The 106,960-nt window shown below is 40.5% G+C and overlaps 11 protein-coding genes across 16 annotated transcripts; 5 read left to right on the top strand and 6 right to left on the bottom strand.

Moving 5' to 3' along the window:
• The first annotated feature begins 2,618 nt into the window (after window positions 1-2,618).
• LOC112568008 (macrophage migration inhibitory factor-like) lies at window positions 2,619-4,447 on the top strand. Its single transcript, XM_025244990.1, has 3 exons — window positions 2,619-3,240; window positions 3,593-3,765; window positions 4,028-4,447. Exons 1-3 carry the CDS (start codon window positions 3,133-3,135, stop codon window positions 4,164-4,166), a joined length of 420 nt encoding a protein of 139 aa, XP_025100775.1. The 5' UTR covers window positions 2,619-3,132; the 3' UTR covers window positions 4,167-4,447.
• Window positions 4,448-7,139: 2,692 nt separating this feature from the next.
• LOC112567996 (fibrous sheath-interacting protein 2-like) lies at window positions 7,140-18,177 on the top strand. The gene is made up of 6 exons (XM_025244972.1): window positions 7,140-7,395; window positions 13,415-13,585; window positions 14,137-14,354; window positions 14,658-14,808; window positions 15,107-15,295; window positions 16,270-18,177. The coding sequence occupies exons 1-6, from the start codon at window positions 7,378-7,380 to the stop codon at window positions 16,540-16,542; spliced, it is 1,020 nt and encodes a 339-aa protein (XP_025100757.1). The 5' UTR covers window positions 7,140-7,377; the 3' UTR covers window positions 16,543-18,177.
• A 707-nt stretch (window positions 18,178-18,884) lies between these two features.
• Window positions 18,885-20,979, bottom strand: LOC112568476. Its single transcript, XM_025245783.1, has 5 exons — window positions 20,573-20,979; window positions 20,403-20,468; window positions 19,847-19,933; window positions 19,416-19,550; window positions 18,885-19,220 (listed from the first exon to the last, which is right to left on the bottom strand). Exons 1-5 carry the CDS (start codon window positions 20,864-20,866, stop codon window positions 18,885-18,887), a joined length of 918 nt encoding a protein of 305 aa, XP_025101568.1. The 5' UTR covers window positions 20,867-20,979.
• A 3,167-nt stretch (window positions 20,980-24,146) lies between these two features.
• On the top strand, window positions 24,147-28,659 carry LOC112568474. The gene is given in 7 exon segments (XM_025245781.1): window positions 24,147-24,825; window positions 24,828-25,639; window positions 26,266-26,334; window positions 26,608-26,653; window positions 26,656-26,696; window positions 28,354-28,392; window positions 28,648-28,659. Coding segments are annotated over 7 exon segments (1,668 nt in total). The 5' UTR covers window positions 24,147-24,176.
• An 8,873-nt stretch (window positions 28,660-37,532) lies between these two features.
• On the bottom strand, window positions 37,533-40,454 carry LOC112568716. The gene is made up of 5 exons (XM_025246168.1): window positions 39,335-40,454; window positions 39,099-39,167; window positions 38,607-38,696; window positions 38,105-38,208; window positions 37,533-37,677 (listed from the first exon to the last, which is right to left on the bottom strand). Exons 1-4 carry the CDS (start codon window positions 39,764-39,766, stop codon window positions 38,152-38,154), a joined length of 648 nt encoding a protein of 215 aa, XP_025101953.1. The 5' UTR covers window positions 39,767-40,454; the 3' UTR covers window positions 37,533-37,677; window positions 38,105-38,151.
• Window positions 40,455-41,372: 918 nt separating this feature from the next.
• LOC112569131 (solute carrier organic anion transporter family member 2A1-like) lies at window positions 41,373-55,910 on the top strand. 4 transcript variants are annotated; one of them, XM_025246831.1, is made up of 12 exons: window positions 41,373-41,751; window positions 41,968-42,084; window positions 42,619-42,853; window positions 51,241-51,414; window positions 51,912-51,998; window positions 52,292-52,489; window positions 53,053-53,217; window positions 53,646-53,829; window positions 53,990-54,134; window positions 54,624-54,778; window positions 55,101-55,165; window positions 55,425-55,910. In XM_025246831.1, the coding sequence occupies exons 1-12, from the start codon at window positions 41,539-41,541 to the stop codon at window positions 55,751-55,753; spliced, it is 2,067 nt and encodes a 688-aa protein (XP_025102616.1). In that variant the 5' UTR covers window positions 41,373-41,538; the 3' UTR covers window positions 55,754-55,910. The 4 variants fall into 4 exon arrangements, with proteins under 4 accessions (XP_025102616.1, XP_025102615.1, XP_025102617.1 ...); XM_025246830.1 differs by lacking the exons at window positions 41,968-42,084; window positions 42,619-42,853 and adding exons at window positions 50,521-50,637; window positions 50,836-51,070 and having other exon boundaries at window positions 41,374-41,751; XM_025246832.1 differs by lacking the exons at window positions 41,373-41,751; window positions 41,968-42,084; window positions 42,619-42,853 and adding exons at window positions 49,850-50,303; window positions 50,521-50,637; window positions 50,836-51,070 and having other exon boundaries at window positions 51,244-51,414.
• Window positions 55,911-58,232: 2,322 nt separating this feature from the next.
• On the bottom strand, window positions 58,233-63,783 carry LOC112569455 (solute carrier organic anion transporter family member 2A1-like). Its single transcript, XM_025247245.1, has 12 exons — window positions 63,533-63,783; window positions 63,169-63,285; window positions 62,715-62,937; window positions 62,340-62,522; window positions 62,093-62,179; window positions 61,574-61,780; window positions 61,215-61,379; window positions 60,689-60,872; window positions 60,346-60,490; window positions 59,917-60,071; window positions 59,656-59,720; window positions 58,233-59,391 (listed from the first exon to the last, which is right to left on the bottom strand). The coding sequence occupies exons 1-12, from the start codon at window positions 63,740-63,742 to the stop codon at window positions 59,138-59,140; spliced, it is 1,995 nt and encodes a 664-aa protein (XP_025103030.1). The 5' UTR covers window positions 63,743-63,783; the 3' UTR covers window positions 58,233-59,137.
• Window positions 63,784-68,163: 4,380 nt separating this feature from the next.
• LOC112569507 (solute carrier organic anion transporter family member 1B1-like) lies at window positions 68,164-73,708 on the bottom strand. Of its 3 annotated transcripts, XR_003100446.1 has the most exons (10): window positions 73,655-73,708; window positions 73,400-73,555; window positions 72,404-72,559; window positions 71,644-71,760; window positions 71,232-71,467; window positions 70,751-70,924; window positions 70,080-70,166; window positions 69,237-69,435; window positions 68,722-68,885; window positions 68,164-68,342 (listed from the first exon to the last, which is right to left on the bottom strand). XR_003100446.1 is itself a non-coding variant. In XM_025247311.1 (9 exons), the coding sequence occupies exons 3-7, from the start codon at window positions 71,694-71,696 to the stop codon at window positions 69,305-69,307; spliced, it is 681 nt and encodes a 226-aa protein (XP_025103096.1). In that variant the 5' UTR covers window positions 71,697-71,760; window positions 72,404-72,559; window positions 73,400-73,573; the 3' UTR covers window positions 68,164-68,342; window positions 68,722-68,885; window positions 69,237-69,304. The 3 variants fall into 3 exon arrangements, 2 of the variants coding, with proteins under 2 accessions (XP_025103096.1, XP_025103097.1); XM_025247311.1 differs by lacking the exon at window positions 73,655-73,708 and having other exon boundaries at window positions 73,400-73,573; XM_025247312.1 differs by lacking the exons at window positions 73,400-73,555; window positions 73,655-73,708 and adding an exon at window positions 72,667-72,885.
• Window positions 73,709-78,756: 5,048 nt separating this feature from the next.
• Window positions 78,757-84,718, bottom strand: LOC112569593 (solute carrier organic anion transporter family member 2A1-like; the record flags this gene model as incomplete). The annotated part of the gene is given in 13 exon segments (XM_025247416.1): window positions 78,757-79,504; window positions 79,788-79,852; window positions 79,969-80,123; window positions 80,266-80,410; window positions 80,913-81,096; window positions 81,302-81,466; window positions 81,971-82,174; window positions 82,472-82,558; window positions 82,879-83,061; window positions 83,379-83,580; window positions 83,878-83,994; window positions 84,489-84,586; window positions 84,589-84,718. Coding segments are annotated over 13 exon segments (2,040 nt in total), but the record flags the coding sequence as incomplete, so codon positions are not given.
• A 2,663-nt stretch (window positions 84,719-87,381) lies between these two features.
• LOC112568472 lies at window positions 87,382-90,585 on the bottom strand. Its single transcript, XM_025245780.1, has 6 exons — window positions 90,501-90,585; window positions 89,917-90,166; window positions 89,523-89,648; window positions 88,826-88,960; window positions 88,046-88,139; window positions 87,382-87,684 (listed from the first exon to the last, which is right to left on the bottom strand). Exons 1-6 carry the CDS (start codon window positions 90,574-90,576, stop codon window positions 87,382-87,384), a joined length of 984 nt encoding a protein of 327 aa, XP_025101565.1. The 5' UTR covers window positions 90,577-90,585.
• Window positions 90,586-92,900: 2,315 nt separating this feature from the next.
• LOC112568954 lies at window positions 92,901-101,586 on the top strand. Its single transcript, XM_025246541.1, has 4 exons — window positions 92,901-93,058; window positions 98,761-99,236; window positions 99,716-99,929; window positions 100,721-101,586. The coding sequence occupies exons 1-4, from the start codon at window positions 93,016-93,018 to the stop codon at window positions 100,789-100,791; spliced, it is 804 nt and encodes a 267-aa protein (XP_025102326.1). The 5' UTR covers window positions 92,901-93,015; the 3' UTR covers window positions 100,792-101,586.
• Window positions 101,587-106,960: the final 5,374 nt, after the last annotated feature.

Here is a 106,960-nt window from a genome sequence, read left to right as displayed (position 1 = left end):
GGAGATTGTCCCTAAGTGAGAGAGAGAGAGAATTACAGTTGTAGAAGGTGTTCATTAGAAATATAAATTGTCAGATATAGCTTGAATGCCTGACCTGTCGGCAGGTTAATCAAAGGTTGTACAAAGGATTTCTGACTAAAAGAGAAAATAATGAGCACAAAGTTAGGCTGCCTGCTGTGTAAAGCTCCATTTGTATTCCCTGGATAAAATGGTACTTGTAAAAACTTCCAAAAGTGAAGCAAAGCATATATGTGAAGGTGTGGTTGCAGATAAACCAACATCATCCATCCCCAAAACACCAGTAAGTGCACAAGTGTGCCTATGCACGAACTGTATAGTTTTATTTTATGTAATTGTTAAAAAATTGTTTGTTTTTGGTTAGCATGATGTTTTCCATGACATCTCTTTGAGATACTATTAAGAATTTTTCAAATAGAAACATGAAACAGAATTTAGATGAGCATGTAAGCAGATTTTACAGCGTTTGCCGAGGCACTTAATTTAGAAAAATTTCATTTTTAGATTTTGTTGCTTGCTTCTGACATGTAAGGGTGAATCATTTTTTGCACTAAATCTAAAGCTGTGCTCCAGTACCATCTGGTTGTAGCAAGTGTGTAGAAAGTATGCTGATTATTCTTGTTTACCTTTGGTGCTTTTGCGTTATCTCATCATTTATTAAAACAAAATTCCTATTTTTGATGTTTGCATTAGTATGTCTTACATAATTTTACACCATATAGAGTCATTTTAATTGAGACATTTCTTCATCCCTTTTTAACGCAATAATGTTTTTATGTACTTTAAATTAATTATTAACTCTGTGTGAGTGTGCATGCACAAGCAAGTTTGCACACATACATGAGAGAGTGTGCAGTGTAGTATTCTGTATTTATAGCCTAACTGGTAAAAAAATTGTACACAAAGTTGAGCAAGGACAAAAAAAAAGACAATACAAGTAAAAGAAATAAAAGTCACAAGAAGGCATTAAAAAATAGAACACGTGTCTTTTGGGGTGTTTTAATTATTTAAAAAAAAGATTGCAGTTGTTTAAAATGATATGTTTTGCTGGAGAAATGCATTTTTAGCTCATAAATAATTTTCAAAGATTTGACTTCAGAAAACAGTATCACAGTGTTTGTTTCTATATTTTATGACTTTGGTTTCAGTAAAAGAAACTTACTGAAGCTTTGAGTTTTGGTGGGATGTTTGATTAATCAGTTTGATGCAAATGAATAGCATCATTTTTCTGAGTTAAGTATACGATTCATGTTTAGATGGAGGCAAAGATGCATTTGTATACCTTCGGTGATGCATACCTGCACATGCAAATGTTCTTTTGATTTCTACATGATTTCATACATGAGTGAGAACATTTTTTTCACTATTGTAATGATTATAGTTATAAACTTTAATGGCAGTGGTTTCACTTTCCTGCAGAGACTAAAAATACTGTGGCATTCAAAACGACTGTCAGCATATTTACCTAGGCATAGAGATGAGAACGTGACCTGTGTGTTTTTGCTTTTATTACCTTAATTTTGATCTCCCTCAAGAAAAATTTTAAGTATATGTGAGGATGAAATACTTTTAATGCTTTTAATGTTCAGAAAGGTGTTTAGTGACAAGCATGAGATGCATGGAGATTGATCTGTTCGGACTTGTTTGACTGGATATGCCTGTGTTGCTTTCCATGCCAAAATGGTAGCTTATTGTCATGTTTTCTGAATGGCATACATGAGTGATTGTGTTCACCCATTACATGTTGAATAGGCATCTTATAAATGCTGATTATTATTATTACTAAATGGACATGTTGTTTACAGAATGGTTTGAAAGTGTATGATTTAGTTATATGTTATAGTCAATGTACATAACAACACAGGGATTCACCCTGCACAGACAACACTAGCCAAATAGGTCTAGTAGATAGGAAAAAAAAGCAATATTTCACTGTATGCTTTTCATTATCTCTGTCATGCCTGTTCTTGATTGCTGTGGGAATTTTCCCACATCTCAAGCTTTCAATAATATTGCCTCCGCATGATGACTTGTCATCAACATGATTTGTTGTTCACCTTGTGTTTTGTGTTCCATGTGAGATGTAACAAATAAATGTGCGTGCCCAGCATAATTTTTCATCTTACTTTGTTTTGTTTTTACTGCATTATAGATTAAAGCAAATAATTTCTTGTTTTAAACAATCTCTATTGTCTGCACGTTTCTTTCCAGATTTTCAGCTTCAAAGTTTTCGTCAGTTGCTTACTCTCACTGTAAGGGTGATAAGGTATTTCTGTTTGAATGCAACTGCATAGACAAATGAAAGTGATATCCACAATTGTTTGTGTATGGAGTTTCCTTAAAGAGACTCAAACATTACAGTACAGCGTGCGTCTACACAGACACATGCACGCGCGCGCGCACACACACACGTGCCCGCGTATTGATGTTTTAAGTTGTCTCTCTGACCTACATTACAGACAGGTTTGCTCATCTTCTCATAGCGTGATCCGGCTGTGAGTGGCCCAACCACTGGAGTATTTTGTCTTGTGGATATCACAACGCTCTGTCCAGATTGCTGCATCCGGGAGGCTTTGCGCTCGCGAGGTTGTCACATCAAAACTGGGTTTACAGTCTCTGGTTGGGTCACACCTCGCTATTCTCGTTCAAAACAAATTACTTCGCTGTCCTTCCTGTTATTGTAAAGGTGGGGAACTCCCGAGAAACTCGGATGTAGAAAGATCCGGGTATATGTACAAAGAAGTAGGAAAGTGAAGGCCACCCATGTATGTTGTTGACCTGACCGAAGATTATTTAAAGAACTGGCAGCCGAGCACATACCTTGGCGGATAGAAAACGTCAGTCGAAGAACGTAGTTCAGCGCCGAAAGACAAGTGTTATCGTAATCGTTCGTTGATGACAGAGACTAAATGAATTTCAATCAACAGATCAACTGCAGTCCTCGACCACGCAGGGTGTTTACTGTGACCTTTGACTCCGCAAGTGACTGACCCAAGAAAAGGGAAGTGTTACTCGTGTAGTCAATCCAACGCAAACCTAGTGTGTGAGCTTACACCCGCCTGGTGTGGGAGGTAACGGAAACCTGGAGGGTTTGTGAAGGCGATCGAGTCAGCCATGCCCATCATCTGCATCAACACCAATGTACCCAGCCGGGTAGTGCCAACGTTCTTCCATGCCAAACTGACCAACATGATGTTTCAGGCCTTGCAGAAGCCAAGAGAGGTAAGAACATCTTAACAATATCCGTTACTTGTATCACTTTTTTTTCTACCATCAAAGATGAATCTGGTGAAGGTGCACTCGGGACCAAGCGTGGGCGCGCCCTTCATAAACAATGCTTATTATCTTACTAACAGTAACCACTAAAAAGGTCTTAACGACTAAAATATCTTGACACACACACGAAACACTAAGAGAGAATGGCAGGCTTTAAAGATGATTAACAAAGCAGTTAGATATAGCCTTTACAGAAAAGTACTTTAATGTACACTAAATGTGTGAGAGAGAAAGTATTTATTTAATAAACTCTTGTGTTTTAGTATATTTGCATATTATCAATATTGAAACCACACAGGTAGTGTTCATCGACTTGCGAGCAGAGGCCGACCTTATGATGGGTGGCGACAGGAACGCTTGTGTTTACGCCACCATAGAGTGCATCGGTCGCCTGAATCCGGAGAAAAATCTCGAGATTACCCGGATGTTGGAAGACTATTTCATCGAACACCTGAAAGTCAGACGAGAAAGGTCAGCGCGCTCGTAATTTTTTATAATTAAAAATTAAAAAAACAAACTGTTGAATATAAAAAATATAGCAAAGAGACATCACGAACAGTAAAAAGGTACTTTATTTAAAAGAAAAAGTAAAATGAAATACAATGGATGTAAAAATCAATGTAATTCTATAAACTATCGAATCACAAGTTAAGTGTACAGTGAGCATGTCAAGAAAGACCACACTCATAATAAGAAAATATAATGCAAAGACAGTTGTCTACATTTGTTTCAGGATCGTGATCATTTTCAAACCAGTGTCAGCTTTGTATTGTTCTTTCAACGGAGAACTGCATGACCCCAAGATAGAACAAGATTTGGATTTGCCTTTGTGTCCATCAGCTTCTAAGGAAACAGGGGGATCGTCAGAATAGTTCTGTCTGCCATCTTTTGACTGATACTTTGCAGAATCAAAAAAACTTTACAGGGCGAGTGCGCGCGTGTCTGCCTACGTGCGTGCGTGAGTATTTTTGTGCGTGTGTATTTGAGTGGCACGTGCTTGACAACAAAGACACAACTTCTGATGTAAGTTTAGTCGTCCCTGAATAAATTGTACAGGAAAACAATGATACGAATGATGAAAACTGTTCACTGTTTTTATTTTTGACAAGCATAGCTGTCTGAGTGAGTATTAAATTAAAAAAAGTTGTTTTTATCTTCTGGATTGTTTACTATGTCCTTTTTTGTTTTTCTTTCATGCATGTTTCCCCCTCCTTTCTTGATTTTATTTATTATTTATTCTTTTGTTTTTTCCTAACATAAACCACGAGTAATCGACTGTTGAGACAGAAAATGTGCGGGTACGTTATCGTTGTGACAATATTGATGATTGTGAGGTTATCCACTAGGATACTGAATTTTATACACAAAAATTATGAGTTTGAGTCAGAAGCTGCAGAGACGAAGATTTTTCGAACATCGTAGTAGGTAGAATGAGCAAATACGACGGTAACTTATGTTGCAGCAAGGGAGCTCACTGAGGGTCCTCGTGAAATGCTGACCTCCGCGAAATGCTTCTTTCCCTTTGTTTCCCATTGCTCCTGTATAGTAGTTTCCTAGTGCTCTTGTTCGACATCTACCCACCTAAGAGTGAAAGAAGGAAAGGAGGAGAAGTAAAACCAATCTGTCACAAGATATTTTCATAAAAAGATTATTACGTATTCACAATTGGCGTGCAAAATAACACAAAACAGTGTGTAGGCAGCTGTAAGCCGTTCATGAATGCACAGTCACACGCAGGCTCACATATGCAGAAACTGCTGGCTGTCACTCACCTGTCAGCAGCATGAAAAGCAGAAAAAAAACAAACAAACGAAAAACGTGAGTTCTCGTAACTATAGGCAGCTGCGCGTAATCCTTGACCTCGTAACTCGAGGTAAGGCCGAGCAACGAGCAAATACTGTTGTGACTGATCTGTGAGCTCGTAATTCGAGGTAGGGTTGGGTTAAGCTGCAAGACAGCTGGCACTCGGGAGTTAACCTGAAAGCAGCGAAAAGTCATTGTTTTATTGGTCACGTGTCACTGGCAGCGCACAAAGAACTTCACACATTGGCTGAGCAAGCATTCGTGACGTCACAGGGGAGGTCAGTGATAACATCAGGGTCTCGGATCATGTTCTCCAAACGCAACAAGTGACTGGAAGCGGTGCCATCGAAGTATATATATAGTACTCTATAAAGTGTGTGTGTGCGCGCAAAGTAGACACATCTGTAGGTACGCAAGTATATAAGGTACATGTAAGTACCCAAGAATATAAAAATATATAAGCATGCAAGAACGTGCAAAGTACCTTTAAAAATGTACACGAACTCATGCCAAATACCGACGATCCGTGCAGGTCTTCTGTTCAATAAACAATTGTTTAATTCAGATATTTGAAGTATCGTAAGGTTCTGAGTTCAAATCTCCTTTAGGGGCACGTGGTTTTTGTTTTTCCTCGTCATGTTTTTGACATGGCTTGCCTTCGAGGGTTTTCTTTGGTTTCTTCCTCTATCAATTCTTTTTAAAATCTCATAGTGCGAAACTCTCACTAGATTGACCACACCTTTCTTTAAAATTAACCAACCAACCTACCCACCCACTAACCCCCACCCCTACTATCCATCAGACATAAAAGTGCAAGGATCCTTTCTGGGTAAGATTAATCAAGTGGTAGGAGCAGAAAGGTGGTCTTGAACTCGTCGAAAGTGGCCACTATTTCTACACAAAAATAAGTTAAACAAATCAAACAATCGAAAGCTTCTAGAACATACACCAAAATTATTAACCCAAAAGCAAACTTTATTATTAACCCAGAAACAAAGTTAACAAAATGGCAATGGTATATTTCTGTTCAATTTTGTTTCCCCAGTTCTGTCCAGCCAATCTACTTGGGGAAAAAAAAAAGAGATCACTTCTCTCCAGACTTAGTCACATCCTGAACAGAACCGAAGGTAAAGATTGACTAAGCCTGGCTTAGTTTTCTTTCATAAAAGTATTTCAACGGGACTGATGGATATTAACAAAAATAGTCCCCAGGGTCGTAGGCGAAATATTAACGGCGTGCCAAACGCATGGCTGTTAAGGTCACCAGGGTCACGCCTGCAAAGATTTAATGAACTTTCTCGACGCTTTTATCAAGAGGTTAGAGAGTATAATGAGGTACAGTAGGGAGCGAAAGCTGATTGGCTGAGAAGATAGCTCCACAAGACACGTGACAGCTGTTTGTTAGGAACGGGGCGCACAAACAAGGAAATCAGTCCCGGGCATTTCACGAGAGTGTACTAAAGAAAGGATCTGCTCAACACTTTAAGGTCCACCAGAGTGTATTTATAATGACTGAGCTGAACTCAGCGTAAGATGAAAAGCACCACCCCCCCCAAAAAAAAAAGAAGATAAAAGCAGACAAGGGCATGGTGGCCGTAGGGGTAACTTTGTCTTGATAACAACACGTGGAAGGCGACGTTCATTTCATCTCACTTATCGTCGCCTCATACCATCTCTGGCAAATTAGACATCTAGGAAAAATTTCTGTTAAAGAAATCGAACCGACAAACCTTCTACTGTGACGTGACGACACCTCGAGTGCAAGATGCTTTTCCCAAAATGCGTTCGAATAATTGACTTTTGTTCTAAAACAAAACAAAAAAACCAAAAGAAAAAAAAAAAAAACCCCAAAAAAAAAAAACAAAAAACAAACAAACAAAACGAAGCAAAACAAAACAAAACAAAAATAAACAACCAACTCTTCCCCTCAAACAAACATAAATATGTAAACATTCTTAAAGACCATCCATACCCTTGATATTTTTTGCAGATAAATGTTTCCATCGCAAGATTGTGTGTGTGTGGGAGAGAGAGAGATTACAGGATTAACGCTTCATTGGTTGCTGTCTCAAACACAACCTCGGCGAATCAGGGTGTCGCTGTTGTCAGGATTCGGGTACCCGGTGGGTCTGTGACTACGACTGCCAACACACAGTCGCAGAGGTTTAAGAGCAAAGCATGCTGGGACAGAACTTGCAGCTAATGCGCTCACGTCAGCTCGACACAGGGAGCCTTTCCACTTCTTACAACAGCCACTAGTCTTTGGAGTAGCCGCCACGGATGAAAAGAGGGAAAGAGGTAAGTTATGTTCTTATGTAGATATGTCTGTAGGTATGTGCGACTAGTTACTATGTGTGCAGTTATTTATGTGTAGCTATGTGTTGAATTGCGAAATATGTGTGATTTAAACGTCTTATGTTTGATTTTATTTACTTTAAGTACTTATTCGTTTACCTGCTTAGTGCACTTCTGTTTTTTTCTTTCGTTTTTCACTTTTTCTGCATGGGCTAAAGTGTTTGCAAAGAGCCATGTTCTCTGTGCGTGCGTGCTTACACTGTGTCAAATTCGTATTTTGGAGCAGTTTGTATCGCTAAAGTAAGTGCACGCGTGCGTGTGTATGTGTGTGTGAGAGAGAGAGAAAAAAAAAGAGAGGAAGAACAAATGAGTGAATTGTCTGCGAGTTACTGGTGGAGGAGAAGGAGAGAAAGAGACAGAACTGAATTTATGTTCACACAGATTTTTGTAAGTTCTATTCTGGTGACACACACACACACTTACACACACACACAAGAAGGGGGACTGCACTTGATAACACTATTCTCGGAGACCCCCGTACTCTCCCCTAAGGCGCTGTCGTTACTGCTCCCCCTCCCCCAGGTCTCTTGTTGTTTATGGGGGAAAACTGATCTTGCCCTCCACTGGTGCTTAGTTACCCGATGAGGAAAGTGTTACAGCGGTTGAACTGGTTATCTCCCTTGCCTCGATTGGTTAGGTCCCTTTTACGGGTGGCCTCGCAACACCTTCCTCCCCCACATTTCCTCCCATAGAAGGAAACGGAGGCATAGAAAACTATAATAAAAACTATCACCAATGTAAGAAAAGTCACCGAAGTCTTTAAAACTGGACAGTAAAACCCACGAACTTACACAAGTCCGCAGTAAAACCTCTCTTGGTCTATCAAAGAAAGAAAGAAATGGTAGGCAGAAGAAAGAAGGAGAATATATATATATAGATGTACAATAATGATGTTATTTCTAAAGCGCTCTTTCCAAAAAACTTTACAAAAACAATAGATACAACAACAATAATAACTGAAAAAGGGCGCAAGGTCGTCTATTCTGGAACCAAGAAAGTACTGTAATAGTTTTAACAAAGCTGTCGAGAACATATATGAAGCAAGAGGCAGCATAAACAAACGCAGTTGACCTGTACACGCACAGCTCTAAAACTGAACACGGAGCGACAAAACACAAGGCCCGTAGATAAAGAAAAAATTGTGAAGAATGCATGTTTCGTAGACAAGAAATATATAAAACCTATAATGGGAGAGAACTACAGACAAGGAATCCATCAAACGCAAAACAAGATGGCATTACGGAAAAATGTAGTGTAGAGGGGGAATCGAATGAAAACAGAGAGAACAAAGCAACAGTATAGACACCACAGTCAAAGAAGATATAGGGAATATATAACATAAACATAAACAAACCAACAACAAAAAACAACAGTTACCTCAAGCAACTTAGCGAAGGGACATCACGATAATTTTTAATTGAAGTAATTGAAACACTTGCGTGTGTATGTTTATTTAAATGTGGATACAAGGGTGTATATGAATGTGTACATGGATTTGTTAGAAGTTATTAACTTTTTGTGTTTATTCGTACTTTCCTCTTCTCACCCGCTACCTTCCTCCACAAGCACAATTTCACCACAATTATTGACTCCTAGAAGTGAAACTAACAGCAAGTTTTTTCCACCCTAAAATATATCAACGGCTGATATTATACTACCCAACCTTTGCACTTCATTTTTTCTCAGCTGCCTCCCGGGACACCTAGAGATATCCGCACACTTTACACCCTGACTTGCAGACGACTTTTGCTAAGCTGTTGATTTACACACAATTTTTTGTGCACCCACACAGTACACCTTTAAAGCCTTGCGGGGGAACGCATTTGGTGCGGAGGCTAAAAAAATTGCTTAAGTGGGTAATAGTTGATCAGATCAAGCCACTTCGCATAAACACAGGTGCAGTCACAATGTAACTGTATCCATCGTCTCCAGGTAGCCCTGCACAGTAATTCTGTTATTGTAGGCAAGAGGTTCGAATCGCTCCTTGTGCGTGACTTTACGAAGGGAGGTCAGAACAGGTGAACCATTTGTATTTTGTAAAGTGGTTGTTTGAGGGGGGTGGACCTCTCCAATGACGGAAGGCACACGAGAACCTGACACAAGGTGTCCGCCAGTCGTGCATGTCAGAGACTTCGAGTCCATACGAACTACAAATAATCATGTTGTCACTGACAAAATACTTTGATAATAATTTTGACCACATTGAAAGAATGTGGACGCAAAAAATAATTCATCTCTTCTGGATCAAAGGTTTTGTTTCATTAAAAAAAAATATTCTCTTCTTGTACCCCAATCAACTGATTCAATCAGATTCTGACAAAATTAATTTCCATTTACCTTTTTTCTTTTTTGGTCGCAACAGTTTTTCACAATGGTTCCTTCGGCGTAAAAGACGAACCGACTGGCTTCAGCCTAAAAGATTTGTCTTGCGGGAACGAAAGGGGTTGGAAGTTGAGGTGGGAGCCGGGGGAGAATTCGGGGTGGAAGGCGATTAAGTTGGGAACTCGCTTGCACTCAGGGTTGGAAAAAAATGGCAGCATCGATTCCTCATTTATCTCATTTCTTCATGCACGGTTATGAGGCCGACCGGTTAGCTTCCCTAGCAACCGAACTTAGGAGAAGCAAGGCAGTGGACCGGGGAGGGTAGGGGTGGGGAGGTGACAGGGGGAGATAACCTCAGGTGACGGACAACGGTCGAGAGTCAGCTTACCGCGGTTGTCTCGTTGCCAGGAACTGACTGAAATAGTGTTCGTAACGCATGACACGGTGAAAGCCTCGCTTATAAGGCTAATGGCAGTAAAAAACATTGCTAGGTCTTAAAGATCTATCTATATATATGCACACATGTCTACCCTTCCAAATGAACCTTGTTTTCTTCATACTCACATGTTACTCCCAACTCTATATTTATTTACCTGTCGATGCTCATGTACGTGAATTTTTGCATCTCAAGTAAATGTCTATCAATGTGTGTCTATGTTCATAGCTCTGTGTCTTGGTCTTCGTACAAGTATCTGTTTTCAGTGTAGACAAGTCAACTGACACGTCAATAGATGACAAGCTAGGAACATGTCTGTGTGGCGAATCCTCTTTAGTCTTTCTCTGAATGCCTGTTCCCACCAGCATATCTAGCACACAAGACTGATTTGCTTTAAAACACAGCTGGCTGAACTGGCTGAATGTCTGGCTATGTGTGGGGCCCGCTGCATGTGTACGTGATATGTAACTTGTCTTCTACGTTTTTGACGTAGTGGACGTACACGCCACCTACGTGGTTGTCGGTCGATCGGACTGCAAGTCATTTTAATCATTTTAAGATGCTTTCTCGTTTCTCAGCCATCTCCCAGCATGTCTACTCCAAGGCCTAACTACCCGTGTACCTGTTTACTCCCAGGCCTACCCACCCGAATACTTGTCTACTCCCAAGCTTACCTACATGTACATATGAGAACACTGCTGACAGTTCTTGTCTTCCATCTTTCTGTGTTGTAGTCTGTGCATTGCGCTGCCTCTCTCTCTCACGCACGTACGCACACACACATATATACAAAGTATGCTACACAACCATTGCCATCCCCCCCCTCACACACACAGTATGCATGGCCATTTTCATGGGACTAAAAGGACTTGGAAGACTGTGCCACTCATCATAATACTGGTCAGGTGGATCTTAGCGACCGAAAAGAATAATAACACACACACACACACCTTCTCACAACTGCACACACGTGCACACAATTTGCTTGCCGTGAGCTCAGCATTTCCTATCAATGAAGGGAAGTAAATCCATTAAGACCAGACAGCTTGTAACCATCAGTCACCGTCAGCGCAAAAGACAGAAGCCTCTGTGAGGCGATACAGTCCCGCTGCTCGATCCTAAGCCCATTCATTAGCCACAGATTGTCAGTCCACACAAAGCAGGTGGTACAGATCAGGTGACTTTACGACAGACATGACACACTCCATTCGAGTTCACTGGCCGTGAGTCGTTCCGGTCACGCTCCACTGCACTGGCTTTTGAAGCAAGTCAATTCATGTGTACAGCAAAGATGATCGTCTTGCGCAGGTGGATGTGTCTGTTGTTTTTGTTTTGGTCACCCCCTTGTCGGTGGATATTGGTCTGCTACTGGTTGCTATAACTGTCGTTGCCCGAGGATGGTCTTATGAAGTAACTTGGTGATGCGTGGGATGCTGCTTGCAGCGGGGTGTGCAGGGTGGTTTGGAACCGAAGACTGGGTTGTTTTGGAGCTTTGAGAAACCAGAGTTAGGGGCGTGGCTTAACTTCTTCAAAACTGCATTCAAAACTTCTCTGTCCTGTACTAGGCTTGGCTAGAAGACGATCATCATCACCACAACCACCATCATAACAGTCAATCAGATCTCGATCATTTCATTATTTTTAGTTCAGTGTTTACTGTACAATCGCTGAAAAAGCCTTCCCTGACATTAGTTGAGTGTTAACAGAGGAACATTTTAATAGATCTATGGTGAGTACCACATTTTTAAAGTTTACATGGATTTTTCCTGATGTAATGTCAAACGCCGACATTTTATTTATCAATGTTTGTCTCTCTACCAGAAGCTTCTGGTGTCATTTGAGATGACAATCGTAACCTCGAGTGTTAGCACCGCTTCCAACGCTACTATTGCCCTCGTCATTACCATCAGGGGCAAGAACTTACCAAAGACCGACTAATACATGTCTCGAGTAGACATTCGGTGTAAGAAAATAGAAAGATAGTACTACCTACTGGCATTGAGTTTATAAGAAGCTAGACTAGTCTACATTAAATTACCTCAGACTGTAGTAATACAACTAGACAGGAGAGGGGAGAGAGAGAAAGAGAGCAGATGAAGATAATAAATAAGCATTGCTTAAATGAAATTGAATTATACACAATTACCAGTTTACCCATACCATTTCATATATCAAACTTGAATAAAATGCACAAACTTTAATACAACTAAATATGACACTCTTATATAAAAAGGAAAAATTAACAAAAATAATACTTAACATAGTAAAGATGTTACTATCATTGTTTTGTTCTTAACATGTTTCAAACCAGTCACATTATTTATCAAAGCTATTGCAAATGATCTGCATAAATTGGAAAAGTTTTATCAGTACATGCTTTTTGTGGAACAAAAAAGATAATTAAATTTAACTGCATTCGTTTGTTTGAATTTTTTAAGGAAATCATCTTTTTCTCTAATTCTTGAAGTAATCACATGTAGTGAAATTCGTCTCCAGCATCACAGGCTTTCCACTTAGTACATTTAGTGTTGTTGTAGTCTCGGTATATTGCTAAATCTTTATTCTGGACTGGAAGATTCATATTTAAGGTTATAAACTTAAAATGTGTTACACAGTTCTCGTTAGTTTATAGAGTAATGCATTTTTCACAAGGGAGAGAAGCTTTATAATTCTTCAATTCCAATCTGTATGGATTTCATACAATTCAGAGAACCATTTGTTTATATACATGTCAAATAAACATCTGCTAACCTTGTATTTAAATCAGGGGAGATTTTAAAATTCTCCTGTTGGTCCCAAACTCATGACAGCCCTAAACTATTCAGTAAATCTTTGACTGCAATAACATAATCAGAATGGATCATATTATTCACATACAACCCTCTGGGTTGGGAAATTTGTTCTCTAGTATCTAGCATTTCTGCTTCCACAGACAGCAACGGAAATTTCTTAGTGTCACCTTCATCAATGTTTTATTATCTTATATTTTGTATGAGATTTCTAGATGCAAGAATGATTATACCTTAACATTGCGTGGTTTGTTCATGACAATTTGCATGGCAGGCATCACCCTGATTATTCATTTATTTTTTTTGGAGATTCTGTGGTGTTTATTTCATTTTTATTATTATTATATTTTTGCATAGAAGGATACATGGTTTAAATCACTCTTGTGTATTTCGAGTTCTTTTTCTCTCTCCACAGAGCATGTCGTCATCAATCGAAAACCTCTCCATGCCTCGGAGACAACGAGTCTTCGACACCAACCTCGTTCCCGCCGGGGACCCGCTTCCGGTCTGGAGTAAGCTCCCCTTGGATGCCAAGCTCCCGGTGGTACCGTCTCCCCGAGGGTCTTACACCTTGTACACCACACATGTACGTCACCATAGCCATACACATACGTTACTATAGCACGCGTCACTGAACAACACTCACACGCACGCACGCACGCACGCACACAATTACATGACATTGCTAAAGCATCAGTCTCTTGCATAGGAAGGGATAAACTGGTTAGAACCAGATGATGATATTCAGATTCTCCATGGGTGAGTGGGTCAACGGTCCGAGACAAGATATCTGTGTTTTTATTAGTCATGTGACCTGAGCCTTGACAAGGGATCTATAAATAGATCTCTTAGGTCTTTTCGTTCCATTCATTCATTTGTTAATTTGTTCGTTTTCTCCCATTTTGTCCACGATCACTCCTTCTCTAGACCGATGATGACGATAACGACGAGGAGGATGAAGAATACGTCGATAATGATGACGAAAACAACAACAACGACGACAACCACGATGTTGAGGAATTCTTCATTTCGTTCTTCCGTTGGTCCTGTTCGTTATTGGTCTGCCTGTTCATCAATTGATTAGTTCGCTCATTCTTTTGTTAATTTCTCTGCAGGAAGTTGCTCGGAATGTTTCAGGTAGGAGAATCCAAGTACATTAACAAGCAGAGATACGATTTTGACCTCAATGACCCTTTTGGTCACGCACGACCCGGTGAATACGACTCACTGCACGACCCATACCTCAAGGATTACTTTTTCGAAAATCCCCGCACGTGGCGACACCTGGTTCACAACAAGTTAATCACGCGTGACGGAAAGGTCAAGTGCGATATAAAAGAGTTCAACCAATACAGGTAAGCTATTGCAGGGAAGGGGCAGCTGCACAGGGCACAGGGCAGAGGTCACGCCGCCATGAAGTCAAGCGGAAAACCATGGCGGCAACAGTAACTCAAAACACACACACACACGCACACGCACACACACAATTTATGCAAGCAGGAATAATCACTACTAGCTACTTCATCAATACGTGAGATAACCACTAACAAACGCTAACAGACAATCCCAGACCTGATCTTTGTTTTGTGTGAGACTGGTGCAACCAGACTTCGTGTGTCACGTGACATCATTAACAGCACTGAGGTGGCTGTTTTCAGGGAGTACCTGCGGTACCGCAGTGCTACAGACCTGGCACTCCAGAAGAGTGGGCAGAGAACAGACGACGGGTGGATGGCGGGTCAAAGGCCAGTAAAAACCGAGCATCCGCGAAGCAGGGTAGGCGGTTCGCAGGACTCGGTGCTCACGAAGGTGAGAATCGTGATGTATCCCTGCACTGATCACACTTACTACCCTTACACTCCTGTGGAGCTCTTCGTGTATCTATCTACTCGAATGCAAGATTAGTTTCCACAAAACCGATTTAATTCCCTACAAGCTTCGACATATCCTAATCTGAGTCCCTATGTTCTAAAAAGCTGTCACGAATTCCACAGGTGAGAACGTGATTTTTGTCTGTATGCCTGTACACCTGTATGCCTATATCCTCGTATGACTACACCTGTATGCATGTAGACCTGTATGACTATACGTCTGTATGCCTGTGCAGGACACCGACTCCAGCGACCGCTTGGCCATGTACGCGCGTGACGTCAGCCTCGTGCAGCGCCTGCGCATGCGTGAAAACCTGCTGCTGCGCCGCCTGGAGGAGAAAGAACGATACCGCGAGGCCGACCACAAGCGGCGAGTCATCGAGTCTTGGGAAAACCGGAAATTACGTCAGCGGCGAGTGTTGCAGGTATGCTGATGTAGTCTGTTTATCTCTCTTTTAACTTGTTTTCTTTTGTTTGTTTGTTTTTATTGTCTTTTTTGTATTTATATTTTTTGGTTTTGTTTTTTTAAATTTATTTTTCGTTGTTAGTTTCGTTTGTTTGTTTATGTTTTCTTCATTTTTTGTTTGCTTCTTTTTAAAGTTTTTTTTCCTTATTTTTTTATTTTTCGTTTCTTTGCGACTTTCTTATTTTTTCTTCTTTCTTTATTTTATTTATTCTTTTCTTTGATCGGTTCCTTTTTGTTTTCTTGCTTTTTTCCTTATTTTACAATACTGTAGCAGTAATGAATACATACCGAAACCAACCTACCCAACCCAACCCTCCCTAACCTAGCACATGTAGCTACTAGCTGTCTACCCATCCCACCATCTATAGCGGATTTAACTGTGAATCTATTATTAGGAACAGAAAAACGGAATATAAAGCGCATACTCGATCATACATGAATACATGAAAGCAAATCCATCAGCATACATGCACAAATACCTTAATGAAGACACAAGTGTGTGTTAGGCCCATTAATATTCATGCACGTCGCTGTGAACACATGAAAGAGCATGCAAAGACACAGCCGCACTGATGTAGAGACACTGTATACAGAAAAGGCGCGTGCACGAACACACGTGACTGCGTGCTGGCATTCTATCATTGGTCTTGTTGGTTCTCTTTTCCCTTTCTCTAACAGAGAGAACTCCTCATAGATGTGTGTATGACAGATGGATGGAGTATACTAAAATACCTTTATATGCATAGCCATGCCCCTTTGGAAAGAGAACATGCCTGATGACCATATATTTAGGTTCAAATTACATATGAAAGTGTACATTAGCCTATAGATTGCTGTTGAACATGCTGTTTTGTATCGTAAGCATGTTTGTATCTCCCCCATGTCATAATAACCATGAGTCATTGGCATTAAAGATGTCCTGTCATTTCACAGCGAGAAGATGAGATCGACGGACAGGTGCGAGAAGAGAGGCTGCGACAGATCCTCCAAAGAGAGAAAACCATGCAACAGCAACGAGAGAGCCTGCTGGCAAAGATCAGCAACCGAGGAGGAAGGATGAAGACCAAGAGGCCAGAACAGGAAGGAAAGACAAAGTCTGAAAAAGAACCAAAAGGCGAGGAGGACTCATCCATGGAGAAATCAGCCTCGACAGAGAATCCCGACGAAAGTGCCAATGAAGAGGTCCCTGTAGCAGCAGAAGAATGAACTTGCCCCTATGTAACCCTTTTACATAACCACAGAATCATTAAGTATAGTTTACAATTATTAAACATTACTTTCATGAAATGTAAGCTCATCACATAATGTTATTTACGGGGTCAAGTCTTAAGAAGCTTTGTCTCATCACTGACTGCAAGAGATAATGAATTCCACATTCAGCAGTTCATTATAATTTTCTTTCCTTTCATCTTTTTTCGATAGTTGAATGTTACAAGACTTCTCGATGGGCTTTAGTGCTTTGTTAGTGAAGAGGAAGAGAGCGATGAAACGAGGTGAGGTATGAATAAAAATGTACAGGATCTCAACTACAAACTTTGAAAAAAGACAGGCAACCAGACATCAAACAAAGATGTAGTTTGTATCGACTAGCATAATTTTTGCTTCATCTTCTCCATGGTTCATTAAATGATGAAGAAGAGCTTTGCTATTTTCGTAAACATAGTCGTCGGCGATGATTTACATAAGTTTGGGATGAACTATAAACTGTACGATTGGCGGGCACTGTGTTCCAAAAGACTGAGCAGGGAAAGGAAATCCAAATCTTTTGCATTAAAAACTATTTTAAGATACAGGCTCCTTTGATGCTTAGTTACTGAAAACAATTTTTGTTTACAAGAATTGAATTACTTTTGATTGTTGACATTTTGTGCCGATTAAGCAGCTTGGGTTCTATCACTACCAACTAGTCTCGCCCTGCTCCACAAGAAATGAAAGGGAAGTAATAAAATAAACAATTCTTTCCCTTTGAATTGTCTCTCATCGCTCTTAGCACACAGTTCCCTGAAGGGGGCCAGTACTGAATACTTTTCGAAAAATATGGCTAATGACAGCTACCTGAGGGCTTTGGTAAACAATACTCACAAAGTTCCCCAAACATTGTGAAAGCTACGACTACACCATCACCACTAGCACCAGCAACAACTAGTTGTAGTGTGAGTGAGGGTGGTGAAGAGAAAAGAGGAAATTCATTTATAGACTGGATAGAAAAAGAAAGGATGGATAGAAAGATGGACCAATAAAAGATTTTATTTGCAATGCCGTCTGGTTTACTAGGAACTAAGCTTCTAGTAGAAACGACATGCAATAAACACAATAGTTAAATCTTGTGTCACAGAACAAGACTATCATCTGCTTTAGAGGGTGTTTTTGAAAGATTATGGTTCAGACTTGCAGCTTTTATCTTTTTACTTTTTTTTGTGTGTTAAACTCCGCTACATACTACAGTGGTGTATTGTGAGCAACAATTATCACAAATTTTGGAAGAAAAGGAAATGAAATGTTATAAAGGAGGTTCTTCGCAGATATACATGTAAAGCTGTTGGTCAGAACTACCAAAAAAAAAAACAACAACAACAAAAAACAAAAAAAAACAACAACAAAAACAAGCAAACAAATCATAAAAATTTAGATGTAATTATTCATATTTGTATTAGTTTACAATAAGTTTTTATTTTCCTGGGCAGTTATATTTTTTTTTAGATGATAACACTGTGTAAAGCATCATCTTTCATTGGACATCAGCTGCTAAGAATAAAAAGTTGTTTTGTTAAGCATGTGTGAAATAGTGCACTGATAATTAAGTATTTTATCAGCTTGTGATTAAAGTTTTAATATTTTAAACTTAAAGTACAGTTTAATATTTTTAACTTAAAAGGTTCACAGACGTGAGTGGTTGTGCGTGTTCTGATGCTGTATTTTGTGTGTGTTTGTGTGTGTGTCTCTGTGTGTGGGAGTGTGGGTGTATAAATGTTTGAAAGTTCGAACAAAGGACGTTTATTATTTTAGTAAAAGAGCAATTTTTTTGTGAAGTATAATGAGTTATTGTTGTTATTATCATCATTATTATTTGCTTACGCAGTTTATTAAAAAAAACTTGAATCAAAACTCAAGATCGTCATAATAGCATTAAAAGAAATGTCTTCTTTCTTTTTCTAAGAAACAATATACATCACTGACACTAACCCGTAGACATGTTATACCACTTTGTAAAAAGTCGTGTCCTCTTGGAAAACTCATAGTCCTTACATAACAGGGAACTCTTAGAAAACTTTATACGAATAGTCCCGAAAGGCACCAGATCACCAACATTTATCCAACATCCAGCCAACTACAACATACATCGTACATCGTGGCCTTCGTTAACATTTATAGACACTGTTGTCTCTGATGGCTGCGGTTCAAGCCAATTGTAACACATCAAACATTGGAGCTGTCGTTCATCAGGTCAACAATAACACAGAGAACATTAAGGCTGTAGTTCATCAGGTCACCATGAATAAATATCGGATATCCGAATGTTCTCTAACAATCACCAATGGTGTTGGCCATCAGTAGTAGTCATCATAAGGAAGAGCCCAGTTTTTCAACTGCTGATAGGACATTGGGCTTCCGGGTGGGCTGTCGGGATAGTCCTGAGGTAGGTACGGGTGGGGAAGAAGTGTTTGCCGTGGATGGCGCTGTCCGTGTAGACGAGGGACCTGCTCGGTGAAAGAGGGCTCCACGTGACTTGGAGGCTCAGTCTGCACTCCCATCTCGCGGACTGTGAGAGTACGACTGGGAGAGGGGAACGGTCTCATCCGCAAAAGATTCAGGTCCCTCTCGAACGGGTGGCGACCTACAGTGGGTGGGGTTCGGTGTTCTGGTTCGGTGAAGAGGACGTGGACCTTTCCAACAGCAGAAGACAAACAAAGTCATTGGCTAGCGTATAAAGAGACACAGACAAATAAAGTCAGTGAAAGACGAATAAAATCAAAGAAGAGCAAAAATAAAGGTGCAGACGAAAGAAAACAGGAAGACGAAAAGGAACATTGTGAGACAAAGAAAATGTGTGCACTTCCCGACCTTTGACACACACTGACCTTGTTTAGTCGCAGGGGGGCGCAGCAGCAGCAGACAGAGGCGCTGATGACGGCGATGACGAACTCGCAGACGGAGAGGCAGGTCGCCCCGGCGCTGGCCATCCAGATGAGCTTTGTGGAGTCCAGGGTGTGGCGCTGCGAGACATCGACATGCTAACTTATGTTTCTAACAATATGTTTCTGAAGATATGAGACACGAGAAACAGCAAACAAAAACTCGATGCAACGAGACACGATGATATGTGAGGAGAGACATCAATATAAAGCTAATTATAGTATTAGAGAAATAGTGTCTTGTAATGTAGAGAAATACTATTTTGTAATTTAGGGAAATAATATCTTGTAATGTAGAGAAATACTATCGTGTAATGGGATCATTATACTTGATTGGAAAAAAGAATTCTCTGGTAAATTCTGAGATTCAAACTAACCATGATAGCAATGATGCCAGACAAGGTGGCGCAGGCTGGAGAGAAGAAAACTGCACACAGCACACTCAGGACGAGGAATGCTGTTTTCTGGGGAAATACGGCAGTTGTCAATAGCAACAGAGTAGGTTTAGATAGTGATGAAATCTTTTGAGGGTATTTCGATAGTATTTTCTTTTTAGAAATATATTTCTCTGTTGTGCTTTTTTTTTAAAGGACCAGTAGGATACAAAATGTTTCTAATGACTGAGTAAAACTCGTAATAAACTTGTTTCCACAAGTGAGGGTGAATACAATCCCGTCCGTTCTCGAAATACACGTCTACAAAAATCTTTATGCACAAAAGAAGTTACAGTTTAATAACTAACAATTATCTATGTAGTTTCATGTTTAATCTCCTTCTAGAGTTTTCTTTCAAACTGTTTTCATTTTAAATTATTATCTCTCACTGATACCTCTTAGATTAGTGGCAACCATTTACTAAAAATATCATAGTAGCTGATATTTAAACTATTCTTCTTTATAAATAAGTAGTGTTCCAGCAATTTGCAGTACTTACCCACAACCGTAGGCTATGTGACCTCTCCCTCGAAACACATGACCCCATAGACCCTGTAACGACATACTGAAAAAAGAGGCAAAGTCAATCATTGGTTCATAAATAAACTTAATCACTACTTTCAAATGTCACGTGACTTATGTCCGAAAAATCGTTTGGAAAGACCTTACCCACGCACCGCACCACACAGGAGCCGACGCCACCGTCAATGACGCCAAAGTGTCAAAGGTCACACCATTGTGAGCATGCGCACCGTAGTCAGCAGCTTCCTTCTGATAATTAACGAGGAGAAAGACGAGGTCTACAGCTCCTAGTACGACTGATGTGACGCCGATGACGATGTGCAGGGACCCGAGCACATGCAGAGCTGTGAAGGGGAAAAGGTCGTTTCTTGTGTTAGCTCCCTGTATTTCCATCTGTGGTACTGACCTCCCCTGCTCCACATCCATCAGATAATTCATCATGAAAATTCAGCAGTCTAAGATGCTCTGGCGGTTTGCTGAAACGATTTCCACTGACACTTCCAGTTCAAAGAATGATGCAGATGCATGGGTACTGTTATCCGTTGCCTACCCGACAAGCGCAAGAAACTGAAACATTTTAAATCAAATTGTCGTTTTTTTTTTAACGATTTTTTTAATATAAGAAAAAAAATCTATCAGGGTGTGACCACGTGATTGAAATAACTCAGCAGAGCTCATTATAAGATATCGATATCCAAAATGTGAGTGAATAATCCACTTTAAGTGTCAAGATGAATACCTGCCAACATCACCCTGTCCTACCTTCTTCCACCGACTTCAGGAATGTTGATAAATATGTTGACATCGTCAAGGCTACAGCCAATAAGAGAGCTGGGATTGTATATTTGTTTGTCTTGTTTGTAGACTCGTGACATCACGAGTTCGACCTCAGTTATCTTATTGGCATTTGTATAGTTTGTTACGAAAACTGCTAAGCAAGAGATATTGTACTTTTAATTATGTTATCAAGTTTAGCTAGGTGCACATGTACATCTATATACGAAAGTTCTTTTGCTCGGCTAAACGCAAAAGTAAGAAAAATAATGTGATCAAGCAGGCAGTCCCACGTACATATGTATATAGATGGTGTGTTTATCTGGCAAGGAAGGTCTAGACTGCTCTGATATATTGCTGTAAAGAAAACGAAAAAAGCAAAAACTGAGTCTGGAATTAGTTATCTGAGAAGAGACTGTAGTTTTGAGTACACATCAGTGTCAGAAAGAAGCATTGAAGAAAATATTGAGGATCAGGGTTAGGGTTATGAGGAAACTATTATTTGGATCAGAGAGTAGGGTACTACAGACTAGTATATTCACAACACGTCTATAAAATGCCGAAAAATAAGGAAAAAGGCAACTTTAATCATAATTTTAATATGAGATGACTCTTACCTGAATAAAGGAAAGTAACACCTGTCCAAAGTAACCGACAGTCACCTGGGAGTGAAGCATACCCAGGGTGTACACAGTCACATGACCAGACTTGTTATCGACCCAACCCTAAGGATATTAGTCGTGTAATGAGTAGAAACCCTTTTGGATTTCATCCATGATTCACGATATCAACCCGCTGTGTGGGTGAGGGAGGGTCTGCCTGACGACAAACTGTAAAGACGGTTAAGTCAGTTGTGGGGGACGTTTGGAGAAATAAGTTTGAAACGCTTTTCCTACTGTGTTCACGTTTTTCTAGTTGTGTTTGCCTGCGCGTGAAACGAATAAAAAATAAATATAAAAAGTTGACTAGTTAAAGTATATAATGTAACGTATTTGGATAACTTTATTGTGAAAAATAAAAAAAATTTACAGATTAAAAAAAGTGGTGTTAGTGAAACCGTTAATAAGAAGCGGGTGCTATGATATTGTAATATGTGTAATGTTTTTTATATAGCATCTCTTTCTGAAATTAGGTATTTTATCATTAATCTCTTTTTAACATCTGTGTGTGTTTATCTGTGATTTTCTGTTATACGCGAAAGTAGAAGAGGATGCACACACACACACATACACAAACAATAAAACAGAGAGAAATGAGGTGAGAGGTCAAGTCTTGTATCAGCGTGTGTGCGCGAAAACGAAACAAAGATTGACAAGCGAGTGTGTGTGTGTAGATGTGTGTGTGTGTAGATGTATGTGTGTGTGAGAGAGAGATTCCAGAACCTCCTAGCACCAACAGCTCCCCCCACTGGCCCATCCCCCGGCTTGTCACCTGTGATAACATGTTCTGACCACACTTACATTTATTGCAATAATTTTTCATCGCTGCTACATTGTGTGGGTGACAAGCAGAAAGGGAAGCTTTTCAGCTTGTCATTTCTTTTCTAACGGATGAGTAATCCTCTTACCTTATGAAAAAATACTAGATACAAAAGAATTATAAAAGAAACGCTTTCATCACAAAGGGAGTCGGGTGTAGACCACACTCATGTCTAATACAACACCGCCACATAATTCAACATTTTAAAGGACTGTTAGGGTGCAATGTTTTTTCTTTTTTTTATAATGAGAGCAAAAAGTTCAGTACAAGATAGTGTTTCCCAAGACCTGCTTATAATTAAAAAGCAAATTCTCGAGAGACACACAGAAATCACCGTGAACATAAAGAGAAGAACGAGGCGCTGGAGAGAGAGGCCATGGGTTCATATCTCGACCCAGGACTCTTTCTTTATGTGACACCTGTTTAGAGGGTTAGCTGTCGGGGGTTTCCTCGCCCTCTGAGTGCGATGAACTCTCGAGTACTTTCCGACCAAAGCAACTCACTGAGGTGAACAACACCTGTAAATGAAAAATATCTCAATACAAACGCGACATCGCCATCTTGATCTGTTCCAGTCCACGGACATGTTTGCTGGAGTGTATCTGGAGTATTAACATTAATCAGTGTTTCCATGTTATTATTTTCATAATTATTTCTATTATTAGCATTGATTGTTGTCATATTTGAATAATATATACTACTATTATCATTAATTAATTTATCATATTAACTTTTTTCATTTTGTAATAAAAATTTGTGGTTGTTACATTTCGCCACAATAAAGTCATACAGGGTTTATTTTTAGAAATCCATCTCCTTAATCGAGGGTTATTCTCTGAGTAAATGGATTTGTTTGACCTGTACAGGACTAATGTGTTCTCAGTCATGCAGCCAATCAAGAAGCAATGCGAATGACACGTCACCTGGAGCTTTTTTTATCCACCAATCATGGCGCTGGGACTTGTATTAATGCAGTGTATCCAGTCAATTCGCACAAGTGCAGCGGGACTCTAGGGTTTCCAGGCAACACTGGTACAAACGGAGACAACTACCAAGCCAGAGAATATCATCCCGGCATCTCAAATCAAAACGGTCAAGCCTCGTTCTCATTTCCAGGTTGTCGTCGAATGACTAAACAGGCGCCGTGGGCCACCTATTGATCAGATGCGGTGTCAGGTGAGAGCATGTTCAACATCCCAGGCTTTCACGACCAGCTGAACCATGACGGCAACAGTCGAGGCTTTTTCCCTAATGTACATCCCTCCATTACTTAAATGCGCATGCGCGTGGAACAGCGAAGCACCGTGTCCAGGCAAGTCATTTGCTTGGAAGTTGTTTCGCTCTGCTGACAAGTATCCAAGACCGTTCTTGATTGTTGGAGGTTAAACACTTCGTCTGGGTTACCTTAACAGGTTCTTTGATGTTCTTCTGAACACATACCTTGGTTTTTACCCCTCGTGATATTTTATTTAAATCTCAGGTTTTACCACGTTTCACGATGATTGAGTTGTGTGAACAGTTGAAAGGACTGTACCTGTCCATGTCGTGGGTTGGGTTCATGACAAACTTTGACGACAGTGACGAAGCAACATCTTCCATCGATGAAACTTGCGAAGGAAAGGATGGTGTGGCATCGTTGTCAGGGGACGCAACTAGAGTGAGAGTTGTCGGACCTGTGGATTCTTCGTCTCGGAAGTTTGGCCGCATCTTGAGATGCCTGTACTGTTGCTCTGTGTGCTGTTTCTTATGGTTGCGGGTGGTGTCTTACATTTCCTCTTTCTGGGTAGGTCTGGACTTCCAGTCGAGCCTAGACATGAGCAGGATCACCGTTACAATATGGCTGACACACTGTGCTTTGAACGTCACGGTCATTCTGCACGCCTGTCTCAACAGAAACCATTTCTACAGCTTCAAGAAAATATGGAATTCGTTGGAGAAAGATTACCAATCAACGTACCAAAAAGGTAACTCATCTAAAGCAAGAATGAGCTATGCCGATTTATCTGCTTCCAGATGCTTCAAGAAAACCAAACAGAAGAAAATTATTGAGGACAAAGCTTCTGTCGGAGACATGAACAGGTTAGAGAGAATGATTCAACGGAATAACCCAGGCGGTGTTTCAGTGATAAACTATTCAAGAGGAGGGCAGATGGAATGGAACAGGAGATGACTTCTGATAGTCTGAAAAAAGAAATCCTGGAAACTCCACCTGATTCAACCTCTACATCAAGCCTAAGCATGGCTTTCTTTGACTCCGACAGCAAAACCGGGTCAGTTCGGTGCGTTTGGGAGGGATCGAAGTGCAATTGGACCGAGAAATCACGTGACGAGGGCAAGGAGGGCAAAGAGAGCGATCCGCGAGAATCTCGAGAATTTACGACAAAATACGAGACTCGGCTGAAAAGGCTCGGCAGGACCTACACGATCGCCGCTTGGGTGGTGATACTCATTAACTTCACTTCCACCTCCTTGTTCATAGTCTTGGGGACGATGATCCCAGAAATACAACCCGTTCAGACCATCCTGACCAACCCCTTCGGGTCGTCGCTCACGGCACGCATCGTCTTCATTTTCGTCATGTTTCTCAACACGTGTGCCTGGATTCTCCCCCCGGCCTTCTACTGCGCCCTGTGCTCGATCATCCGCCTCCGCTTCAACATTTTTTCCGACGTGGTCAGCAAAGGGTTCGTCACGTGTGGATCCGAATTCCCTGCACACTTGGAGCGCTGGCGTCACGAGCACCTGAGGTTGTGCCAGAGCGTGACGGTGCTGGAGAGGACGATGCGGTTGATGCTGATGTCGGCCTACTCGACCTGCCTGCCTCTGTGCATTTTCCTTCTGTACACGATCGTGGCGGACAGGTCGACCGTCATCGCGCTTCTCACTAATTGCTTTTGGCTTGTCGTCAACCTCAGCACCATCCTCATCATCTCTGCTCACGCGGCTGCTGTGCACGAAGCGGTGAGAATAATTTTTGATACATGTTATATTTTTGATATATATTTTTGATATATATTAAACGAAAAGGCAAGTGAAATGATGAAACGGCCTCCGAGGTTAATTATATTGGTTATTAATTGCAATGATACACAATGATACGCAAGAGTAAATCATTTGCTGAAAGGGTCACGTGGTCTTCACTTGTTGTCATAACATGTATTATTGTTAACGGAAGGTAATCATATTCTTCTTAAATATCACTGAGCAGAAAATAAAGAAACATATCTGGTGACTCGAACAGTGGACAGGCTGTAGTGCTGGAATGAAGGAATAAAACCGATGAAATAAATCTTTTGCTCAAGAGAAGTAATTTTCTGGGGGTAAAAATCTTCTCCCAGTGATTGATCTCGGCTCACTCTACATCATGTGCTCTGGCCATGTCACCTTCCGGTTCACATACAGCAAATCTACAACTTCTACACTAACAGAAACATCAACACCAACAACGACACTAAAGTCCTAGTGTTACGACTAAAGCATTAACAGATGTTGCTGTGTTGTTACTGAACTAAAATAAAACCTGAAATAAAAAAAGGACAGAGTAAAAGAATAAATATGCTGAGCACTTGTCTCTGTTTTTGTCACAGGCACACTCTCCCCTAGACAGCTTGTTCTTTGTCAAAGCAGACAGAGCTGATGCTTCCCAATTAGCGCAGGTAAGTGTCAGCAGGTTTGATGAAGCCTTTTAACCTGAATATCAGTCTTTGGCTGTGACTTGGACAATGGCTGTTAACATTTGACTATAAGATATTCTTAACTGTTTGGTTAGACAGTAGAGTATAGAGTTTGGTGTAAGGAATTAATTTGTGTTTTTCTGCTCTTAAAGCTTATAAATAATCTTGCTTGTGTGGTATGGACCATTGCAAGATTATTTCCAGAAAATAGATCACTTTTAGTAGATGCCATTCACGCGCGTGGTGATGTTGCAGCTGCAGCTCTTCGTGTCCAAGCTGACCGGACCATCCATTGGCTTCACGCCCTGGGTATCGTCACCGTCACCAAGGAGATGATTTTGACAGTAAGTGCTCCCTTTGGTTTAGGTATTTTGAAGTTTGTAAGCTAAAAGCCACTAACACCACGTTCATAGTCAACACGACGACGTCAACAACGACGACCACGATGATGATGATTATCATTATCCCAACTACAGAAAAATAACCAACATCTCACCCCCCCCACAATAAATACCTAAAGGCTTGCATTGAAGAGCATCACACATTTATCTGTTTGATTATTGTTCTTAACAGATTTTGGCAAATGTAAAGAGTATCTTTAACGATACAAAAATAAACATCAGCATGACAAATGAAGCAAATGTTCTGCAAGAGTGTTTGTTTTCATTGACCAACACGTTTAGTTTCATAACAAGCGATCAGAGAAAAAGATTTGAATTTTCTTGAACAACATGAATAACAGGACTGCATTGTGTGTTGTACTTTCTTCCTTCACGAACAGATCGGTGGACTTCTCTTGACCTACTTTATCGTGCTCCTGGACTACCAGAAACAGTGAGGTTACATATCCCAGAGTGAAAGGATGCAATGATGATGATGATGATGATGATGATGAAGATGATGATGATATTTGGCTCATCGATGAAGTGCAGCATAAAAAACAGGATTCGGTGTAAATACAACACGTGACCAAACGGCAAGCTGTGGTCGAGCTGCCCAACACTGTTTGACCTTTCGTCGGTGACTTCGTGTTTATGCGAAATGTTATTCACTGATAGGTTGCAGGGTAAATTTGACATGTCATGCGTGTTTTTTTTAAATTTAATTTCATACATGGATTTTGCAGTTAAAGAGTATAATTAGTGACTGCGCTTTTTAACACAAATAAACCATTTTCAATTCTTTAGAATAATTCTTTTATTATATTTTATTATATTCATGTAATGTTCATCTTATTGACGACGAGATCGTAATTTCTGTTTTATTGGACAAAGGAATCTGTTGCATTAAACATGTTATTCAACCGAACTCAAGTAAAAAGTACATTATTTTGACTTTGATAGTCACAACAAAAATAAATTAAAAAAAGAAGGGTATGCCAAAACCCATCTCTCTTCATATATCCAAACATCCGGGCCACTCAAAACAAACCAGCTCAGTCCTTCAAAATATTTACATGCAGAATTCGAAAAAAGGATGGCAACCTATCTACCTCTGACACCATAACAAAGTGTATCAGGAGTTGTGTTCTGTACAAGGATTTATGAAAGCATTCAGTTTTATTTCTCTGAATTTCACCTCCGAGCTTCACAATTATACATTAAATTTGTCTTTTTAATGCTTTAACTCCAGCGGAAAATAAAAATTTTCTTTAAAAAGACTTTTTTTGTTGTAAAATCTATCAGAGCAAGTCGATTTATTTATTAAGCCATCTACAGAGCATCGTGAAAGGTTTTTCCACCAGGCGGCACATGTTTTCGGAACACTTGAATGCAATGGTAATATGATACAAACTCTAAAATTGCTTAAAAGAGTATTCATAAAACCGTTTCATGTTGTAAATTTGTAGATCCATTTACGTTTGATAACTAATGAGTTTGCAATACAATTGTCAAGCCTGGATGACGGAGGCTAATGGATGTGTCCACACCACACCTTGCTGAAGGATGGCGGCTGATTCAATGCTCTTGACCTGAACTGGTGAATTATGGAACTAAAAAGCATCATTATGTTTCATCAATGCTGCTCTGTCTTGCATTAGTATTTAAAATTCCTTTCTCCATTGTCGACTTAAAGGCACGTGTACACACACACACAAAACCAACATACCCACACACACAACCAAACTGCTTTCTGTAACAAAATTTTTATTTGTAAGGTTTTTCTTAAAATTTTTTACCACATAAGTCGAGGAGACTTTTTCTGAATCTTTTAAGTTTTTCAAGTAAAAATATTAGTTAATTTGAGAAGCCAAATGGTGGGATTGTTGCTTTCGCTCCCGTATCTCTGAATCAGTTGGTGTTATAAGCTGGAAGAGGAGGGAAGACTTTTCACGAGGAAAGTACCGGACAAAGCCCAGAGTCTAAGAGTTCGCGACCAGACCGACCCATCGTCTGTAATTCACGTGGAGAGAAAGAAAGTAGAAGGACACAAAGTGTATAAGCTCAGAAACAGGACCATGTATAGTCGCCGCAAAAAAAGGAGAAAAATCATGCCAGATCGGTCGAGACTCGGATTTAAAAGGACCGCGCACCCCACCAGTGGACTCCAGGGTGAGGACAGAGAAACACATGTTATTGGTGGGACATACCTCGTCAGCTATCGTGTCTATCCATATTTTTTTTTTTACCATCCTCCACACGAACGGTACCAATCATGGGATGAATGATGATGAAACCGCCAGTAAATAAGTCACCAAACTAAAATACTGTGCAAAAGATTGAAAGATGTATGAAAACAGTAAAAAATATTAGCTTTGTGTATTTACATAATGCGTACTGACTAGTAATTCAGAGTGTGTATTGATAAATTTATGTGTATACCACTACTGCTAGTAATACTATAAGGTGCAGTCAGAGAAAAGAGCAAATAATTCCTGCTGATGAACTCCCGACATCCCGAAGGAGTTGGCCACTGGGAGAACAACAGAAGAAGCACCCTGCCAGCCATGGGGATAACTAACCGTTAAGTGAATTTCCTTGTCCGAAGTTTGCGTCCCCTCCATTGCATCTGACTGTCTCTCATAGTAATAACAGAATTGGTAGACCGCATATCTACGATGCAAACGAGCTCAATAAATACTTTTCTCCATACATATTTCTGTCACGATTTTCGTTCAACTCGAGAAATGTGAGGACATCATCTAGTGGATCTGATACTGGAGCAGCAGAAAGAAGTATGTGGTCAACAGTCCACCCAGCTGAAAAAATATAAGGGACCGCCATTTAGGTTTTATTCAACATTTGCAAAGTGGACAATAATGAAATAAATTTGTTCTGGCATGAAACAAGCAAAAAAAAAAAAAAAAAAGGAACAGAATTTCAAACTTCAACTGTCCAAAGTCTTTACCGTTAAGATTGTCTCCTTACTAACGGTGATGATGCCCAGGACTGTGAAGCCGATAGGAGGACCGGTCAGCTTGGACAGGAACAACTGCAGCTGCAACATCAACATCACAGCACACAGAGAATAAGTTAAACGGAACGAAGCGAAATAATTGAGAAACAAATATCAATTTCTGACTTGCACCTGAAACAAGAATGTTACCCGGAAACGAATGGAAGCTGATGTTGAACACATCAACTACATCTCAGAACGATAGAGCGAATCAGAAATAAGACAAAGCGGGAGAGATACATATAGATATATAGATTGAAACATGTAGATTAATAGGTTGATAAATAGATACATAAATAAATAGGTAAATAAATTGATTATCATATAGAGAGCAAGCCTTCATCTATCTTTAAAGCTTTGTTCATATAGTGGTGTTGTGAACATTAATTATTGCCATTGTAAATCACGAGGCATACAGTTTGAAGTGGTCCTGAATTGTCTGGATATCTGAATAAGTTGACAAACAGTAGTGACACACACACACATACGCATACCTCGCACGCACACACACACACGCACACACGCACCGGGAAGGGTTGGGGAGCAATAAATACCCCGGGTCTACATCTACGACCGTGGCCTGCTTACCTCCACTATCTGGTCAGGGTCTGCCCCAGAGGTCTGTACCTCGAACAGCGCATCAAGTGCGGAGTGAGCCTGCATAAAAAACACTCAGGTGTGAGCCGCTGACCTCTCTTTGAACTTCCAGGTCACCACACGGACACTTTCTTGTTTGTTTCTTCGTTTCTCCGCTCGCACTTCTCCTTCCTTCCTTTTTTTAGTGCTATTCTCCTATTTCTTCTTTCGCTTTACTTTATTTCTTAAAAATCTTACTGTATTATCATGGTTTATTATTGTGATTTCATCTTTTATTTTGAGAAACAACTTTTACGATGAATACAAGAGAATTGGTATAGTTCGAGACTTTACAAAATGACGTAAATGACTAAAAAAAAAAACAAAGAAGAGAAAAAAAGAGAAGTAGAAAAGGAAGAAAAAATGGATAAACTGATGAAAGAACACAATGAATGAAGAGGAAACAAGTGAGAACATTGTTTCTCCTTCTGCTGCTGTCGAAACATGTATAGTAACTTACCTCCCGAAAGTAAAAAATAGTATACACCTAAACAGCTAACATGTCAAACTGAGTTGACATCTTAAGCATGATTTACTCAATCTCAGTATGAGGTAGTGAGGAGGAGTAAAGGAGGAAGAAGAGGAAATGAAGAAAGAGGAAGATTACCTCATCGTTGACGATGGCGGAGTAGAGTGAAATCATGACAACACAAACGGCGTTGATGAACAGCCAGAAGATGTAAGTGAACACCGAGAAGACATCGGTGCTGGAGTTGACGAGCTGGTACAGCAAGAAGCAGATGAGTGGAACGTTAGTGACGTACGACGCCATGATCAGGCGACGTAGCACTACGTCCAGCAAGCGCACGCATGCGCACAGCTGCAGATGCTGACGGCGAAAGGTCGCCAGGTCACAGAGCAGGCTGCTGCTGGAGGTCGAGAGACTTGCTTGGATGGCGCGGGTCAAGGCCTGAAAATGAAGGTGAAGGACCTTGCACAGCAGGCAGGAGAAGCCGATGGGGAACACCCACGCCATGTAGATGTGGACAGAGAAGATGCTGGTGAGGACCTGGCTGACGATCGACTTGCCGAACGGCATCGTCACAATAGTGACGAACACCTTCGACCCATCGACGATGTTGAGGAAAAAGATGACGAGTGCCAGGTGGTTAATGACGACAAACATTCCAGCACAAAACAGTGATAATTATCGCCTTTCTCCTTAGAAACCTGTTTTTGTGATCACTTAAGATGCTGAGGGTGTTGTTATTTGTCACGTGGTCGGACAGCAGTTTCACAAATTCTGGAAGCTGCTGTGGGTTCCTGCAGCCTCTGTATATGACAGTCGCATTCATGGCACACTGCAAGGCCCAGGACACAGCAATGACTCTTCTGGCAACGAGTCCTTCTTCATAATCTAAACCAACCCAGAAGGATGGTATGTATCGAAGGACGTGAAACCAAAGGAGCAAACACACTGCCAAACAGTATTTCTGTGATCCTCTAAATGACCTACACCGCTTTGAATCTCTGTTAACATCACCTAAATTATTTTCTTCCTCAAAAACCCTTTTAGTGATGTCAGAAGAGTTCCTGGAGACATCGAGCTCGAAATAAAGTCCAATGAGTTCCATAGAAACGAGGAGCGGCCTGATTCGCAACATGGTTTTTATTTCAAAGAATGACACTAGCCTTGACACAACTTGAAACTGTTTGTGTAGTTCACCTCTGTAAGTGGAAAGCTTTGTTTTTCCTACTTTGAGATTAAGCCGAAGTAATGAAGAATGAAAATGAAGAACAAATTGTTAAAAAAATTTAGAGGAAGTCGTCAGAGAAAGTCCATCTTGCGCTGACAGAGATTAATGTTAATATGTTAATGTCTCCTTTCCTGCACCTCGGTATGGCGGTATTAATTAAGTTTTCTTTTCGGTTTGTAATAAATATCGTAAAAAGATGGTAATGCTTCGGTAAACTGCTTGACTTACTCCCGACACGTGCAAAAGCTCGCGCGCCTCAGTCACGGGAATGCACGAGCGTGACACTGATGGACATGTTGAACCTCAGACACAGCCGACTGGCACCAGGGAGACCACTGGCTGGAGAATGAGTCTCACCGAGAGTATGAGCTACCTGTGGACTCCAATTTCTCTCCATGACAACGGAGTGGTCTATGATAGCTTGCGGTAAGCATCAATGAGTGTGTGTGTGTGTGTGAGCGCGCGCGAGCACTTTTTTTTTAAAATAATGAAATGGATCGGTGACAAAGACTTTTGCCTGTTGGTAGCTTCAAAGAGGTGGGCGATGTTTATTTATGATGTTGACGAGTCTGTCGATGAAGGAAGCTGAATGCTGACGACAGGGCGCACTTGTGATGCAGCCTGGAGGACTGCGTGCAGTGGAGTGTGACGGAGGTTATGAAAATGCACGTGATGACCTTTACTACAACAACGGATATTACCGAGCTGACAGAGATGATAGAAGGGTTAGGGTTGTATGTATGAAACAACACAGAAATGCAAACACCACAGAGACACATATTTTCATATACAACACTCTCTTCCAATATGTTTTCGTCCATACATACATATAAAGTCCCCTGTGGGACCCCGGGGTATGCTTGCCTAGCAAGCATTGCAAGAATAGGGTCCCTGCCATCCAGCCAGGCATGTCGTAAGAGGCGACTAAGGTGGACACCTCACCTAGAGGTAAAATAGGTTGTGGTAGGGCTAACAACCCCACCATGTAAAAAAAAATCCTGTTACAGAAACTAAAAACCAGAGAACTCGTCACAGATGGCGGAGGTAATGAAGCACACCAGGTGACTGGACTAATGACGGACGACAGCCAAAACCCGAAAGGGAGCTGGCGCCCGACAGCGGATTTACTGAAGCCGAGGCAGAAGTTGAGGGTGGGGTGCTGGAACGTCCAGACCTTGTACCAGACTGGCAGGATGCTCCAATTAGTCAAGGAGTTTGACAACTACAACTTGGACATCCTGGGAGTCAGTGAGGTCAGATGGACCGGCACGGGAAAGAGGAGACTAGCGTCAGGACATACCATCTTGTTCTCAGGAAGATCAGACGCTCAGCACTCTGAAGGAGTAGCTCTACTCCTCAACAAGAAAACGGAAAAGGCACTGCTGGAATGGAAGCCTTATGGACCCAGGCTTTTGAGAGCAAGATTCCATTCAAAGTACACCAAGCTGACAGTGCTAGCCTGCTATGCACCAACAGAAGACTCCGAGGCAGAAGACAAGGATGCTTTTTACGATCAGCTCCAGGCAGCCTCAGAAAGCGTTCCAGCCCACGACATGTGTTGCTCATCATCGGCGATCTCAATGCCAAGGTGGGAAGTGACAACACCTGCAGGGAGCATGTCATGGGCAAACATGGAATCGGAAGCATCAAATGACAACGGAGAGAGACTGGCAGACTTTTGTGAAGAAAACAACCTACTGATTGGAGGCACACTCTTCCCACACAAAGACATCCACAAGGCAACATGGACATCACCAGATGGGATCACAAAGAACCAGATAGACCATGTCATCATCAACCGAAAATGGAGGAGCTCACTTCAAGATGTTAGAGCCTACAGAGGAGCAGACATTGCCAGTGACCACACTCTTGTGATAGCCACAGTTTCTCTGAAGCTGCGTCGATCACGAGGAAAACAGGCACGTCAGCAGAGAGTGGACTCTGGCAAACTGAAAAATCCAGCCACCGAAAGGGCCTTTGCTATGGAAGTAAAGAACAGGTTCCAGGCACTAGGAGACCAACAAGAGATGACCTTAGACGACTTCAATCGAGTCTTACAGGAATCAGGAGAGAAAATACTGGGCTTCCAACGGAAAAAGAAAGAACAGTGGATCAGAGAAGAGACATGGAAGAAGATAGAAGAGAGAAAGTCAGCCAAACAAAGAATCAACAGCACCAGATCTGAACGCCTGAAGGAACAACACAGACAAAGATATGCAAAACTGAACAAAGAGGTAAAGAGGATGACAAGAACCGACAAAAGATATCACATAGAGAAACTGGCAGATGAAGCAGAAAATGCAGCAAGTAAAAATGACCTGAAGACACTGTACAAGATAAACAAACAGCTAAACAACGGGTTTAAGAACAGTGATGTGCCAGTGAAAGACGTGAACGGTAATGTCGTCGAGGGAGAGGCAGAAAAACTACAGCGCTGGAAGGAACATTTTGAGTCGGTTCTGAACAGACCAGATCCCCCTCAGCTTGCAGACATCCAGCCAGCAGCTATAGACCTTGACATCTGCACAGACCCACCAAGCCTGGAAGAAGTGACAGCAGCAGTCAAGACAATGAAGAGCGGCAAAAGCACCAGGGGCAGATGGAATAACAGCAGAGATGTTGAAAGCAGACGTGAATGTGACAGCTCCCAAGCTGACTGAAATCTTCAGGCAAATTTGGGAATCAGGGCACGGTCCCTGTTGCGTGGAAGACAGGGCTCATCTTCAAGTTACCCAAGAAAGGAGATCTTGGAGACTGCAATAATTGGAGGGGCATAACACTTCTTTCCCTCACCAGCAAGGTCTTCAGCAAGATTGTTTTGTCAAGACTGACGGCAACTCTTGAGAAAGACCTCCGACCACAGCAAGCAGGATTTCGCCCTGGGCGATCCTGCTCCGAACACATCTTCATTCTGCGACAGATTCTGGAGCAGAGCAACGAATGGAACACACCGCTGTACATCAATTTCATCGACCTGGAGAAGGCTTTTGACAGCATCCACCGCGAGTCCTTATGGAAGATCCTGAGGCATTACGGAGTCCCTGCAAAACTTGTTCAGGTCATTGCAATGCTGTACAGCGATTTCAAATCCCAGGTTGTCTGTGACACAGAGCTCACAGACCCCTTCAACGTCAGTACCGGGTGAAGCAGGGCTGCATTCTGTCGCCGTTCCTCTTCATCCTGGCCATGGACTGGATCATGAAGACTTCCACCGACAGCGAGAGGAGAGGGCTCAGATGGACCATGACTATGACAGCAACAACAGCACTGGAAGACTTGGACTTGCTGATGACATTGCCCTGCTGTCACACCGCCACCAAGACATGCAGGAAAAAACAAAGGCCTTCTCAGAAACAGCTGGAAACCTTGGCTTGAAGGTCAGCACAAAAAAGACTAACAGTATGAGAGTGAACGCCAGAGTCCAAGACAGCATCAAACTAAATGGAGAAGAGATTGAGGAAGTTGACAGTTTCACCTATCTTGGGTCCAAAATGTCAGACACCGGGGATGCGGAGGTGGAGATTCGAGCCCGACTGGCGAAAGCCAGCCAAGCCTTCGCCTCACTCAGGAGCACATGGAAGGCAAAAAACATCAGCCAGAAGATCAAACTGAGAATCTTCAAGTCAAATGTGATCAGCACCCTCCTTTACGGATCAGAATCTTGGAAGATGACCAAAACCATCAGTAACAAGCTTGACGTCTTCCAAAACAGATGCCTCAGGCGCATACTTAACATCTTTTGGCCAAACACCATCACCAACGAAGAACTCCACCGAAGAACTGACACCGAGTCCATCACCACGCAGGTTCAACGAAGGCGTTGGCGATGGATTGGACATGTGCTCCGCCAGCAGACAGCAGACCTTTCCAGAGTCGCCCTACGATGGACTCCAGACGGCCGAAGAAAACGAGGCCGCCCAAAGGAAACTTGGAGAAGAACAGTGGAAAGGGAGATGAAAGGAAAGGGCTGGACATGGGGTCACCTAGAGCGTGTTTCAGCCGATCGACATCGGTGGCGGACTCTGGTTGAGGCCTTATGTGCAACCTGATGCACAAAGAGGAATAGATAGATAGATATATACATATAAAGTACATTCATAAACCATAGGAAATACATAACATGAATCTATGTTTACAAATATGAATTTGTTATTGTGTTTGTATTTATTATGCATTCATAACTTATGAATATAGATATGTGATTTTTTTTTTGATTTTAGAGAAGTGTTTTATAACAGCCAAGAAAGAAAAAATGGCAAATGTTCCAGTAAAAATGAAAGTGACCTAGAGGGAAATAATCCAATACGATGAAAATTGTCTTCGCATGAAACCCATCTTCTAGTTTATCAAGATTACATTTCGGAGAACCGAATCGCAATCTCTCGGAGGAAGATTCAAAAGAAACAAAGAGACAGTTTAGATTGTTTCCATGGAAACCGATAGTGACATTTGCCGCAAAAGAACGTTTATGAAATTTCATTCAAGAGCAAAACAAATGATGGAGAAAATTAGAGATGTCATGTACCCGTGATTTGTTTTTCCAGTCGTGTCGGGCGTTAGTTGTATTGTGTGGCGTGGGGTCGGTCTGTTTGTTGAGCCATCTGCAATGCAGTATGAACGGTTTTTGCACCAGGAGATTCTTGTTTTGGAAGCAGTTGAATGGACATTATTAAAAGTGTCAGACTGACGAGGTAGGGTAATACACACACAGACAAAGAACACATACACAAGCACACACACAGACTGGGGTTGGGTAAAGTAAGTTGGGAGGGAGAAGGCAATGACGTCACCTCCACAAAACTAACTAACCCCGAGGTAAGCTTGATTTTGTCATAAACCTGCTATATATATATTCTGTATATATATGTATTTTATGTGTTGAATAAGAACAGAAAGTCACTCCATACTTCAGAGACTTCGACGAAGACCAAAACTATTTTCCACATCTCATGACTCAGCTCATTTCATCTCCCACAGGACAACATTCCAGAATGTTCCGAAGATCAACATTCAATGGAATGACGCAGCAAAGCAGTCCGGCAAATATTTGACCAGTTATCAATATTTGTATTCAGATTTAAAATGTGTTTATTCGTTGACTTTGATTTTATTTTTTTTTTCATGTTCAGCCGTTTATTCATTCATTTATTCGCGGTAGGGAGGTGAGAGAGTTCTTGCAATACTTCGAGAGAAGGGGAACTATCCCCTTTGACGATTTATGGACAAAACAGTTGAGATTGTAAAGTTATTCCAGTCGATCCACAACAATCCTGTCGAAAATAAAAGGATTAGATGGTATTGTTGCACACGAACTAAAGAAAATAAATTACAGGTGACATTGCTCATTACATCGTGAAGCTCAGGGTCGCACGCGCTGAAAGTGTTGCCCAAGCTGTGTGTTGTGCCAATGTATTTACTCAACACTTCAAAAGAACAATGATACGTCCCAGGCCCCACAACTCACTTTATTTCATTTCCCACCGAAATGAGATACCAGAGCTCTAGGAAAACATGACGGGAGGAGGGTGAAATAAATGTTTGTACGACCTGTCGACAATGACATCAGATTGTCACGGTATTCCCACCCGACACGATCCTGCAATTAATAAAGAAATAAAAATAAACAAATACAGCGATGATATTATTGCAAACATTCTAAAGAGCATAACTGATATTCCACATTGCTCATTCCATCACGCGGCCGTACACACTCACACACGCACGCGCAGGACAAGCTAGGTTCGGCATAGTAATGTGTTAAAGTTGTTTGAAACACAATTATTGTTGTTGTTTAATGAATTGCAAACAAAAAATTTCACGCATGAGTAATTCAGCAATCGCAATGTTGCAATCATATACCGACACACGCATGCACGTGCGCTAATAATAATAATAATAATAATAATAATAATAATAATAATAATAATAATAATAATAATAATAATAATAATAATAATAAACAACTGTTAAAGAATGCATATTCCGGTGTGTAGGCGACCTCAATATATCTGTATTTTACTCACACATGACACAGTTATGTCCTGTAACCAGAGCAGTGTCATGATGTCCTCTAGTCGATCCGATACTGGACCAGCAGAAAGAAGTACGTTGACAGCAGTCCACCCAGCTGGGAAAAATAAATATACAAAGGACCTCTAGTTAGGTATAAATCAACTCTTGCAAAATGGACAATATGAATTTTATAAGAGACAACATGCAAGAAATAAATCGTGTGGAAAAAAAACATAAGAACTACAGGGGATTACTCAGCACAGCCCTGTAATTATTCATTCATTGTGTACATTAATTAGTGCAACTTGTTTTTCAGTGGTATGTAAACAAATGAAGCACAGACTGGAGGGAGAAAAGTTATTCGAGGTGAGAAGAGAGGCAACTAACAGGCAAAGCATGAAAAGGCGAAGAGGTTGAAAGGCAGGAATAGTAAAAGGACGAAGTGACAGCCTCAAGAGAAAAGATGATAAACTGAAAACACAATGTTGACTTTAATTTCCCGGAAGTCTTTACCGTTAAGATTGTCTCTTTGCTAACGGTGATGATGCCCAGAGCAGTGAAGCCGATAGGAGGACCGGTCAGCTTGGACAGGAACAACTGCAGCTGCAACATCAACATCAACATCACAGGATAAACTAAGCGACACAGTTATTTTCTGAACGAAAGGAAAGAGATGAAAATTGAAACAGGTGACAGCAAAAGGCATTTTTTTCTAGAGACGAGAAATACTAGCTATGAAAGAATGAACACAGAAATGCATGTGATAGAAAGTACAACATACGACAAACATGGATAATAATAATAATAATAATAATAATAATAATAATAATAATAATAATAATAATAATAATAATAATAATAATAATAATAATAATAATAATAATAATAATAATAATAATAATAATAATAATAATAATACAGCGGAGCATCACAACTAAAGCAGCCGCACTCTTCGCTGACCAACAAATAATGAGATGACCTGTAGACTATAGATGGCCTGCTTACCTCCACTATCTGGTCAGGGTCTGCCCCAGAGGTCTGTACCTCGAACAGAGCATCAAGTGCGGAGTGAGCCTGAATAAAAAATAGTCAGGTGTGAACCACTGCCTTTTCTTTGAACTGAGACATCAGATTATAACAACTCAGTATGGCATACTGGGAATGGTCCCTTGCATGTTTTACGCATGCTCCGTAGGGCGACAACCAGGTGAGGAGAAGGAATGAATAAAGAACATGATTACCTCTTCATGGACGATGGCGGAGTAGAGCGAGATGATGACAACACAGAAGGCGTTGTTGATGAGCCAGTAGATGTTACAGACCGACAAGAGGCCATCGAAGTTGGAGGTGACGAGCTGGTACAGCAAGAAGCAGATGATGGGAACGTTGGTGACGTACGACGTCATGATCAGACGACGGAACACCACGTCCAGCACGCGCACGCATGCGCACAGCTGCAGATGCTGACGACGAAAGGTCGCCAGGTCACGGAGCAGGTTGCTTCTGGAGGTGGAGAGACAAACTTGGATGGCTTGGGTCAACGCCTGAAATTGAAGGCGAAGGACCGTGCACAGCAGGCAGATGAAGCCGATAGGGAACACCCACGCCATGGACAGATGGACGTTGATGATGAAGTTGACGACCTGGCTGACGATCGATTTGCCGAAAGGCATCGTAACTATAGTGACGTACACATCCGACCCTTCGAAGATGTTGAGATAAGCGATGACGAGTGGAAGGTTGGTAATGACGACAAAGATCCAGCACAGGGCAGTGACAATTTATCGCCATTCTCGTAAGAAACTGGTTCTTGGGAGCACTTAAAGGGCTGTGGGTGTTATTGGTCACGTGGTCTGCAAGCAGTTTTAGAAATCCCGGAAGTTGCTCAGGATTCCTACAGCCTCTATAGATCACCGTTGCGGTGATCGCGCATTGCAAGACCCAGGACAGGGCGACTACTTTCGGAGCTGTTAGTCCTGCTTTGTAATCCAAGTCGACCCAGAAGGATGGAATGTAGCGGACTGCGTAAACCCAGAGGAAGATGCACACCGCAAGACAATATTTCTGGAAGCCTCGAAATGATTTAGACCGCTTTGGGTCTCTGTCACCATTACCGACATTATTATCTGTCTCCAAATCCTTTTTGATGGAATTCCTGAAGACTGAGAGCTCGTAATAAAGTCCCACTGTCGCCATGGAAACGAGAAGCGGTCTCATTTGTACCAAGCATTCCATGGTTTCTCAAAGAATGACAGTCGCCTGCACACAGTCACGAGAATGCACGAGTGTTGCACTTCACAAACCTTTTATACCATCCGTCTGTACCTGACTGGTTCTGGGGAGACCATTGGCCTTAGAATGTAGTCTCACAGAGAATACCAGCTGCCGTGGATTTCCATTTTTCTCCATGGCAACGGAGTGTATGGTAAACATTAATATATGTGTGTGCGTGTGAGTGTGTGTGTGTGTGCGAGACGAAACTGTCGAAGAAGGAGGCTGAATTCTGTTATTACAGAGCCGACAGAGCTGATAGTAGGTAAGTTTGTAAGTGGTCAATAATTTGTTAAAAACGAAGTGCATGCATGGAACAACACAGAACACAACACACACACACACACACACACACACACACACACACACACACACACACACACACACACACACACACACACACACACACACACACACACACACACACACACACACACACAAGTACAGTTTCTTTCAAAATTTTTCAGCTCATTCTGGAGCACGGTGTTGAGACGAAAGCAGCAAAAATTTCAAATGCAAAAAGAGTTGTTTTATAATTTTTTTAGTAGTCTGGGGAAGCACAACCTATTCAGTACCAAAGGCTACCTTTGGACTGATGTACTTTAGTCGTTTATTTAGTGAATTTATTTTTCTTCTCAGTCTATGTTACTACAGTACAACGAAGACGTGGACAGATTCAACCGGAGTCTTTGGACACGGTCGTGAGGATTCGCAATGAATAAGCGAACTATTCTGCTCAGTCCAAGGTTCTCAATCTGCATATATGCATTTTACTTATCATGGTGTCAACTGTTTGATGGCATTTGCGGGTTTTTAATTGTTGTATGGCTGATTTTATTTACATAATTTTTAGCCATTCGCGCACAGCTCAGTGAGCAAAAAAAAGTTGTGACTTGTCGCGATGTGTGTGATGTTGCATTGCCTGCCAACTCCGTTTGGCCTCTGTGATAACCTCCCTTTGACGATCTTCAGAATATCTCTGACCTCTGCCCCTTCATCATAGGAACTCTAAAAAAGTAATGTTTATTTGTTGTGTGTTGTCATGTTGTTCCAACGAATCGAGGCCGGGAATTAAGTAATGAATTCAGTCTAGTCCTTGAAAGGCAGACGGCAAAGACACTTCTTACACTGAAGAATAGTTTGCCAAAAAATTAAACTCCAAAGAGGATTAATAATGTCAGCTGTAATTGCCAACAACGGTACTTCACCTCCCGATGTCCAGACAGACTCATCCTCCAAGATGGACTCTGATGACAAAGGGGATGCACATCAAGTTCATGTCCAGTCACCAGCCAGGAGCAAGTTGACCAACATGGCGACTTTTTCTGGAATTTATGCCATCAGTGGCTTGATGACATCCACCTTGTCATCGTACGTCAACGGCCAGGTGAGAACGGGAATAAAAAATTATGTGGAAAGGCAAATTTAGGCTGGTAAGTTGAAAAATGTGTGAAATGATTTTTGTATTATTTTGTGAATGGGAAATATTGAAAAAAGAAACGGAGCAAGACGCTGAATGATAGTGAAAGTGAACATTAATAGTAAAAAATAGTAAAAAGTAATAGAAGTCTCTAGTGAAAATGTTCACTTAATGTTCACACAGGTCACGACTATAGAGCGACATTTTGGCTTCAGCAGTGAACAGACAGGCATAATCATGGCGGCCAATGACATCGGATTCTTGGTCATCGTTCTTTTTGTCAGCCACATCGCCACAAGAGTGAGATGTCTATTATTAAAAAAAATTTCGCCCAGTCTATCAAAGCACACAAAACGTTCATGTGTGTTTTACATTATAAACATTATTTACATTATTTTATTCCAACTTATTCGTTTTAAAGGCGTTCATAACTTTATTAAATCAACCCTTGTCCTATATGCATACAGTTTAAAATATTTGTTTTATACCAGTACATTTCTTTTCTAACAAAATGGAACATCAGTGTGTTCTAGAATATGGACATATGTTCTCATGATAAAACAGTGGTCCGAGTTTTAATATATGGGTATAAATGTGGGTGTACTAAATCTGTACAATGGTGTCCCTGTTTGGACCTAGGAAGAAATATTTGAACACACTAGAACACATTCAGACTTATAAAGGATGTGTTGTACTGGTTACACAATAATGTTGGAAATAGAAAAAAAAATATTTTATGCTGTTGCTAGTTCGACTTTGTTTATTACATGCTTGTTGAGTCGGGAAGAATCACCTGTTGGTGACGTCATGTGCTGAAGTGTGTTATGACCTCAGGTGCACATCCCTCGGTTCATGGGATTCGCGACTGTCCTTTTCGGAATTTCTGGGATTCTCTGTGCCCTGCCCCAGTTTCTCTACGGAGCCCCTAGTCCATCAGATGACATCGTGATGGGGAACATCAGCAAAGCGGCGTCAGCTGGCGCCTCCCAAATATTCCAGGGGCAAATGTGTGACACATTCAACACCACCAAACTGTCTGCTTGTCTTCAGCCCTCCACATCCACAAATAGTAAGAAAGTATTACTTAAAGGGAATAAAATTAGAGGTCGTTTTATTCTTGGTCTGTTTGCTTCAGATGCAGGTGAAGTCGTCGTGTACTTTGGTAGAAATCTGAGATGAACCAATCATCAAGATGACCAAGAAAATCCATTTATGAAGCGGATACTTCTTTATCAATGTATTCTTTGGGTGTACTTGCTGACCAATAGTTATGCTGGTCCACCGGAACAGGTCGTAGGGCGCATGAACTGGACAGACGCAAACTACGTTTTTGGAAAGTTTTAATTGTTACAAAATGTTTAATCTGTTTCATTTACCAGCAGGGGTAGACACCTCGAGTGTCAGCAACCGTGCCCGGGCCAATGCCGTGTCTGCACTGGTGATCATCGTACTGGCATGGTGCTGCAGGGTGTGGCCAAGGCCCCTCGCCACCCGCTCATCACCACCTTTGTCGACAACAACATCGAGAGAACCAAGACTGGCTTCTACATGGGTACGACCTTACAGCAAGCGGTCTACCCGTGTGTGTGTGAGAGAGAGATGCTAATGGAAATAAATATTCAAAAATAAGAATATGCAAAATTGAGAATATGCATACTTGTGAATATGTATAAACGAGAAAATATTCAAATGAGAACATGTACATATATATCCAAAAATTTACACGTGATGAAGCTCTGGAGTTGTCTTTAGAGCAGGGTTAGAGGAGAAAGTAGTTTAAAAGGTTCTCTTTCTCTCGACTCATCAGACATAGATACCTGATTAATCAGGGCTGGGCTGCACTTTGTTGTGCCCGCGACACGGTTAACCTACTTCTTTCACAATTTTCACAGCTGGACAGACAGAATGAAAATGACTAAATTGAGGGGATATTCCTCTTCTTCAGTGCAACATGAGATAAAAATACACTTTCAAATGTACTAAAGGATATTAACTTCCCTCTGACATACATGACCATCTCTTTATTTTTAGGTATCATCATCACATTTGGTGTCATGGGACCAGCCGCAGCCTTTGCCCTGGGCGGTGTCTTCACCAGGATGTACGTTACTCTAGAAGGTGAGGACACTCAGTCCTTGTCCATGATGAGGATACACTAATTTCTTGCCGTCTTGTTGCAGCATAATTCGTCTGAAAATTTTGCTTATTTTTATTCTTGTTCATATTCATATTTTCTTGTTCTTATTTTTATTTTTGTTGCTTTTGCTCTTATTTGTTCTTGTTGTTGCCTTTAGTTATAGATATTTATTTTTATATTTGTTCTAAATTTTTGCATTTTCTATTTTTGTTATTATTATTTTAGTTTTCAATCCTAATTTTATTAGTTTTCTTTGTGTTTGTATCATAGAAACAAACATTGGCCCAAGGCACCCGAAATGGATAGGAGCGTGGTGGCTCGGGTACATCACTTTTGGAGGCGCTGCCTGTCTCTTTTCTCTCCCGCTTTTCTGCTTCCCTCGCTCTTTCAAGAGAGACAACCCTCAGGAGAAGAGAAAGACAGACACAACGCAACATTTCTATGAGTTTGCAGTCAAATATATGAAAGGTGGAAATGTCTTCCCCAATAACCCAAACAGTTTAAAAACATCGTTTTGGGCTGTACTGCCTTTTTGGTTATTTTTTTTCGATTATTTTAGTATTTGATTTTATTTTTCTTTCTTTTATAAGACACTGATTTCATTACTATCATTTGAACAAGAAAAAGTAGAAATTAGTAATAAACGAGGCACTGAACAATTACTTAATAATCTGTTATCCATGTTGTACACCTTTGCATCCACCCACGAATTTATAAATGTGAATTCATAAAATGTTCAACACTTAATCTTTCTTATTTTCACTCATCTCGTTATTTTTGATACACTAATGTACTGATGCCATCATGAAGCAGAAAAGTGTCGACCCAACCAAATCACGATGATGGTCTGATTATATATATGTATAGTACGGAAATGATGTACAATAAATATGTTACCTGTTTACCCAAACCTAAAATTAACCTTCGTCGTACCACTCGAAATTCAATCCATCTGTTCTTCTGGTAAATGCTATCTAGTCTTTATATGACGACTTCCCTTCCCCCAAACTGCGATTGCCATTGTTTGGTCTTCAGGTTTCCTGGCGGCGATGCATCGTCTGGTGAAGAACCCAGTGTACATGACTCAAGTGATATCGTCCTGCTTCTTCATCTTCGCCGTTGCCGGTACCCAGGGTTTCGCACCCAAGTACATCGAGAACCAGTTCTCCTATCCTGCCTGGAGGGCCAACATGTCCATGGGTGAGGCTCGTTGGCAGACCCTCCGTATCGTATGTCAGACTTTTGGAGGTTTCTGAAACAGACGAGAAAGGTTTTGAAAGCTGACCTACAGACACGTGATCGAACTGTTCAATGAGCTCACAGAAGGACCACAAACACCCTGCTGGCACAAAACACGTCTACAGACGCCCGCAAACTGTTTCACTCACTCTTCTGCATGAACATTACCAGACTGTCTACTGACTGGTGCAAAGATCGACAAACAAAATCACAGACTGGCACACCCTGACCTCTAGAATTAGCCAAAAGCTAACTCACAGTCTTGCCCACAGACTTAGCCTCAAGCTGTTCCACACAGTAGTCCACAGACCGACAGAAGGTTAGAGGTTGTTGTGGTGGTTGTTTGCAGCCGTCGTGATGCTGAGCTCGGCGTGTGTGGGGACATTCATTGGCGGCTTCCTGTCCCGGCGCTTCAAGATGGGGCCACTAGCAAGTCTTAAGTTCGCATCTGTCTTCCAGATGGTATCGTGCGCTGGTACCGGCCTTCAGATGGCATTCACCTGCCAACAGCCATCTCTGTACAACAGCCCTGGGTTCGTTTCTCGTCCTTGTCTTGCTTTGAACTTTACAACTTAATCAATTTCTATTTATTCTTTTTATATTCCTTCTTTATACACTTTTATTTATTAAGAAAGTTTCTTTTTGTAAATATCTATCTGGAGATCTTAAAGATCGAGATATACGTCTACAAACAAGATTGTTCATGGATACGTGTATGTTATGAAGGCCTCAGCCAATGGCAGACTTGGCATTATAGGTAAACTAGGAGTATTAGTTCTCCAGGCTATGGAGAAATCAAAGAAACAGTATCCACACAAATGTTTCTCATAGACCTCTGGCAGCAATCGACGCATCGCAGGCTGGCTGTTTCGATGGCTGCACGTGCGATGACATGGACTACTTTCCTGTCTGCGGAGCGGACGGTCGGACCTACTTCTCGCCGTGCCACGCGGGATGTCTCGAGCATTTGGGAGGGGTACATAGCTAGTCCTGGTCACAAATATTTTTGTAAAGAATCATTTGCTGTTCCTATTTATATATGTCTTTGTGTGCATGCCCTGTATCTCTAGAGCTGAACTGCCTCTCTCGACTGAAACATTTTCTCTCAGAGGTAAAAAGTAGTGATTTTTTTCTTAATGTGTAGGTAAAAGAAGTTATTATTTTTTTTCAAAACATAGGAAAATTTCAAGCCTTCTCTTCTTGAGATACAGCATATCTATATAAACGGCATGAAATGGGTATAAACCTTCTTCTGTGCAAGACACGTATGTATCTCGAGATGGAACGAGGTTTAGTGGCCATGTTTTTGATAAAATAACATACTTTTTCCAGTTAACATAAAGAAATAAACTATCTTCCTGTATTTTGTTCTCGATGTACACGTTGACTTTATCCTCAGACCTACCAGAACTGCACGTGTATAGGAGAGGGCACAGCCACTGCTGGGGTGTGTGACTACAGTTGCCCCATGTTCTACCCGTTTATGATCGGCCTGGCGTGTCAAGCTTTGTTCGGAACATTTACTATCGTACCCACACTAATCGTCACCATACGGTAGGTAGTCCTCGCCGACCTCTGTGTGTGTGTGAGAGAGGTGAGAGAGAGAGAGAGAAAGAAAGAGAGCCAGAAATAGAAAGAAAAAACTGCTGGAAATAAGCTCATCACCGCTTCCCATCACATCGTGAAATGCAGGCGGAAATTGCAATAATTCAGTTTTGGTATCTTACAATGAACCACAACAAATTATTTGTCTAATCTAAAATAATTTTATACTTGCTTCTCTTTGAACATGTGTACAGGCAAGGTACTACATATTGTTCAATTGTTTAGGATATTTTTGTCAAATGTGAATGAAATAATAAATGTTTGCATTTTACCTGCGACAGGTGTGTGGAGGACAAAGATAAAGGTCTGGCTCTGGGCTTTCTTTCCTTTATGACTTCTGTTACAGGTGAGACAACAACAGTGATTCTTATTGTACATGCACATCTTAAAATGTCTTTTTCTGATGATTATTTTTTCATAGTACACATAGCTTTTTTAGCACTTGAACAAACCTTAAGAAAGCCTTTATGGTGAATGTCTCAACAGTTTATACTTGTAGACTAATTAATAAAGTGAGATGTGTGTGTGTGTGTGTGTGTGTGTGTGTGTGTGTGTGTGTGTGTGTGTGTGTGTGTGTGTGTGTGTGTGTGTGTGTGTGTGTGTGTGTGTGTGTGTGTGTGTGTTTGCGTGTATGTGTGTGCATGTCAGGCTGGATGCTAGGTCCTGTTCTGTACGGCAAAGTGGTGGACGACATCTGCATCCAGTGGGACAACACCTGCGAGGGGAGAGGCTACTGCCGTCTCTATGACAACAGCGTCTTTCGCTGGAAGGTGATCGGTTCGCAGTTCTGTTTTCGCTTCATTGGATGTATCGTCGTCTTCATCAGCCTTGCTTTCGCTATTGTTCGTAAAACATTCGAAGAAAAACCGAAAGCTGCAAAGGTCGAAGACTTAGAGCTTGACCTAACATCTGCTTCTAGATATGCCACGAAAAACCAACAACGATGCAACAAAAAAATTATCTTGGGGTCATGTGTAAAATAATTCAGACCCGACATGAATCCAATAATATTACAGAAAATTACGATATTAGTGCTGTCTGTTATAAACTGGTTTAAAGTAGATCTGCTTGTATGGGAAAAAATTTCTAGCACCGTTTTTCATTACTAAGACTAATCGTCATACTAATCTCTTTTGTTTTAAAGAAAATCTTAAGGACCTGCTTGTTCAACAGTTCCTTGTGCTTGTTAAAATGTTTTTATAATAAGCACAGTGCTTGTAGCAAAATGTATCTATCAGAGTTTAAGGATATGTCAATTAACCAGATGGTCACGTTCTAAGCCAATATTTTACAAGAGATTGTGAACAAATAAACCCCTTCATGTCGGAGTGTTTTAAATTGACATAATATTTGGACAAAAGCTTTAGTTTCAATGATCAGAACATTTTCAATGTAAATGTCATTGCTGTTGCTTTCTGCTGAAAACCTATTTTTTGGTTAGATCTGTTGCTTATTAGGACATAACTAACTGCTTTGAGATCTTATGTAAAATAATGCAACATTTACTATCGTATCGTTTAGTATGATACTGTAAATGATCTTCTTTCTTTTTATTATGATGGAATACAGGTGTGAGAAATAAAGAATCAATAAATGAATGCAGAGTAGACCTCGAATATTACTTTCTCATCTCTTGTAATTACAATGTATTTGTCTTATATCTTTGAAACAGTCCAGTGTTTTTTTACTGCTTTTTTTTAACTTTTAACTGAGACTGTACCAGTGTACTTGCAAATGAACGCGACAAACATGATATACTGAAATGTAATTAAAACAAAACCGCTCTAATGAAAACAATTGCCTAAAATAATCTAAAAATAATTAGGCAGACTGAGTGAGTTCTGTATCTTAATTAATCGACTTTTGACTAAAATTTTGTGAGTTGACACAGTCTTACCAGATTTTCACTAGGAACTACTTGCAGCCCATTAACCAATAACCCATCTTAAGTGGTTACAATCAGTGACAATTGCAATAATTTCACATTTCTGTACTTCAGAACTCTAGTAGTAGGTCTGTGGAGGCGAGCTATACAACTTGCACGGAAGGTCAAAGAGAAATAACCGCGTAAAGGTTTTACGCGTTATGTTTATGTGGGTTACATCCCTTGAATACAGGCCTCAAACACAAACATCATTCAGCAGACGTTTATGAATGGCGAAATAGTTTTCTTCTGTGTAGAAATACCTTTCTTATGTTGAGTGTCTTAAAAATGCACAACAACGACAAAAATAGAGCTAAAAAATGATACGACTAACAAAAGATGGAGAATAAACAAATAAATAACTTACAAAGAAGTGAAGGGTAGGGTACTTGAATGTAGAATAGTTGGTTATCAGAAAAAGTCAAATATATAAAAGGCTAGTGAATTACCAAACGCGAAACGTGTCCCATATGAATAGTTGGGAGTGAACATATCAGCTACCACAAAACTAAGATTGATTTTGTGTTTGTCTTCCAGTGGATAAGCTGAGGGGAGGAAAGTTTGTAAGTGTTTGGTCAATAATTTATTAAAAACGAAGTGCATGCATGGAAAAACACAGAAAAAAACCACACACACACACAACTAAGTATAACTTCTTTCTGGATAACAATCGCTTTCAAAATTTTTCAGCTCATTCTGGAGCACGGTGTTTAGACGAAAGCAGCAAAAATTTAAAATGCAAAAAAGAGTTCTTTTAGAATTTTTTTCAGAAGTCTGGGGAAGCGACACCGATTCAGTACCAAAGGCTACCTTTGGACTGATGTACTTTAGTCGTTTTTTAGTGAACTTAGTTTTCTTCTCAGTGCATGTTACAGGAGTACAAGGAAGACGTGGACAGATTCAACTGGAGTCTTTGGACACGGTCGTGAGGATTCGCAATGAATAAGTGAATTCTGCACTATTCTGCACAGTCGTCGGTTGTCAATCTGCATATATGCATTTTACTTATCATGCTGTCAACTGTTTGATGGCATTTGCGGGTTTTTAATTGTTGTATGGCTGATTTTATTTACATAATTTTTAGCCATTCGCGCACAGCTCAGTGAGCAAAAAAAAGTTGTGACTTGTCGCAATGTGTGTGATGTTGCATTGCCTGCCAACTCCGTTTGGCCTCTGAGATAACCTCCCTCTGACGATCTTCAGAATATCCCTGACCTCTGCCCCTTCATCATAGGAACTCTAAAAAAGTAATGTTTATTTGTTGTGTGTTGTCAGGTCGTTCCAACGAATTGCGGCCGGGAATGAGTTCAGTCTACTCATTGAAAGGCAGATGACAAGTACACTTCTAACACTGGAGAATAGTTTGTCAAAAAACTGAGCTAACTGCAATCAGGATTAATAATGTCAGCTGTCATTGCCAACAACGGTACTTCACCTCCCGATGTCCAGACAGACTCATCCTCCAAGATGGATTCTGATGACAAAGGGAGATGCTCATCAAGTTCATGTCCAGCCACCAGCCAGGAGCAAGTTGACCAACATGGCGACTTTTCTGGAATTTATGCCATCAGTGGCTTGATGACATCCACCTTGTCCGCGTACGTCAACGGCCAGGTGAGAACGGGAATAAAAAAATATTGTGTAAAGGTATTTGGGCTGTTATGTTGAAAAATGTGTGAAATGATTTTTGTTTTTATTTTGTGAATGGGAAATATTGAAAAAAGAAAAAGGAGCAAGACGCTGAATGAAAGTGAAAGTGAACATTAATAGTAAAAAATAGTAAAAAGTAATAGAAGTCTCTAGTTGAAAATGTTCACTGGTGTTCTCACAGGTCACGACTATTGAGCGACATTTCGGCTTCAGCAGTGAACAGACAGGCATAATCATGGCGGCCAATGACATCGGATTCTTGGTCATCGTTCTTTTTGTCAGCCACATCGCCACAAGAGTGAGATGTCTATTATTACAAAGAATTTCGCCCAGTCTATCAAAGCATTGTACTGAACTGGTAGCACAGTAATGTTAGAAACAGAAAACATTCTTTTATGCTGTTACTAGTTCGACCTTGTTTATTTACATGCTTTACTAGTCGGGTAGAATCACCTGTTGGTGATGTCATGTGCTGAAGTATGTTTTATGACCTCAGGTGCACATCCCTCGGTTCATGGGATTCGCGACTGTCCTTTTCGGAATTTCTGGGATTCTCTGTGCCCTGCCTCAGTTTCTCTTCGGAGCCCCTAGTCCATCAGACGACATCGTGATGGGGAACGTCAGCAAAGCGGCGTCAGCTGGCGCCTCCCAAACATTCCAGGGGCAAATGTGTGACACATTCAACACCACCAAACTGTCTGCTTGTCTTCAACCCTCCACCTCCACAAATAGTAAGAAAGCTATTACTTAAAGTGAATAAAACTAGACATCGTTTTCTTCTTGGTCTGTTTGCTGGTCCACCGGAGCCGGTCGTAGGGTGCATCAAATGGACAGACGCAAACTAAGCTTTTTGAAAGGTTTTAATTGTTACGAAATCTTTCAATCTGTGTCATTTCACCAGCAGGGGTAGATACCTCCAGTATCAGCAACCGTGCCCGGGCCAATGCCATGTCTGCACTGGTGATCATCGTACTCGGTATGGTGCTGCAGGGCGTGGCCAAGGCCCCTCGCCACCCACTCATCACCACCTTCGTCGACAACAACATCGACAAAACCAAGACTGGCTTCTACATGGGTACGACCTTACAGCAAGCGGTCTACCCGTGTGTGTGTGTGTGTGTGACAAATGCTAATGGAAATAAATATGCAAAAATAAGAATATTCAAAATTGAGAATACGCGTACTTGAGAATATGTACACACGACAAAAATATTCAAATGTGGACCTGTACATGTGAAGATCCAAACATTTACACATGATGAAGCTCTGGAGTTGTCTTTAGATAAGGCATCGCTGTTTCGGGTGCGTAGAGGAGAATGTAGTTAAAAATATTCTCTTTCTCTCGCCTCATCAGGTTATAGATACCTGACTGGTCAGAGCTGGGCTGCACTTTGTTGTGCCCGCGACTACTTCTTTCCCAATTTTAACAGCTGGACATACAGAATAAAAAGGACAAAATTGAGTGGATATTCCTCTTGTTCAGTGCAACACGAGATAAAAAAAAAACCATTTAAAATGTACTAAAGGATATTAACTTCGTTCTGACATACATGACCAACTCTTTATTTTTAGGTATCATCCTCACATTTGGTGTCATGGGACCAGCCGCAGCCTTTGCACTGGGCGGTGTCTTCACCAGGATGTACGTTACTCTAGAAGGTGAGGACACTCAGTCCTTGTCCATGATGAGGATACATAATTTCTTGCTGTCTTGTTGCAGCATAATTCGTTTAAAAATTCTGCTTATTTTTATTCTTGTTAATATTCTTATTTTTCTTGTTCTTATTTTTAGTTTTGTTATTTTTGCTTGAATTTGTTCTGGGTTTTGCCTTTAGTTATATATATATATATATATCTTATTTTTATACTTGTTCTTAATTTTTGCATTTTCTATTTTTCTTCTGATTATTTTTGTTTTTAATCCTAATTTTTTTTTGGTGTTGGTATCATAGAAACGAACATTGGCCCGAGGCACCCGAAATGGATAGGAGCATGGTGGCTCGGGTACATCACGTTTGGAGGAGCAGCCTGCCTCTTTTCTCTCCCGCTTTTCTGCTTCCCTCGCTCTTTCAAGAGAGACAACCCTCAGGAGAAGAGAAAGACAGACACAACGAACCATTTCTATGAGTTTGCAGTCAAATATATGAAAGGTGGAAATGTCTTCTCCAAGAACCCAGACAGTTTAAAAACATTAATTTGTACTTTACTGCCTTTTTGGTTATTTTTGTTCGATTATTTTAGTATTTGATTTTATTTTTCTTTCTTTTATAAGACACTGATTTCATTACTATCATTTCACCAAGAAAAAGTGGAAATTAGAAATAAACGAGACACTCAGCAATAACTTAATAATCTGTTATCCATATTGTACATCTTTGCATCCACACACGAATTTATAAATATGAATTCATAAAATGTTTAACAACACAATCCTTCTTACCTTCACCAATCTCGTTATTTTTTGTACACTTATGTACTGATACTGTCATGAAGCAGAAAAGTGTCGCCCCAACCAAATCACGATGATAGTCTGATTATATATATATGTATAGTACGGAAATGATGTATAATAAATATGTTGCCTGTTTCCCCAAACCTAAAATTAACCTTCGTTGTACCACTCGAAAGTCAATCCATCTGTTCTTCTGCTAAATTCTATCTAGTCTTTATATGACGACTTCTCCCTTCCCCAAATCCATTGTTTGGTCTTCAGGTTTCCTGGCGGCGATGCATCGTCTGGTGAAGAACCCAGTGTACATGACTCAAGTGATATCGTCCTGCTTCTTCACCTTCGCTGTTGCCGGTACGCAGCGTTTCGCACCCAAGTACATCGAAAACCAGTTCTCCTATCCTGCCTGGAGGGCCAACATGTCCATGGGTGAGGCTCGCTGGAAGACATCCTGTAACGTATCTCGAAGAATTTGGAGGTTTCTGAAACAGACGAGAAAGGTTTTGCAGACTGACTTACAGACACATGATGGGCCTGTTCCATGAGCTCACAGAAGGACCACAAACAACCTGCTTCCACAAAACACGTCTACAGACGCCCAGCAAACTGTTTCACTGACTCTTCTACAGAAACACCCACAGACTGTCTACTGACTGGTGCAAAGATTGACAAACAAAATCACAGACTGGCCAAAAGAAAGAACACCATTAAAAAAAATTTTTTGGCGCACACCCTGACCTTTCGAATGAACCAAAAGCTAACTCACAGTCTGACCCACAGAATTAACCCCAAGCTGGTCCACACAGTAGTCCACAGACCGACAGAAGGTTAAAGGTTGTTGTGGTGGTTGTTTCCAGCCGTCGTGATGCTGAGCTCGGCGTGTGTGGGGACATTCATAGGCGGCTTCCTGTCCAGGCGCTTCAAGATGGGGCCGCTAGCAAGCCTGAAGTTCGCATCTGTCTTCCAGATGGCATCGTGCGCTGGTACCGGCCTTCAGATGGCATTCACCTGCCAACAGCCCTCTCTGTACAACAGCCCTGGGTTCGTTTCTCGTCCTTGTCTTGCTTTGAGCTTTACAACTTAATCGACTTCTGTTTATTCTAGTTATATTCCTTCTTTATTAACTTATTTATTAAGAAAGTTTCTTTTTTTGTAAATATCTATATTGAGATCTTTTAACCCTAACGATCATTTCTCACAGACCTCTTGCAACAATCGACGAATCGCAGGCTGGCTGCTTCGATGGCTGCACGTGCGATGACATGGACTACTTTCCTGTCTGCGGAGCGGACGGTCGGACCTACTTCTCGCCGTGCCACGCGGGATGTCTCGAGCACTTGGGAGGGGTACATAGCTAGTCCTGGTCACAAATAGTTTTGTAAAGAATAATTTGCTGTTCGTATGTATGTATGTCTTTGCGTGCATGCCATGTATCTCTAGAGCTGAACTGCCTCTCTTGACTGAAACATTTTCTCTTAAATTTATTTAAAGAGTAGTAATTTTTTTCTTAATGTGTAGGTAAAAGAAGTTTCTAATTCTTAAAATATAGGAAAATATCAACCTTCTTTTCTTGAGATACATGACCATTATATGCAGGAAGAGGTCAACATAGACTGTTTGGAGGTCTAGAAACCTGGGTTAGTTAGACATATCTATATAAACGGCATGAAATTGGTATAAACCTTCTTCTGTACACTGCAATGTATGTATCTCGAGAAAGGACGAGGGTTAGTAGCATGTTTTTGGTAAATAGGATACTTTTTTCCAGTTAACATAAAGAAATAAAGTATCTTCCTGTATTTTGTTCTCGATGTACACGTTCACTTTATCCTCAGACCTACCAGAACTGCACGTGTATAGGAGGGGGCACAGCCACTGCCGGGGTGTGTGACTACAGTTGCCCCATGTTCTACCCGTTTATGATCGGCCTGGCGTGTCAAGCTTTGTTCGGAACATTTGCTATCGTACCCACACTAATCGTCACCATACGGTAGGTAGTCCTCGCCGACCTCTGTGAGAGAGAGAGAAAGAGAGAGAGAGAGAGAGAGAGAGAGAGAGAGAGAGAGAGAGAGAGAGAGAGAGAAAGAGAGCCAGAAATAGAAAGAAAAAACTGCTGGAATAATCACGGCTTCCCATCACATCGTGAAATGCAGGTGGAAATTACAATAATTCGGTTTTGGTACCTTACAATGAGCCACAACTTGCTTCTTTGAACATGTGTACAAGCAAGGAACTGCAAATTGTTCAATTGCATTATGATATTTTTGTCAAATGTGAATAAATAATAAATGTTTGCATTTTACCTGCGACAGGTGTGTGGAGGACAAAGATAAAGGTCTGGCTCTGGGCTTTCTTTCCTTTATGACTTCTGTTACAGGTGAGAGAACACAAGTGATTCTTATTGCACATGCACATCTTAAAATGTCTTTTTCCTAACCCTGATGATTATTTTTTCATAGTATACACATCTTTTTTTTTAGCATTTGAACAATCCTAAGAAAGCCTTTATGGTTGAATGTCTGAACAGTTCATACTTGTAGACTAAGTGATAAAGTGAGGTGTGTGTGTGTGTGTGTGTGTGTGTGTGTGTGTGTTGTGTGTGTGTGTGTGTGTGTGTGTGTTTGTGTGTGTGTCAGGCTGGATGCTAGGTCCTGTTCTGTACGGCAAGGTGGTGGACGACATCTGCATCCAGTGGGACAACACCTGCGAGGGGAGAGGCTACTGCCGTCTCTATGACAACAGCGTCTTTCGCTGGAAGCTGATCGGTTCGCAGTTCTGTTTTCGCTTCATTGGATGTATCATCGTCTTCATCAGCCTTGCTTTCGCTGTTGTTCGTAAAACATTCGAAGACAAACCAAAAGCTGGGAAGGTAGAAGACTTAGAGCTTGACCACGCAGCTGCTCAAGATATGCCACGAGAAACAAACAACGATGTAACAAAAAAATTATCATGGGGTCATGTGTAAAATAATTCAGAACCGACATGAATCCAATAATATTACAGAAAATTACGATATTAGTGTTGTGTGTTACAAACTGGTACAAAGTAGATCTGCTTGTATGGGAAAAAATTGCTAAGACCGTTTTTCATTACTAAGACTAATCGTGATACTTACTAATCTCTCCTGTATATAGTTTTCAAGATAATCATAAGGATTTCCTTGTTCAACAGTTCCTTGTGCTTGTTAAAATGTTTTTATAATAAGCACAGTGCTTGTAGCAAAATGTACCTACCAGAGTTTAAGGATATGTCAATTAACCAGATAGTCACGTTCTATGCCAATATTTTATAAGAGATTGTGAACAAATAAACCCCTTCATGTCGGAGTGTTTTAAACTGATATAATATTTTGACAAAGCCTTTAGTTTCAATGATCAATGCTCTCTGCTGGAAACCTATTCTGAGTTAGATACATGTTGCTTATTAGGACATAACTAACTGCTTTGAGATCTTATTTATTAAGTTACTAAGAGATGTTTGATACAGGAAGTGCTGTAAAATAATGCAACATTTACTATCGTATCTTTTAGTGTGATACTGTAAATGATCTTCTTTCTTTTTATTATGATGGAATACAGGTGTGAGAAATAAAGAATCAATAAATAAATGAATACGCATCTGTAAGTAAATAGTTTCGTGTTGCAAAACCGCTCTAGTTACTGAATTGCTGAACCATTTAACACTGCGTGCATCTTACAGTTTTTGCCTAAAATAATCTAAAATAATAATTAGGCAGACTGAGCTCTGTATCTTAATTAATCGACGATTGACTAAAATTTTGTGAGTTGACACAGTCTTGCCAGATTTACTAGGAACTACTTGCAGCTCATTACCACAAACCAATCTTAAGTAGTAACAATCAATGACAATTGCAGTAATTTCACATTTCTGTACTTCAGAACTCTTGTAGGTCTGTAGATGGGCGAGCTATACAACTTGCACGGAAGGTCAAAGAGAAATAACCGCGTGAAGTTTTACGCGTTATGTTGATGTGGGTTACATCCCTTGAATACAGGTCTCGAACACAAACATCGTTCAGCAAACTTTTATGAATTGCAAAATAGTTTTCTTCTGTGTAACCTTTCTTATGGTGGGTGTCTTAAAATGCACAACAGCGACAAAAATAGAGTTAAAAATGATACGACAAAGAAAACGATGGGGAATAAAGCAAATAAATAACTTACAAAGAAGTGAAGGCAGGGTACTTGAATGTAGAATAGTTGGTTATCGGAAAAAGTAAAATATCTAAAAGACTAGTGAATTACCAAACTCGAAAAAATCGTGTCCGCTATTGATAGTTGTAGGGAAAATACTTGCTCAGCTACCATAAAACTAAGACTGATTTTGTGTTTTTCTTCCAGTTGCTACGGAGGATTAGAAAAGCATGTGTACAATAAATATAGTGTTTATAGTATGGTGTATTGTACTATAGTAGAAGGAGCTTGGCTGCTTATTTTTTAATATTTCATCCAAGGTTTAATTCATCATGCTGATCTCCATTTTAAACCAGTTATTAAAAATGAATCATATTATTGAAAATTACCCAATTATCCTTTTTAAATGCACCAACCAACCTGCCATCTGTCGGCCATTGTAAGGTCTCTGTGTTTATTTGTAGTTCTGTAAAGGTCTTTGTTAGAAATATAACAAAGCAAAAAATAACAACCAGTCATAAAGCTGGACCTTTTCTAACTTTTCTCTCCCTGTTTCTCTTTGCAAGAACACGTGCACGCAAATGTATCTACACTTTTACATCACCATTGTAAACAACAAGACTTATCTACAACATAAAGCAGTGAAGGGCAGGAGGGCACGTACTGTTAACTTCAGTAAATATTTTCTTTGCAACCACACCAGCCCCACTGAATGAAAATTCTTCAAGGGTCAAATTGTAGGTTGTTGACTTTGTCTGGAGGATGTGAAATCTGTTGTGACAACTCTTGGCCGACACCGACGCAGATGGAGATGAATGAGAACTCCACAACAAGCTGTTTTGCATGAGTCATCTTGTGATGAATGAAGATGATGCAGCAACAATACTGATAAACTGTTGTCAGACTGCATTTTCTTCACTCGCTTTTCTGTTCCTTTTAATTACTTCCGTCTTGCGGTTGCTTTAGATGCCACTGGTAGCAACAATAAACAATACCGTTTGTATCTCGGAATCTCACTCACCCATCCAACAAAAATATGTCTGTTTGTCTATCAGATGATAGTGATTTGTCAGTTGCCAATGCAATCAAAACTAAACTGTACATGTTCAAGTGGTCCATTTAAAAAATATATTTTTTGCATTTTATTTTAAATGCAAAAACGTGTAAAAATCGTGAAAACCGTTTCGCACAAACAATATTAAATGAAGTAAAACATTTAAACAGATTTTTTTCAGTTTATTTTTTTCAAACGTTTACATGTGTAAGAAACTGTCTTAATACAATGCTTCAGTAACATATACAAACACTTTGCATCCGCATCTCTTGCAGAATCTTGTCTCTCTTAATTAGTGAAATAGAGAGAAAGTCACCTTTCTAATGAAGAAAGAGAAGATGCTGACACGTGCCACTTTCCTAGTATTTCTTTGGCTTTTTAGGTTTACTATGAATTCACTGAACCATTTTAAACCATGTTTAGTCAACACTGTCAGAATCTCAAACACAAGGCTTGTTACCTGAACTCCAAACTCACATCTGTAAATCCCAGATAATTCTCTAAAATAATCCACACGATCAGAGAAGTTTTACAAGCACAAAAAAGAACACAATGAACCTTTTTATGTGAAGTTAAATTGTATATTAACAATGTAAGAATAACTGGTTTAATATTACTTGCGGACTTTTAGTAAACATATCATTGCATTTCTTGAAAATTTACTAATAAATTTTCAATTTCGATATATATTCGTCATGAATCCTTGCTTATAGGCGGATTCAGTTATGTTAAGCCATATTGCTTTGCTGTGTGCAGTGATTTAGCACAAGTTTGTACATTGCTATGGAAATGAAAAGCTGCGAAGGGTGAAAGTGCTAGATAAGAAAGTTTTTTTCACACCTTGCAGGTCATATTGCATCGTGTTTTATTGAAAAAAATGTATTGACAAATAGTGTCGAAACTCATAGAGTAGCAAACACTTTGCTTCTCCAGGTAATTTGGGAATTGTTGGCTGTGTCGTTTTCGTCATATCATCGTCTCTTTAAGATAATAGAAGTTAGATATCTATTCTGTACGGAACTATTTTGTTCTTATAAACGTCTGGCAAACTGTCTTTTCTTTTTCTTAAAGGGGCGTAATGCGTGTGACGGGGATCCTGACGTGGTTACTTCTCGTCCTCCTTCACAATGCCATCGAGTAACTAGACTGTCATTTCCATGGCTGGGGTCTTGGCCTCTTGTTTTTGAAATTTCTTTGTAACAATCGCGTATACCAAGGCTGAGATGGACAAAAGAAGCCCCAGGAACCTGAAGCCTATCTGATAGCCAAGCATCCGCAGGCGAAACATGTCGTTGTCATAGAGACGACAGGCACCTCTTCCGAAACACGAATTCTCCCACTGAATGCAAATACCGTCCACGATCTTTCCAAAGAGGATTGGCCCCAGCATCCATGCTACAAGAGAAATTAAAAGTGTGTTAACAAAGAAATGAATGACTAGAGTTTATAGCGCCTTGTCCTTGGCTCAAGACTGTAATTTATTGTGTTATTTCATGGTAGCATGATGCTGATTTATGTTAGTGAATTCAATACCATGCTGTTGGTTCAAAACGAAATAAAATTACTTGAAACCACTTCACGAAAGTAGAAGTGAATAATACTGTAGTTAATGCCCGGCCATCTCCTATTGTTTTGATCTCTCTAAATAAAAATTCACACCTGTTACTGATGTCGAAAACGAGGCTAGACCTAAGGCAAGCGGTTTATCTCGTTCTTCAACAGACCTGCAACAAAGATAGATGGAATAACTGTAGAAGTAGGAACTTACACCAGTGGTTTGACCTATCACATTGTCTAGTCCTATATTACAATAGAAGCAATCTTCGAAGCAGAGTTTTTACAATTTGACGATTAGCTTTTCCAATGATGCTAGTAAGAGGAACCTACAACAAGAAAGTGGATGCTACTGAAGTTGCGCACCTGATGTAGATGATTAGCTTGGGTATGATGGACAAGGTTCCAAAGAGAGATCCAGCAGCGACAGCGACCATAAACGGGTAGAACATAGGGCAACTGTAGTCACACATACCCGCCGTGGCGGTCCCTCCAGCGATGCACGTGCAGTTCTGATACATCTTTGGCGGAAATGACGATATTTAGAATATTTATCGTCCATAAAAACTTTTTTTCAATTTATTCGATATATTGAAGCATATATATGTTTTTTATTGTCTGTTCTTTATTACTTCATTCATTCACTCTTTAGTTTAATTCATTAAATACAACGTTTGTTCTTTAGTTTGTGAATTTATTTCTTATTGTTTGATTTCTTTGCAATTACATTTTTTTGGTACTTTCTAAAATGCATGCCACATACACACACATTTAAACATTCACACATGACCACACCTTATTTGTATCCACCAGACAACCCGCGTGACAAGGTGAGAAGTAGGTTCGGCCATCGTCGCCGCAGATGGGAAAGTAGTCGTTGTCGTCACACGCACAATTCTTGTTGCAGCCAATGGTGGACTCGTCCACTGCAGCACGAGGACTACAAGTGAAACAGAAAACACAATAAAACATCTTAATCTGAATCACTTATTTGCAATGTGATAAGTACATTTTTGCACCCTGCACCTTCCCCGTACTTTGACTTTATAGAATAAGCAAAGAACAGGCTTTTTCAAAGTATTGTCTAATGATAATTAATCCAGTCCCAGCCTCGTCGCTGTTTTGTTATATCACTAACCCAGGACTGTTGTACAGGTAGGGCTGGTCACACTTGAAGATCATCAGCAAGCCGGAGAAGAAGACAGAGAGGATCTGCATGGCCGTAATGAACTTCAGGCCGAGCAAAGGGCCCATCTTCAATCTCTTTGTAAGGTAGCCGCCAACAAATGTGCCAACGCATGCTGTCCCCAGCATATTCCCGGCTGGAAAAAAATTAAATGTTTACAATAATTCTGTTGTCACTGTGTTCGGTAAAAATTACAGGATAAAGGAAATGACAAGTAAACGGATAATTAAAGATGTAGTTAATGGAAGTTTCTTGGTTTTAGGCATGACATTTAAGATAAAGCAAGAAAAAAAGAAGAAAGGGGGGAAAAGAAAAAAAAAGCGTACAACTAAGGACATGAAAGTAAAAGTAAGACTGTAAGAAGAAAATAAAGAAACACACACACAACCACATCGATATATATATATACATTCACAGAAAGACACATGTACACACAAAGATGTCGTGGAGACGACTACATTTATTTCGTGTGACCTACCCAGTGACATGTTGACTCGCCAGGCTGGGAAGGAGAACTGGTTTTCAATGTACTTGGGTGTGAAAGATTGGGATCCGGCCACAGAGAAGAGCAGAGCACAGGAGGATGCTAGGACCAGCATGTAGATAGGGTTCGTCACCAGGCGGCCCAACGCCCCAAAGAATCCTGAGAAGGAATGGCCACTCTTGTTAATTAATTAATTGATTAATATTCTTCTTTAATTGTTCGCTTGTTTTTTGTGTATTTGCTGTTAAGTTTTCTTTTGTGAATTCATCGATAATCTCTTGTCACATTGTAGATTCTTATTTCTAAAGCAGAAGCATCTAAATTTAATGTAATCTGTCACAATGTAAACAAACCTTTCAAATAGGAAACGATGTCGAACGGCTTTTTCTGTATGACGATATCATTTATCGGTTTCTTTTCAGAGGAAATTTTCCCCTTCTTTAAGGATCTCGGGAAGAAGAAGAGGGGAATACCAAACACACATGCTGCACACCCGAATGTGATGTACCCTAGCCACCAGGCTCCTATCCACTTCGGGTGTCTGGGATACAGATTTGTGTCTAGAAATGGAAGGCAAGAGATCATTCATATTTGCTTTCAGAACAAGATCGAGAAAAACAAGTCGACTCTAAAAAACATAATGCTGAAGGTTAATTCACAAGCACAGAGTTTAAAAATATTCTTCCTTAAAGTAAACAAAGAGCTTAAAAATTAAAACATTCGGGGTAGTCCTAAATTATAAACAAAGCAGTTTAATTTAGAGTAGGGCTTTAGAAGAGGGGTGTCTTCTGTCGGAGCTCAGTCCAACTTATGATATCATGGTACAAATAATACCTTAACTAATTAGACGATTTCCTTAACAGTCAACGCACCTTCTAGTGTCACATAAATGCGAGTAAAAATTCCACCAATTGCATACGCCATTGCTGGCCCCATGATGCCGAGTGTGGTCATCACTCCTGAAATAAAACCCACGAAATACCAGACCTGTCATTAGTGAAATTATATGCACAGTCAGGAGATGGTTTAATAACCAGTTGTGTAATTCAATCTTTTATTCATAGAAAGAAACTCCAGGATTGTTATTTTAGCATCAAGTGGTCAAGGGCTGTAACTTACCCACGTAGAAGCCTGTCTTTGTTCTGTCGACATTAGCGTCCACGTAGGTGGTGAGGAAGGAGTAGCGAGGAGACTTTGCCACTCCTTGCAGGACCATGCCGAGGACGATGATGACCAAGGCTGTGGTGGCATGAGCTCGCGCTTTGTTCTCTCCACCGAGCATTGCCGAAGACTTCGTGGCATCTGCATAAGAACATAACACAATAAAAAGTGTTTTCCATAATTTTTCGCGAAGTCTTGTTTGTCCCCGACAGCTTTCAATAGTCACACATCTTCGGGACGGTATTTTTAATCCCAATTATTTTAAATATATCTTAAGGTTGAGGTAACAACTGTCAGTTACAATTTACCTTTAAAGTAAGAGTGGATATATACCTTCAGCAATCATGCCGCACCCAAGGGATGTCAAATTATCGTTGTCACATAGCTGACCACCGAAGGCTTTTGTCGATCGTGAAGACACGACTCCTGTGATGTTACTCGTCTTGATGTCCACAGTGGGACTAGGGGCACCAAACAAGAAGTGTGGCAGGGCACAGATGATCCCAGACACGCCAAAGAAGATTGTGGCGAGACCTAAAGCTCGTGGAATGTGGATCTGGGGACAACAAGTGGAATGGATGAGGCTCTCTCTCTATCTACCCACGTAAATATACTCCAGACTGTGAGGAACACACTGGTGGCCGGGATTTCAATTTCAGCATGGGTTGCAAAGGTCACTATTAAATATCTGCTGTGCAGGCAGGTCACATTTTATCTTACGAGCATATTACTTGACATAACAAATCATTTGAGTCTAGAGTTACGTTCGTTTTGCGAGTTGTCTGACCTTGTCAGCCACGTAGCTGATGAAGAGGACGAGGATGAGAAAGCCGATGTCGTTGGCCGCCATGATGAGTCCTGTCTCAGAGCTGGTGAAGCCGAAGTGACGTTCTAAGGTCGTGACCTGCGATCGCCGCGAGACCATTGGATCATTTTCATGCATTGGATCATATCTAAGTCTCCTTTAAGACTACATTTTTTCTGCAATGATTTGTTTTTCACAATGGCTCCATGTCCTCCCCACAAAAATATTAAGTGTGTCTCACCACCAAGATAGACCATCTAACACTTTCTGACAACAAACAGACAACAAACAATAAGCCCCGGCCGGCCATTTTGACTATAAATCACAAAAAAGTGATAAGTCATACCTGACTATTGACATACGAGTTCAAGGTGGAGGTGACGAGCGAGCAGAGGCAGTAGGAGCCTGTGAAGACACCGATGTTGGCCAGCATCCTCGCCGCCGGCGGTTTGCATCCCCCGATGCCGCACTCTGGGACATAGTCGTTGTCCATGTCCGTGCTGGCGGCGATGTAGTCGTTGGTGCTGGGCTTGCTCTTCTTCTGGTGAGGGGCCATGATGCACGGCTACCTCAGTATCAGCCGTCTGAAATATGTTTCGAAAAAAAAAGTGAAGAGTTCAGTTAACATAAAGGTGAGGAGGCCCTGGTGTTGCTGTCGAGTGATGTATCATTGTGAGCTTATATACAGGACCCTCGACCGCATCAACGATGATTAAAGTTAATAACTGGATCCGTGGTGTGTGTGTTTGGGGGTCACTGCTGTCATACATCTCCAGGTGAGAGTTAACACGAATGTCATACGTTCCGCTGATTATCGGGTGTTGTCTCCAGTCCTGGTGTCATGCCCGGGTGCAAAATGGAGGATGATTTTCCAGAGTGCTTGTCCACGAGAAACTAGCGTGATCTTGCATAAAAAAATGAGTATCTCAAATAGAAAACACGAGTAGGCATAGCTATATGAATATAGTCATTCTGTACTATATTTATTATAATTATCTCTCTCTTCTCTTTTTTTATTTCCCTTGTATCTTTTGCTTTCTCATTCTAGCGTGATCTTGCATGAATTTTTTTTCTATCTTGAATGGAGAACACAATTAGGGATAAGTATGTGAATATATGCTTAATGTGTACATTTAACCCTTATCTTTATTATAATAATCTTTCTCTCTTTCTATTTGCCCTGTATCTTTGTTTTTTTCAGTCTACTTTATCTCTCTCTCTCTCTCTTTCTGTTTTCCCTTCTGTCCCAGTTTCTATCACAAATGCACCACAAACACAAGCACTTTAATAATTGTTGATATAAAAATGAAATAAAAATTTACAGCAATTTCCGAGTAGTTGTTTAAAATGTTTTTCATCAGGAGCTCTAAATGTTTGACTGTCAGTTATTTTCTTCTTTGCACTTATTTCACATTCTCCGTTCGCTGCAACAGTTCAAAATCACATCAGTCGCCTCCATCTTGCTTAGAAGATAACTCTGAGGCTAAATGCTGATCTTGCATCACGAAGGTGTCTCCCTGTGTAGTCAGCAGTGTAATCAAGTTATGAGGATTCACTGTTTAGAAGACACTGTGTATAAAAGTCTGTGGAGAAGAGAGTTAAAATGAATGTCAGTAGGAAAAAGAAGAGTGGATTCTGAATGTGCTGGTGCGCATGCGCGTAAGTACACATGTGCTTGTGAGGATGCATTTGCTTCCCAATTACTAAAGGTAGGTAGTCATGCGCCTTGATAAATATATATCTGTGTGTGTTTGAGCCTGCCATCTGAGGTGGGAAAAGGCACTACGAATTCTACATTCTCCATTTATTTATTTATTTATTTATTTATTTATTTATTTTTTTATTTTTTTATTTTTCCCACGTGCACTTTGTGACATAAAGAAAGACAACCACTTCAGGAAGTGAAGTTGAAGTTATTTTACAGAACATTTTGAATCAAACAACTCTGATCAAGTTTGTATTAAATGATAATTCTTAACAATTAAATATGTTTAACAAATAAGTTTTCAGACATGAGAAACAGACGGGACATTTTACGAGGTTATGATGATTAAAACTAGAGCATCAGTCGACCAATTCTTTGTAATTCAATTCAACTTTATTCATCCACAATGACAATTCCAGATAGTACATGTACTAGCAATATATAGAGATAATACATACATGTCAAGTGAAATAATTTTCTCTCTCTCTCTCACACAGACATCCCTAGCAACAGTAGATACAGTTGATGACCTTAGGACACCTCAGGTTAGTAGTACAAGATCATAATGTAATAAGATAATGTACCTCAGTGACTATAAAAAGCACTATGTCATTTTAAGACAACTTAGCACAAGTATTGACTTAGGAGATGATTTTTCTGATTATTTGATGCCCACAGCATCTGATACATTGAGCTGCAAGCATTGTGTTTATTGTTTAAAGAGAACGTGGTACCTTTGCACAAGCAGCTGCCTTTAGTTCTCTTAGTAAATTGTCTTTTTATGCAAAAAAACCTCTTTGAATTGATTTTAACATTTCGTAAAATATATTGCATAACGTCTATCAGAAACTCTTTATCAATAATCCGAAAAGAAATTAGTATTTTGATATTGTGTAATTAACACAAAGTGGTCTGAATAATTCCAGTAATAGCTAAAGTTATTTCAAACAAGCAGTAACACCAGCAGTATATAACAGACAACACTAGTATCATCTTTATCCATAATATTATGGAATTCGTCGTTTCAGGACTTGCGACCACTAGAAACATTTTTAGCCATGTTGTTGTTTGTCTTTTCTGAGTTCTGTAGAGGAGAAGCTGAGATCTCCATCTCCATCTCCAGGTCTTCTTTGTCCGCAGCTTCTGGTGGTTTTTCGAATGTTTTACAGACAACAGCGACGACAAGGCCGATGACGACGAAGATGAACCCCACGGAACGAAAGAAGGACTGAGAACCAAGCAGCTTCCAGCGGAAGTCACTGTTGTCATAGAGACGGCAGAAGCCTCGCCCTTCGCAGGCGTTGTCCCACATGATGCACAGGTCGTCCACCAGCTTGCCGTACAGGACAGGGCCGAGCATCCAGCCTGCCAGACAGACGGAGACAGAGACAGAGACAGTCAGAGAGTACATACAGCTGCTTTTAACTTAGTTAAAAATATTGAATGAATAAGGTCCTATAATTCGTGATAAGGGGAAGTAATTAACACGTTCATAAAAATTAATGTAAGAAATTCGTTTTTCTACCTGACGAGAGTGACCATAAAAAAGAGCTTCTTTGGAATATATTTCACGGAAAATTACAAGGTATTAGAAGTTAGTATTTTCGGTATTTGTATAAGAAGGCTTCACGTACTAAGTTCTTTCTCTGAGAATCTTTCTTGTCATATGTTGATGCTTCAATGGAAAGTAAACTCACTGCATCCGATTGTTTACAAACGATACTCGTCAACATAAAGTTTGACTAACAAGATATTGAAATTGTCAAAAATGTTTTATCAAACTGCAAATTTTAACTTTCCAATGTCAACTTAAACATTTGCAGACATGCTGTGACACGGAGGATGGACTTTGTTGTCTCACCTGTAACAGAAGTCATGAAGGAGGACAGACCCAATGCCAGACCTTTGTCTCTCTCCTCCACACACCTGTCACAGGTAAAATGCGAAATTCTATTATAGCATTCACATGTGGCAAAATATCCTAATACTATTTTGAACAATTTTTCAGTACCTTTCCTGTAAAAGAAATGCAGGTGTCGATATTTTTTGAAAAATTTGCCGTGTGAGATGCTAATTACCTAAACTTCCGTCACAAAACACATCGCAGTTTCCACCTGCATTCCATATTAGTGATGGGGAATGGCAAGAAACTTAATTCCAGTGTTATTTCAAACATTATACACAGGAGCTATGGCAACAAGTTTTTGATGTTCTGGTATAGAATTCTTGTCACAGTTTGTCAGGTGTAAGAATTTAGGTTAATTGAGGTCGACTGTAGTACATTTTGCAGCAAAATCATAATGAGAAATACAGCAAAAATTTTACAGTAGAAAAATCACCATTTTTGATGCGTTCACATACAAGGTATTTGCCTTCAGACTTTCTCAACATTTGACCAAGATAACTGACATTCAGATGGCGGCGTTCTATGATGTACCCAGCATGTGCATCACATCCTACTCTTTTCTCTTGTTTCCCTTTCTCTCTCACACATACAGATACATTTTGATCTTTGCCTCGTTGCTCAGAAGCTCGGCGAGGACTACCCACCGTATGTTGATGATTAGTGAAGGTATGATGGCAAATGTTCCAAACAAAGCTTGACACGCCAGGCCGATCATAAACGGGTAGAACATGGGGCAACTGTAGTCACACACCCCAGCAGTGGCTGTGCCCCCTCCTATACACGTGCAGTTCTGGTAGGTCTGAGGATAAAATCATTTATAAATATATAAATACAGAGTCTGCACACCCCTCTCTGTACACACATGTACAACATATATAAACTACATACATCTATATCTAACATACATAAATACACAGACCTAAATACAATAAATTTTTCTTTATAAATATTTGTAACAGGAACTGGTTGCGTACTCCACCAATGTTCTCGATACATCCCGCGTGGCACGGCGAGAAGTAGGACCGACCGTCCGCTCCGCAGACAGGAAAGTAGTCCATGTCATCGCACGTGCAGCCATCGAAACAGCCAGCCTGCGATTTCGTCGATTGTTGCCAGAGGTCTGTGAGAAACATTTGTGTGGATACTTTGATTTAGACATAGCCCGGAAAAGTAGCCATCGCAACCGTACATGAACTTTCTCTCTCTTTCTCTCTCTCTCACACACACACGAACATACGCAACAATGTAAAGAGAAAACTCTTCTATTTTGAGTATAGATAATTACTTAAGAAACGTAATAATAAATAAATAAAAGTGAAGTAATTGGAAGTTGTGAAGCAAGACATGGACAAAAATCGCACCCAGGACTGTTGTACAGAGGTGGCTGTTGGCAGGTGAATGCCATCTGCAGGACGTTGCCGGCGCTGGACAGAAGCTGCATGAGAGCTGAGAACTTGAGACTTGCTAGCGGCCCCATCTTGAAGCGCCTGGACAGGACGCCGCCCATGAATGTCCCCAGACAGGCTGTGGTCAGCATCACGACGGCTGGAAACAACCACCACAACACTCTGATCCTTTAGTCAAGTCGAGGACTAGTGTGCACGGCAGTCTCTGGGCGTGTCTTGAGTCTGCTGGACATGTGGGCGTGTCTGTAGGAGTGTCTTCAGGACAGTCTGTGGTTGTTTCTGTATGAGAGCCAGTAGAACAGTTACTGGTCGTCTGTAGACACTTCTGTTGTATCTGTAGTCAGCTGTGTGTTTGTAACTCAGTCTGTGAGTTCATGGGAAAGTCCCTTCATGTGGTTCAGTCTGGAAGAACTTTGGGCCAATCCTTATGTGTCAATGGATCAGTCTGGATGCGTGTCTATGACAACGAAACCCTTCGACCATCTAATATTTACAGTGCGTTTGCCAAGGGACTTTACCCATAGCCATATTGGCTTTCCAGGCAGGAAAGGAGAACTGGTTTCGATGTACTTGGGTGTGAAGCCCTGGGCGCCGGCAACAGCAAAGATGGTGAAGCAGGCGGAGACCAGTTGAGTCATGTACACTGGGTTCTTCAGCAGACGACACATCGCCGCCAGGAAACCTGTAGAGTAAAAAGGGGGAATCGTATGCTGGGGGTCTTCATAAAGGTCTACATAAAGAGGCTAGAGGTATCTAGAGGAGGAACTGATGGACTGACTCTCATAACACACCGCAGGACAATATACTCTTAAGGTGATCTTTGGGATGTCCTCTATTTTAGCATTTTTTTTAAAACATCTCATTTTTTGTTTCCTTTTACTACTGCATTCTTTTGGTCATAAGATGTGAACGCTAATGAAAATAAAACTACAAACTTTATAATCTTTAAAAATAAAACAAAAAAAAAAGCAGCCAGGCAAGTAATCGAAAACGATGTATTTAAGCTGTTTGTACGTCCAGAAGGGCAAATTACCTTTGGTATATTTCAACTGCAGACCCATAGAGTTCGAATGTCTTCTCCTTCTTTTTCATCTCTGAGGGTTATATCTCTTGAACGAGCGAGGGAAGCAGAATAGCGGGAGAGAAAAGAGACAGGCTGCTCCTCCAAACGTGATGTACCCGAGCCACCACGCTCCTATCCATTTTCGGGTGCCTCGGGCCAATGTTTGTTTCTAGAATTCAAAATAAAACAACAAACGAGGAATAACACGATACACTTATTGGTAACAGTTATATGGTCATCTTTAGTATCGACTAGGTAGGTTAAAAATAATATTCAATAGTAATACAGACTACATAGATTATATAAGGAACTTTAGACTCTATACTTTATATATACATATACATAATCTTTGTTATAGATAATTCTTTAATAATGTAATATCTTACGCTGAAATTAAAACTAAATGAAAAATATAGAAGACAATAAGGGGAATGAAGTAAGTCAGGACTTTGCAGATAGAACAATGCTTTCCAAAGGGATTATGAACGATGTTTTATTGCAGTTGTTATTATAAATGGTGAGTATAAAAAATAGAAAACATGAAAAACATCTTTACATAGATGTGACAAGTAAATGAATCCATATTGTAATTTACAGAAGTTGGTCGTTCATTTAAACTTTTGGTGAGACAACATGAACAAAAATAAAAACTAAACCACGAGAGAAAAAATGAAACAGAAAACAAACATGAGTAAAAATAAGAACAAGAATGGAAACAAAATTTAATAAAGAAATTACACATTAATCATAAATAATAACATTCATAATAATTGCAATCAGACAGTAAGAAATATATCAACAAAGAATCCTCACCTTCTAGAGTAACGTACATCCTGGTAAAGGCACCGCCCAGTGCAAAGGCTGCGGCTGGTCCCATGATACCAAATGTGATGATAATACCTAAAAGTAGAAAGAATGGCCATGACATTATAAACCCTTTATTATTATTTTAATATTATTTCTATTTCGTCTTAGTGTGGACAATGTCTTTGGAGAATGTTTTCAAGGCTTTCTATCTGTTCATCGTTGTGGAAATAGGTAAAAAATGGGTTCACCATGTCCAGACCTCAAGAAGTCAATGGTGGAACCCAGCCCTCTCCTTTCAATACCTACTCTGATCAGGTGACCATGTGATGGGTGAAGTAAACGTCTTCGAATTATAGCCCCGAGCCTCTAATCGTCTGCTACAAATGTAAGAGACTAACCACCTAGCTCTGGAGCCTCATTATGTTAAAAGCTTTTTTTAAATCTTCGTCTGTATCTTTTCTCGTTTGTTCATATTCTCATTTATACATGTACGCATGGGTCTGAAATGACCTCACACTTTTATTTCTATTGGTGGAAGGCCGGATTCACGTGCTAATTGGGAATTGCAAGACCTTACCAACCAACTGACAGACAGTTCGAACGCTTCTGGAGAAGAGCAAACACCTTTAACTACTTGGGAGCCACCCTTTCCAAGACCATTTGCTGTAAGGTCGTACCCATGTAGAAGCCAGTCTTAGTTTTGTCGATGTTGTTGTCGACAAAGGTGGTGATGAGTGGGTGGCGAGGGGCCTTGGCCACGCCCTGCAGCACCATACCCAGTACGATGATCACCAGGGCAGACACGGCATTGGCCCGGGCACGGTTGCTGACACTGGAGGTGTCGCCTGTTGCTGGAAAACAAGAAGGACGGGAGATTCTGTAACAAATTCTTCAAAAAGCTTGGCTTTACCTTCTATGGTATTATCGTTTGGTCTTCCTCAAACTTCATCCTGACCTCTTGCCATCGTAATCTTAAAACCTTTTTTTTCGGACAGATTTTACATTAAAAATGTGTACCACTCAGGGATAAATAAAAACTAACATCATGTCGTGTGATGATGATTCTCTCACCTAAGCTGTTGACAAATGTCGGCAATGGTTTCACCTGAAGCAAAATGGGAACGAGAACTTTATTCTCCTCAAATAATACTTTCTTACTATTTGTGGACGTCGAGGGCTGAAGACAAGCAGACAGTTTGGTGGTGTTGAATGTGTCACACATTTGCCCCTGGAATGTTTGGGAGGCGCCAGCTGACGCCGCTTTGCTGACGTTCCCCATCACGATGTCGTCTGATGGACTCGGGGCTCCGAAGAGAAACTGGGGCAGGGCGCAGAGAATCCCGGAATATTCCGAACAAGAGAGTTGCGTATCCCATGAATCGAGGGATGTGCACCTGAGATAATAAAATGGTAATAAAATGATAATAAAATGTAGGTAGGACATGCATAGTTTCAATATTATTTCTAACTGTAATGTGAGTAAACGCATTTTGAAAATGAGAAAAGGTCAGAGGTGAAAGTGATTTTTAATTAGTTGAGTAAAATTACTTGTCACTATAAAACATCTCACTCTTGTAGCGATGTAGCTGACGAAAAGAACGATGACCAAGAATCCGATGTCATTGGCCGCCATGATTAAGCCAGTCTGTTCACTGCTGAAGCCGAAATGGCGCTCTATAGTCGTGACCTGTGTGAACATCAAGTGAACATCTTTAGTAAAACTTTTGTCTTTGTGTGTAAACGTTTGGTTTAGTCAGAAGCCGAACCTTAGTCACTGATTTCTGACCGTTTCCATTTTTTTAAATGTAGGAATACATCTGTCATCGAAGCTTGTTTGAACACTCAATGAACAGCTGTCAGTCAAACATTAATGGTCGCCACCTTTATGAACAGTTCATCGATAGTGGCCAACACACAATAAATAAAGAAGTAAAAACGTATATATATATATGTATATAAATTCTTTAACTATAACAATACTCATTTATTACATAATGAATCCTGATTTGTTTGAGGTCTGTTCCTCGCAAGAATGGATACTTAACTTATCAGCAGGGGAAGTAAATACTATGTTCACTCCATTTATCATCTGATAAACTATGTGACCAATCATATTTAAAAATAACATAAAACAGCACAAAAAGTCAATAAAGTAATTATTAAATATAAAAACAATAACTACTCTCGTTTTTTTTGCCCAGAAATTTCTATTTGTGATCTTGACTTGATTTTTTGGTTACCTCCTTATTCTGTCTACTCCTCATTATTCCCTTTCTCACAAAATAGTCTAAATAGTCTAAATATATTTTTTTTTATCCCCCGGCTCTCACCTGGCCGTTAACGTACGCGGACAAGGTGGATGTCAGCAAGGCGCTGATGGCATAAATTCCAGAAAAAGTCGCCATGTTGGTCAACTTTCTCCTGGCTGGTGGCTTGATGCAGCCAAGTCCACATTCAGGTGCTCGCCCTTGGTAGTCAGAATCCATCTGCGAAGTATTAAAGTATAAATAAAAGTATAAATAAAAATTAATGTTTATGTTTGCTTCGGTTATGACAAGCTATGGCCCGGTGTCACCAGGGTATCAGTGGCCACCTTTTCACGATGAGACTGTCTACCTGGCGATGATTTTCCAGACGGACCTGACTGCTCACAGCAGAAAAGCGAGGATAATGTGAGCGAGAAGATGATGGAGGTAAACAGATTGTCAGACGAGGAGGTTATCACAGAGGCCAATGCAGCATCACGCACACTCCAAAAGTAATTAATTTCTCTTCTGTTTGTCTGGATTTTTTTTAAAGGGAAAGGATGTAAAGGCTATTGACACTGTATCAAGTTCTTGACCTGCAATTATCAGTATGAATGGTAAGTATATAAAACTATGCCTGGACTTAAGCTGACTCGCTGTTCTTTTTATGCTGACTTAAAGGCCATGGAAAATAGTGTGTGTGTGTGTGAACGCGCGTGTACATAAGTACTGAAATATATTCAGTGAGCTAGTGAACGAGTGACTTAGAGAGAAGGAGGATAGTTTACATTTTAAAAAAATAATAAAAAATAAGTAAATAAATAAATAAATAACAAAAATAATAAACAAAAACAATAAACAATATACAGCAAAGAAACACAAGCATCAGCGAACTGATGACAGAATGAAAAATATGAACTAAGTGCATGGACAGAAGGAAAGTAAATGCTCTCTTAATTGCGAAAGGAAATTTTTAAAGAGGTAGATCTTACAAATGGATGTAAAATTAATTATATAACTTCTTCTTTATCTTCCTATCTCTCTCTGCTCCTAACTTTATTTCTTCCAGAAATTTCTTACCTGTGTAGCTCAGTCCTCCAAGCGACGAACCTCGCTCAAATGCGTCTATCGTTGTGTTTGAACGGACGAAGTGGTCTGAGGGCTCAGCAAGCCATGAACTATCACGACCGTGTCCAAACGACCTCGGTTGAATCTGTCCACGTCTTCGTTCCACTGCTGCAGAAGCGAGAAACATATGTCCACACATTATACAAATAAAGATAAACCGACATCAAATCACGACTACAGCAGCTGGCACATTAAAGACAGCCTTACATTTCCCTTCAGTTATCAATTCTGTATCCTGTCCTGTATATTGAAACAACTTCTAAATCAACTCTTTGCATTTGAAATGACACCCTGCTTATTTCCAGATGCGACATTGTATCTCGATGCGAAGTTCTGGTTGCTGAAGAATACACCAACGTCAAATTACGAGATAAAAGATTTTTGGATAAGTTCAAGCTCTCTTCTGCCACATCATCTTCCATCCCCCAGATAACTGTTTCACATGTTCTTAGTTTGTGTGAAGTCATCGGTGACGTGGCGAACCTACCTGTGTCCCTCCTACTGTCTGTAATCTGACTTTCCACCATACCAGTGCCATCAGACATTATCTGACTCCACAACTGCACTTCGTAATCTCATTGCCTTCTTTTTTTTCTACATCCGTACACATTCGACAGCTAATTTCATACTATCAGACTTTCCAAACTATGAGCTTGATAAACTACAAAAGCTAGAGAACCTTCTACCAAGATTGGTTGAACTGAACTTTATTCTGTTTACCTTCGTTTAGGCTTTGACATGAACATCATCCGCTGCTCCTTCTGGGCTGATATAAATAATTCATTGAAATGAATTCAAGTAAAAAAATATTACGTGACTATATTGCTGTGCTATTCTGTCTGAATGTATTTATGTATATCAATATTCATGTATAGTTGTATAACATTCTTTGATGCACCATGTATGTGTGATGTATGAATTTATTATTTAGTACCTTTCCATATGGTGTGTGTGTGTTTGTGTTTGTGAATGCACTTTGTGTCTAGAGAAACATTAACCAGAATATTGACTTCTTCCAAGCTGTGCCGATACAGTGAGACCAGGTGTTGTCGATAAATGTAATCACACCTGTATTTTTATAATCTTGGACTCACTCCACCGCATGCAGTCTTCCTCCCTGCATCACAAATGCCAGCATCACCAGCATTCAGCTTCCTTGATCGACAGGTAGGTCAGCAATAAAACAGCAAACTGCTTCGTCACTGACCCATTACAACACACACGGAATGCTGTTTACCATGAACTTCCATAGACCAGTCCGTTGTCATGGTGAGAAATGGAAGACCACAGATACCTGATATTTTCTGTGAGATTTTATCCTCTGGGTAGTTATCTCCCTGGAATCAATCTTTTGCTTTAAAAGGTCCGTGCAGCGCCACACTCGTTCATTCCCGAGACTGCACGCGCTTGTCCTTTCACATGTCGGAACGACAAATCAGTTTATGGAAACATCAGGAACTTTGAACAATATTCATTCTAAATTCCAGGAAAAAAAATTCAGTAACAGTATATTGAAGAGTCTTTAGTTTTAAACAGTGATTCTGTCATCACAAGATGACACGTTCTCTCTGATCACATAACATCTTGCATTAAATAGTTTTAATCGGTTTTAACACTTTAAATTTTAAATACTTCTGCTTAACCGAAAAGCCGACAGAACAGTTTCTACTTTCATAGTCGCGTGAACAGAACTAGAGAAAGGTTTTCAGGTTGTGTTACTGTAACTGTCATTCGCCATGGAGAGTTTATTAGAACTGAGACCGTTCTTCCTTTCCATGGAAATCATGGGACTTTATTACGAGCTCGCTGTCCCCAGGAACTCTGTTGGCGTCAGTGAAAGTGCCTCAGACACCGGAAGTAATTCTGGAGTTGTTAACAAAGGTCCAAAGCGATCCAGGTCATATCGAGGCTCCCAGAATTTCTGTTTGGCGGTGTGCATCTTTCTTTGGCTTCAAGTCCTGCGCTACATACCGTCCTTCTGGGTTGGCTTGGACTACGAAGCAGGAATGACTTCTGGAAGAGTCACTGTCCTGTCCTGGACCCTGCAAAGTGCGATCAACGTGACTGTGATATACAGAGGCTGCAGGAACCCAGTGCAGTTTCCGGCATTTGTGAAACTTCTTGTTGACCACGTGACAACTAGCACCGACAGCGCCGTAAGAGCTCACAGGAATGGGTTTTTGAGAAGAAAGGCGATCATTGTCACCGCCTTATGCTGGATGTATGTCGTCCTTAACAACCTGGCACTTGCCGTCTTTATTCCTCAACCTCGTCGAGGGGTCGAAGGTGTCCATCACCATCGTGACGATGCCCTTTGGCAAATCGATCGTCAGCCAAGTCATCAACTTCATCCTCTACGTCCATCTGTCCATGGCGTGGATATTTCCCATCGGCTTCATCTGCCTGCTGTGCATGGTCCTTCACCTTCATTTTCAGGCCTTGACCCGCGCCATCAAAGTCACTCTCTTGACCTCCAGCAGCAGCCTGCTCCGTGACCTGGCGACCTTTCGCCGTCAGCATCTGCAGCTGTGCGCATGCGTGCCCGTGCTGGACGTGGTGTTCCGTCGCCTGATCATGGCGTCGTACGTCACCAACGTTCCACTCATCTGCTTCTTTCTGTACCAGCTGGTCACCTCCAGCTTCGATGCTTTTTCATTGACTAGTAACATCTTCTGGCTGTTCACCAACGTCCTCTGTGTCGTCTTGATTTCTCTCTACTCCGCCATCGTCCACGAAGAGGTAATCTTCGTCTTGCTTAATCTCTTGATCTTCTTCCTTTTCTGTTCTTCCTCCCTTGATTCGGATCATATTAAGTATGTGTACAATCATATTGTAAGTAGAATCGGCATGAAACAAGCTGCTCGTCTCGCAACGGTCGAAATTCAACAGTCACCGGTCAAAGGTCAGGTAGCAGTTCTCACCTGAGTGTTTTTTATGCAGGCTCACTCCGCACTTGATGCCCTGTTCGAGGTACAGACCTCTGGGCAGACCCTGACCAGATAGTGGAGGTAAGCAGACCACCTACAGTCTACAGGTCATCTCATTATTTGTTGTTCTCGCAGAGACTGCGGCTGCTTTAGTTGTGATCTTCCGCAATATGAGCGCTCAGTAATATTAATAGCAACAAAAGTCTAATTTGTTATTTATGTATTTAATTCACTTCATTAAGATGTATTTTATTTGTTCAACGTCAGCTTTCATTGTCTCCGTGGTAACATTCCTCGTGTTTGAAGCAGATTGTATTTTGCCCTGTCATATATTTTAAGTCTTAGTCCTGCTCCACTGAGTCCTGTGTCCTCTGTATTCTTGGATGTTGATGTTGCAGCTGCAGTTGTTCCTGTCAAAACTGACCGGGCCTTCTATCGGCTTCACTGCTCTGGGAATCCTCACCGTTAGCAAAGAGACAATTTTAACGGTAAAGACTTCCAAACAGTTGAAATAAAAAAAATCGTGATCAAACTTGAACGATTACACTTCCTTCTCCTCCTCCTCCCCCCTCCTCCTCCTCCTCCTCCTCACCCTCATCCTCATCCTCATCATCACATTTTTAATTTAGTGATATCAATTTGCAAACCTTGATGTCTACCTAACCAGTGTCATTTCTGTGTGTATATATTTTAGATGGGCGGCCTACTGACAACATACTTCTTCCTGTTGCTGCAGTACCCCATCCACTAGATGACGTCATCGCGATGTTCCGGGTGCACATGACAATTGTGAGATAACTTTAGTGTAAATAAAGTATAGATGTAGTGAGATCGTCTCCACAGGGAATTGACAGTCTACAAAGTATTATAATGATTATATTATCATGGTATAGTTATTCTCCGTGACCAAAAAAATTATTGTACTGTCAGATACTAACAGTCTGACAGACCTAGCCTCAAGTCCTCAGTCATTTTCTTAAATTTGATTCAAGCAGTAATGACAAAAAAAAAAAAAAAAAAAAAAAAAAAAAATTAAAGAAGTGAAGCCATTGTTGAGGTTTGAGACCTGCATGTGTGTGTGTTCGTGTGTCGGTGTGTGACATAGTGTTGGATGGGCGACAATATGCATAAAGGGCTTACAAATCACTAAAACAAATTCGTCTATTACTATGCTTACCTTTACTGGTTTGTCTGTGTGTCCGTGTGTGTCTAATAGTAAACTTTGCAATCGAATACCTGATGTCACGTGATATAAAGGTCTTTACAGTATTTGCTTATTTCTTAACCACAGGATCATGTCTGGGTAGAATACTTTTACAGTCTCAAATGTTTTATCGATAAATTATCAAATCGGATATTTCCCTTCCTTTCATGATGTTTTGCAAGAACACTATTACCGCCACACCAAATAAAAATGTATAAATAAGAGACTGAGCATGTATAACCATGAATAAATATATTGTTAAGTCTGAGCACAAATAGCGTTAACTGATCAAATATTTAGCTAACGATTTTTGCTTTGTCATGCTGGTTGACAGAATATTCTCGACTGTTGACTGTGGTGAGGCCTGGAATGTAGTATAGTTCTTTTACCGAAGTCTTCATCATCATCACTACCACCTGTAATACTTACATGCTGCACACACACACACACAGACCAATATACACACATCCACGCACACATACGCATACACACACTTGACTGCTGCTAACTTTGTTGTGTCAACAGTGATTCAGTTCATTAATTTACTGTTTGCCTCTGCAAAAATGTGTTGACTGTTGATATGTGTGTGTGTGCTAGCGCGCGTGTGTGTGTTTGTGTTGGTCATAAAACAAACAAGAGGCCAGCCATAGAAGTGACAGACCGCAATGACAATGAAAGACAAAGAGAAGTAACCGCGTCATGACTCCCCTCACGCGCGTTACTTCCCTTGGAGTAAAGCTAAGACTGGCAGATATCAGGGCAAACTAGTTTGCATTCAACAACTACTTCACTTCAAGAATACATATCAAAACTTCAGTATTATATTATCGAATTATCAAGAAATAAAATTTAATGCTTACTGAAAATCTAATAGTAATATTGTTATAAGTGTTAAAGCAATGCTACAAAAACTTCTACACACTTCTGATCTCATCCCGATTGTCAAATGAGGAGAAACTCGACTTTATCATGCAGGATCAGATTTAGTATTCTAATGAGCTCCTCACCTATTATTTTTTATAGGTTTTATCAACAAACCATGTTGATTTAACAAGCTTTCTTTACACAATACACGTTTATAACACATTATATTATACATTAACACAGTTTCATACACGTCCATGCATTTGAAAAAATAAGCGCAAAAACAATCTGGTTAGAAAACGGACCAATTTAATTAACATTGCTTGTGTAAAGCAATTTTAATTACTTCCTGATGATAAATAATATTCACATAAATAATAAAGAAATAGTTTCATACACGAAGTCTTCACAGATTAGCGCTTCTTGTAGTGTGAAATACAAATGATCTTTTTGAAGAATAGAGCTTAATCATTGCAAATTAAAACATCTGTTTATCTATACTTTATACTGTCTTCTGAGTAACTGTAAAAAGCAATTAGATTTGACAAAAGATGAAGAAATAATTTATTCTTGGTCTGTTGTGAAATTACGAAAATTACGAGAATTCTATTCAAGGTTTGCTTACATTGAAAACTGGCAAATGACTATCGCTGATGAACAAAGAAGACAGATTTTTGAAAGGGTAAGTGAGATAAAATTTCTGAAAGGTGGTGTGAGGTAGGGTAATTAAAGATTGTCTTAAAGGGATGTGTAGCAGTTACTTCCCCTCATCCTCTCGCTCGTCTCGTTCAGATTTCAGAAAATCTACAGTCACCTCCATGGCCATTTCTGGGGCCTTAGCCTCTTGTTTGTGGAATTTCTTTGTGACAATCGCGGATACAATTGCAAGGATGAGCAGAATGAGGCCTATGAATCGGAAACCGGTCTGGAAACCCAGCATCCGCAGGCGAAAGATGTCGTTGTCATAGAGACGGCAGGCTCCCTTCCCTCGACACGAGTTCTCCCACTGAATACAAATGCCGTCCACGATCTTGCCAAAGAGGATTGGCCCCAGCAGCCAGGCTATGGAAGCAAATAAAAAGATGTTCATCGATGAAGAGTGTTATTAGCTTGTGATGGCGATATATTTTTAGCTCAATTCTTATTCATGAGTCATGACATTTTACATTGTATTTCAGGATCGGATATTATTAGTTTCTGACAGTCTGTTCTTCATTCATAACGGTATGTAGGCTGGAATAAAATAATTGAAACAGCTCATGGAAAAGGAGTTAATGCTGTGATTTGTATCTGATCTTCAGTTAATAGTTTCTATCTCTCTAAAAGGCCAAGGTAAAGTGCACACCTGTGACTGATGCTGAAAAGGTAGCCAGACCTAAGGCAAGGGGCTTGTCCCGCTCCTCTACAGACCTGCAACATTTCAAGGAAGTGCAGAAATATAGAGGTCTTAAAGCATGAAACTGTTTAATTATATAAACTCAGAGCTCAAAAAGTCGAGGAAGATTTGAGGAGGTGATGATACCCACCTGATATAAATGATGACTTTGGGGATGACGGACAAGGTTCCAAAGACAGAGCTTCCAGCAAGAGCGATCATGAACGGGTAGAACATGGAGCAGCTGTAGTCACACGTACCCGCCATCGCCGTCAGACCCGAGATGCATGAACAGTTCTGATAAACCTTTGGCGAAATATAAAAACATTTCTTTAGACAGATACTTTTAAAAAAACATTTACCTGGCCTCTATTTATTTTGGGAAGCTCACATTCCGTGTGTCTGTCTCTCACAACCTCACACACTAACTGCACCTGCACCTGCACACCTCATCAGTCCGCCCCAGACAGCCCGCGTGACAAGGTGAGAAGTAAGTCCGGCCGTCGTCGCCACAGATAGGAAAGTAGTCGTTGTCGTCACACACACAGTCGTTGTTGCACCCAATGGTGGACTCGTCTACTGCAGCAAGAGGACTGTCAATGAAACAAACCGTAAATGACAACATCCCCATGTACCATGATAACGTACAATGTTTCTGTTATTTCCTATTTCCGGATTGACATTTTGACTTTTTCAATATCCAATTTCCAAAATACTTGTCATTATCTTGTTTATTTTTGTGAATGTTTTTGTTTGTGAGAAGAGTAAAGAGATAAGCAAAAGAAACAAGCAATAAAATTAAAAAAGTATATTTCTGAGGTGCTGATAAAACATTAAACTGTCTAGCTTGCATACTTGCCCTGTAAACTTAAAGGAAGCAATTAAAAAACCATATTTAGCTGAGAAAAAAATTAATACTAGAAAATAGTTAAACTGAAAGCTCATCGTGGTCTAACGAAGAAAGACAAAACCATCGTCCCCATCATTAACCTCTTCCTCTTAACTGTGCTTGCTCTGAGATAGCAGATGGTGACAATGCAGTTTGAAAATTTCCCAAACTGTGGAGTTCGTTGGATTGTGTGTCGTGGCACTCACCCCGGGCTGTTGTACAGGTAGGGCTGGTCACACCTGAAGGCCAGCTGCAAGCTGGTGAAGACCGCTGAGAGGAACTGATTGACCGTGATGAACTTCAGGCTCGCCATCGGCCCCATCTTGAATCTCTTCGTCAGGTAGCCGCCCAGAAATGTGCCAAAGCACGATGTCGCCAGCATAATTCCGGCTGAATAATGGTAACGATAATGAGAACGATAATTTGGTAATTCTCGTATTGATCGCTCGCTCGCTCACTCACTCACTCACTCACTCACTCACTCACTCACTCACTCACTCACTCACTCACTCACTCACTCACTCACTCACTCACTCACTCACTCACTCACTCACTCACTCACAACATTGTTTGTCTCACTTGGTCCTTGCCTTACCCATAGACATGTTTGCCTGCCAGGCTGGGAAGGAGAACTGGTTCTCTATGTACTTTGGAATGAAGGAATAAAACCCAGCCACGGAGAACAGCAGCACACAGGACGAGATCAGTACCAGCATGTACACAGGGTTCACCACCAGACGGCTCAGTGCTCCAAAAAACCCTTAACAGAAGCAAAACCATTTGTTTGTTTCCTTGTTATCTTTTTTGTTTGTTTCTTTGTATTTTTGTTAGTTTCTTTCTTTCTTTTTTTTCTTACTTTCTTTTTTTTTTCCTTTTCTTGTTTTTTTTTTCTTTTTTTAGTTGGTTGGATGGCTTCTGACCTTTTTGCTTTTTATTCATTGATTTTTTTTTTTTTTTTGCTTGGGTTTTTGTTTATGTATTTGCTTAATTTCTAGTTGCCCTATTTCTTTTCTTCTCTCTGATTTTGATACTATGAGTATCTCCTGCCATCTACCGCGACACCGACAAATCTACAACCGAGTCAGGTCAGGAGGTCAGGTCTTGTTTGGTCAGTCTGTCTGTCTGTGTGCATGCCTGTCTGTTTGTCTCTCCACGGACTGTTCCATGCTGGTATTGTATTACTTGATTCTAATTCATATTAACAATACGCTTTCACTGATAAGGTCAGCCATTTAAACAGTTGCAAGCAGGACAACAAACAAACCTTTGAAGTATGCAACAAAATCGAAAGACTTTTTCTGACTGACAACGGCATTGCTCGGTTCCTTGTCAGGGTTGTGTCCCTTTCTTAAAGATCGCGGGAAGAAGAAAAGAGGAATGCCGAGTACACACGCTGCACACCCGAATGTGATGTACCCCAGCCACCAAGCTCCTATCCACTTTGGGTGCTTAGGATGCAGAGTAGTGTCTAGAAAAATAGATGATCTTATTTGACAATTCACTCTTTCATTTGGATTATTTGTTTTCATTTGGATGTATCAGAAATATAGGTCGCGTTTATTTACAAGTTCACAGTATAATGCAATGAAATCGAAGAAGCAGCCGCTCTGAACTATTTCAAATTTCTAAAATAGATAAATTGTATTTACAAGAGTGATGAAAATCCAATGGGAACCAACTAAGCACATCGGACCTTGTGACAATCATTACATCAGTTAATTAAATAAGTGAAACAGTTCTTGACAGAAAACAATCTGAAGCCTACTTTCTAGTGTCACATAGATACGAGAGAAAACACCACCAAGCGCGTAGGCTATGGATGGACCCATGAATCCCAGGGTGGTCATAATTCCTGTAGATAACAAGTGACAGCACCTTTTATTAGTGAAATAATATAGACGATTCTTATGATCCATAGAATGGACTATATATGTACATATGGGAATATAAATAACTTTTATTGTTAACCTGATTCATAAAATAGATATTTTTGTATAAAATTATTAAAACTTAAAAGTCTAGGGGACTGTCCGTTTGCTTTGTTATATCCCTCAACAGTTAAAAAAGTCGGACTATCAACCGTTTCAAACAACGAGAATTTTACTGACCCATTCAGAAAAGCTGTGAGAAACCCACGTGGGCAGTCCTCAAGAGGAGCCGCCCATAGCTTACCCACGTAGAAGCCTGTCTTTGTTCTGTCGACGTTGGCGTCCACGTAGGTGGTGAGGAAGGAGTAGCGCGGAGACTTCGCCAGACCCTGCAGGACCATGCCAAGGACGATGATGACCAAGGCTGTGGTGGCATGGGCCCTAGCTTTGTCCTCTCCTTCAAAGCTGGCCGACGACTTCGAAGTGCCTACACAGAAAATAACATATTCGTAACTTACCTAAAAAAAAATCTTCCACAGATTTATCAGCAACACCAAGCTGTCAACCTTGTGGGGAGAAAGATAATATTTACTTTCATTTTAAGCATCAGACTAAAAATCTTTAGACGGCCTTTGAGAAAACAGAACGGAATTCAAGTCTTCACCTCCTTCATCGGATGCGAACCACAAAATTTCTGATACCCAGAGCAAAAACGTTATTACACCACTGTATCGGGAGGGACATATGTAATATTTTAAATTAATTTCAATGTACTGTCAGTTGTAACAGTGACCAGCTTCCTACCTTCGACCAGCAAGCCACACCCCAGTGACGTCATGTTGTCTTTGTGACATATCTGGCCGCTAAACGTCTTGGCTGTCCGTGCTGTGACGTCACCAGCACCAGTCGGACTAGGGGCGCCAAACAGGAAGTGCGGCAGAGCGCAGATGATGGCGGACACCCCAAAGAAGACTGTAGCCAGACCCACAGCTCGTGGGATGTGAATCTGGGGATACATAAATCACGTGACGTACTTAGTCACCCAAATTTACGTCACGCTGATGAACGGACTTGTGACAGTGACATAGATCACAGAGGAATAACGGTCAACATGTAACATGAACAGTGTACGATGTGTTAGGTAAATAATAGAGAATACATGTACCCTTAAGCAGGTAGAGGACATGTATCCAAGATTCACAGAAATTGATAATAGCAATCATGTACACAGGCGAAGTTTCGTTCAGATGTTGTTTATATTTGTTGCCGATAATAGTTTTATCTTACAAGGGAGTTGTCTGACCTTGGCAGCGACGTAACTAACGAAGAGAACAAGGACGAGGTAGCCGATGTCGTTGGCCGCCATGATGAGTCCAGTCTCTGCGCTAGTGAAGCCGAAGTGACGTTCTAGAGTAGTCACCTGCAATTAATGTGACGTCACCGGAGTACTTGCATGCATTTACACTGAGCTTTTTTACTTCTATCTGAGTTGTTCCAATATGCTGTGAAATGGAATAAAACTTAAAAAAATAAAAACTTAAATATCCATCAGCCATATTGAACTTTGTGTAGTAGCTAAAAGTTAAATGGACCTAGGAGAGTCGTTCATGCTCATTTTTCAATTTACAATTTACTCATTTTACAAATATCACTAAGAAATTAATTTTTGGAGAAACATGGGCTACCCCTCCCCCGTTAAAGCCACGAGTCTTCTTACTCCACAAGGGGAGCTCATTAATTACCAGGTTACAGGATTATCTCCCTTCTCGAATGACCAGCACAGCGAGTGTATTTCTAACACGGTTGTCTCCCTTCTCCTATGAATTAGAAACAGGACGATGCAAATTGTGTACCCATCTGATGAATGTCTTATCTAAGTTCTTTAAAACACGCAGTGCATTAACTAACACTTACTTGGCTATTGACATATGAGTTCAAGGTTGAGGTCACAAGTGCGCAGGCGCTGTAGGAGCCAGTGAAGACTCCGATGTTGGCCAACATCCTCATCGCCTGGGCTTGCATCCTCCAATGCCGCACTCAGGTATATAGTCGTCTTCGCGGTCTGTGGTGGCGGCGGCGTGGCCGTTGCTGTTGGTCTTGTTCTTGTTTGAATTCCACCGCCATGACAATGATATTTTCGATATTCACCGATGTATGCTTCGGAGGGTTGGTGTGTGAAGATGCTGCTGGTTCAAAATCACATCTGGAATGGGTTGATGAGCTTTGTAACCTATCAGCCGTCAGTCCAGCGCGGGTGGCGTGTGATTGGTGGTGATAAGTCCTGACAAAAGTATTATAACTAACGGCCTCCATGCGTTCCACGTTTCTTTAATCTCTGTGCCAGGGACGGGAGGAAAGTGTACGTGAGCTCGCATGACAAAGATGAGTTATCTCTGCAGTCAACAGTACAAGAGGACTAAACGACATAAATAAAACTGCCTCCTGTTTCTTTGTATCTTTCTCTCCTCTTCTTTTCACGTTCAATCAGTATAATCAATCTTTACTGACTGTTCATCCTCTCACACATACATGTGATCGTAATGAGAAAGATTCCAGGTAGTACAAGACAGGTCCTTGTGTTTTTTATTTCGGGTGGTGATGGCTGCTGGCACGAAGGACCTCTGGTGGGCAGTTTTTCCCGCACCTGACCCTTTGTAGCGCCAACCCGAGGGCAACAACCGATAGTTGGGATGTAAAGGGTGTGTGCGGTCTGAAGGTATTTGCCAGCTTCTGTTTGCATGAAAGGACAAGTCAGAAAGTAGCAGCTGTGATGTACCAATAATTTTATTTGTCTGGGGGATGACTCTGGCCAGCCTTGCTTTGTCTTTCTCGAGGAGGCGACCATACCAGGCAGCGATGTTGAAGATGAGGATGTTCTCAACAAGGGACCAGTAGACACAGTTCCTCACTCCTTAGCTGACATTGTACCTTCGGAGTTTCTCTCTCCTTTTTTCATCTTTCACTTTCTCCCATTCTCTATATACTCTCTTTCTTTCTCTTCTGTCTTTGCTGTCTGCATCAGCTCCTACTTGCTAGCTGCATGTGGTTTTTGCAAAAAGTCAAAGACAAATGTTAAACAAAAGTTTAAAAAATACTTATTGTCATTTTTGTTGTCTGTATGTGTATTTTATTCTCATAAAAGAAGGATTACAACAGACCATGAACTATACAAGTTGCGAGTGCCAGACATACAGGCTTACAGATGTGAACAGACTTGCTTTCATCTGTCTGCCGACTGGCAATGAAAAACAAAGAATATCAGAAAAAGCATGTCACAAAAACAGACCACATTCCAGAAGCATGAATTGCAGAACATCTCTGCACCCTGCTCCCAATGCACATTAAGATGAGAGTGAAACAGCATTCATTATAACATGTCAGTGAAACATAATTAACATAACTTTACTAATTTGCGGAACACACACGGCTTGCATCTGATTTTGGTTAATTATGATTGGCGGGTTTAAATTTGCATTTTATCCTCCTACTTCGGAGGTAGGAGAGATTCAGGAACTGGTTCACTCCTAAATGTTTCCTCTGTCTCCCATCTCATCACGAGATCGCAGCAGATGTCAAGTCTTTACCTGAGTAATTATGGTCACAGACAACCTATTAATGCCTCACCTTCCATTATTAGAATGGTAGGGATGTCAGAGTTCAATGTGGCAGTTGATTTGGAACACCACAAAACAATGGAACAAAGTAGGTTTTTTTCCTCTTCAAATTCTTGTTTGTTAAATATCTGTAAGTCATACACGGGAATTCTAAAATTTCAATCTCGAGCATAAATGGGTTAATATGCAGGTAAGAGGTGAATCAACCGTTAAATTTGTTAAGCAAGCCGCTAAACTAAAGGTGGTAGGACACGCAAAATGTTACTGACAATCTTTATTATTTTCGGAGGAATTTGGAAAGGGTTACATTTCTTTTTTACGATTTTCCAAGTAAAAGCATTTTTTCCGCGAAAAAAGAGAGCCTCGTAAGCCCATCAAAAGCGGAAAAATGGACTTAACACAATTTTGATATTAATTTATTGCAGAGAGAGAGAGAGAGCTGACAACATCTTTTAGAAACAAGTTAGTATACAGGATCTCAGACTCGTCCTCATTCTTTTGTTTCTTCCGATAGCGTGGGTTAAATCAGGTTCATCAGACTTCTCCTCCTTTATCGCTCTCGCCACACCATGAAACTAGATTAAGGACAAGCTTTAACCTTCATTACCTACCGACATTAATTTTTGTGATGTAAGGGGTCAGGACATGTCAACCTTTATAAATATGCATCGACACTGAGATTTCTATCTTGCACATTGCCAAGTATTTCGCTTATGTTTGCACCAGACTGTCTTCGTGTTTGCAAATTATTCCTCGTCTTATGGCGAGGGCTGGTCTTATATTGAGTTTATTTCTTCCCTATTCTTATTCTTCGTTAATTATCAATTATTGTTATTTTCATTGCCTCTCCTTATCTCCCGCCCTCTTTCTTCAATGCTTGCGGACTATAGCACATGGCACAGTACAATTATTATAATTCATAAAACTGTGGGATCTAGTACCTCTGGACCCCACATTATTATCATATTATTCATTACACTTTTATTAGTAGCAACAGTAGTAACAGTTATTATGTCTAATTTCATACCCTGATATCGGAGGGTACATTTTAAACTATCCACATATATTCTTTGTAGAATTACTGGGATTTGTTTGTGTGTCTGTGGTGTGTTTGTGTGGACGGATAGGTAGTTTGTGTTCAAGTATCCTCCGAGTCTCTCTCTCATCCACTGCACATCTATCGTCTAGTAACTCTAGTTGATGATGTTGCTGGACTCTGTCTCCTCTTTGTCCGTTTCTAAGAGATGAAGATCAGCCTCCGTCGAAGGCGATAACGAGGCCGATGACATCTTCGACGGTGAAACAAAAGACATAGAGATGGACGACAGACTCCTGGCTGGTGAAGGAGGCGGTGTCCTCGCTGGGGACAGTCCAGGCTTGGACAAAGCAGGGGACATGGAGATGGCCGGGGAGTCGTAGTTGAGAGAGACCTGAACTTGTGCCAAGGTGACAATTATCTGAGCTGTCAGGCACAGCAGGGTGACCCACGCAAATGTCTGAGAAAAAAAAATAACTGAAATGCTCAGGTAAAAATAGATGAAAGCCAAATCATACACATACATAAACACATGGCCTATATAGATATATACATGTATATATGATATAAAAGTGAAAGATGTTTTTGTAAACTGCGTTCGTATTATCACTAAAAGTAAAAGGAGACAAAAAAAAAGATTGAGTCTTGGCATTTCATAATATATACGATGAGACACTAACAGTTCTTTAATTTACATACTTACACCTTAACAAACACCGTGAAAAGAGATGAACTTTCAAGAAGTAAAGAATTTATGTCAGGTGGAATACAAGGCAGCGAACAAGTCCCTCCCCGCCATCTACACCTCATTCTTCTCTTACCGTCCCTTTGACGATTGAGGAGTAAAAGAAAGGTATGTTGGTTAGAGTTCTGGCCATCGTCAACTCCAGGGACTGCAGGTCCAGGCAAGTCACACTTCGTGTCGTGGACACAGGAAAATATTGTAAACACGAAAGATTCTATTGCTGAAGTGTCAATATTATAACATGAAATGTTATGTTATACCAGTAAGTGTACTCGTTTGACGACCGACCACAATAGTCTACATGGAAGAGTTTCTTTACATTGAACAGTGTTGACTCACTCCCTGCCTCACAACGTATGTGGATGTCCAGGTCTCTTTCTTACATCTAATGTCAGTCTCTCTCTCACATACACACCTAAGATAAATATAAGACAAACAAGCTAAAGCATCGTGGAATGGCAAAAAAAAGTTGTAATAAATGCAGAAACAAAGCAAAGATTTATCACTCGTCAGATAGCGAACTTCTGAGAAGAAAGAGAGAAGGGGGATGGAACAATACGACGATGGTCAAAAAAGAAAGAATATGCAAATAAACAAACTAACGAAAGAAAACTTAAAGAGACGAACAAAGAAAACCAACCAACCAACCAACCAACCGACCAACCAACCAACCAACCAACCAACCAACCGACCAACCAACCAACCAACCAACCAACCAACCAACCAACCAACCAACCAACCAACCAACCAACCAACCAACCAACCAACCAAGATAACAAAAACAACAAAAAAAAAAAAAAAAATAGCAACTGGAACGACAATTGCAAAAAATAAAAGAAAAAATAAACGAACTCACTTTTCATGTGAGTTCCTCCTCAGATTATCGCACAAGGTTGAAAGACCGTTGGTAAGTAAAATGAGGCTGATGGTGCAGGCAACCAGAAGTATAATGTGAATAGCCAGGAAAGGCAGGACAAACAAGGGACCTCGTCTGTCATAGAAACAATCAACGGCCTCTTTCCAGACCAGTGAACAACTGTTTGGTTTTGTTCCCATCACTTTATTCTGATAGTGGATTGCCTCAAGCATCATTCATTATATAAAAAAAAAACAAAACATCTGTTGTGTTAGCTTTTTGGCATAGGAGGTTCTTCTATTTTTAAATTTAATATTAATGTAGGAAATGGAGGTAACGATAATAATTTACTGCGAAGTAATTATTTTTGGACTTCACGCGCAAGTCTGTAAATTACTATTCCACTTGACTCTCATCCTTTGAGATGACAGAAGATGTCAATACATCTGTGTCTGAGGTTTTCTCAACTTTTTAAAAAGAGATACTGCTCAAATTGTTTCGTAGATAAATTAACAGACAAATTATTATTCCTCCTGTACAGTTTGAGCGACAGACGTCTGTGACGCCCTCTGGAATAAATAAAGTCTTATATTACCTTATTCTGTAAATAAATATGCTCACAATGGGCTTGTACTCACTAACGGATACCAAACTGTGGTACAGACTCGTTTTCACACGCAGTTGTGTGCGTGCTCACCTGTCGTAGAAGTGGGAGGAGATGAGTGTCATACTATGTGCAGATGGATGGGTCGACTTCAAGTCACGTGTTTTCTTTGCCATAGCAACATCCTTGAGAGTTGCGGTAGATTCATGATAGTTATCTCTGAAAATATCGGCACACAGAGGTCATAGTCACGACCTGGTCATAAGATTATCTCAAAGGTAGCCACTCACCTTCAGTTCATAACTACAGGTCTCAGAGTGGCAATAACAACTCGTGATTAATTATAATCTTTTTATACGCGTGTTTTTTTTTTGCTTGTTCTTACTAAATAAACAGCAAAACTGGATCGAGGGTGATCGTCAAGCCTCGTGATCCAGGTTCAGACCAGGAAGGATCACGAGAAAAGACAAGAGGAAGAAATGAATACCTCAGGTCCGACCCTAGAATGATCCATAGCCAGATGTGAGAGATGATGAAGACATAGACGTAGAGATAGATGACAAACTGGCAGACGGAGACCTGACCCCAGTCGCTGATCTCGGTGTTGAGATATAACATGGCCTTGCTGTGACTTTTGCCACTGTGCACGGTGAGGTTGGCGTAGAGAGGACACATGGAGTCTGGAAGCGTCTTCAGGCCTTTCGCGAAGAACACCATGGCCGTCAGACCTGCTATACCTGTAACACACGGAGGATGAGCATCTGCAACACCTGCAACACCTGCAGCATCTGTAGGGGATGCGTTTGTATAAGGTAATGGGTAATGGCAATCGTTCGATCGTTTCAGAGTTGGGGTGAGGTATTCAAGACATCATCTTCCATCCTCCATCATCCATCATCCTTAAAAGTTTCCTTTCCTGTCATCCATCCATCCATCCATCCATCCATCCATCCATCTCCTCCTCCTCCTCCTCTTCCTCCTCCTCCTCATCATCATCATCATCATCATCATCATCATCATCATCATCATCATCATCATCATCAAGAAATTATCCCATCGAGTTCGTCATACCTGTCACCACAATGATCGCGATCCTCAAGTGGATCGCCCGCTGGAAGGTTAGGGACATGAAGCGATGTTCAGTCATTCCGAAGCCTTTTCTGCAGAAGATGATGACAATGTCAAAATTCATAAAGCACGTGACCAAAGTGACATACGAAAAGAAATGGATCTGCGGCATTTAAAGTACGATTAGTCGAACTTGTCATTAAAGTATTGTATCTTGTATTCGAACCGCTTTTTGTTTTCGACTGATTTATAATATTCACGATTGTTATTCTTATCATCCTTTATAAAACACCGTGAACTTGTCTACAAACTATGATATGGCTATGCATAAGTCAACTTTATAACTTCACAACTATCATTGTCTTGGCTTTCATCGTTTAACTCTTCAAGCCGCTGCTGAAGTCTCATTAACTTTCATCAAAGACAGATAAAACTTCATCAATGAGAAATCAATGCGCCTTCTGTCACAGCCCCAAGTATATTAAATGTCATAAAATTTTCGTTAAATGTTTTGTTATTGTTGTAAATAGCTACCTCCTTTACAGAAGAATTCCTGGAGAATATATTCCTCCGATCGTCAGCTACAGAGTCAGCTAAGAATCAGTGACGCACGTGGGCGAGTCACGTGAGATAAGATCTGACGGTGGGAGCAAGGTTTACATCGACAGACGTGTCTGGCGCTCAATGATACATTGGTGGGAACAGTAACGGAGACGAAAATGATACATCAGTATAGAAAGTAAGCTAGAAGAGAGGAACAAAGTTTTGGAAGTCCAACAAGTCATCTAAAGTGAAAACATTAACATTACATAACATTTGCACAAGGACAGAAATGTTCGTTTTATTCTTTCTTCTTTCAAGGGAGACTATGTCTGAAAGATAAAAAAAAATCAAATGCAGTTTTGACTCCATTTGCAAAATTGTGAGGAGGGGAAATGAGTGTGAAATGAGGGAGCGTGAAAAAAAAAAGAAAGAAAAGAGAGACAGACTCACGGGAAGAAGGGCAGACGAGTGCAGCACCCATGAGTAAAAAATAAATGTAAAGAAAACTGAATGCAAATCGCGTAGCTAGGAGATTATGTGAGACAGAAATAACTGTAGAGTCTACCACAACTTCTGTATTAAATTATCACCTGAATAAAACTCATTTTTCCCGAGAGTAATTTCAAGATATGATGGCTGTGACTGGTCCCTCACGTTTATGCACGGAGCTCAGACCTCGTCACGCAGGGTTACACAGAAATATTGTATTCACACCAGTAAGGAAATGAGCTCATCATGTCCGCTGGTAAATTATGTATGAATGACCAGCAAGGGAGGTAAGAGCTGGGGATGGGAGGTAATGAATGTGGCTCTTGTCCTCCACGAGGAAGGAAACAGGGATTTCAAGGAAACGGGTGTGTTGAGGTGGGAAGTGGGGGGCAGGGTGATTCGTAATGTTTTGATGGACAGGTCCCACTGCAGTGAAGACAAGCAAACGCAAAATATGTGAAGGTCAGTGTTATTTTTCTGCCTCGTCTCCTGCATGTAGGTTTGTCATTTACGAGGGCTTATGTACAGTTGCCACCAAGATATGCGCAGACAGGCAGACAGACACACAGGACAGAAGAGAGAGAGAAAGCGTAAAACAGAAAGGAAGCGTAATAAAAGAATGAGAGAAAAGTAAAGGAAAAGTGGATGAATTAAAATTTACGAATGATATAGGCAGACACTGCGAAAAAACAAAATAGCAAAAACTCTAAAAACAACCAAACCCAAAAAAAACCCAAAAAACCAACCAAACAAAAACAAACAAACAACAACAAAACCCACCAAAAAACAAACCAAAAAAAAAAGAACAAAAAAAAAAAATAAAACAAAAAAAAAAAAATAAATAAAACCAAAAAAAAAAAAACCCAAACAAACAAAAAAAAAAAAAAAAAAACCAAACAAAAACAACAACAAACAAAACAAAATTAAAACAAAAAATTTGAACTAAGAACAAAATAAATAAATTCAAGTAAAAAATAACGGCAAACGAACGCAATGTATAAACTTCATGAATGAAAGACTAAAAAGAGGAGTTTTATGAAAAATACACAACAGTACACATAAATAAAGTAAGAGAAAATAACTCTCCCATCCACAAACACATCCAGGCACCTATGTACCCCAAAAGTTACTAATTGAAAGAAATTGTGAAAGAGGGTTTAGTGGAGGTAACGTGTCAGCTCCATGGAAATGAGGAAACAGAAAAAAATTTATTAATTAATGGAGAAAGATTGAGGGGGAAACTTGGCAGAGAGGGAGTTAGAGGGGGGAAGTGGGGTTGGGGGTAGGGCAGAAATGGGGAAGTAGGGTAAGGTCTGCTTGCTTCCCTTGTAAACAAAAAGAAATCTCATGAAGACTACGCGTGACGTAAAGCGTCACGTGACCTCGGCTATAAAACCAGGCATGGAGGGTGAGGAGAGGTGTTGTTAAGTCCCGACCTGCTCGCCGCCATTTCCTCTGTACTTAGCAACCGCTGTTGTCAAGCAGGATGAAGCTGGAAGTCACTGTAGTCTTGATGGCACTTCTGTGTGGTGAGTGTCTCCTTGGCGCATCAACATTATTTATTATTTTGTTTGTTTAAAAATGTTTCTGATAGTTTCTTTAATGATGCAGTTTTACCATGCTCATCATCCCTTTCCTCCATTTCCACATTTCTTAAATCTCTAAAATATGGTTCATGATAGTGAAAGTTTCCTTTTCTGTTCTTTCAAACCTGAATATTGTTTGACCAAGACTTGCAAAGTTTTAGTATAACCATGTTATAAAAACTTTGCTAACTTTAGTCAAACGTTTAAAAAATATCTGTTCAGTCAAGAACTGCTTTTATGTAGGGTTATGTCGTGTGTTCCTTCTCATTCTTTAGTGATTACAGTAACATTCATTAATGTAAGATTTATATTCTGTTGATTGTACATGCTGCTTGTACGCAGCTGATTGGATGATTGAGTACAAGTCTACATGTCTGTATTATTGGTTACACACATCTGTATTGTTGACATATCTTAATTTTTTGAGTGTATACAACTGCAGTGGTGATTATGCGCGTTTTCCCTGACGATTTTACATATATAACATGTATATTGTTGATGGTACAAATATTTGTTACTGATTGCACCTGAAAGTTATGTTTATTAATTCTACCAGTAACACTGATTGCACACAGTCTTACTGCCTGATTGTCTACACATCTTTATTGTTTCTCTCGTGTTTGAGATCATATAGTGCCAAATGTAACCAAAAAAAAAAACTTTGTTTGGTATCTGCAATAAGCAAAGTCACATATCCTCAAAAAACTATCCGAGATATTAGTTAACATTCAAAGAGATTTCTGAAAGACAGAGGAATAACATCCAATGATCGTCTCGGCGACTAAGTTTCATTAACTCAGCTTTATTTCTAAATTCCACAAGTTTCTATCTCACTTTCTTCTTTATCGATGTCTCTGTAAACAATCTCCGTGATCTTCTTGTCGGTCCCATGCTTTATCATTTGTTCTTTATTTTTTCTCTCCTTCTATCTTTCTTTGTTTCTTTGCCTTTGAATCCATTAGCCTCTCCTTTCTCTGTGACTACAGTTTGTTTTAGTGGTACTGCGTGTCTTTCCTTTGTATTTTCTCTCAAATTCTGTTAATAAATTTGCTAGTTGGCGCTCTTCTTCATTTTGTGAGTCTTTTCTTCTCCTCGCGTTTATCCTAGCAAATGCAAATTGAACGGCGACATCTTTGCGAAACACACGAAACAGAGTGTTTGTTATGTGGCTCAGATTCAAAGGTTTGAAATCGAGAATCAGTATCTCCTATAGTGAATTTGTTTTGAGAGCATTTATTTATTAGATTTTTTAAATATGAAAAAAAAGCAGTATTTGTAAAGATTATTTATTGTGTAAGTGTAGCCTTGACATTCATACATACAGCCCACATGACAAAAATTAAAAGTCAGAAGCAAAATCTAAAATAAATAATCAAAATACTAATCAAAATAATAGTAGAAAATATTTTAACAGGTCGCACCTCAACTCTAGTTCAGGAGAATTTACTTTTAAACGCTTTGTGCATTTATGTCTTTCATTCCACTTCATCATTGTAAGATTTTATTTGTCCACTCCTTTTGTGGCTAGCTTTTTTTTTTCTTGTAGTCAAGGTTCTCAAAGTTTTAGAAAAAAGAATTCTGTGAATTGCCGGAATCTGTTTACCGCACTGATGCGCTTTTTTGTTTACGACTCTCATTCAAACATTCTCTACACTTCAGGCTAGGATGTTATAGAAATGTGTGAAGACAAACATGTCTGAGAAGGAGGGAGGGAGCAAATCATGGAGTACGCGAGGTAGTAGTGCATACACGTCCTCACCTCCCTGTTCCCTTCAACCAGTCCAGCGCCTGTCGTTGTCCACACACAGTCTTGTTATTAAGGGGGAGGGGTTAGTATCTCTTCTCTCACCCCCCCTAGTCTTCTAGTCTTGACACAGTCACGATCCCAGGGGACACCCTGTCCTTGCCCATCAGCGTGACGTGCACAAGATGAATTTCTGCGCAGCTATAAATAGCTTTCTTTGGCCACGCGCTGACCCTTGCCACGCGAGATGTTGCGCCACGTCTTTGACGTCCTTCACGTGCAAGCAATTTGTTGGCCGCAACACTTGACGGACTGACATCAGTCGGGGCTGGGGATGCTGACTGTTTGTTTTGGCTCGAGTTACTCCTTCCTTGGTCTGTTCTCCGTGGGTCTTTTTTCCTCTTTTTCTTTCGTTTTTGTGGTTGACCTGATGGTTTAAGGTTGAAAGGTGGATTTCAGTGCTGGTGTTTAAAACTAGAGGTCTTTAAGGGAATAGGTCATGAAACACTTATGTTGGCTGCTGTTTTGAGACTCGGGTTCCGCATGGACACCAAGAAGAGCAGTACTGTGAGAGAGCGGGATGGCTGATTGAAGTGAGAGTGGCATCCATGCAAGCGCGTGGATGGGTAGGCACACTTCTAGGCACGACATAGGCTAAAAAACATCATCAAAAAGCAGAAAGAAAAGCAGACACGCAGGCAAGCTCATTGCATGTCCAGGTTGCGAAAGATGTGTATTCCTCCATCTAACTGTACCTATTTAACCGGCTCTCTGTCTTGTCTGACCCCATGGTGTTCACCGGGACCTTGCTCTTCTCCGTTCTGATTTCCACCCCGTACACACCCGCACTGGAGGTGAGCTTACCTGTGTCACACCTTGTAACTCGCTGTGTCTGCGATGACCAAATGGACCACCAGCTTCCGAGTGTCAGGATTTAACAGAACTCGGCAAACCCATGGCTTATTTGTCTATTGCCAGACTGTAATTTTTTGTAAATTTGTAAATGTGTGGGTCAGTAAAATAAAAAAAGACTTTAAGTTTTACATGTATGCCTTTTTCAAAATTTGACGTCTGTATTTATAACTTGAACTTTTGAAAACATGAGACAAGTAAAAAAATCTTATAAATATAATAAATAAAGCTTAAGAAAAAAATTACATGAAAAAAATTCAAACTTTAAAGACACTCTCTAGTCCAGATTCGTCAAGTTTGTTCACAAAGTAGAAAGGAGAGGATTCTAACTTCGTTTGCATTTATAAAGATGTCTACTCCTGTTCCCTGATGTACATCTTCCGACAGACACGAATAATAGAGGTTTTAAGTTTTCAAGGTATCAAGGTATGATAATTTTATATGACAGCCTTATAACTTTTTTACAATTACAGCTAGAGTGAAAAGAATCAGGGCATTGTAGCAGCTTTAATGTCGCAGACACACTGTGACACATATCCTGATGGAAGTGTCTCTTGTCAGGGTTCAGTATGACAGATGAAGAAGTGTGTTCACAGGTCAAAGGAAAAAAAAAACCCCAAAACTTGTCCTCACTCTTCCAATCCTGCTTTATAATGTATTTTTTTACTCATGCTGGCAAGGAAATGGCGGCTTAACCTCGTTTTGACATTTCCTAGGCGCGAACAGTCTGTGACACATCCGGTAGCGCTTTTTTTTGGCTTGTTGTTCATTCTGTGAAGTAAGGAAGGAAGAAAATGGATGTTCTTGTTTATTTTTCACTGATTCAGCTTTACAAACATATGTGCATTCTTAACAACAAAAAAAAAAAGCTATCGACAAATTTAAAGGTTGGCTTTGAATAAGCCCCTACACTGATGACTAAGGTCAAAGTTTACACATCCATCGGACACAAACGTGATTATTGCTCACGTCTGAACAGCGTCTACATAGGTGAGGTTCATAAAATGTCTCAGTAGATGAAAAAGACACACATACACACTGACCCCTACTTCTTCCTACATTTGCTTTGGATTCTCGATTGATGGTTTCTTGTCTAGTCCTCGACTTCTGAGAAGTCTCTTTGTTGTCCATAAACAGCGGCAACCCCAAGTTATGAAATGTTTCTCTCCATTCTTATTCCCTAATTATTCCCTAATTCATTTTTTTGTCTTCTATTTTGTCTTTTATTCTGCATAGTTGTTTTTCCTTCCCTTCTTCATATTTTGTCCTTGTCTTAAGCGCTGAGATCATGATTCTTCGTGAACTTGATTATGCGATGCATAAATCACAGTTATTTTTATTACACAGATGGCTTTTTAGGCTTCTAAACATTTCTTTATTTAGACTATTTTATTCTTTCTGTCTTGCACACCCACACACATACATTGAATACAACACGATGTTCACGCTTGTTTTTCATTGTGACGAAAATAACATTGCAGACCTCGGGACAGGTTTCTTAAAATAGACTGAGGTTGGCAGGAGAGAGTTCTGGGGGAGTTGGTGAGGTCAGAGGTGACAGAAGGAGGAAATCAAGCTGTCGTCGCCTGCATGTCACGCTTGCTCCGTGACATGTTGCTGCTGTTTCTGTCACGTGCTCGTGACAGGTGTACAAGCGAAAGGTGAAGCGAGAAAACCTGAGGACACGGCGAGAGGATTCGACAACTTCCGCTCGCGCACGTGACAGACCTACTTTCGTTCTTGTTTTTCTTCATTTGCTTCCAGAAGGATTTTACTCTCTTGGATGACTCAACGTTCTATTTCTAGGAAGACCATCTTTACATTTTAAATTATCTTTACTCACCTTGCACCGAAGGCTTATGAGAGATCATGGGATGTCTTGCATTCACTGTATTTTGTTTAGTTTGTAACAGTTTACTTATTTACAACATTAATATCTTTTGACAGCATGTGTGGCGTGGGAAAGTCTGACTTGTTATGTTAGTTTAACAGAGAAAGAAGAGAACAATGTGATGTTTGTCTTACTGTTGCCCATGTCCGCTGCTACACATTTCTTGACATTTTAGCCTCGATACTGTTCATCTCCTATGTTTTATTAAATGTTTTCAATGAAATTGTTTGCAGCTTCGTTGCTAGATTCATATTATATCCAAGTGGAAATTTGAAACATGGAATTTTTAAAAAGTGGCGAATGAAAATAAGCTAGAATGTAAGCAAGTGAAAATAAATTTACTTGTTCCTCTCGGTGACAAATTTACTCAGGCTTGTTTACCTAACTCTACAAAGCTCCCTAATTAATTACAGATGATACATGCCTGTTTACGATCCTTAGTTGAAGATAATGAAAACAGTAGAAAGCTCTTTCCTAAGTCAAGCTGAGACGAGGGCTTTTCCTCACACGGCAAAAACAAATCTGTCAACATTCGCATCCCTTCACTTGTAACCGTCGCCAGCTGCCTGGCATCTTCCTCTGTCTTCACTTCCATTTACTTAAAATTAATTAGGTTTCATTTAAATGTTTTATTTTTAGTGACAAATGTATGGAATACCTTGTCAATGTGCACTGTACCGAGAAACAAAACAGATGAAACATTTTATCTTAATGGCTACGTTAAAAAAAACGTTAGTTTATTTTTAGACGAAGTAGGGCGGCATTTTCAGACACGTAGTGAGATTTATATAGTTAATCTGCTTACTTTAAAGTAGGGTCTGGTTTATCCAGAAGTTTCCTTACATCATCCAAAAGGCAATAAATGTCCAGAGGTTTTATTTTTACCCGAGGAAGGCTCTGGAAGTGGGTAGTAGTTAGGTGTTGGCATGTAATGTATGGTCAGTGTGATGCATCCTTAATTTTGAACATGCACAAAAACTCTATTCTCTAAGTTTTTGCACTAGTAACAGCTTATTTGCGTTCCATCAGATGTAATAAATCAAATCTCAGATTTAATGTTCAATTAACTGATGCTTGAGTGTCTTTATTTGTTCGCAGTGTCTCAAACCAACGCGCAGATGGAGTCCATCATGAGCTTACTCGGGATGGACCCTGTGCCAATGCCTCCTCCCCTCCCGAAGTCTCTAGACCCCGCCTATCAGAGACAGCAACAACAGATGCACATGTACCAGTTCCAGCAGCAGCAGCGACAGCTGATAGAACAACGGCGGAAAGAACAACAGTTTGCTTTGCTGCAGCACCTGCGCAACATGTCCTCCAAGCAACTGCAGGACCTGCAGCAGAAGCTGGCACCGGAGCAGCTACAGAGGCTTGTGGGATTGCTCAAGACCCTGAAGCAGGAGCAGTCAGGGTTCCCCCTTGACAAGGCATTACAGGCTTCCAGGCAGGAAAATGCCATTCTGTCCGGTGCCAATAGGATCCGGCAGCTAGCAGCCTTAAACTCTGCGCAGGGCAAGAAAGCATTCCAGAGTGTTGCCTCCAGAAGAACGACACCATCTCGAGGCTCCCCCAATGTAAGTAGGAATTTATGCCTTTGTGTATGTGAGAGAGAGAGAGAGAGGGAGAGAGAGAGAGGGAGAGAGGGAGAGAGGGAGAGAGAGAGAGAGGGAGAGAGGGAGAGAGGGAGAGAGAGATTGTGTTTGAGATACTCCGAGCACGTAATATGTGTGATTGTGTGCGCGCGCATTTGCATGTGAGAGTTCATGCACCAAACATACAACCACGCGATCATATTTTCAAATACAGATGCACTAAGATTAATTATTCATCTATCTTTCACCTTTTTTTCAAAAAAAAAAAAAAAAAAAAATTTCCTGGAAAAATCTTCCGAAATCTTTACAACAAAATTTTAAGAATTAGAAATCTACATCGACTGTATGTCCTGTCTAAAGGACCAGAAAAAAATTATCTTAAAAGTTTCAGTAAAAATCTTTTAACATTTTTACCTTGCCTCAAATTAGCTGACCACCGGTTGTTATGTCTGTTTGTCCAGATGTTCAGCACGATGTCCAAAATCTCAAGCCAGCCCAAGAAAGCCATGGACGCCTTGGCCGCAGGGTGCAGCTACCCGATGGGTATGGATGGCATGGAAGCCACCCTGATGTTCGCCGGCAGCTGCTCCAACCCTATGGCCAGAGGCACCTGCATGGCTAATGGCCGGTCTTGCGTGAATGTGGGCATGTCCATCATGTGCTGCCCGGCAGGATGTGAGTATTCAAGACTCTGTTACCATTCGTGGCTTGGGTACTGATTTCTTATATACTAACAGTTCATGGCCGTTACAAATATGGGGTACCAGCAGCTGTGAAGAATTTGTGATGTCACTCCAACAACAACAACAACAACAACAACAACAACAACAACAACAACAACAACAACAACAACAACAACAACAACAACAACAACAACAACAACAACAAACTTGCTATCGAACCTTGCCGGGATACAGTTCCACTTTCCACATAGTAACTCGTCTGGGCGGGTAAAAAATCTCTTATGAAAATAAAGAGTTGGTCGCCGTCGGTAATTTATAAACCATCGCTAACCACCTCGAGAACCACTGTCCTTCCCACCTTCTCTCCTTCTCTTTATGTATGTCCACCTGACTTTTATTGCTTTAAATTTGGGTAAATCACGTGAAATCCTCTCAGTCCTGACTGAATAATTAACAACCCAGATCAATACAACCCTACCCTTGCTCCCAAGTCGCACTAATCTTGAAATTCTATTTTTGTGTTGTGTTCTTTCAAAATTAAGCAAGCAAGTTAAGCAGGAGGAAAAAGAAACCAGTCTTCATGACTAAAAACATCACTAAACCTACATCTGACAAAATAACACTTTGTATTGCTAAAATGTATTGACACTGTCCTAGCTTTTGCTCTAACTTTGCTCTGGATGTGATTTTCATACAGAAGTATGATTACTGTTGACTACGACTCCAGTAGAAACTTTACAAACTCTGTTAAAGTGAATTGTTCTCTTCTTTCAACCTTTACAGACAGCAGCCGAACACTGGATGCCTTCAAGTACATGAAACAGATGCAAGACTTCATGACACAGATATCCTGAGTCCTGCGGCGCCATCTAGGAGCCAGTTCTCTTTCCATCTGTCCATCTGTGTCCAAAGAATGTATGGCTTTAAGTCGTCCTCGGCGACATCTCGCCATCTACTGCCGACCTTGTAACCAACCTGAGAGTTTATCAAATAATCTTGTTGCCATTATAAAAAAGAAATATCTACGCATTTTTTGTTTTTGCTTGTTTGGAAAATGTCACACGAATATTTCATAGCAGAATCGGTGGCGATGGGTTAATAAATGTATTTTGATTGTTCGCAGGTAAATTGTATTACAATTATGATCCCTTAACAGTTTGTACAGTATTCTTGTATTTCAGTTTAGGAAGACAATTATGAATATTTTGAGACTTTTTGGGTAACAGATTGACCACTGTCAAACTTCAAATAATTTCATTAAAAATAATTTAGCCAACATTTCTACAGGTAGAATTTTGTTATCTATGGTATAAGATTTGTGTAAAGTTTTTTTTTCAAAATAAATTGGTAGTTTTTTTTTTGCGAACGATGGCTTTACATTTATGTTAAAATATTATTCTGCTGTTGTACTTATTGTTTGAAACTTATAGTCAGCCACGGAAGAGGAAGAAGAAGAATATTTTTGCGTGAAATGTTCTTGAATAACAACTTGAACTGCACTTGTGATGTCTCCACCGTTTCTCTTTCGTCGTATGTCAAGAAAACTAGTGAAAGAAATTTTGGTGAAACAAAAATTCAAATGAAGAACATGTGTGAAGTATTTCGATCTAAGAAAGGCTGACGAATAAAATCTGAACCTGTATTGTTAATCAATTCTTATTTTGTTTATTAATGTATCGTATACACTCTGTGTGCTCGAGATATGACAGTTATTTCCTTTATTTCCTAAAAAACAAAAGGAGGGAAAGGATTCAAGGATGAAAAAGCAAAAGGAGGAGCAGCATCTAAAATCCAGATACAGAAGTAAAACGAAATAAGGAAAGAAAAAACGAGAAATAAAAATAAAAACACAAATAAATAAAGTGGGCGTGAAGGAAGAATACACAGAAGGTAAAAGAGAAAGAGACTGATGATAAAAAGAGCGAGACAGAGACAACATGTTTTACGATTTGCCAGAAACTAGAAATAGAGAGACTGAGAGAAACTGAATCGAAGCCAGAAACATAGAAGAGTGAGAGAGGATTTAAAAAGTGAAATAAAAATAAGACGATTGAAAAATAAAGAAAACATCGAAGACAAAGAGGAGAGAGGGGGAGAACAGAATGACAAACACATCGATAAACATATTAGCCAAAGTACTAACAGAGCAGCAAGAACTCTTCAGATGGGAAAGGGAACAAACGGCGAACCTTCTTCTGCTCGTCCACAACCGAAAACAGGTCGATGGCCGAACTGTCTCCCTTCAGTTCCTTTGTATTTCCCATTCTCCTCCAACCGGAAGCCAGATGCTGATCTCGAGACTCCCCTCTCGGCAGGAAGCCATCTGTGGATGTCCCAAACCACAAGATTTATCGCGGCTCGCCTAGCCACAGTTGCCATCTTGGGGAATAACTCTACCAGCTCTGGTGGAAAAGCATTCAAAGAGTTGAGTTGTAGAACACGAGTTAGTTAATTACTGATTAATCATGATGCAACTTTTGAATCGATCGACACGAGGACAAAATTAAATTATATTTTTTTTATTAAAAATCTAAATAAAGAAGATTAGTTTCTTTTTTCTCTCTCTCCCTTTCCTGTGGGACGATGTACGGTAGAGATGCAGGACAGCCATTCTCATTTGATATCGACAATAAATGAGAGACTACTCCAGGCCGTTCCTCCTTCTCTCCCAAACCTGACAGCAGGTTTCTCAAAGCGAGGCTGAGTCACGTGGACAAGCAGGAAGTATGGACCTGGGTTTGACAGATTTCCTTCTTACCACATAAACCCTTTTATGGAATGTTCTGGAGGTCAACAATAACCTGTTCGAGCCACTTTTCACAAACCAGTTTGACTGCTTTCACGTGTGACTCCCATTCTCCGAGAGTAATCTTGTCATTTTGTTGATTATAAATAGCCATCATCATGAGCTCTAAACGATTCCAGTAATGAATAGAGGTTAATTTGTGTAACAGCCAGATTTGGTCTTTATTTAAAAAATATAGTCACAAACCAACAAAGTGTTGAGATTAAGGTAGGGTAACAGACCAGCCATCAAAATAAAATTATTTCACATTATGTGTTGAACTACACAGGTTAAAACCAAATGTCAGGGTTAGGGCTAAAATCAACTAGAATAGATGAACAATGCGGCATAAGGGATCTAGCAACAAATGTACATTAAAAAAGCTTTTCGCTAAGCTTTGGTCATCACTAGAACAAGAAAAACGTTTAGAAGAAAAGAAAGTCTTTCATCTTATGACCTCCGAACTTTAAAAAGTAGGATGTTAAAAAAGTAAACAAAATAATGATTTCATGACTGTAGCCAAAGAACTATTTGTTTGTTGGGAAGCATAAACGGTAAAGCTGAATGCAAGACACTTTTTTCTCCAACTAAATATGAATCTTTAGTTCTTGTTATACACACTACAAACATCATACCATACTTAGAAAGAGGCCACAACCGTGACGTCACGTGTGTACTCCAGCTTTGGTCCCATCATTGCCATCCAGCCAGATAAATGATTCACTGAACCTTTTTAAGCTAGTTATTGAAACTTTTTTTCAGCCAGTCGTCAAACATACTTGACAACTTGACATTAGTGCACGGAGATGTTTGAATAGTTGCTTTGTTGATTGGCTGGCTGGTTGGCCAGTTTCTTGTCAGCTTGCTTGGTCTTCACCAAGTCATAACCGAGAAAACTCCAGATCAAGCTCGTCCAACCCTCATTGACATTTCTACTCTGCCGGAGGAAAGATCTGAACCTTTAACCCTGAAGCACATTACCGCGACTTCACCCTCACGCCCTAGTTGTTGGAAAGGAAAGACAACTGGAAAGTCACAGCGTATGGTCGCACGCATGTATGTCTTCTAACAACGAACACCCGTCTGAATATCAACTAGAGACACGCAAGACGATTACATCCAGAAATTTTAATTAGCGTCAATACAATCTGTATGCTCAGATATGAATCCATAATGAACTCTGGGATAGCCCGTAAACAGCCAACAAAGACGTGACTACGTCACGCGACAGCTGCATGAGGATTTGGTGACAATGGGAGCTGCAGGGAAGAAAAGTTGGTAGGCGATGGCTCTTCCTGAATTCAAGCGCTAGCTGCGTGTATCCGATCGCGAAAAGGAGTTCTGCTATGCCGTTTGACAAGCTTATTTCCGCTACAAGCGCGCCGGCTGGTGGGGGTGGCAGCCATTGAGAATGTGGTTCCACTGTACGAGACACGGGTCAAAGGAACAGACAGGCTTTTGTGTCGGACGGGGCGGTGGAGTGGATGGCAGACAACTCCAAAGGACAGCAAGAACTAGGTCTCGAGAGTCTGGGCTGGACCACAGCTTCTGCAACGAGCACGAGGAGCTTAGTTATCTCCCCTTGATAAAAAAAAAAAATAAAAAACAAACAGGAGAGAAGCTAATTACAGAAATTACGTGATGGAGACGTAGGACCAACGTAGGCAGCGGCTCACGGACTTCAGAAGGACTGGCGGTCTGTCCACGCGGTGGTCGTTGTCGCAGCGCCTAGCGCTTGGCACGTGCGAGTTGTTGTGCAGCCGCCGCTGTCGATGGGAGAGGGAGGGGGAGGCTGGGCGGTCGGCGTTCACGGGTGGACGAGAAGCTAGCATGACATGGCTGGCACCGGCAGGTAGCGAACCAGCGCCACCTACCGGCCGATTCATGGCTCGCAGAGCCTGCCCGCTCCGCTCGAGCAACTCGGAGCGTATTGCGTTCCATTCTCCGGCATCCACTGGGGAATAGATGCTGCATTCGCCAAACTTGGCAGGCGGTTGAGAGCGGCGACAAACCAGACGACAAAGGCCTTGCCTCCAGGATCGCCAAGAATCTTTTGTGAGACTTTCAGAGTCTGGTAGACATCTGTAACCCTCGCAAAGCGAACTGAAGATTGTCCCAGGATGGTGAGACAAAACAGGCCTGTGGGATGCCACGGACGAACACGGACTAAAGAATGTCTGTTTTTCTTTCTCTGCAGAGTTTAGAGATTCATCATCGTGTCAAAATAATAAGAAATTTAGACAGAAGTTTCAGCTACGGAATCTTGTCCTTATTACAAGACGTCCTGGTGACTAACACGAAGGAGCGGAGTTCACAGTCTCAACATCCCAGAAGCTTTTTGTGTCTGGAGACAAATGCAGTAGCCTACCCTAACCAGGATGAAGAACTTAGCTCTACCTGTCTACACCACACCCTTCTGAGATGGAGATGTACAGTCTTGCAACATGCTGAAGGTGACTTGTTGGGGGTGCTAAGAGAGTGCTAGGAGGACAGAAGTTTGCCAAATCAACTTTTCATTGGATGGTTTACGAAAGAAACCACATCACCATAGTTGCCATGGAAACATGGGTGTTCATCGTTTGCTGGTGTTTTCTTCTAATGACATCGGTGGCTGCTGTGGGTAAGTGCTTAGTGTTAGTCGAGATAATTCCAGTGATTTTACAGTAAATTGTCAGCAAAGTCTTAAATTTTGAGTTTTAAATTCTAAGTTATACAAATATATACATTTAGTGAAATCTATAAATGAGATGTTTAAACATAATATAAGTAAAGTGGATCTATATATATATATCACTACCTACAGTGATTAGACTGTAAAAACAGTACCCGTAGCTAAGTAGTCTTTGAGAAATTTCGTCGTAAGTGGTTCATCATCATTCGGAAAAAAGATAGAAGGAGCCCACCCGTAACTATTTACGGTCACTGGAAAATCAGACACTACTGTCCACCCTGGGTAGATACAGACATCGTCCCAACCCTACATACTCGCCACACTGACCATCATCACTACCAGCATCACCAGCTACAGCCACAAGATTCAACTGCATCTTACATAAAAATGTTAATCTATGTATAATTAATTGACTAGCCTTATAAACTTCTAATTACTCTAATTTTAATTTAACCTCAGTAATTAAATTTAAAACATCTAATTAAAAATATATTGTGATCCTTATTTTATTCAATTTAAAATGAAATTATTATTCAATTAGGGATACAATTATTGTAATTAATTAGTCTTCAAAACTCTACAACAGTTTTTTTAACTCTTTCAACTGTTACAACTCACACAACAACTTCTGTTGTTATTCCTATTTTTTGTATTGACAGAAGTTAAAACTGTTTGCTATTATTTTATTGAAGGAAGTATGTAGCATGAACTAAGTGAGAGCAAACTACAAGAAAGGTGGATCAGAGAAAAACTTTATTTCCGAATTGATACGTGGGTTACCTTTGTATATGATCATCACATTTATCGTCTTAAATAACGGTTTTCTGTGGAGTTCTTGTACCTATTAGAGAATTATTGCCCCAAAATGGCAGCACTGGCTACAATTGTGGCTTTATTTCCAACAGAACGCATTGTCGTCTGACAATCTTTGTTCTCTTCTCTTCGTGCTCCCCTCTTCATTAAACACAAATTTATGTGAACAAATAACCAGCGAAATTCTCTTTAACAATCCATCCATCATTTATTCATCATGACACTAAACCAGCCATCGATCCACCCATCGATTGAACCATCCATCAATACGCCAGCGGAGACGTCAGCCATCCCAGCCAGGCAACCAGGGAATATATCAAGAAGGTGACAAACCCAGCGACCTGCGGTCCAGCCACACGACCATCCACATGCAACTACAGCAGCCAGTCAACCAACAGAAGCGGCGCTCCTTAGAAGTTAGTCGCTGAATAAGTGTGAAATGTGGAAAACTGAGCATTTACAGCGCAGAAAGGGTGAAAAAGCTATAAAGGGCTTTTACAGTAAATCCATCCTTTCATTAGGGATAGAGGGAGATCGGCTACAGGCAGTGAGATTTCTATATGCTCTTTTGCGCCTGGCGGCAGTTTTCAGCATCATTGCACTTTGGTGGCCTGAGGGCATTTTAGGAAAAAAGCAATCTCAATAGCTGCAATAGTAAAGAGAGAGAGAGAGAGGAAGGGAAAAAGAGCGGAGAGAAAGGGATGGAAGGGGAGATGAAGGGAGAGCAAAACTGCATCAGGGAGGGGAGGTCACC

This window comes from Pomacea canaliculata, linkage group LG7 (genome assembly GCF_003073045.1).
Source record: "Pomacea canaliculata isolate SZHN2017 linkage group LG7, ASM307304v1, whole genome shotgun sequence".
Lineage (NCBI taxonomy): Eukaryota > Metazoa > Mollusca > Gastropoda > Architaenioglossa > Ampullariidae > Pomacea > Pomacea canaliculata.
The sequence above is the reverse complement of the archived record's forward strand: the minus strand, read 5'-3'. Positions and strand labels throughout refer to the sequence as shown.

Excerpts from the sequence above, each read along its gene's own strand:
- LOC112569131 (XM_025246831.1), top strand. The coding sequence starts at position 41,539 with ATGTCAGCTGTAATTGCCAACAACGGTACTTCACCTCCCGATGTCCAG. Across the intron at positions 51,415-51,911 it reads CAAGACTGGCTTCTACATGG|GTATCATCCTCACATTTGGT; the intron begins GTACGACCTTAC and ends CTTTATTTTTAG. Across the intron at positions 51,999-52,291 it reads GATGTACGTTACTCTAGAAG|AAACGAACATTGGCCCGAGG; the intron begins GTGAGGACACTC and ends TTGGTATCATAG.
- LOC112568008 (XM_025244990.1), top strand. The coding sequence starts at position 3,133 with ATGCCCATCATCTGCATCAACACCAATGTACCCAGCCGGGTAGTGCCA. Across the intron at positions 3,241-3,592 it reads CCTTGCAGAAGCCAAGAGAG|GTAGTGTTCATCGACTTGCG; the intron begins GTAAGAACATCT and ends GAAACCACACAG. Across the intron at positions 3,766-4,027 it reads CTGAAAGTCAGACGAGAAAG|GATCGTGATCATTTTCAAAC; the intron begins GTCAGCGCGCTC and ends CATTTGTTTCAG.
- LOC112567996 (XM_025244972.1), top strand. Across the intron at positions 14,355-14,657 it reads AAAGAGTTCAACCAATACAG|GGAGTACCTGCGGTACCGCA; the intron begins GTAAGCTATTGC and ends GGCTGTTTTCAG. Across the intron at positions 15,296-16,269 it reads GTCAGCGGCGAGTGTTGCAG|CGAGAAGATGAGATCGACGG; the intron begins GTATGCTGATGT and ends GTCATTTCACAG.
- LOC112569507 (XM_025247311.1), bottom strand. The coding sequence starts at position 71,696 with ATGACATCGGATTCTTGGTCATCGTTCTTTTCGTCAGCTACATCGCTA. Across the intron at positions 71,468-71,643 it reads TCAGCTACATCGCTACAAGA|GTGCACATCCCTCGATTCAT; the intron begins GTGAGATGTTTT and ends TTATTATCTCAG. Across the intron at positions 70,167-70,750 it reads TAAGACTGGCTTCTACATGG|GTATTATCATCACATTTGGT; the intron begins GTACGACCTTAC and ends TTCTACTTTTAG.
- LOC112568476 (XM_025245783.1), bottom strand. The coding sequence starts at position 20,866 with ATGATGAATTATCTGATGGATGTGGAGCAGGGGAGGTCAGTACCACAG. Across the intron at positions 19,934-20,402 it reads CACATAGCCTACGGTTGTGG|AAAACAGCATTCCTCGTCCT; the intron begins GTAAGTACTGCA and ends GTATTTCCCCAG. Across the intron at positions 19,221-19,415 it reads CCCCCCTGCGACTAAACAAG|GTCCACGTCCTCTTCACCGA; the intron begins GTCAGTGTGTGT and ends GCTGTTGGAAAG.
- LOC112568716 (XM_025246168.1), bottom strand. The coding sequence starts at position 39,766 with ATGCCTTTCGGCAAATCGATCGTCAGCCAGGTCGTCAACTTCATCATC. Across the intron at positions 38,697-39,098 it reads ACCCTGACCAGATAGTGGAG|CTGCAGTTGTTCCTGTCCAA; the intron begins GTAAGCAGGCCA and ends TTGATGTTGCAG. Across the intron at positions 38,209-38,606 it reads GCAAAGAGACAATCTTAACG|CTGGGTGGACTGCTGTCAAC; the intron begins GTAAAGACTTCC and ends TATTTTTCCCAG.
- LOC112569455 (XM_025247245.1), bottom strand. The coding sequence starts at position 63,742 with ATGGCCCCTCACCAGAAGAAGAGCAAGCCCAGCACCAACGACTACATC. Across the intron at positions 62,938-63,168 it reads TCAGCTACGTGGCTGACAAG|ATCCACATTCCACGAGCTTT; the intron begins GTCAGACAACTC and ends TGTTGTCCCCAG. Across the intron at positions 62,180-62,339 it reads AAAGACAGGCTTCTACGTGG|GAGTGATGACCACACTCGGC; the intron begins GTAAGTTACAGC and ends GTTTTATTTCAG.
- LOC112568954 (XM_025246541.1), top strand. The coding sequence starts at position 93,016 with ATGAAGCTGGAAGTCACTGTAGTCTTGATGGCACTTCTGTGTG. Across the intron at positions 93,059-98,760 it reads CTTGATGGCACTTCTGTGTG|TGTCTCAAACCAACGCGCAG; the intron begins GTGAGTGTCTCC and ends ATTTGTTCGCAG. Across the intron at positions 99,930-100,720 it reads CATGTGCTGCCCGGCAGGAT|ACAGCAGCCGAACACTGGAT; the intron begins GTGAGTATTCAA and ends CAACCTTTACAG.
- LOC112568472 (XM_025245780.1), bottom strand. The coding sequence starts at position 90,576 with ATGACTGAACATCGCTTCATGTCCCTAACCTTCCAGCGGGCGATCCAC. Across the intron at positions 90,167-90,500 it reads CGCGATCATTGTGGTGACAG|GTATAGCAGGTCTGACGGCC; the intron begins GTATGACGAACT and ends CGTGTGTTACAG. Across the intron at positions 88,140-88,825 it reads AGGAGGAACTCACATGAAAA|TGTGACTTGCCTGGACCTGC; the intron begins GTGAGTTCGTTT and ends CACGACACGAAG.